Here is a 121,896-nt window from a genome sequence, read left to right as displayed (position 1 = left end):
AGGCCAACGCTGAATGGGACACCCTCATCTTCTCCAAGCCCCAACAGGAGACCCTGCCTACCCAGTGATAAGATACACCCAGAGGCACCAAGCATCCAAACTCACACGCCTGAGGCCAGTGGTCTCTCAATCTTCGATTCCTACATCTGAAGACCATGTGAGGGCCGCTAGGAGCTGGACAGGACGTCCCAGCCTGTCTGCCAACCACTGCAGGCCTCCACAGAGATGTCCCCAGGAAACAGGTGTGGCCCTGTGACAGCTCTGGGTTTTTTTTCTGCTATGAGGATCATGGGCAACCCCTTTGGGATGAGGAAGGCAGGGGAGGTGGTGACCGTTCACCCCCCTCCCCCACCCCGTGACTCGCTCGCACACACAGGACACCATGGAAAGAACTGGCCGGCAAGCTTGTGATGGAGGACCCACTCCCCGCAGGCACCAGCTGTGTGGGTCCATCTTTAATTCTGTTAAATATGAATAAAAGTACAGAATAAATGTGACTCGCATATCATACCTTATATGACACAGGGAGGGACGGTTTCATACGACCTGGCACACAGCTTTGGGAATACGAAGTGTCTTCGGCACCAGGTCTGTGTTTTGCTTTGGTTTGGGGTGACACGCTAGGGAGCTACCACCCGAAACACTACCAGTGCTCTCAAACAAGAGGCCTCGACCGAGCAAAAGCAAAGACAATGCTGGTGACGCCTGGGGAGAGACCATTAGAGGCCAAACCGGGTTTGGATAGCCCCAGATGGAAGAAAGGGGGGGCTGCATATTTAAAAAGATCAGCAATGAACCAAATAATATTGGAAATAATACCTTTGGCAATACTTCTGTAAGAAGCAGAATTACGCTACATGTTATTCACATGCATAGGAGTGCGCAAGAAATATGTCTTATAATTGTGGATGGGTGGGGTGGTGAGAGATACGTTCTGGAAAATGACAGGCTAACTGGTGGAGAAATTAATCCATAAAGGCATTGTGTCTCTAATGGAGGGAGAAGCCTCATCAGCAAGATAGCTGAGGGGAACCCACTCGGTATGAGCACCCGCACGCATGTGCGTTCTTGCACACGCCACACGGCCACATGTACACACACACAGTATTCCAAATAAATATTCATTCTCTCATTCTCTCTCTCTCTCTCTCTCTCTCTCTCTCTCTCTCTCTCTCATCATTTCTTCCCAAAGCATCCTTGTACTCTGGCCAGATTTCCCCACTGGCGACTCAGCCCAGTGCTGGCTGTGAGAAAATGGGGGATTGTCCTGGAACGCAGACTTCAAGACACACAGCCCCTTCAGTAGCAGAGCTGGCCTAGTCCATGCTGATGCTCAGAGCTCTCCGAACCTTGCCATGGGCTGAGAGTCCCATCTCCAGCAATGGTGGACAGCAGAAGGACTCACATAGCCGAGCAACTGCGCATCCTCCTGCCACCAACGCCCGGGTTTTCTCACACATTCACGTGACAGTCGAGTACATAGTGTGTACACTTTCTGATGCTGGCGGACAGGATCCTGACCCGAGAACACAGCTTCCCAGGAAGCATCCCTTGGCAATACTCCAGGGAGAAGCTTTGTGACATTCCCCCTGGCCCTGTGTGCCAAATGGGCTTAAGCTGTTCTCCCTGGTATTCCCTGGACGACAAAACCATCAGCTTATCCATTGCATACCAAGTTCCTAAAAGGCCCAGAAAGATCCATAGAGAGCCAAGCTATCTCCTCGTCACCACACACCGCATTTAGCCCAAGCGTAGTCTGTGAGATGTGTTTCTGAGGACACAGGTGTCTTGAGAGCCTTCGTGAGTATGGAACTTTGGCCACACACGACAAAGAATGTGGATAAAAGGTTCTTCCGACAGGAAGATGGAGGGAGGGAGCCTATAACCAGCCAGAACCAGAAACTGAAGCAGCTTGCGCTCTCTGGTGACCTTCCACACATGGCGAGGGCTTCACTTCCTTTCCCGCCAACTGTTCGACACCTTGAGGCTGCTCTATTCTGGCATTAACACCAAAACTTCTCTTTCCAAATACAAACTGAATTTCTTGAGAAAACATCCGAAGGAGCAGAAAAGAGAGGCAGGGTTAGTCAAATCCAAGGCGCAATGTTTGTTTAAGAGTGCCCCTTCTCTATGCTGGGCATAAATACAGTCTGCGGGGGCAGATAGGAGGTCAGAGAGATGAGCGCGCTGCCAAATGCCAGGGTTTTGTTTTGTTTTCTTTTGTTTTGGGCACAGCAAAGGGAACAGGGCTTATTTCTGATGTCACTGAAGGGCTAACTTGGGAATATGAACCAAAATGAAAAGCGCCTCTATTCTCCAAGCTGCTTCCTTCTCTGCTAGATGAGGTTAGCCATTTATGCAAGGGGTGCTGGGAAATAACACATGAAGGGTGGTTCCAGTCAACCCCAAAGCACAGCCTCTAGTGAGCTTGGACTTAATCGGATCTCAGAGCTGTCCAATCCTACACCTAGACAAGCTCTTCTGGAGGTAGGAGGTCAGGGCTGGTCTGTGGGTTCCCCAAACCTCCTCTTCCTACCCACTGGGTGCCAGTCTACCGTCCTAAGCTCCAAGGTACACTGGGAACAGACAGGAGCCTAGCCCCAGTGTACTTTCCAAGGCTTCAGGTGGAAGAATTCAAGAGCAGAGCTGTTGAACATGGCAAGAGAAATGTCAGATAGTTCCCATTGACTATCGCCTTGGAGGAGAAGAGGGGCGCCGGTGGCTTTCTCCACACTGTGGGTGACAGTTCTCCATCAGGAGACTTTTAAAGTCATGGCAATGACAGAGTCTATAGGTCCGGTTCCAGCAGAAGGGACTCAGCTCTCACGTCGTCTTCCAGGCAAATGCTTCATCATCTAGGACCTGTGCCAGCCTAGTGTTGAAAGGCCCATAGAAGTCCTGCAAAATCTTCTGTGTGATTGGCCACATGGGCCCCAGGCTACGATCCTCGGGACGCCGTGTGTTAGACGCAGGGCTCTTGGTCATCAACGCTTCTTGCTTCTCACTTAGAGGCCCTATAATGAGAAGGAAAATGATCCTGTAAGGCGGGAGGTGAAGGGACATCACAAGAGGCCCAGCTGTACTTCGGGCAAGTAGAAGATGTTCCTGTAAGAAGATACATGGCTGGACTGGAAAGATGGCTCAGTGGCTAATCTCCCTGATTCTTGCAGCACCTACGATCCTGTAACTCCACTTCCAGGGGATCTGATACCCTCTTCTGAACTCCGAGGCCACTAGGCACACAGATGGTACATGCACATAGATGCAAGTAAAACAAACAAAATAAAACTAATAATTTTTTTAAATAAAATGAAATAAAAAAGATCTGGTTAGATCCACTGGAAGAAACCAAAGAGGGAAGAAACCACTAGATGTTGTAAAGTGATTCTAAAGTCTAGGGTCATATCTGCTCTTGTGGGATGGTGTCCCTTTACCTCCGGCCACTCTGCATTGGCTGCCCTTCAGGGCCCTCAGTTGTCCTAGGTAACTATGTACAGGAACTTTGGTTGCCTGGAATTCTGCCACCATCATTTTCATGTTGGGTTCCTGAGTGACACAATGGGCCTAGGCCCGAGTGAGTTCTATTTCCTCTTTCTTGTGTAGTGGCCATAAGGGTGGGAGGACTGGTAGCCCCTGAACCTGCAGCAATTGCGTCCATGGGGAAAATGCCCCAGGGCAGGCCATCAGGGGTTACACATAAGGTTATACCTCCACACCCAAACTTCTGAGTCATCAACCTGTCACTATCTCCTCGTGCTTCTGGACCCCAAGCATGAAGGACCCAACTAAAACCACAGCAATAGCACATTGTCTCTGGGTTATGCAAGCCAGAAAGTTGACCTTACAGCCCCGCCCCTCTTAGGAACAGAAGGCAACCACATGATGCAAGAGATTTACAGGTGGTCAAATCAAAGAAAAATGGTTCTAAGTCTTAAATGGAAAAGAGAGTGTCTATATTTCAGCCCATACCAGTTCTAAAATAATAATAACAACAACAACAACAATAATAATAATAAAAGAAAGAAAGAAAGAAAGAAAGAAAGAAAGAAAGAAAATTTACAAGATAAGAGTCCTGAATACCAGTGGTGGCCAAATAAATTTCAAGAAACATTCAGTTAACAGAATTCCTAGGTTAGGTCATTGGACCGGACTATAGGAAATGTCCAGTGAAAAAGTGGCGTGGGCTGACATTTACAGCCTCAGCAGTTGTCCTTGGGTGACTCATTCACACCCAGACAGCATTCCTCACCTCTGTAAGTGCCTCTACCAGCCAGGGGCATAGCCAGTTAGCAGAGTGCCCTTCGGCTGGTGTCCCCAGGCTGAAGGCAGGCCAAAGGTCAACCGTGAGCCACCTCTGACTTCAGGGACTCCCTACCAACACCTGAGATGCTGTAACAGCCAGACTTCCAAACTCCATGTCCCTGGAGAGCTGTCCTAGCCACCCACTGTGACCTTGAACTGCTTCAGAATTCAAGCTGTCTCCTCTGGCCTTTCATTAACGCCTCTATGCTCCTGAAGCAGCTGGGGCCCCCCATCATCACGAGGCCCACCGTAACAGTACCTACCTTCCCCATGGATACCAACAGTCATTTTGTGTGTTAGACCGGGCTTCCTTCTCTTAGGTTGAAAGAGCTGAGATGAGTACCTCCTCGCCACAGCCTGCCCAACACTGCGTGCACAGGGCCTCATGCAGCGATACCTACCCGGTAAACAGGAATGGAGGACTTCTTCAGAAGTCCCTGGGCCTCACACAGTCCATTTCTTCCCATTTTATGCTTAACCTAGTACACTCCTAAAGAGCCCACATGCCATGGAGAAGGGGAGTTGCCTCAGAGGGTAAAGTACTTGTAAGGCTTGTTCTGGAAACACAAGGACCTGATTTTAAATCCTCAACATACCCTTTAAAAGCTGGGTATGGCAGCATGTGTCTCTAACCACCGTACTGGAAGGGAGGAAAAAAAGACAGACCCTGAGACTCCCTGGCTAGCCAGCCTAACCAAAACAACAAGCTGGGTTCCATGAGATCCCTTTCTCAAAAAAACAAGAAGAGTAGGGAAGATAACGGATGTGGACTTCTTACCTGTGTGCGCATTCACACATTCACCCCCATCACACACACATACACACAGCTGCAGATTCTCTCTCTCTCTCTCTCTCTCTCTCTCTCTCTCTCTCTCTCTCACACACACACACCAACACACATAGGTAGAGCTACACATGCATTCTCTCTCTCTCTCTCTCTCTCTCTCTCTCATACACACACACACACACACACACACACACACACACACTGAAAATAAACACACAAAATGAGAAAGCTCATGTCCCTGAGGTTTACGTGGAGCCCCACTACCTGAAGCATGGCACATACCCAGGTTTAGAAACTGGAAGACCCTGTGCATGGTGTACTTGACATTGGATGCGTGGTCTTCCAGACGCAGAATGAGGAACTGTTCCTTACTAAAGACAGTGAGCCAGTCCAGAAGATACACAGCATACAGCCCAACCTGGAGCCTCACCTAGGAAGGAAGAGGAGGATGTTACTGCAGAAAGCACTTCCCCAGCCCTGTGTGGTGCTTTTCCAAGGCATGAAGGACATCTCTCTGTAAAGCAACACAGACTCATCTTAGCTAACGATTGCTTTCTGAAGTCAAATATTAACACAAGGCGTCTGTGCCACATGTGCGAAGAATCCCCACACTGAGGGCTGCACATAATCTTCATGACAGCCCATGGATGGCTCCAACCTCTACTCACAAGTGAGAACAGAAGCCTAGGAAAGATGTCAAGGGCATGCAAGTCCTTTGCATGACATGTGGGTGGCTGTCTCCCTGCTGTCAATCACAATAGACACCTCAAAGGCAACCATGACCGTGAACATGTGTGATGTCCTTAGAACATAACCATAGAGGAATAAAACCAAGCACAGGCGAATCCTTCCTTCTTCCCTCCTACTCATTTCCTGAGTCTTTACCCTGTTTCATCCCTCATGCTAACCTAGAAACTGGTAGTAAAGAACTGACCCACACTCAAAGATAGGTCCGGCTCTTGCCCTCTGGCCTGGCAGGTGACTGCTAAGGCCTCTGGATTGCACTGCCCGGCAAGAGCAATTTCATTTCCTTAGATTGTGAGCACCAGTCAAGCTAATAGTGATTTCTAATGGAGCTGTGGTCTCCAGAATAACCAGAGGGTCAGTATTTTTTTTAATTGATTTTATTGAGCTCTACATTTTTCTCTGCTCCCCTCCCCTTCTACCCTCTCCCATGGTCCCCATGCTCCCAATTTACTCAGGAGGTCTTGTCTTTTTCTACTTCCCATGTAGATTAGGTCCATGTATGTCTCTCTTAGGGTCCTCATTATTGTCTAGGTTCTCTGGGATTGTGAAGTGAAGGTTGGTTTTGTTTTATGTCTAAAAGCCACTTATGAGTGAGTACATATGATGTTTGTCTTTCTGGGTCTGAGTTACCTCACTCAATATGATGTTTTCTAGATTCATCCAATTGCCTGCAAATCTCAAGATGTCATCATTTTTTTCTGCTGTGTAGTACTCCATTATGTAACTATACCACATTTTCCTTATCTATTCTTCAAATGAGTGGCATTTAGGTTGTTTTCAGGTTCTGGCTATGACAAACAATGTTGCTATGAACATAGTTGAGCACATGTCTTAGTAATACGATTGAGCATCCTTTGGATATATACCCAAAAGTGGTATTGCTGGGTCTTGAGGAATCTTGTTTCCTAATTTTCTGAGAAATCACCATACTGATATCCAAAGGGGCTATACCAGCTTGCACTTCTACCAGCAATGCAAGAGTGTTCCCTTTACCCAACATCCTCTTCAGTATAAGTTGTCATCAGGGTTTTTGATATTGGCCCTTCTTACCGGTATAAGATGGAATATCAGACTTGTTTTGATTTGCATTTCTCTGATGACTAAGAATGTTGAACATTTCCTTAAGTGTCTTTTAGCCATTTTAGATACCTCTGTTGAGAGTTCTCTGTTTAGGCCTGTACTCCATTTTTTTTTTAAATTGTATTATGTGTTCTTTTGATGACCAATTTCTTGAGTTCTGTGTTTTGGAGATCAGACCTCTGCCTGATGTGGGGTTAGTGAAGATCTTTACCCATTCTGTAGGTTGTGGAAGTCTTGTTGACCATGTTCTTTGCTTTACAAAAACTTCTCAGTTTCAGGAGGTCCCATTTATTAATTGTTTCTCTCAGTGTCTGTGCTGCTGGGGTTATATTTAGGAAGTGGTTCCCTGTGCCAATGCATTCAAGTGTTCTTCACACTTTCTTTTCTATAAGGTTCAGTATGGTTGGCTTTATGTTGAGGTATTTGATCCATTTGGACTTGGGTTTTGTGCGTGGTGCTAGATGTGGGTCTATTTTCATTCTTCTACATGCTGATATCCAGTTATGTCAGTACCATTTGTTAAATATGCTTTCTTTTTCCATTTGATATTTTTTGCTTCTTTGTCAAAAATCAGGTGTTCAAAGGTGTATGGATTAATATCTGGGTCTTCAATTTGGTTCCATTGGTCCTCCTGTTTATTTTTATGCCAATACCAGGCTGTTTTCAGTACTGTAGCTCTGTGGTAGAGTCAAAACTTCAGAAGTTCCTTTACTGTGCAGGATTGTTTTGGCTATTCTTGGTTTTTTGCTTTTCCATATGAAGTTGAGTACCATTCTTTCAAGGTCTGTGAAGAATTTTTCTGGAATTTTGATGGGCATTGCATTGAATCTGTAGATTGCTTTTGGTAAGATTGCCATTTTTACTTATGTTAATTCTACCTATCCAAGAGCATGGGAGATCTTTCCGTTTTCTGGCGTCCTCTTCAATTTCTTTCTTCAAAGGCTTAAAGTTCTTGTCATACAGGTCTTCCACTTGTTTGGTTAGAGTTACTCTGAGATATTTTATGCTATATGTAGCTATTGTGAAGGGTATTGTTTCTTTGGTTTCTTTCTCAGCCCTTTTATCATCTGTGTACAGGAGGGCTACTGACTTTTTTTTATTTTAAATTTATTTATTTATTTATTTATTATTTCTGCCTCCTCCCCGCCACCACCTCCCATTTCCCTCCCCCTCCCCCAATCAAGTCCCTCTCCCTCATCAGCTCAAAGAGCAATCAGGGTTCCCTGCCCTGTGGGAAGTCCAAGGACCGCCCACCTCCATCCAGGTTTAGTAAGGTGAGCATCCAAACTGCCTAGGCTCCCACAAAGCCAGTACGTGCAGTAGGATCAAAAACCCATTGCCATTGTTCTTGAGTTCTCAGTAGTCCTCATTGTCCGCTATGTTCAGCAAGTCCGGTTTTATTCCATGCTTTTTCAGACCCAGGCCAGCTGGCCTTGGTGAATTCCCGATAGAACATCCCCATTGTCTCAGTGTGTGGGTGCTCCCCTCGTGGTCCTGAGTTCCTTGCTCGTGCTCCCTCTCCTTCTGCTCCTGATTTGGACCTTGAGATTTCTGTCCGGTGCTCCCGTGTGGGTCTCTGTCTCTGTCTCCTTTCATCGCCTGATGAAGGTTAATATTCAGGAGGATGCCTATATGTTTGTCTTTGGATTCACCTTCTTATTTAGCTTCTCTAGGATCGCGAATTATAAGCTCAATGTCCTTTATTTAAGGCTAGAAACCAAATATGAGTGAGTACATCCCATGTTCCTCTTTTTGGGTCTGGCTTACCTCACTCAGGATAATGTTTTCTATTTCCATCCATTTGTACGCAAAATTCAAGAAGTCCTTGTTTTTTACTGCTGAGTAATACTCTAATATGTATATATTCCATACTTTCTTCATCCATTCTTCCATTGAAGGGCATCTAGGTTGTTTCCAGGTTCTGGCTATTACGAACAATGCTGCTATGAACATAGTTGAGCATATACTTTTGTTGTATGATAGGGATTCTCTTGGGTATATTCCCAAGAGTGGTATTGCTGGGTCCAGGGGTAGGTTGATCCCGAATTTCCTGAGAAACCGCCACACTGCTTTCCAGAGTGGATGCACAAGTTTGCATTCCCACAAGCAATGGATGAGTGTACCCCTTTTTCTACAACCTCTCCAGCAAAGGCTATCATTGGTGTTTTTTATTTTAGCCATTCTGACAGGTGTAAGATGGTATCTTAAAGTTGTCTTGATTACAGAGCTACAGTATTGAAAACAGCTTGGTATTGGCATAAAAACAGAGAAGTCGACCAATGGAATCGAATAGAAGACCCTGACTTTAACCCACAAACCTATGAACACCTGATTTTCGATAAAGGAGCTAAAAGTATACAATGGAAAAAAGAGAGCATCTTCAACAAATTGTGCTGGCAAAACTGGATGTCAATCTGTAGAAGAATGAAAATAGATCCATATCTATCACCATGCACAAAACTCAAGTCCAAATGGATTAAAGACCTCAATATCAGTCTGAACACACTGAACCTCATAGAAGAGAAAGTGGGAAGTACTCTACAACACATGGGCACAGGAGACCACTTCCTACATATAACCCCAGCAGCACAGACATTGCTGAGGAGGGCCTCATTGAATAAATGGGACCTCCTGAGACTGAGAAGCTTCTGTAGAGCAAAGGACACTGTCACTAAGACAGAAAGGCAACCCACTGACTGGGAAAAGATCTTCACCAACCCCGCAACTGACAAAGGTCTGATCTCCAAAATATATAAAGAACTCAAGAAACTAGACCGTAAAAGGCTAATCAACCCAATTATAAAATGGGGCACTGAGCTGAACAGAGAATTCTCAACAGAAGAAGTTCAAATGGCCAAAAGACACTTAAGGTCATGCTCAACTTCCTTGGCTACTGACTTTTTTGAGTTAATCTTGTGTCCTGCTACATCACTGAAAGCGTTTATGTGTTGTAGAAGCTCCTTGATAGAATTTTTGAGATTGCTTGTGTAAACTATCATATCGTCAGCAAATAGTGAGAGTTTGACTTCTTCTTTTCCAATTTGTATCCCCTTGATCTCTTTTTGTTGTCTTATTGCTCTAGCTAAAACCTCAAGAACTATATTGAATAGGTGTAGACAGAGAGTGGACAACCTTGTCATGTTCCTGATTTCAGTGGGATCACTTTGAGTTTCTCTCCGTTTAGTTTGATGTTGGCTGTTGGCTTGCTGTTTATTGCCTTTATCATGTTTAGGTATGTTCCTGTATCCCTGCTCAGAGGGTCAGTTTTGATGGAATCCCAATAAGAACTCTGGACATTACAACTTGGGGTGGCCAGATTCCTCACTGTAGTCATGTGGCCATGCATGTATCACTGCTCGGAGGTGCTGGCACACCTCTGACTGAAGGGAGGCATGAACTGGAGGCTCCGCCATTCACTTTCCCTTGTGGATGTGACTCCGAATCCTCCCATGCCATAAGTTATGGTTATGGTCATAGGAGCCTTTAGTGTGCCCTGTGAACCCTTCTGCAATACCAAACTTGAAGACGGTTGGTGACTTTACCCCAGAACCCCCAGCTGAGCAGGCGTCAGATGTGGGAGCACCTCACCCCTCCAACCTCCCTACTCAGACCCTTTTGTCTACTCCTATTGACACCTACTAGACACCCACAAGGCTCCTGGCTGGATCTCTCATCGCTATACTCCTCCTTCCTTCTGTCATGGCCATGTGCTTTGTAAAGCTGTGAGCCGGCCCTCACTGGCCCTGGCTCAGGGCCCTAGGGCTCCTCTCCATTTGGAAAGCCCCGAGCTGCCTCCAACTTCCTATCATTCTTCTCTGTGTCTCCTCCCAGTCCCAGGCTCCTCCTTGGGGCATTCTCTTACTTATTATGTATTTGTTTGTTTATTGAGGCAAGCACTCTTCATCATTCTCCCTGATTAACTTGACTTTGAGATTCCTAGAGGCAGGGCCATCAAGTCACCTCGTACAAAGCTTTGTGTCAGCGCTCAACGTCAGCTCCTGGCGGAACTGCTGAACACAGTATTAGCACAGCAAGGGAATATTTGACAGAGTGCGTGCAGATGCTAATCGTCTTCATCTCTCATGGTCTTTTTTCCAGTTCATCATTTCTCTAACGACGGAGGAAGCCAGGGAGGAAGGAAAACAACTAGAGGAAAGGCCCAAGTTGTTTCTGAAATCCCTTGGCTGTCGCTAAGACTCGCTTTGGTACCACTGCCTTACACACCGGCTCATAAAGACTTTAAACTGGACTGAAGGCAATGGGCATGTGCGAGTCCCAGGAGCAAGCACACATGTAGCCTCCAACACGGAATAAGGATGAGAACACCGTGCTAGGTCAGGACTCCAGGGGCTTTCCCCATCTCTTCCCGACCAGTTTGCAGCCAGCCTAGCCTCACAAGGTTCATCTCTCCCAGAAAAACTAACTACTTTTGTAACTTGACAGCTTTCCAGAAGGAAAGGGGGTGACTGGTCAGCGACAGGGCACTGGTGCTTAGAGCAGCTGTATCCTGTCCATGCATCTGCCCTGGTGGCAGAAGAACCTCGGAGACCATCTTGGTGAGAGTCTACCACTGCCCTCAGCACACAGCCCTGCGGGGTCCTGGCTGCACAGGGCCTTCCTTACAGAGAGGGATGGTCCAGGGAGTGAGGATGTGGGATGCTGATAAATGTGCTGGCTCCCAAAGGGAGAGCCTCCCACCCACTGGTTCCAGAACCCACCTCCCCCTCAGCCAGGGAGAGCTCTGGGCCCCTCAGGGACTTTGTCTATGCAGCAACACAATTGCAACTGGGAACCATGAAGATAAGACAGCACCGCACAAAGTCCCGTTTAACTCCTGTCTGTCCAGCTTAGGATGGGGATCAAAACAGAGTGAGAATCAAAACAGAACCAACACAGAGACGATATTTAGGGCAAGAGCCCAGTACATTTAAAATTAGAGAACGCCAGAGTTGAAGGAAGCCTTTGAGCTATGGATGCCTGGTGACTCACTGACAAAGAGTAAGAGATCAGGAGGGCAGTGGTGTCTGCCTGGACTTAGCAGCTAACTCCTAACAAAGTCAAGTCATGGGGTCCAGTCCCTCATGGACACGATGCCTGTTCCACCACATAGCAAAGACCCCCTTTGGGGCATGAGGGAGTACGTTATGGGGGACCCAAGGCACACCTCAGGGAGGCATAGGAAGCAACACAGGACATCCTAAAAAGTACCTTGAGGAGTCTAAAGACCAGTAGGGACCAACTCATGGGAACCCTAGAAAGCACCCGAGGGGATCCAGTTTTGAGCCGAACCAAGTGACAGGCCCAACTCTGACCCAAACAGGAGCCACTGCAGCCCTCACTATTCCCCCAGTTTCCGGTGGGACCCCACCCTGCCTCCCTTCTCACTCAGGCAGTCACTCATTCATTCAGCAAATGCTGTGCGTTCACATGGTGTATCAAGGACCACACCAAGCAGTGAAGATGTGACGTTCCTTCACAGGCAAGGCCCTGACTCCTCAGAGACAGATCTGAACTGATCAAGGAACAGACACCTGTCATCACCAATTGTGCCAAGTGTTATGGGGAAGGTCAGATTAAAGAAAGTTATTAAAGATGAGAAGTTCTCAGACAGGCAGGGGAAGCATGTCAAGGAAGAGGGGGAAGAGCCACAGTGAAGGCTCCGGAGCCCAGCATAACTGAACACACGCATTTCTTCAGCAGGCCAGTTAGGCAGATAGGTCTCCCCACCTGCAGCCTAACCCCCAGCCTAGAAGGGTCTTCACACCTGTACCCTCCGGCAGAATCTGCTACATGATATGTAGGGGGAGCAGAGGCCCTGCCGAAAGGCCATCTGAGGACCTAAATAGGGAGAGGGTAGCCATGACACAGTGATGGAAAAAGAGGGACTGTGGGGAAGGGAGGAGGCCCTTGGGCAGTGAGGTGCCATATGAAGGCCTTAATAGAGTACCCAGGGCTAGCTGTGGTAGGCATGCCTGCAATATCAGCACCCAGGAGACTAGACCACATTCCCCATACTATAGATGGGTTGCATGAGCAGCTGGAAAGGACCTTTCTCCCCATCCCAGTGAAAAACCATCTCCTAAAGTAGTCTCTTTTCCATCCCTAACTGCCCACTCCTCTTCCGGTGCAGAGAGAGCCCCTCCTGGACTTCAGCTCGGCAAGTCAGAAATGAAATTCAGAGTACATGCCTCCTGCTGGCTCAGAACCACTTTTAAGAGCGAAAAAAGGAAGACCAGTTTCAAAGCCTATCAGAACTGGCAGCCTGTTGTTAGCTGTAGGTGGGAGACACCTTCCATGAGTCTCAGTGTCCCCATCTGTAAAACGGGAGTGACTTAAGAGGTCAGGGAGGAAGCAGAGTTTAGGATAGTATCCAATGAGCAGTAAACTGAAGTTAGATACTTCCTGTCTCTCACCAATGGACTTGGCAAACATTTAGTATGGATGTTTCTAGTACACCCAGAGGTGGAGAGCATCACACGGCTACCCATGAACTTCCCACCCAGTCACAATGGTGTCCCCATGTTCCGTCAGCCTGTAGCCAGGAAGAAGAGAGGAAACACACCAGGCACGGCCCCTCTTCTCTATGGGAGGAAATGGTTGTGGATATCCTGTCTCTAGGAAGGCTATTTAGAGACAGCCAAAGTACATCCAGCTTGGCTGGTGCAGGGTTTGTCTTTCCCAGTGCAGACCTCAGGGTAGAATGAAATGTCACCTCATACAAATCAGCTTCTATCTGACACTGACCCTTCACAGGGCGGGAGAAGCTTGGTTCACAGCTATTAAACCCAACTACGCCTATGTCGGGACTCCCAAAGCCTTGCCTCTCTCTCTCTCCATGAAGCCCAGCCAACTGAGGCAGGAATGAGCCTACATCTGTCCCTCCCTCTCTGAAGTCTTCCTCAGGAGAGCTCCCAAAGAGAGAGCTGGGTGCTGACTGCTTGGGTGAGAATGTCCTTGCCTCTCTTGGGAGACACACTAGCCAAACCCCTCACGCCTCACTGCCCATCTGGCCTGCTCCTGCCTCCCTCTCTCTTCCCTTCTTTGCGGGCTTGTGTTGAGAGATGCACAGCACCATCAAAAACAGGAAATTCCAGAAGGTCCAGGAAGGAAGCACCCTGAGGCAGGCGGCATCCAGGATCATCTGAATCCTCCCAATAGACCACCTGCCTACTCCCACCCTCCAGAGCCCGCTGCGTGTTAGCGCGAGAGAGTGGACTTCTGGAGACAGGCTGGAGCCGCAACGAAAGCTAGGTTCAAAGCCTAGACTGGGGTCTCAGATTCCCCATCTACTGTGTAGCTGGCTACAAAAGGCAACAAGACAGAGCCTTACTATCCCTGTCTGTAAAAGCAAGCCCCAGCAACAGGAGGGTCTGTGTCGAGGGACAGCCCCAGGCTGGTGGGCAGCCAACACGGGCAGAGTCCATCACTTCCCAACCAGGTTGAAGTACTTCCACTCTTCGGGGGGGTTCAGTTGTACCAGGGGCAGTACCATACATTTATGAATGCAGAAACATGTGAAACAACTCTCAGTCTTGAGTTCCCATTAAAGCCTGGCCGTTTTATAATGAAGCAGCTGAGCTTCAGAGAGGCCATGACAGTTGTGCAGAGTCACACAGCCAGAGTGGACCCATGCCACCGTCTGCCTCCAAAGCTTGTCTAGCTGAAAACGTAGCTACCTCTGCTGATCTTCCTTTTCGAACGACAATGTCTGCAGGAAGACACCCCAGGGTAAGAAAAGATGGTCTGAGAAGCCAGGCAGAGAGACTGAAGTCTTTCCTCTGAGCCTCACTGTCCTGGAGTGGGGGTCTCACCTACAGCCATCTGTGCATACCTAACATGTGACATGGCTTTACATAGGGACAGGTAGCTACCTAAGGCAAGAGCCTTGCGGTGGAAGCAAGCACTCAGACCCAGGAGCCTACAGTGGAAATGCGACCTCAGCTAAGTCACTGGATTCGCAGCCAGCAAGAGTTTTGTGCTGTTTGCATGAGGCTGGAACTTTAGGTATATTACTTAAAAGGAGGCAGAGAACAACAGAGGAGTCGAGAGAACATTCTTCAGTGAAGACCTTGTCGGAATGTTCAGACTCACAAGCGGGTAATTTGGAACCCGACGGAATGGCCCATGCCGCAGTGATGCTCGAGACAACCTGAGGACCAGAGTCTTCCTGTCTCTAATTACAGAGTGCACTTTGGATCCTTACTAAATGGCAGGCCTCTTAAGTGCACCCTGGATCCCTAGTAGAGGGAGGAGATACTCGATGCCAAGTGTCTGGGTGGCAGGCAAGAAAGAACACAAACAACAGGCTGGAAAGATCCAGCTGCTCTCGCGGCTCTCCAGGCAGGAGTATCTGCTTCCACATTAGCTACTGCTCTAAGACAGCTCGGTATCATCTGCACACTCGGATGCTCTGTCCCCCCCTCCCCCGTCTCTGCGCTAAAACCCTGTTCACACAATGAACCCCTCCCCCCACCCCGCACAGAATAGCATCCGAGTGGCCCCGCTCTGTACGGGCTTGGCTTGGCGAATACGCACGGGCATGGCGTTGTTCAGGGTGTTGTTGTAGACACAGGCGCGCAGAGAATAATCCAGCATGCAATTTTCAAACAGCTGCAGAGCCTCCGTCACCTTCTCGTGAAAGTCGTCTGCAGATTTATTTGAACTTGCAAAGTAGAGATAGTCTGAGTACAGCCTGTGAATAAAATAAATGATACTCTTACCACCCGAGAACGTGAGGCCACACCACGTGGGCGACAGTGAAAATCATCTTGCCATTACTTTAGCTATCTCTATTTATTAAAATACAACAATTTCTCTTCCCTTTCTTTCAGATGAGCCCCCTCCCTCCCTTCTCTTCTTGCTCCCACCCATATCACACCACCTACCCTTCCAACTCAGACCTGTTTACCCCAGCCCCAAACACCAGCCAGTGGTGGCTTTTGTTATTAGCTTGTGGTTGGTTGCTGTCTTTCGTTAATTTTATTTTGTTTATTATTGGGGTATGGGAGGTCATGCAGATGCCACAGCGCCTGTTGTGTGGTGATTAAAGGACACCTATGTGCAGCCAGTTCTCGTCTTGCACCTTTGTACGGGTTCCAGACAAGAAACTCGGGCCTACCAGGTTTGTCGCTAGGTCACCTAGCCTTCATCTACTTTGTAAAGAAAACCCGTTTATTTATTGGGAGTGGCATCCACAGCATGCGTGTAGAAGCCAGAGGCCAGCATGCAGTTAGCGGTCCTGTCCTTCCACCATGTGAGTCCAGGGACTGAACTCAGGCTCTCAGCCTCGGCAGAAGGCGCCTTTCCCCACTGAGTCACTCACTACCTCACCTTGCTGCTTAAAATTCCTTCTAGCTCCCTCAGACGGCAGTTATTTCCACAACCAGGTTTCAAAAACCATTCAAAAGCAAAGAGAAGCCATGAAAATATTCTGCACTGTCTCATTCCCTTCTCTTGAAGGGACCTAAACCAGGGTACATGCCATCCAGGCAGGATTACAATCCCCCGTGAAATTCCTGAGTTTTCCCATACATATTCTGAATATCTAAAGATACATTAGAAATCGGTTATAGTAGTTCAATACCTGTAATCAAAAAGCTTGAGGTAGGTGAATGTCTGAATTTGAGGCCCATGGGGGATAGATATAAAGTCATTAGGCCAGTTTTGACTGTTGTGTAAAAACCCTGTCTCAAAACAGACTAAAAGCACCCACAAATACGCATGGAAACACCTGCAGACCGGTGTGCTGTGCAGAGACCACACATGGGCATTTGCATGTAACCACATTTTCCACAGGAGTTGACCGTCTCCCTTAACCTCACTTGTCAGTGCTCCATTTTTTCTGTGTGCACTGTCCCATTTGAGCAAGAATTCTGCTATTAAAAGAATGGCACACGTCTTTAATTTCAGCACTCGGGAAGTGAAGGCAGACAGATCTCTGAGTCTACCCTGGTCTGCAAAGCAAGTTCCAGGACAGCCAGGGCTACACAGAGAAACTCAGTCTCAAAAAAACCAAACAGAAGAAAAAGAAAGAGGGGGTGGGAGGGAGAGAGGGAAGAAGGGAGAGAGATAAAGACAGAGAGAGAGAGAGACAGAGAGAGAGAGTTAATTTATGAAGGTATGTGCCTCAGAAGGCTGAGGAAGAAAGATCTTGAGTTCAAGGACAACATATTGGACAATAGAAGGAATAACATATCGAGTTCAAGTCCAGTTGTGACTCAAAATCTAGACCCCTGGAAGAGGGAGAAGAGGAGAGGGAAGAGGAGGGAAAGGAAAGAGACAGGAGGGGAGGGACAGAAAATTCATGGGAGGCCACTAGAAAACTAAACAGCTACAGAAATCTGTTGATGTTTGGGTTGTAGACATGGCTAAGCTGACTAGTCTGTAACTCACCCCCACTCCTAAATCGTGACCACCCTCTGACTTGGCAGGGATCCTCCTAGCCCAGCAGATGCTTCCGGCCTGCTGAGGGAGGAATCCTGGTGCAACAGCTTAGCCACACTCCCCCACCCTTGAGTTTCCCTTTAGTGATTTCCACTCCCAGTCCCTGATTCTTGCATATAAAAATCCTGCTTCTGCGGTACTCCAAGCTGAGCTCAATCGCTCCCCTCCACAGCAGAGCCCCATCGCAGCAGCTACACCTCCAGCAACAGCCGGAAATGAAATCGGCTTGAATGTTTCAGCAGATGCTGGGATAATTTCTTCCCTTTGAGAACTCCTGGGACGTGTTTCCTAACTATTAAACCTCCGTTGCTGCTTGCAAAGAAAGTAAGAATTCCCCGCTGTTGGCTTTGTTTTTCCAGATGTTTCCCTCTCTGCTCCTCCTGCAAACACCTGCCCGTGCTCCCACAGCTCTGCAAGACATCCAACATGAACACGCAAACCCTAACAGCACCCCCTACCAAGGGCGATGCTGGCTGGGCTGGTGCCCAGAGCCTGGGGCTCTATGGCATGCTGCTCTCTCCTCCCAGCGCTGTACTCTCAAGCCTTCTGCATCCCCAGTTGTTATCTCTCCTTCCAGTGAGTCTCCTTATCTTTATGTGTCTAGGGATGGGATATCGGCACTGAACATCACCCCTGTGCTCCCACCTCCACTGAGCTACATGCATTCTGCAGAGATCAAGGCTTGCTTCCAGGCCTCCTGCTGGGCACTCTCTCCACTCGTACCTCTGACAACAGGGTAACACTCCAGGTGTCGACCCCCCACCTGGCGCAATGTCTTTGAGGTCTCTCCCTTGGCATTCTTTCTCAGTCAGGTCCACAGAGGATGTTTTGGGGTGTTTGGGGTTGCTCGGAGATTGCCTAAAAGCAGCAGTACACAGGTGGGACTGGAGTGTTTTGTTTATTTCAGCTTGGCCAGCCGAACATTTCAAAAGAACTTGCCTTGGGCCAACAAGACGGCTCAGTAGGTAAAGATACCAGACACCTAGCCTATGGTTCTGAGTTCAATACCTGGGACCCATGTAGTATGTAAGAGATCCTTGTGAACACAGATAAGGAAGCTTGCCTCTTCAAAGAAAGATGGGAAACGATATAGTTTATGACCTGGTGATTCTTTGCTATCTATAAGACCAGGCTTCACCCAAAAACCACAGAATATTGTATTTGTTTATTCCAGGCCTTTTCCCACCAAACCTTGAACTTTGCTTCTCGGTTCATAAAATGTATCCTTGTGGGAGGTGTCACTCGTACTTTACAACAGCCTAAGTGACTTCTATGTTATTTTAGGGCCAAGCCAATCCTGACTCCCACAGACAATATGTTTACCTCAGCCATTCTCCCTAGAGCCTTAGCTTGATCACTGTTTCTAAGTCAGTGGAACTCATCTTTATGAAGACTCCACACATACTTTGCAAACAGTTTCAATATAAACATATCTTAAGTTCTGTTATACAAAGAGTAATGGACGCCTTTAATCCCAGCACTCGGGAGGCAGAGGCAGGCGGATCTCTGTGAGTTCGAGACCAGCCTGGTCTACAGAGCTAGTTCCAGGATAGGCTTCAAAGCCACAGAAAAACCCTGTCTAGAAAAACCAAAAAAAAAAAAAAAAAAAAAAAAGGGTAGTGAAGTTAATTGTCATCAGGAAACTTTTTTCCAAAATGGTGCTGTGCTTAAATATGGCTAAAACATACAGTCTGATGTCAGACTCAGAAAGTTTGAAATCGGTGATGGCTAACAAAAGTTAAACTGAGTCGAGTTTCATTCTTTCCTTGAACTCAGACTGTTCCACTGCTGCCCATAGAGATTGCAAGGACCCCCAGGGGACCCACATGGTAGAAGGAGAGAACCAACTCTTGAGAGTTATCCTATGACTTCACAAGCATGCCTTGGCATATGTGTGCATGTACACACACACACACACACACACACACACAAAACCACATTGTAAATTTTTAAAAAAGTACTACTTTCAAACTGACTTTCCTCATGACATCCCATGCTTTCACAAAGCATGAGCAGAATGATCCCCAAGATTCATATGTTGTGGTATTTTGAATGTAGCTGTCCCCATAAGCCCATAGCAAGTGGCGCTATTAGGAAGGTGTGGCTTCGTTGGAGGAGGTATGATCTTATTGGAGGAAGTATGTCACTATGAGGGTGGACTTTGAGGTCTCATATATGCCCAAGTCATGTCCAATGCCACAGTCAACTTCCTGTTACCTGCAAGATGTAGAACTCTCAGCTCCTTTTCTCCAGCACCATGTCTGCCTGCAGGCTGCCATGCACCCCACTCTGATGATGATAATGGACTGAACTTCTAAGTATATGTTTTCCTTTCTAAGAATTGCCTTGGTCATGGTGTCTCTTCTCAGCAATAGAAACCTTAACTAAGACATCCATTTACCCAAGTGTAGTAATAGGAGCGGTGGGGCTGGGTCCCCAGCACCCCGGCCGCCTGGCTAGCTTATGCCCCGAAATAACAACACACAAATTGTATTCTTTTAAATACTGCTTGGCCCATTTCTATCTAGCCTCTTCTAGGCTAATTCTGATATCCCGATCAACCCATCTCTAATAAACTGTATAGCTCCGGTCTTACCAGGAAAGATTCAGCATGTCTGACCTGGCGGCTTGCTTCATCGTGTGCGTCTGCCCGGGAGAGCAGAGCATGGCCTCTCTGAGAGGAGCTGCATGGTTTCTTAGCTCACTTCCTCTTCCTCCCAGCATTTTGTTCTGTTTACTCCTCCCACCTATGTTTTAACCTATGAGGGCCAGCCAAGCAGTTTCTTTATTTTTTAACCAATGACCTTCCTCCATCACCCAAGTTAATCCATCTGGTGCCGCTGGTATCAGTTGTACCATGATACCTTCCTTCTTCACCATCAGAACAATCACTGCAGAGCATTTGGTTACAGCCAGGAATCAGATTTGCATGGACCTCAGTACGCAGGTCAGAACCCTTCCTGAGACACGTGTATCCTAGTATCTCTGTCAATAAACAGTCTGACTCAACCCAAGAAACTGTGCCAGAGAAAAATGACAACTGCCTCAACTCTTGCCCAGCCCTGCATGTGACACACCCAAACCTGACCCTTACTAGGATGCACACAGAACTAGCCACCTAAACTCCCTCAGAAGAACCCAGTCATTGGCCCAAGGCTCCTCCCTGACATTTCCCCCTGTGGTAATAGCAATTCTTAGAGGCATTTGATTCATAAATAAAATGAGTAATGAAAGACGAACTCAATCTTGGTACCTCCCTGCTGATTCCGTGAAGTTCTTCAGCGATGGGGAAGTAATCCGTGAGGGAACAATAGGATGTGTTCAACGTCCCATCCAGGAGCTTGCACTCCACCCAGGTGAGGCTAAGGATGTGCATGTTCAGGGTACCCAGAGGCAAACTCACGTATACCAACTACCTTTCAACCTTTTAAATTAGTGGAGATCACTTTCGTGGCAAGGTGAGAGAATTCTGAGGCAGAGGCACACTCCAGTAGCCAATCACAGAATACTGACATCTCTAAAAAGCCACCAGAAGCTGTAAGCCAGGGCTAGGCAGAGAACAGATTCAGACACCATGGAGGGTACCAACCCTGAATGACATCCTGATCTCTGACTTCCAGCCTCCACACTGAAACAGAAAAGTGTCTGTTGGTCAAAGCCACTGAGTATGGGATGGTTTATTGGAACAGCCCTAGAAAAATGGTGGAGTCCTTAACCCAAGAAAGACGGAGGGCTTATTTATTCAATGCCACTCTCCAGAGACCCGGAACGTCAGCCCCAAATGTACAGAAAGAACTGGTGATGAGGCCATAATTTCCTGAAGGAAACAAGAAGGTGGCTCATGGCAAGGCAGGAACTGAGTCCTCTGAGGAAGGAGGACAAGGTACCAACAAAGCTAATGACCTTGGATGACTGACAAGCCACCTGGATGATTAAATGGCAAAAATGATCAATGACAGCAAACAGGTCAAGACTATGTTTCTAGAGAACCTAAAAGAGCCAGAACAGGGAGGGGTGTGTAGAGACATCAAATGGAAAGACACCGACCCAAACACTCACAGCTCAGGCTTTAACCTCAATAGCACTGTGATGACGTTAGGAGAAGGAACAACACAGTGTGAGCTGCGTGAATCATCACGGGGCTGGACGGACACCAATGCCACCTGAGGCTGCATTGACAAAGATAGCAACGAAAGTCTGGGGAGGGTACAGGAAAGTGGCAGACGATTCCAGACCTAAAGGGATACCCATCCTTGGTGCTAGGTACCAGATGGTGGTAGGGAAGAGAGGTATCCACAGGGAAACAAAGATTCAGTAGGAACGACTGCTCTTCTGAACCCCTAAAGGACAGACCAGTGTGGGGAAAGTCCGGCTTCATAAAAGGGAAATTTTCTGGTGAGGGCAGTGGCTCCAGTAGCCTAGAGTGGAGGGGGTGGAGGACCTGCAGTAGCATAAGGGGCAGAAGGGGAAGGGGGGTTCAAAAGCCCCTGGCGCCCTGTGTCAGCGCTGCCCAGCCCCCTCCTGTGATCTACCTCATCTTCTCGGGCCCAAACCACTCTGAACAGATGGGTGTTACATTTGGCCAAGACTGTTTCCAACGGCAATTCCAAATATAAGCCCAAGAACATTCCAGGCCTTCTGTGCTGGGGTTATTTTAGAAGCCTGCTGGTGCAGCTTTGTAACTGCGGGCCTGCGTGAGGGCCAGACATGCCTTGTCAGTGTACCCCACTTCTGTGGAGCACAGAGGAGCGTCCTGAAACCCTAGGAGAGGCACTTAGAAGGGTGTGTTCATGGGTAAAAGAGGGCTCCCTCTTAAAATTACCACATATTCTCACAGAGACAGACAATGCCTCGCCATATAATACTTGGGTGGGGGCCTCAATGCCACGACTGCTCAATTAAGGGGTTCTGCTCTTCGTTAGCACAAACCAGAGGTCGGCATACTGATAACAGTTAAAGTGGGATCTGGGCTAGGGTGTGGCTCAGTGACTGAGCACTTGGTTGGCGTCCATGTATGAGACTCTCTGTTCTCCCCGCCTCCACAGTTTGCGGGGGGGGGGGGTAAATCAATTGCTGGTCCCTCGGCTTTGTGAAGGCCAAGTCAAGTTAGCCTCTGTAATCCCCCCATTTCCAGCCTGTGACTGTTTATGAAGGACTTGCAGAGGCTCCATGGTAGGCACAGTGTGCATGTTCTTATTCTGTACCCCACAACCACCCCATGAGATCCATACCCCATCCCAGAGGAGATTGGAGTTAAGACAGATTCAGGGGCTCACCCCAGGTCACACATCCCAGAAACAAATCAAGGTTCACCTGGCCCCGAAGCCCATAGGCCCCACAGTCCCTCCCAACTTCAGGTCGGAGACAAGACAGTGGCTCACCAAGGAGGATGCCAGCCATTTGAGTCAATGGTTTGAGGATATTATTTGATGTCTCTATCACTTTAGGTGCATAGTGATTTGGAAGCACGAGGCAATTTTGTTCTGGAGCGGCTTAATAAGTCACAAGAGACTGATAAAAAAAATTACAACGGGTGACAGAGCAGCAAACAAACATGGGGATGAAACAAAAAATGGCACTGCCATCGTCACAAAAAGCCAATGTGTTATGGTGCGTCACCACGCTCATCTACAAAAATGATAACAGCGATAAATGGGTGTTCTGGAGCCCATTGCACACCGCACACACTGCGGTCACTTGTCACTCGGACAAGCTAATGGGGCTCGCATCGCTCAGTAGCTGTCAGCAGTGTTTGTTGCCAAGACCTTCAATAGGTCCCTTCATCACCTTCCCTCCACACGGGGACTCTGCAAATCCAAGCTCCAGATCACTAGTTTGGTGAAACCTCTCTGCACCGGGTTTCTCCTTTCGTAGCACTTTTTCTCTCTCGTAGCCCTTCCATAGCCATATATAAGCACACCCCATAGGATTCAGTCATTGACAGTGTGCCAAAGACAAGGTTGTACAGCCATCACCATGATCTAGTACCAGAGCATGCTCCCTACCTAGCATGTGACAACTGATTTTAACAGGCAGGGCCATGTCAGAAGTCACATGATCGGGGGCTGGAGAGATGGCTCAGAGGTTAAGAGCATTGCCTGCTCTTCCAAAGGTCCTGAGTTCAATTCCCAGCAACCACATGGTGGCTCACAACCATCTGTAATGAGGTCTGGTGCCCTCTTCTGGCCTACAGACATACACACAGACAAAATATTGTATACATAATAAATACATTAAAAAAAAGATTTCTTCCTTGACCCAGGTGTGGTTCAGTAGTTGACTGTTCAGTTTCCATGAGTTTGTCGGTTATCACAGTAACATTAAGCCTGCTTCTTCACTACCCTGGAACAATATACAGTAAAGATCACTCAATCTTTATTTTCTAAGTTGACATTAAACTATTTGAGAGATTTGCAATGGGTTTTTGATCCTACTGCACGTACTGGCTTTGTGGGAGCCTAGGCAGTTTGGATGCTCACCTTACTAGACCTGGAGGAGATGGGAGGTCCTTGGACTCCCCACAGGGCAGGGAACCCTGACTGCTCTTAGGGCTGATGAGGGAGGGGGAGTTGATTGGGGGAGGAGGAGGGAAATGGGAGGCGGTGGCGGGGAGGAGACAGAAATCTTTAATAAATAAATAAATAATAATAAAAACTATTTGAGAGAACACTAAAAAAAAAAAAAAAAAAAAGAAGAAGAAGTCACATCATCCAGCTCAGAGGCATGCAGTAAGTCATAGCCTTCTAGGTCAGGCTAAGTACAACTGTTGATGGCTTCACCTCGGAATGTCCCTTCCAGGGTCTGCTCCGTGCTCCTTCCTCCAGCGACTGCTCCATGCTCCAGACTTCTCAGAGATACATTCTGAGAAAGGGTCCAAGACCAACACTAATGTAGCGGCCATCAGTAGTGCTGATTTCTCTTGAGCTGGTCCTCCCCAAAACACTGTCCTCCTCCCTGACCTCCACGAACCACCCCCTCCACCTGACAGCGTTTCTATCATTGGCTGCATTTCCTCATCCAAGAGCCCCTGAAAGGCCGGGACACTTTTACATTTCAAATAACTTTACACCCCCGTCTCCCGGTGCTGTAGCCACGCAAGGGTCGTAATAAATGGAACACCGAGATGGTCGCCAGAGAAGCTGGCCTCGTTATTCTCCATTTGCCAGCATCCACATTCTAATCACGGATCAATAGCTTCCCAGACTCTGATATGACGCATCAATAATCATTATAGAAACTTTTCCTACATGGAAAAAAAAATGACCATTTGTTGCAGCTTTAAAGAAGGTCTCTGTCTTCCTGAATTACAGACTGCAAAGACTATCATGAGCTACCACAAGGCAGGACTGGCCAGGACAAGTTACTTGGAGGATCGTCTAGCGTCACTTTAGGCCAGACAGGTAACCCAGAGGAGGCACACATTATCTAAGTAAGGACATCTAGATCAGAGATGTCACACTTCTAAGTGACACAAGAGTCCTTGTCGGCTGGGACTCCGAACAGGCCTCTCCCCTCCTCGCGGCGCCCAAGGCTCCTTGAGCACAGGTGGGTTCTGTGTCTACCTCCGCCTCTTCCAGTGCGTCCATCACACCAGTGTTCACCGCATGGGGACAAATCCTCTGGTGACATTACACGTCCTCCTGGCATCCCTGAAACACAGGGCTTACACATCACCTCTCGCAACTCACACGTGATCCTGACGGCAGAAAGAGATCCTAAGCAGGGGAGAAAATCAGGAGGCTCCAAGCCAGCCTAGGTCATTGCGAAGGGGTGGCTGCCACACACTAAGACTGGCTAATAGGTGACATACACTGACCTCTCCTACATCACAGCTACAGAATGCTTAGGTGTGACAAGTCTGGGCAGTCCTCCAGGCTACCCAGAGCCCACTCCCAGAGCCCAACCCATTAGGACATCCCTCTATTCTCAGAAACTAAACAACACGTTTCTTGCCCCAGGGTGTCTCCTGCACTGTCCCCCCCCCCCCCCCATTGAATTGCCCTTTGCAAACAACCTCTCTTGGAATACACTGCATGGCCAATGGGCTCGCAAATGTACCCTCAAGACAGACAGTTTGTAAGCTGAGGGACTCAAGTCCCTTACCTGGTGGCCACCCCAGATAGTCTTCACACAGCACCCCAACAAAGACACAAACTGTTCTGTGGTGTGACTACTGTAAGTGACTCCCCCTTGCTCAACAGTCTGAAGCCAATGCTTCCAGGCCTGGAAAGGCCCAGCTGGGAGGAGGGTTTTAGCAGCAAGTGATCTCTACCTCAGACAAAGGAACTACAACCACTAGGGTACTTACTTCCCTGGGCCAGCTCCCTTCCCTAGCTCCTTCCCTAGTTCAGACTTTGCTCCCATAGATGCTGAGGTAAGTGAGCAAGGCCAGTCTGGGCTCAGTCCCTCATCTCATCTTTACTGTCCACACAACTTTGCAAAACCAGAAATCTCTCCTCCTTTTCCAGAACTTTTTCAGGGATAGCAGAACTATCCCTGTTTGGCTGAAAGACCCACTTTACCCAGGAGAAACCCCCAAAGAATTCACATCCAGTAACTAATGGATGGGAAATACCCCAACAGGGAACCATGCTAAAGGACAGACAATTACAGCCCCAAGGAACCGTTGTGCAATCTAATATCTCTGTAGGATGCATCAGAGATCCCCCCCTTCCTCTGCGGGTCTTATCTTCACATCCCTCTCTCAGGGTGGCTTGAGAATCCTGCTTGCTGCACACGAAAGTGGCCTTCAGTGTCCATACTAGCATTGATCCACCACAGCAGAGGAACCCTTGGCTCCGTGAGACCCAGATGTGATGGCTACTTGCTCATCATGGAGAAGTAAGAAATATAAGGTGGGAAATCCATCACTGCACCTGCGCGTGTGCCACAACCACCCTCTCACTTGCTGACAAAGCTCAGGGAGGCAATGTCTGAGCAGGGCATGACACAGAACTCAGGTGAGCAGGTGCACTGATTTCACCCAAGTCTGTGCTCACACCTCCACTAGCCATGGGCTCCAGGAAGCAGATGGATGGTTTAGCATCACCTGTACACGGCGCCTTCGGCGCATAGAGGGTACTCAATAACATTTGATGAATGAATGTTAAGCATGATTGTTTAATTAAATAACAGCCCCCTTCCCGCATTTCACTGATGAGGAGCTAAGGCACAGATAGCTTAAGTTTCTTGCCCCAGAGAGCAAAACCTTCAGGTGGCAGAGCTGGGATTCTGAAGCAAGCTGTTTGGGGACCCAGGGGATGGTCTTTCTGGGGCACTATCCACTTACACATCTGCACACACACTCAGTGGTAGAAGCTGCTCCCTATCTACATACCTCCACACATTCTGCAGACTGATGGGGACTCAACCAAGCCTACGTCTCCATCCAAATGCTTAGCCTCGGGGCTGGAGAGATGGCTCAGTGGTTAAGAGCATTGCCTGCTCTTCCAAAGGTCCTGAGTTCAATTCCCAGCAACCACATGGTGGCTCACAACCATCTGTAATGAGGTCTGGTGCCCTCTTCTGGCCTGCAGACGTACACACAGACAGAACATTGTATACATAATAAATAAATAAATAAATAAATAAATAAATAAATATTTAAAAAAAAAAATGCTTAGCCTCACTCTTCGTGTGCTCCCCAGGAGTGTGGGCAACAACTTCATCTAACACCTCCTTCCTTCCTAGTTTATATGTAGATTATTTATTTAACCAGTCCAGGGGGTTGCTATAAAGTCAGTTTATATAAGCAGATGAAGAAGTTCCCCAGGTTTCAAAGCCCAAGGGATTAGGGTCAAGACGGAAGACTACTAAACCAAGTGGAGCTCTTCTTCCCTGTAAGCCCATCTCAATGAACTGTGGGAGCACCCATTCTTCCTCAATGGTCATTTCTGGACATCGTGCTTTGACTAGATGGAATTAAAAGCAAAACTGGAGACACTATAAAAGCCTTAATAAATGGTGCAGGGCCCTTCTCCTCATGTCCCTTGAACAGAAGAGGAATGTGACAGGGCAAGGGAACCAGCACCTTCCTCACGAGCCATTCCTCAGATAGAATGGGAGAGATGGAGTGTCCCTGAGTTAGGAAACAAACTCTATTGGTCATCTCACAAACAATTAAAAAAAAAATAACTGGACCATTTCAGAGAAGGATTAAATGAAGACAATTTCTGCTTGTCTGTTGATGGCTTGTTTTTAATTAAGTGGACAATTTAGCCCAAGAATTCATTAGTTCTCAATTGTTGCAGTCTCTTACAGAGAGAGACTCAGAACACGAATTTGTGGCTGGTGTCTTTGCCATTCAAATCACCCCACAGACTTCTTTGCATTATTCCTCTATCTTTCCCCAGGGTGGGGGCTGGACTTCATGCTTCTGTCTTTTTCTGGGAACCTAAATGTCATTAGAGTGAGCCTCCTCCAATCCCAGCACGTTCAACCCCCTCTGCCTTTAATCTATGAACAGAAATAAAGGCTGTGACTCAGAAACTCCTAAGGACCCTCCTCCCCTCCAGTGAATTCATAGAATTTAATGAACAATCTGGACCAATCCAACTCGCAGGGAGCAGCCCAAAGCATCTCCCACGTGCAGAAGCCAAGGCCAAAGAATAGCTAAAGTGGGCCAGAGGCCCAGGAGCCAGTTCAGCTAATGAGGACTTGGGCTCTAGTGTTTGTTTCTTCAAGAGTAACCTAAACATACAATATTTATCATTCTTTCTGGTTGAGTCAGGGAAGAAGCTGAGCTGGCCACTTCAGATAGGCCATCAGCTACGGGTTTTGAAAAGGCGAAATCCCCATCGTTGCGTATTTTTTTGGTCATGTTTCAGAAGCAGCAAACAGCTGCTGCTCTCGCTAACTCAGCACGTGACGGCCTCCTGCAGGCGCTGGAGCTGGCATCGAGCTGAAGTTACTCTTCTCTAAGGCTACAGGGAAGGCTCCAAGTTCCCAAGCACCGGTGAGAGACAAACACCCAGAAGAGTGGCAGGACCAGGGGAGCTGTCTGTGACACACAAAACCTGGCAACAGTAACTAGATGTCAGACCAGCCTGCTGCATCAAAAGGGATCTGCTATCCGACGTCTCCCTTGCTGCTTTGATGACATTATCAGCCATGTTGGAGAGCCTAGTGGGCAGGGATTGAGCGCCACCTCCGGTCAAGTCAGAAAAGAACAGGGTCTGTGATCCAGCAGCCCTGCAGAAACCCAGCTCGGCCACAACCACGTGAGTGTGAGAGCGACTCAGTCTCCCTCCCAAGCCATCGGGTGGGACCCCAACACTAACAGACACCTTAACCCCGAAGCAGAAAACCCAGTGACAAGGCATTGAGACCCCTGATCCCCAGCAACTCTGAAATGGTAAGTGGGCAGAAGCTATGACATTTTGAAGCAGTTTGTCACACTGCTAGCTACCTAATGCTGCAGGCCACCTACCTAACACATGCCACTGCTAGGTACCCCTTCCCCGATCCCAGTACTATCACATTGGTTACAACATGGTCGATACCTGCAGCCCTGGACCGCTACCACAGCTTGCCATTCAACAACTAGGCACTGAGTACAGCACTTAGCGTGCGGTAAGGGGTGCTTCCCTTGATGGAATATTTGTGTTAAGCTGAGGGCGAGGGAGGCTGAAAGCTTTTGCCTTTGGTTTCTGGCAGAGATTATGTGTACCTTAAAAACAAGCAAGAAGAAAACACAGTGGGCCAGTTGAACCTCCTGCAAAGTGGTGGCACACGGCCGGGCCAAGAAGGCAGATAGAGCAGATTCTACTTCTGGCCATGAATCTGAGCTTGGGCTCAGTTTCCGAGTGCTCCTGTCCTCAGAAGTGGATGCACAATTCTAGGAAAGAACACTCTGGGGGAAGATGCGTCCACTCTCCATCAAGAAAACATGTTGTAGTGGCATTTCAAATGTATTTTAATAAATAAAGACAGCCTGAAGATCTGAGAGTTACACAGTTCCACTGGTCAGCCTTAGAGTCCAGGTTATGGTAACACACACCTTTAATCCCAGTAGCCACACTATTTGCCATAGAAATGGGGCGGTTCATGCTTTTAATCACGGTGGTGCACACCTTTAATCCTAGTCCTAGGGAGGATTATTAAAATGGGATGAAACAGCTCTCAACACACAGTCTCATTCTGAGATTCTGGGAGGCAGGATCGCCATTTCAGACTGAGGTTGAGGTAAGAGCCAGGGGCTGGCTATTTTGCTTTCTGTATCTTCAGATTGAACCCCAATTTCTGACCCTGAGTTTTTATTAATGGTGCTTCATTTGATGCCCAACTTTTTGTGGCATAAGTTTACAAAAAAGCAATTTGCCTGAGGCTTTTTAGGTACCAGCCCAGGCCAGGGCTGGTACTGGAATTCCAGCTCCAGGAATCGGAACCCTACCTGGGTTTGGGAGAAAAACTAATGCTCCCAGCTCCCATCTGCCCCAGCTTAGCTTCCATATAAAGATGGAAAACACACAGGGCATCTGGATACTGTATATTAGTATGTTGTCTTTGAATTGTTTGAGTGCTGTGGAAGGAACAACAGCTGCTCAAGGACATTTGATTATTAATGTTGCTGAATTAATGCAACCCGTATATTTTGAAAATGCCGTGATTTCAAATTTTAAGTCAAAAGATATGTTACTTTGGAGAAGAGGTTTTGCTTTTATTTACACAGGAAATGAGAGGCTGTGGATTCATTCTGGGTTAAGAAAAATAAGGTTTGATAGAGGAAGACCCCTGGAAAATCTGTAGTGGGAACAGATGACCCAGATGATCTAACGTGTCAGAGCAACATTTGTTACAGTTCTGAGTTCTGAGTTCAACATCCACAACAGCTTCAAGACTGCTAGCTGAGATGATCCAGCCTCACAGAGTACTCCAGTAAGTCGACTGAGACACTGGCACTGGGTGGTATTCCAAGCATAGGAAACCTCAAATCCCGCCCCCACAGTGACACACTTCCTCCAACAAGACCATGAGTGGTTTAAATATAATTTGCCCACATAATCTCATAGGAAGTGGCACTATTAGAAGCTGTGACTTTGTTGGAGTGGCTGCCTTGGGAACCACATGAAATGACTACCCCATATTGTGGACCTAGAAAACCACTGTGTCCCAGGCTGCTCCAGAGATATTGTCCTCTGTCCAATAATCTAAAGGAAGAACTGGGAACCTTCTAGAGCCTTATGAGGTTTTGAAAACCCAGCTCACCAGTGGGAGGGGCAGGCATGTGCTCTCAGGCAGTCATGATAGAGGCTAGACAGCATACTGCACACACAGATGCATGCACATAGCACACGTGTGCATGACAGAAGCTTCAAAGAATACACAGAAAAACCTAACAGCTATCTACATGGGAGATCATACATGGCCTGTTTCCTTTATAGTTTCCGACACATTCCCTTAACGCGTTTACAATAAACAGTTATTGTTATAGTCTGAGGAAGAAATCAGATAGGCATTTCCTAGGACTGCAATCACAAAGCGCCACCCAGGACAGGAACTTCTTCATCTGTCATTCAGAAAGCTAGATTTGTGAAATGTAGGTGTTAGCATGGCTAGCTTCTTCTGAGGTCCCATGCCTCTCCCCCAGCTTTTAGGAAGTACAGCAATCCTTGGTATCCCTTGGCTTGTAGCCACATCCTTCAATCTCTTCACAAAGTAAATTCCCTAATCCATCTGCAAAGGCCCAATTTCCAGATAAAGCTACAGGATTTAGAATTTCAGCAGATCTTATTTGGGGCAGGGATCATAATTCAACCCATAGGAAAACACAGAAACTAAGAAACAAAGGGCTGCAGGCCTTGTCTTTAAATACCAGGTAGCTATCATAGTTTGAAATGGTTAGATTGGATTGTGTGGCTTCCAGGAGAGTAAATGAGAACAAGATGTGGATAAAAGACAGTTGATCTCCAGACAGGAAGCTGAGCTGTTCCTAGACTTGAGTGGCAACCCCTTGTTCCTGAAAAGATGGCATTTGGATGGCACAGCAAACTAAGTGTTGTAAAAGGGTCCTGACGGTCTACAGCATATACAGCATTGCCACCCGGGTACTGTCTGATCAGCTGTCCCAGCTCTGCTCCATCCAGACCTGGGCAAGTCCTGACCTTATCAGAGGCAGAGCAACCTGTCAGTCATTTCCCCCTTCTTCTGTTTCCAGAGAAACTGGAGGCAGAGGGTACATGTTCAGAGCTGCACAGAGAAAGGACCCAACAACTAAGATTCTGGGAGTCAGAGCACAGAGAATCCCAACACACCCATACCTGACACCAAGGGTATCCCCAGCCCTAACAGCACCTGTATCCTCTGTCCCTTGGTCAGACCCATCAGAGGCTAGCACCCACAGACCGCAGTCAAAACTGCTGAGAAAATAGGCCACGATTTGTTTAAATACAGAGAGGATTGCCCTAAGAATAACATTTATGTAAGAAACAGCAGTAATGTAGCAAGTTAAGCTTGTTTATTATTTTTCTTAAACAGGCAAATCTTCTCTGTGATGGGATGGAGACACTGCTCCAAAAAGCCCTTTTCACCCAAAATGCAAAGCGTGGCACCGCCCGCCCCCACTCACCTCTCCACAGGGTCCCTGAGCATAACAATGAGCTTGGCTTCAGGCTGAAAGGCGTGAATGAAGTCTTGAGTCAGGAATGGTGGCTCACCGTCTGTGCTGTTGTCATAGAAGAAGGTCCAGGCATTGTTATCCCACATCGTAGAGGCGCTGGCCTCTCCTGCAAACAGACAGGGAGCAGATGCTGGGCCAAAGAGTATGGGCTCCCACTGTGAGCCAGAAGCCAAGCCTGGCTTCTGTGCCTTCCTCTTGAATAGCCATGACCAGCAAGCTTATAGGTCATTGTTAGCAGATGGGGACTCATCCAGGGATCTGATGAGAAGACAAAGGGCACCTACCTACCTCTGTCGTGCCGCCAACACCTCCACCCCCACCCCCAGCTTCTTCCTTCAGGAAGAGCAGAAATACAACCTTTACTAACACTTAGGACCTCAATTTCACAATATTTGGCTTTGTTGCAGCTCATAGCTCTGTGGCATTTTTAAGGGCCCACTGAGAATCTATTAGACGGTTTCCTTCAGAATGTGTCAGGAAAAGAGGCATCTGCCGAAGCCGACCCTCAGTGGGAAGTCGGACGTGGTTCACATCTATCTTTTCTTGGATCCATAACAGCTAGTCACAGGGCACAATCTGGGACCAAATGGGAGGAAGGCTTTGCCAGAAGCCCAGGGGGTCTCAGCCTCAGTCCCCCCACTTGCCTACATGGCCAGCTGTCTACTGCCCACACCTCAGTCCCTGCTCTTTATCCAGTCAGTACTCTGTAGGACAGTTTAACACGGTCCTGACAGGAGGATGGAAAGAGTCAACACAGCTTTGGGGAGAGAGGTGAGGCCAAGACACAGGCACTTAAACAATAGAGACTCTTGGATAATTGAACTAATTATTGTTGTTGTTATTACTGTGTATGAGTGTGTGAATGTGTGTGTGTGTGTGTGTGTGTGTGTGTGTGTGTGTGTGGTCTGACACCTGTACTCTTAAGTGAATATGTATGTGTACCTGCTTGTGAAGACCAGAAGTCAACACGGAATGCCTCCCTCTATTTCTCTATCTTTTTGAATCTGGGTCTGTCACTGAACCCTGAGCTTGCCAATTGCCTAGACAGACTGGCCAGTAAGCCCTAGGGGTGCTCCTGCCTCCACCTCCCCAGCATTGAGATTACAGGAACACACAGGGATGCTGGAAATCCAGGTCCTCATGCTTCTGCAACAGGTGTCTTGCAGAAAAGCCATGTTCCCAGTCACATTTATCTTGTCATGTTTTGTGACTGTCTGTAGAGATGTAGAAGGGTAGGGACTCCAGGGACCTAGTGAGAGGACATCGGGCACCCACCCTTCCATAGCCACCACTACCCCAGTCTATTTCTTCAGGATGAGCAAGTCAGTCAGCTCCGCACTACCGCACTAGATTCCTGGACATGGACCATGTACATCTCAGTGTTACTCATTTAGGGACAGTCAGAGTTAAGGGGTCTTCCTGGTCAGTGATAAGCACATTATGATAGGATAGCAGGCCCTGTGGGCATACTGTGGACATGTGTGCAGACAGTAGTGAGCACACTGTGGACATGTGTGCAGACCGTAGGGAGCACACTGTGGACATGTGTGAAGCCAGCAGGCCCTATTCCGCTGCTTGGTCTGTCATCGCGTCAGGAGAACACTTCTATCCCAGCCTTCTTTCCTTTCTTAGTTCATTTTTTAACAACATGACTAAGAGAGAAAACACAAGTCAAACCTTTGGCAAGTCTACTCACCATAAAGAAGAGACTATGAAATGCAGGTGGAGACTATCACCTGAACCTGGCACTAATTCTGCCAGATCTCAAAAGGGAGCTGGTTCTAAAACCGTGCAGGCATTGGTCCATCTTCCCACCTGTCTGTCCACCCGGCCTTCATCCACCCAGAAAGCACCTGTTTGACATCAGATTCATGCCCCGCATTGTCTTGGCACAGGAGACTGATGAGGCTAACGAGAGAAACAAGACTGGCATAGATGGTCTCCTCTGAGAGGTCACCTAAAGGTCAAGAAGCCATCAGTCGCTAAGGGAGTGGACAGGGACAAGTCACCCAGGACCTTTCAGCATCCCCAGCCCCACCGAACCTGACTGCTTTAGTCCTGAGTCCCTGAGTGTCTCTTCTTCCAGAGGCTGCTAAGAAGAAGGGCCTCTTCTGACCCAAGGCCCCTCTCCCAAGCTGAGGTGACCCTTTGACCTCTGCCAAGGCCTCCATTGGGGGGAGGAGGAGTTGAAAAGGGCTGAATCACATTCCAGGGCTGGGGGAAGCAGGATCCTAAGCTGGTCTGGCAACCCCATCTTACAGACCTGTAGGCTGGGATGAAAACAAAGCCCCAAAGTGGCATAGAGCTGGCTGATGACAGAGAGAGCCAGATGCCAGCTCGTCATCTGCTTCTCCACACTGCCTGTCACACCGAGAGGCTATCCTCAGACATAGCACCAAACCTGGCTTGGAGTAGGTATCAATGTAGTATTTTTATTTCTTGTTCTTTTTGAAATAGAGCAATGACTATAAATAGGAACCCAAACGATGGCTCTCCTTTCTCATTCATTTTCTAAGTCTATTTCTTGGCTTTGGTAGGAATATTTTTAGCTCTTTCATAGAACCTGAGATTTCCCCAGAGGCATATGGTATGGGAGTCTCAGAAAAATATTAATTAGACTTATTAAATAGGGTGTTTGCACCCGAGTTGGAAATTAAAAAAAATAACTAACAGCCAATTCATATTGTAGGTATGAGTGTAAAGTACATTCCCAATAGATCCAGAGATTTTACTTATGAATTTGAAAAAAAAAAATCGATCCATCCATCAGCCCAGGCTTTGGCAGATGCCAGAATCTCCTCACAGAGGCAGGAACAGGGTCCTCACGCAAGCAGCTGGTCACAATCCATCCATCCTGCTCACCCAGAGATTCATTTGGTTTAGAGAATCAAAATGTAATGGATCCAGGAACACAAAATAGATCATTGCCTCGGGGAACCAATTTAAGTGAAATGTATGATTCAATTTCTCCGTTTCAGAAGGCGTTGGAGATAAACGCCTCGTCCCAAGCTAAATCTGATGAAAAGAGTTCCGTCTGGATGAAAGGAGTCTAGCATCTAAAGCACTGAGTTGGGGCTGGAGGTGGCGGTGCCCTGCTGTATTTGGGCTTCAGGTACTCTCACCATTTGAAAGACCGCAAAGGCTAAATTAGGGAGGAAGCTGTGAGGAGACAACTACGCTCATTTGATTAGCTGCAATAATCATCTCCTTAAGTGTACGTACCAAAATGTACATCTACATAGAAACAATTTTTTTTTTATTTCAACAAAACATTCTTGCAAATTTTTACATCAAGCCATCTCAGTTTGTTTCGTCTTCCATTGCTTTATTTGTTTGGCTTTGCTTGGTTTTGCTTTGTTGAGACAAGGTCTTGCGAAAGAGCCAAGGCAAGCCTCAAACTCAAGATTCTCCTGCCTCCACGTCCTGAGCACGTGCCATTCCGACAGCTTCATTGTGAGTGCTCAGAGGCTCTTGGGTTGCACAGTAACTCACCCCTGAGGATTGCAGAGCTCTGCTAAGACCAAGAGGAGATGCTGTGTCCTTCCCACAGTCCTTGCGTTCAGCCAAGACTAACCCCGACCAGGGCATTGTGGGAAGAAGTAAAGCACTCCTGCTCAGTTTAAGGAACAACAAAAAAATGACAACTTCCTTAAAAAGTCGTTTCAGCCATCCATGAGTCTGCACAGAATAAGCAAGCTGATTGAATGCTTCTGCTTTATAGTAGTGGTCCAGGTGGTGTGATTGTTTTACCTGGGGTAAGAATGACAGCCATGTGGGGAAGGGATTCACCTGTAAAACGCTCTGTAGGTGAGTCAGAGCTGGGCCCAGAACATGGACCAGGACCCCAAGGAGGCTGCTTCTGCCAGCTCCCCTGAAGCTACACAGAAGCTATACCTACCAATGATGATTTTGTTCATCTTGCTCTGGTCCTCTGCAGAGGCAGCCTGCAGCCCTTGATGGATCTGGTGTGCAGCCAAGTCAAAGAGGTCCAGGTAATCTTCCACAGGGTAGCGGTCTCGTAGTCCGTCCCTCAGGCGGACAATTCCTACAGGAACCGAGACGTGAGTTACTGGCCGGGTGGTGGTGGCTCACACCTTTAATCTCAGGACTAGGGAGGCGAAGGCAGGCAGATCTCCATGAGTTTGAAGCCAGCCTGGTCTACAAAGAGTGTTCCAAGATAGCTAGGGCTACACAGAGAAACCCTGTCTCAAAAAGGCAAAACAAAACAATAATTAAAAAAAATCTGAGTTACCGAAGATAACATTATCACTGATAGGGTGGTGGCCTCCTGGAGCATGACCAGAGAGGGAGGAAAAGGCCAAGGGTACCTAACCTTAGCAGCAAAAGGCTTGATGCAGATTAAGTTTTGGGAGGAGGTACAAGGGAGTGGGATGAAGAGCTCTGTCAACTGCCTGCCTGCTTCAGTATATGCATGCCTCACAAGGTAAAAGGTATTAAGGTATTACCACTGCTGGGCAGTGGCCACTTAAAAGAGGCCACGCCTACTCAAGAGGTAGAAAGGGGGACATGTGGAGGGCTAGAGTTGAGAACTGAGTCATATTTTTACCAAAAGAGACTAAAGCAGCCATGCAACAGTGGTGCCTAGGATTTGAATGGCATGCCAAACATGAAGAAGGACAAAAGAAAGGTAGCGAGGAAGCAGCCTCCTATCGCCTGCATAGTGCCTCTTTCTTCGGTGCCCCATGGTATCAGATGCTCTAATACAGATGCATTCCATCGAGCGCCCTGCTACTTGCCGAAACAGTAGGGTGAACTGATAGTGCCCCGGATGGACACGGATTATGGCATCAGCTACACATATCTGAAACTTGTTCCCTGCCTTTAACCAGCCTGTAAACATTTAAAAACATGCACTGGCGAGCACCACAGCTACCAAAGTTACTGGAAAGTAGGAAGAAAACAGTTCTGGCCAAAATAGCAAAAGATTCAAGGTGATACTGAATATCAGAAGCCCAGGCACGCTCTGTCCTTCCCTCCTTCCTGCCGGAGGAGGAGGGAGCTGGTTCTCTTTAGGGGTAACATGGGCTGTGGTGGGACAGTATGTGTTCATACACAAATCCATCAAATGCCTTAGGAAGAGGGACCTTGGCTTCTCAGCAGCTACTGCTAAACCACTCCTGAAGGAATAACAAAAGGAGAAAGTCAAACATTTGTCAGGAAAAGTTAGTCTAAGGAAAACATCTAAGATTCTCTTCCAGTGACCCGGGTCCTTTATATGGAAACTACCCTTGTGGCTCGCCCAGACTTTGGCAGACAACATGCCATGTATCACCCATTAGCTTGAGTGACCAAATGTCTCCTGGCAGAAGGAAAAGGTTATGGACAGGAAACAGTGACCAAGGGCCACAGGGTGCCTGGGGCTGGGTGGAGCAGAAACCAGCCTACAAGGAGGGGCAGAGCAGGCGGGGTCCACCGTCAACCTTGGTGACCAGGGGGAATATGTGTTCTCATTGCATTTCAAACACATGAGGTAGACAGGGCAGGTCCCTCAGTTGAGACCAGAAGCTGTGTCTCCTACAGGTGTGTTGGCTTCAGTAAAGCAGCCCAGAGCTGGGTGCCAGACACCCTAGTTCCTGGCATGCATTGATCCCTGCTAAGTTTGTATGTTAAAGTTCTCTGGGACAACTAAAACCCTCAGGAACACACACACATATACACACTCACCACCACCACCATCACCAACCCACCAATAGCAACAAATTCCCATTCTGCACCAGCCCCTTGCCCTGCACACCTAGCACTCAGCCAGCGCTCACTGGGTGTGCCTCTGCCTGTGGAATGCTGCTACGGTTTGAGTGTATCCCCCAGAGGTTCATGTGCTGGAAGCTTGGTAAGGCTGGCACCCAGGGTGGGATGGTGAGGGTCATGGAACCCTTTATAAAGCAGAGCACGGTAGAAGGTGATTTGCTTCTGGGAGCTCTGCCTGGAAAGTTTAATGCTGCTCTCTCGGAGTGACTTTGTTCCTGAGAGAGGTTTACTATAAAGCCAGGCCCCACCATGAACTTGGCCTCCGTCACCTACGGCTCGTCACATTTTCCTTTCTCTGCCATCTTGTAATGCAGCCAGCGGCCTCTCAACAGGACAGCAACAACGTGCTTTTGGGAACCCCTAGAACCATGAACCAAATACATTTCTTTCCTTCTAAGTTACCCAAACGCTGGTGTTTTGTGGTTACGCCACAAAACAGATTAACGCGACTGCCTACCGACAAGGACCCACGTCGCTGAATCTCGGTACATCTTCTCTTCAGAACCTCACGCCCATCCCTCACCAGTCATGACATGCATCCATGGAATGAGCAAGAGAAAGTGAGATCCGCCACTCACCAAAGCGCTTCCGGGTCCACCAGTGGGGCTCCTTGATGGCTGAGAATTTCACTTCTGGATGCAGCCGGAGGCGATCGTAAAGGTCAGTGGTGCCACACTTGGGTTGTCCGATGATGTAGAAGTGTGGCAGGCAGCGCAGGCGGAAGTGCTTGCCATGCACATGCGACAAGTGGCCCCAGAAGCCTTTCCGGAGGGCGTCGAAGGTGGAGCGGAAGCGCTTGGAATAGAGCACGTAGGAGTTGGTCAGGTAAGGGTCAGTGGTGTTCCTCCCAGAGAATTCCTCGTACCAACACGGACTCTTGCTGTTCGGAAGGAATTTATTGGGGATTACAGAGAACATCTGCAATCAAAGAAAGAAGGAGACAGACACAATGAAGGGCAGCAATCAGCAAGAACATGTTCTAAACGCAGAGACATAGTGACACACACCTGTAAGGCCAGCACCTTGGGAGACAGAGGCAGGTGGGTCTTTGTGAGTTCAAGGCCAACCTGGTCTACAGAGTGAGTTCCGGGATAGCCAAGCCACATAGAGAGACCCTGTCTGGAAAACAAATCTAAAGGATGGGGCCGGGGAAGTGGCTCAGCAGTTAGTGTATACTGCTGTCAGATCAGAGTTTAGTTCCCAGCTCCCCCGCCCCCACCATCGGGCAGCTCACAACCGCCTGTAACTCTAGCTCCAGGGCATTCGACTTCCACTCTGGCTTCCAGGGCACCTGCCCTCACATGCCCATACACCTACACAGGCACACACAGGCACGAGACAAAAAAAATTTAATAATCATTTTTTAAAAATACTAAATGCTGGTTAAAGTGACTTTAACCACCATGACCCCATTCCAGGCAAGAAGTACCCAAATGCAATGATGAAAAGAGATGGCCTTAAATATCTCTGATACGGCCATTCGAGACAGCAAATTCCCTCCTTGGCATGCCGTAGCATAATCACAGAACGCTGTCTAATCCCAGAGGCTGTCAGATTAATTATCTTTGCTGTAGACACCTAGGAAATGTCTCTCCTATTCCACCTGTGCCCCCTAAGATGGTGGTAGGGAAGGAAGAAGCAACCATTCTTCAAAAGCCAATCATCAATAACGACACGAGGCTACTCACATGCAATTCCTGCCTCTTGAGATCTTGTAAGTCTGGGAGCTGCCTGGTGGTGAACTCAATCCTGGCAGCGATGCTGTCAATAATGAGCTTAACGCTTGGATAGTCCTTCACATAGGAGATGTTGTTTATAGAAGGTTGGTAGTGATGCTCTTTCATGTCACTGGGGTTCTCACTGTCCATCAAGCTGGGGTTGCTGGGGAAACTTCCGTAATGGAAAGGAGATGAAATCAGAAGCTCCTGGTGAGCCCCGGAAAGGAGATAAGAAGCCATCACCAAGGTCATGATTATCAATCCAAAGACCAAGCTACATCGCTTCCCCTTCCTGAAGCGCAAAAACCCACCCCAGTTCTCATTGCCCTCAGTCCTCACTTCGAGAACGGCAAGCAAGTTCATCTGCCTACTGTCCACGCGAAACAGAATTTTGTTTTCCCCTTTGCAGGCGGGGCACACTTGATGGCCGTGATGGGGGCCTCCTTGGCAGGCGGCTTGCTGCTTGTGTGTGTCCTCAGGAAACAACTGTATGCAGCAATTGATGCAGTGCCTCATGGTAGAGCCCTTGGACAGCCTGCTTAGAGAGCCATGGACCAGCCCTCAAGGAGTTTGCTGGGAAAATGTAAGGATATCCTGTGATGACCAAAGATGGTAAAAGGCACGAGCAACAGAAACAAATGCAAAAGAGAGCAGACACCAACGCACTAGAGAACGAGGCACATTCTTTGGTTCAAATACGGAGGTCAATACAAAAAAAAAAGCAAATCCCAGTCGTCTGTTCTGCACCAGCCACGCAACACTGAAGCAGCCGCAGGTTTGGAAGCAGTTCTGCTTGTGTTTCAGGTTTTTCCCAGGGCACCAAAGAAAGTTGGAGTGGCATCCGTGGAGAGCATGGAGCCACACTGGAGATTAGAAGTCATCATGGGATCCTCATTGAGGGGTAGACTGGCATGCCTCCAGAATGTTTGCTTGTCATGGGGAGCAGACTCTTATGAATGGCAGGTGACCTAAACATAAAAAAAAAAAAAACATAAGTTGTATTGCACTGTGTGGTAACTATGACAGTACAGGAGTTGCTTCCCAGAGAAGGGCAGATGTGTAGCTGCCTCTTCCACCTGTCCATTTTAACCATACTTACTTGCTCGTAAGCAAGTCACACATCATACAAGGTAAATGGAGATGTTTAGGGTCTTTGTGCTTGGATTTAGGGTTCATTCTCTGTCACCGATTGTGACCCCAAACACCACACTTAGCATGGCTGATACACCCTTCAGGACCTCAGCCTTCACACATCCGAGCTATGACATCCCAGTATCTCAAGCTTGTGTAACTACAGTCGGTTCATGCACAGTTAGGCTTCTGCTGCTATAATGAAACACTAAGACCAAAAGCAACTTGGGGTAGAGAAGATTATTTCATCTTATACTTCTCCATCACAGTCCATCACTGAAAGAAGTCCAGGCAGGAACTCAAGGCAGGAACCTGGGGGGCAAGAACTGAAGCAGAGGCCGTGGAAAAACGCTGCTTCCTGGCTTGCTCCTTGTGGCTTTCTCAGCCTGCTTTCGTACACAACCCAGGACTGGCAGACCAAGGGTGGCACCACCCACAGTGAGCTGGCCCACACAGGTCATTCTTTAAGCAAGAAACTGCCCTAAAAACATGCCCACAGGCCAATCTGATGAAGGAGTTTTCTCAATTGAGGTTTCTCCTCCCACTTAACTGTAGCTTTTGACAAGTTGAGAGAGAGAGAGAGCGATCCAAGACCATCAGTGATTTCCAATTTGAGGCATGAATCAAGACACCATTTTTACCTCAATGATACATGTGAGGCGTGTAAGGAGGGGGATGGGAACGACGAGGGAAAGCAGAGGGAGGCAGCCTGTCTCCTCACAGCTTCTCCGTCTCTTCGCCACAGCTTAAGAAGCAAAATTTAATGAAAATTCAGCAACAATGAAATGATCGTCTTCTTCAGTCAAGTGTATCACATTTTAAAAAAAGAAAGAAAACCATCTGACTTTTAGTTATTAAGCAATTAAATCCAATGTACAGGATTCCCCCGAGCCAAGTAACACTTCGGACACTGAAGGCATTTTTCATTTTCATCATCCAGGGGAAGATGCGATTCTTAAAAATCCATTAACGTAATGCCATGGCGGTAAAGCGTATTTTTTCCCCAAATGACACTTCTTTGGAGATGTCATTAAAGGGGCAACAGATGAACGAATGAAAGAGCCTTACTTGATTTCTAGCCGCCGTAAACACCGCCACCCCCAAAACTGGCTGTGAGACAACCTCTCTGAGTTCTCATGTCTTCAGCAGTAAAATGAGAATAATAACAGTGTTTCCTTGTATCTTTTTTATTTATTTATTTTGATTTCTTGAGACAGGATTTCCCTGTACCTTTGGAGCTTGTCCTGCAGCTAGCTCTTATAAAACAGGCTGGTCTCAAACTCGCAGAGATCCGTCTGCCTCTGCCTCCTGAGCGCTGTTATTAAAGGTGTGCACCACCAACACCCGGCCTTTGTAACTTTTTAAAGATGTGACATGAATTAATGTGTGTCAAGCATTTGTATAGGCCTGACATGTGCTCAGGGACCCAGGAAATTCACAACATGATAACAGCGTCATCATTGGCCACACTGCCATCTTTAATTGCCAGTGAGTTCTAAAAGCAAGTGATATGCAGTCCCAGATGGGAGACCTGAGCCACATTCTTTCTCCTTAATTACCCAAGGGTGGTGAGCTCGCATCCCATTGTACTTGTATACACCCTAAGCAATCCTCTGTCCTCAGAGAAGCGGCGTTAACCAAGCCTTCATTACAGACTCTACATATTGGCTAGAGATCTGAACAGCCACCACCCTACAGTAGAAACTTTCATGTCACTTGGATCCAAAGCCCATGTTTTCTTGAAATATCTTGGCATCAAGTGTTGTTTCTTCCACCCACAGAGTGCCCTGCATGCTGCCAGCATTGGTACGTAAGTATTTAGAGGAGCAGAGAGCTGGACAGATTCTATACAGCTCACCACAGCAGCACTCTGTGAACCTTAATATGAAAATGAGCCTTTGTGAGTCCACAGCCAGGAATATAATAAACAAATGTTGCTTTGTGTGGGCCTGGGGGATCCCTCCAAGGAGAACTCACTTGCTATGGTAGCATGACAACCTGAGTTCAGATCCCCAGGGTCCACATCAAAGCCAGACACCTCAACCTGCACTCTGTTTCGTGGAAGATGGGAGACAGAGGCAAGAGAATTGCCAGAAGTTAGGAGGCCAACTAGCCTGTATATGTGTCCGTGAACAAGAAAGACTGCCTCGAACAACGTGGGAGACAAAGAATGACTTGTGAGGTCATCTGACCACATACATATCATGTCATGTGCCCCAAATTCACACACACACACACACACACACACACACACACACACACACACACACTCACCACATTGGTCAAGGAATTATCACTATAACCAGAAGGTCACACTGAGATGTGCTAGTCTAAGGGACTAGAGTCAGGCAGAGCCTGGGACAGCCAGAGGAACATACTTGAGGAGCGTGGGAGGAGATGCCCTGGGACCAAGCTAGGTCCCTCTCCTCCCTTAGGGCAGCTAGCAGAGCATACTGGGAGCCTCTGCTTCCAGCCTTGCTCTGTCACCCCTGACCCATTGCTTGGTACAAACAATTCTTCTAAATAAAGAAACAAAAGGGCAAGATCCCTCCTTGGGAACTCCATCCCCGAAGCCAAGAAAACATTTTTTTCACTTGTCAAAGACAGGGCCAAGGCAGGGTTTAAAATGAGGCTCCAAGCAGGGACTCAGTGGGAGGATGTTCACACCCTTCTATCTTACTGCTGGCTTAAAAGAAAGAAAACCAAACATGGACTTTGAAGCCACAGAACAAGAATGTACATCATTAGGATCCAACAGAATGGGCAGAACATTTCTAACCAAGAGCTAAGTAAATAAAGCTTAGGAATGGGGAAAGCTGATAAAGTTAATGCGGGTGGATGGGACACAGGACAGGCTCCAACATGCCTAGTGTTCCTCTTCCTAGCAGCCGTACCTCCAGCCAGGCAAACCATTCCAAGACCGGCTTCCTACTCATTGAAGGACCAGGGAGATCACTCCCCAAAATACCGTAACACAGTGTGTTCTAATTTCATTCATTCGCTAATTCAGTACACACTTTCTGAAGGCCGACTGTGTGCTGGGTATACCCTAGGGTGGGGACCAGAAGTCAATATAAGATGTAGCATATAGGTACATGTGCACAGACATGTAGCGTTGGTATTTGGCCTCAGCCCCCCTCCCCCTCAGCACACAGCTAACGGCACTAGGAGCCACTAGGAGCTTCAGGGTGGGGAGTGGTTTTCAAAAAACCCAAGCCTCGGTTAGAAACTTAAATTTTCAGGTAAGATGAAGTCGAACTGAAGACCGAATACCTGGTGATAGATGATGTAATAAATCTCCTTGATGACCTGAGACCTCTGCCCAAACTCAAAACCACAGGGACCTGAGGGCTTCAGGATTGAGGTGCACACAGAGACGGGTGAAGACAGGCATCGTGAGGATTCTTCCCTGTGCCTGACTGGCTGTGTTTCTGCTGGCCAGTCCACAGTCTCCTGATAAACTCCTGCTGGGGCCCTTCCTGGAGAACAAGGCATTCCTCCAGGGGCTTACTGAAACCACTCAGGAAACCCTGGGAACCTTTGCCACTGTGTTCAGTCCAGACACAAGTGTGGGTGTTGGGAACCCCCACTCATGACCGAAAAGGAAAGTGGAGCCGTCTCTTGAGAATGAGCCCTCAGACTCCAAGGCGTTGGGTGCAGACCATGAATGGCAAGACTCCAGGACGGTGTCACAAAACTGAAGAAGTGGCTGGAATTGGTAACACTTCTGGAGGAAGGGGACAGTGAGCATTTCTTCAAGAAAAAGATAGGAAACTGTCTTATTTTTACAAGGACTGTTTTTTCGTGTTTTTGTTGTTGTTGCTTGTTGTGGTTTACCAAAATTATATAGACACTCTACCGTTTGTGAACTGCATCTCAACAAAGTTGATTAAGACCCATCCTGTGACCAGGTAATGGAGTCACTGGTGCCCTAAGCGCAGGGTGTGAACCTTTATTACCTCTAGACAAGCCACTCCCTGGGTGGACAGGAAAGGTGCAGAGGGGACCCTGACAGAGGTCTCTCTCCACCTGAGCTGGCTTTTACTCCATCTTGGCCAGGGGTGTGGAAAGGAAATCACAGTTCACATGATAACCTCAGGCACAATAAGAGCCACAAATTTCCCAAACAGCGAAACCATGAGAAGCCACTGTTCAGTGCAGCAATGCAGGGCCTGCACGGGATAATTCCTGGCAGCACAGGCTGCCCCACACTGTAGGATACGCAAGACGTTCAACAGCATTCTTAGCCTCCACTGCTAGGTACTGAGATAGGGCAAGAAAAACCAGGTCCACACACAGGCAAAGGTCCCCTTGGGGGCACAATCTCCCGCAGGTGGAGCCTGTCTTAAAGGAAGGCATTCGATGCACACTGAAGAGAATCAGTGACTTCAGAGATGCCTCTGAGCGAAGCCTGGGAGACAGGAAAAAGCCCGGTTTTATAGAAATGGAGGAAGCAAGGGAGGGGGACACTCTGGGGGAAATCAAAGCCCCTGAGAACTAGCTGTGAGTAGATCCTGGGGGACTCGTTCTGGCTTGGAGAAGGTAGCAACCACACTGCGGGGAGGAGTAGAGATTGGATTCTATGTGCCTTGAAGACTAGAATCAGGGGTGATATTGGTACAAGTGCATAAAGAGAGGCACGCTGCATATTTTTTCCCAAGGCTCTCCATGAGCTGTGTGGCTATTAAATAACACAGCACAATGGGGGGGAGGGGGGAATCCAATTCACGTGCCTGTATGAGAAGGAGAACAGATTGCTATCACTTCCCTTCACTGGCGTTTCCCATACATCCCAAGTGATCCCAGGGAACAGCCACTCAGAAACTTAACACTCAGGCGTTATTCCTTCAGAAACAGGTAAGACATTCCGCCCGCACTTCGCCTGGCTGGAATGCCGGTGCTCAGTGCCAACCGTCTCAGGTTAGACAGGGCTCCCGGAGCTTTCATTCATGTAGTAAACCAGGGTACTCAGGGATACATTACAGCCCTGTCGCCTCCCAGGCAGAGCTCCACGCTGTGCCCCGTGGATGCAGACCAAAAGTGTGGGAACCCAGGGCTACCGTGAGATCAGATAACTGGTCCCCAAATAGAAAGCATTCAATTACCCAGCCTTTGCTTGGATGCCCCCTATTAACCTACGTACCCCAGGCATCATTAGCAGACCATTTATAACAAAATTGTAATTGAGAGACCCAGAAATACCACTTTAGATTAAGTAATTGAATGCCCCTCAGTGAAAGATCGATAAAGGGCATCCAATTTCACCCCAGGAAAAACTTATTAAATTATTGTAGCAAGAAGCTGATAGAGCAGAAGAAAGATGTATGAAACTTCAAAGGAGATCTGGATGGACCACAATAAATAGCTTCATTTAGCCAAAACATTCATGTCTGCCTTCTGGGGGGAGAGAGGAAAAAATAGCTAATTACATGATTTTACATTTATGTTTTAAGGGGAAATTTTTTGAGGGGTCTTAATTAACCTTTTCCTAAAACACAAGGCCTTCTTCTGGTTAGTATGTCTAAATGCTGACATCTCTCTTTGGGCTTTGCATATGAAAATACTCTTTCTGTCAAGGAATATTAGTCAGTAAGTGGAGGAAGGAATTTTTTTTTTTGAGTCAACCCAAAGATATGAAGAGACTAGCAAGACCAAAAGGAAGGCTGACAGAGTTCTGTACAAAAATATAGCCTCTCTCTCTCTCTCTCTCTCTCTCTCTCTCTCTCTCTCTCTCTCCCTCTTTCTCCGTCTCTCCCCCCTCCTCTCTCTGTCTGTCTGTCTGTCTCTCTCTCTGTCTCTCTCTCTCTCTGTGTGTGTGCATGTGTGTGTGTTGGCAACAGATGTCATCACCAATTGCTCTCCTCGTTATTTCTTGAGATAGTGTCTCTCCCTGACCCTGGAGCCCACCAATTTAGCTAGACTGGCTGGCATACAAGGCCCAGGGAGCCTCCACATGCATGCTATGTGTGTAAGCACAGGTCCTTATCTTGTACAGTAAGTGCTTGACCAATTAAGCCATCTCTCAGGCTCCAGTGTCAATCTTACACCTAAAGTTTTACAGTCAATTAACAGAACAGATTCGCTCCTCGCCTTGACGTCCAACATCCTCTAGCATTGTAGAAAACACATCATGATCTGGTGAATAAAGATTCCAAGCTCTTGTCTACCAAGGGACCTCAGACAAGTGACTTACCTGGGCCTCTGCGTTTTCAAATGGCAAATGGTCAGGCATAGACCACCCACAGATTTGGAGTTAAGAGCCTGAATGTTGGGGCCAAATTGCTTGGGTTTGACCTCGACAGGACATTAAACCAATCTCCTCCCTGTTTCCTTGAATAAGAAATGAGACCAATCAAAGGACCTATAGACTACCACTGCCATGAGCATCAAGTGCAATAACGTTTGTAACATCCTTATGAGGGTGACCCACCATAAACAATAGATGTTAGTGAATATCGCATACACATAATGCTGGCCCATAGTAGCATTGATTCTAATTATTATTCATAAATATTACTTAGGACACATTGTATTACTTGGCCCTATTCATTATTCCTCCCTGTAATCACACTCATGTCACGTGACTGACTTCGCACTTTACAGTAAAGGAATAGACTATTTCCTTACCCTTCAACTTGAGTCAGGTGACCTGTTTTAGCCAACAGAATGAGGTAGAAGAGACCACATGCCCATCTTAAGCCCTGCTGAAAAGGCACAGGGTGTGACTATTCAACCCACTGGTTTCTTTACTGTCATGTCAGAAAAACATGGTTGAGTCAATAGAAGGATGGCAAACACATGAAACAGAGCCCAGGACAACACAGAAGAGCTGGAACCCAACTGACTCAGCCACCCATCCAGAAACCATGTTCTAAGTTTCTCATTATGTAGTAAAAGCTAACCAATATGGTGTTACAGGTTATGAGCGGTCAGGGCTACAAAGATCAGCTGCACAGAGCCGGCGTCAGATTAAAGTTTAGGAGAGCACAACACAGCCAAAGCAGCCCACAGGGATGCTGCTAATCATGGAGTCGACCCTTGCTCCGAAAGCCTCTCTTCCCCCAGCACCAGAAGGAGGTAATCCCACAACAACACTGGAAACCAGGAGGAAGCTCTCCCCATGTTAGGCCACAACTGCCCCCCCACACCAAACTAGCTTCTGGCAATTCTGTGCTTATGACAGACATGGCTATTTTGTTTCAGTTATCTGGACAACTGACCCCACTCCCCAACAGGATGCACAGCCCTTCCATCTAGCCTCTTTGAGGTTATTGCCATTTATCACTATGTCCCCTTCCCCTAGCAAGTCCTTGCCGTAATCTGACCCTGATAGGTTCTTTGCCAAATTTCATCTTTCCTGGTGCCTGGAGCCTCTTATCAGTGCTTCGTCTGCAAGTATTCCCTGACCGTGGTCATCAGGCTCTTCCTGACTGGCCCCAAGTGCATATCACACCACAGGGGTTTTTGCTTAATCTACAGTTGGCACACGGCAAACTTCCGTAAGTAAAACACAGTCTTTGCGTCACTGGATAAAGCCTCAAGCCCCTCACTCCAGGGCTACCTGCTTTCAACACATAATTCTATTCCTACATGTCCAACTTCACCATCCGCATCCAATGTGAGGTCACAAATTCCAAGAAGAGGCAGATGGCAACCCAGTTTCCAGAATCATGCCTGCCCCTAAATGTTTGGAGGAAACTAGGAAGATTGCTGCAACAGAGAGAAACCCATAGGGGACACCTAGAACTTCTCCTGAAGGGTCATTTGCAATGGGAAATCTCCAGCATATTGAAGACAATAGTGGGCATGCTCAGAGTGTAGGTGAACCCACACACTCCAGAGTTATCGGCCAGGCAATACAAGCCTATAAGCACCTGCTCATCCAGCCTTGTCTTCTATCAAGGGAACAGGTGTAGCATGGTTTTTTGCTTCCCAAGAACACATGGCTCATACGAGACAAACACAGCAAGAGAATCAAGGGCCTGGCACCCCACCTTCATTGTATGAACCTCCACAGAGGGTCACCCTGATTTCAGGCTACTAGCTAGCTTAGTCTCAAGTGGTCAGTAGCTCATCCAAACCCATCGCTCCTCTCTTTCTTGATCCCTTCAAGAGTCTGCCTAAAGATCAGCTTCTCTGTCTCACAGGGGCTCTGCAGAGAGAGGGGAGGAAGGCACTACCCAAAGAGAAGGAGATGAAGTAGGACATTGTCAAACTTTCTCCGAATGCCTTGTTGGCTCGAGGTCTGGTGCCACGGGTCCTGTACAGAGAAGGAGCCACAGGAAGTCAAGAAGCCTGGGCCAGGTGCTGGCTGAAGGAGGAGGAAGAGGCAGGGCTGGGTGCTCCAGCCCATCTGAGCCCACAGAAACACAAGAATGACCTTGCAAAGCAGAGAGGTCCAGGAACCCACTGATACAAGTCCCTTCTCACTCCTGCAGGTGACAGGCCAGGTTCTGTGAGACAGGCCATGATGTAGGAATGCTCTCGGGGCTGAGTACCCAGTAGGAGCTTCCTTGTGTGTTTCGAAGGAGGGCTGTGTTTCAGAACTTGAAAGTCTAAAATAAGTACTCTCCCAGAATGGCAGGGAGCTGCTGGGTAGCGAAGGTCCTGAGCAAAACTCCCTCCATCTCTCAAACTGGACTCAAATACTGGGAGTCATCATTATGAACTGTGGCCTCTCTCTGGCCTTTATCTTTCCCATATGAGAACCATGGACTGGGGATTCCCCTTTGAGCTTTAGCACTTTCAGACACAGGACCTGAAATTGATTTCTCCTTAACAAAAACCTGCCATCATCACTTCTGCCTTTTGTGACTGCTCAGTCACTAGTTTTGAGCAAATGCTAAAAGCCAGCACAGGTCTCGCTTTACCAGTTTCCACAGAACCATTCTTAAAGCTTCACCATGCATTTTCTCCCAGGAGCAGACCACCCTTCCCACCCCAGCCCCATTTGTCCATCACAAGGAATCAACTACTTACACCATGATCAAAGGCTGAACTTGCTGGGGCTATGAACGTGGGGCCCACACAGTCCAGAGCTCAGGAGTATCCAGATAACGCTAGAGCAGACTCTGGGGACTCCAGAAACATGATCACCTGCCTGCTAGAACGGTTCAGCCCCATTACAGGAATAGCCCCAACCCCCACCTAGTGCCAGGCAAACTGCAAAAGACACACCTTGGCTTAGGGGCTGGAGACACGCTAACAACAGTGACAATGCCTAGAGCCACAGTCCCTGACAGCAGGGACAGGTGGGTGGGTGGGTCTGTCCATCTGCTCCAGCTCTGACCAAGCCAAAGGCAGCCAGATGCCCCGTCTCGTCAGTCGTCGTGACGTATCAGGTTTGCTTTACAAAGGCATAGTGGGCAAGGGGCTTCCAATATGCTCACACGGCAGGTGCCACCGGGTGATCTCCACGTGCAGAAAGAACTCTAAAGGTCTGTGTGACATAGCAGGCAATTTTCTGTTTCTGAGCCCAGCGTGTCAAGAGGGCGATGATTTTCAAGCACTCATTCTATTATTTCGAGTGGTAATTCAAATCATCGGAGCACTAGATCTTCCACGCAAGCCTGGCTAGTAAACTGTCTGTGGCATTCCACTCAGACGCAACTTACAGAACCCCAGCTTTGTGCTTCGCTTTGGAGCCTGCTCACCAAAATAGCTCTGGGGAACATAGGGACTGTGGCCTTTGAACACAACTCCCAGGGGAGCATGTAGATTCAGGGTTCCCAAGGAGCCCAGAAACAAATACTGATACAGGGTCAGTCGTGTGTGGAAGGGAACTACAACCATTCTTTATTTGGCGGGGGAGGGGGTCGTTGAGACAGGGTTTCTCTGTAGCTTTGGAGCCTGTCCTGGAACTAGCTCCTGTAGACTAGGCTGACCTCAAACTCACAGAGATCCACCTATCTCTGCCTCCCGAGTATTGGGATTAAAGGCGTGTGCCTCTACCACCCGGCTCCAAACATTCTTAACTCTCCAAGGCCAGCATGCAGATCCTCAAAGTCCATGTGGAAAACTGAGGCACAGTAGGGTTAAACACATACCCAGAGCCACACAGCTAGCCAGTGGCTATGTTCCCTAGAGCTATTTTGGTGAACAGGCTCTGACGCAATGCATGAAGCTTGGTTACTATAGGTTGCCCCAGAGTGGAGAAACAGACCGTGATTAGAAAACCACGGGTCTGTTTGACTGGAAAGTCTGAGACCTTTGAACTTTACCACTCGATGAAGCTGCCACCAACAGAGGCTGGCAGGGTGGCATGTCGGCCAACACCTGATTGGCCAGTCTGGATTTGAGACCACTAAGGCAAGGCAGCCAGGCTAGACTGTGAGCTACACAGAAGCGCAGGGCCAGCGATGCTCACCTCCGAAGAGCACGCGCCTCCCATTGGGTGGGTACTCAGTAAATACTCCCACCTTAGTGACAGGAGAAAACTCTAGGATGCTCCACTGAGTTCCTAGGAATGCTCTAGAACAGGGCTTCTGCAGCTTGGTGACAAGACCAACCCCAGGGAACCCCGACCTGTTTCAATACACCAACCTCGGGTTGATGTGGATGTTCAGGTTTCGATGTTCTGATGCTATTAGAGGCAAGAGGCATAACCACTATCCCCACTGTCCAGGTGGCTACACTATGGCGTCCATGCCATATACTTCCTGCTTGGTGTGGCTTACAGAGACAGGAGAGAACATGGGCCCGAAGACGAGGCGGCTAAGGACCCAAGAATCTGCACTGGGCACCGACCACAACGTTTCAATAGTCATGTGACTGCAGACAAACTCCCTCATCACGGAGACCCTCATCCTCTTCTGAAAAACAAAATGGAAAGCGTCACGTTGCCGAACAGGCCCAACATTCTCAGGAATTCAGGTGTTTGAGAGCCAGTTAATATTCTTCTTGCCTGTTTGTGAGGTTCCCAGCGCGTGCAGCCCCAATCTGTAACAAATGGGGACAGTGACACAGTGCAGACAAGGGTGATTTGGGTTCTCATGTGGCTGGAGTAAAAAGTAGTTAAGCAGTGGCTTGTAGTCACCTTCCAACCATTTCCCCCAATACAGTGGGGGGGGAGGGGAATGAATGAAAGATGATGTGCCCAGGGAGGGAGAGGGAGAGAGAGAGGAGGGGGGAGAGAAAGAGAGAGAACTCCCGAAGGAAAAGGATGACTCTGTCCACCTTTGCATCCCTAGATCCTCTCCTTGTCCACTCTGATCCTGAGTAGCAGGAAGTGGCCAGCCCAGATGTCCTTCACGGGTCTCTCATAGAACAGAACTCACACACTGAGCACAGAATGCGAATAATGAACTCGCAAATGTACAGCCAAGCCCTGGAATGAATAAATTAGAGGAGGCACAATTGAAAGGGGAGCAGCTGTGAGCTCCCCCACCAGATGGCCTCCCTGATCTGAATACTTTTAAATATTGTTTTATTTTCAACGATAAGCAAAAGAAGAGTCTGGTGTTAACCCTTGAGTGGGGAGAACCTCCTGAAATAATTCAGTGGGACCTCTTTCTTCTTGACAGGAAGAGCATGCAACCCATCGGACAGTGTCTTCCAGATGGTTCTCCAAGGTAGAGCTGGACGTAGCATGCATGACCCGTCCCCGGGAGACCAGCCCTTACCAGGTGTGGCAAGAGGCCAGCAAGTGTGGCCACTGGAGACCTCTAAAATGTGAGGAGCTGCACGCACCTGGGGTACGAGGCACCTGCATCACAAGTGCAAGAGTCCATGTTTAGAATATTTAAATTTTAACATCATTTTAAAACTAAGTGGTAGCCAAGTACACGATAAAATGAAAGGTCATGTTCCCGTTCACTGCTGGAGGACTGTGGAGGGCCGCCTGGTAGGCGCGGGCTGGTCCTAAACCAAGGACCCACCAAAATCCTCATCTATTGACGACTCACAACACTCCAGGTGGAGTGTAGCCACTCTGTAGTACCGAAGGAAGAGAATCAGAGGCCTCGGGCAGAGCCTACTCTAAAAAAGTCACAGGAGGAGACATATATAGACACAGCAGAAGCTCCAATTGGCCCTCTCTCCATTGAGCATGGAGATGCACATATCCCCTATCAATCAGTTTCCAGGAGTGACTGAGGGTGGAGCTTGGGGCACTTGGCCTCCTGCTTGCACAGCTCCATCTGGCTTTGATGTTCACTTAGATCAAGTTTTCCTCCTGCAACTACAATAGCAGTAAAGAAATAATGAACATTAAGCAACAGAGCAGGGACAAAGAGAAACAGGCTGGAACACGCCCTTGGCTTCAACTCCCCCCTTGCACTTAAGTACATGCACTCCTTGCTGTCCTCATCCGACAGGTAAACAAGGGATGGAGACGAGGCCTGAGGCTAGGGATGATCAAGCTAAACGGTTGGGTGCAAAGAACAGCAGAAGAGGAGTTACCATCCAGATTGACTTTAACCCCTCATTTCTCAAATATCTTTGAATTATTAACATTTCCCCACTAGCCACAGCATGAGACTCAACCGTTGTCCTTCCTGTCGCTATTGCCATTGCCATCATCATCATCATCTTCTTCATCATCATCATCTTCATCAGTTGAATTCCCACTTGACTGAGAATGATGCACTTGAGGACCATCCCAGAAAGGACACTGTCTCTTGCCTTCTCTGTCACAATGATATGACACCCAACAGCAGAGTGGGTGTAGATCTTTATGAATAAGCACACAAGTCAAAAGCCCATTACGGGCTCTGGAAGAGGCTGTTTTGTGAGTTACTCACTCATGTGAACAGAGATGTCCTTGGATGTGGCTCCATGTGACTGCATGGGTCATGAGATGGACAGGTAGGTACACTCTGGTGTAAAGGGAAGTGTGGAGGAAAGTATTTAAAAAGATGAGGCTCCAAAACCGAGAAGTACTAACACAGCCCACGTCTGGACTGCATCCATCTCTTCCTGGCTGTGTGTCCCCAGGACAAATGCTTTACAATTCTGGGCTTGTTTGCTTCCCTTCAGTGTAGAGAAAATTGCAGCGGGAAATGCTGGAGGATTAATGGGATCATCCATGCAAAATGCTTCCTTGATGCCACCAGAGTTTGAAAATCCTTGCCGCGACCACCTCCCGCATCCTGTCGTGGCTTTCTCCTTTCCCTAGGTCTGTAAAGATTTCAGCCAGCCATAGGAACTTTGGTCCAGTGTCAGAAGCCCCAGCCATCCCTGAATGATGCCAGTAGACTAGCAGGGTGAGAACAAACCCATACATAGAGCCCTCAGGCTCAAGTGCATCAAAGCCAACATAGGAACCCCAGAACACTGGACCCACCAGACCCAATTTCTGGAACCTTGATTCAAACCTGGAATCTACATTTTCAATGTCTGCAAAGTAGGTCAACCAAGGATTTATTTATAGACCCAAGACACCAAACACAGATATGCTGTCTATATCAAAAGGGGAACCTCACTCCATGGGTTATTAGTCAAACAATTGAAAAGTTCCTGGTAGACCATGAATTTTGCTTTTCGTTTGTTTTTGTTTTCATTAATGTCTCCCCAAGTCTCCATAGCTAAAGCTGAGGAGGTGAGTGCCAATGTTCTGACAAGGGTATGCTCTCCAAGAATCCTGGTGTCTGCCAGGTGCTGCTACGACACACTGGAACTGTGGCTGTCTGTGGCTGTCTGCAACCAGTCTGTCAAGGACATCACTAGCTGGGAAGACAGTGCCGCTCACAGCTATGTGAGGCCAGGTGAGAACACGGGGAGACTGTAACAAAGCAGATGAAGACAGCTGGCCGGCCCCAAGAGCTGTTGTGCCCTCAACTCTATGCAAACAAGTTAATAAAAAGGGGGGGGGGGAGAAAGCACTTATTCAAAAAATAATCAGTGCGTCTTGGCTCAAGCACAGACTCCCACAAAGCAAATGGTGTGTGAGATGAGAAATCTGTAACCTCAGAATTAACTACAGAAGAGTGCAAAGTCACACACGGAGACCTGGGCGTGTATACCCCCACCCCTGTCCTGTGAAGTAGGGTTTATTCTCAGAGGTCAGACTTCCTCCTGGACTTAAAAGCAAGAGTCAAAAGGGCAAGAACCTTGCAACTAACTTCTTACCAAGTGGCTGCTGGTCTCTGTCTGAAAAACAAACATCTGGCCCAACAGTTCCCAGCCCTTGGGTCAGTTCAGTGGTAGTAGCGATGCCTGTCAAAGGCTTGCGTGATACAATCCCACACTTGCAAAAGCACAGCAGGCTGAGAAGCTGACAGGAGACTGGACTTGCAGGACTGGGTGATTCGGGATGAGAAGAGCAGGTGTGTTTGGGCTGTGTGGTACTTACAGAGCAGTGGACACCCACGGTGAGGCAGCAACCACACCAACCGTGTGGCCCCGGAGAAACAGCTGCCTCCAGTCCTTCCTCCATCATCAGGGTGGTGCCCAGAGTCACTGGCTGCTCCGTTACTGCATTATGGGAAGAATTAAAGGAGAAACCAAAGTCCACCTGTCCACAGCCATCTTTCGTCCTGTCTGCCTCTGTGTACCAGTCTGTGCCTTCCTCAGCCTCTGGCCAGTACCTCTTTCCAAATACCGCTGGTCCCCCTGGCCCATCACTGCAGTCCATGCTGTAGGCCTGAACCAAAGCTTCTCCCTGACTCCCTTGCCCCTCAAGCCCCTTCCACTGGGCATCCCTGCGGGTGTCTGATAGCACCTGCCTCAATCACCAACTGGTGAGCTCGGTGCAGAGGGGAGAGCCTCTGTTCACTTTTACCAACTTGACCCAAAGGAAGGACACCAGAAAAGGACACAGAAAACATCAGCATGCATCAAAACCCCATGTAGCCACAAGTAAACATTCCTGATAAATGCTCCAATTTTTATATCTAAAATAGAACTTTAAATTCTGCCTCTCTGGGATTAGTGTCTGTCACTGAAAATGCATTTCTTGGTATCTTGCTGGTGGATGTTGTCACTAATATGGGGATGTGTGGGAGGCTGGCCCTGGCCTGAGAGCTTCTGATGACCACACCCCGTTCTGCAGGGGACTGTGAACAAGGGGACGGTAAAGGCCCCAGAACCTGGCTCTCCTGCCAAACCCAGTGCGCCTCTCTGCCCTTCTAAATTAGCTTTCACGCTTCAGAAAACAACAGAATAATACGTCTTGGTAAATTATGATTCTGATCTGTGTGCAGAAGTTCTGTTTTCTCCATTTTCTTTTGTTTTGCCCCATTTTCAGCTCTAACACCCCTGTCAGGCAAATTTTCTGAATGTATTCAGACCACAGCATTTTTTTTTTAACCACATGCCGTAAAATCCCAGGTGCTGAGCTCAGGACAAAAGAAGTGTGTGTGGGAAGGGGGGGGGGGTCCCTCCTCCTTGTGGACATTTCATTCCTTTCCTATAAAGGGAATTTGGAAGTGTTTCAAAAACATCCAGTATTCAGAGACTGAAACCCCTAATTACCCTGCTTCTGTTTCTCTCCTGGGCTGTGGCTCCTTCAGCTGCTTTTCTCTGTTCTATACTTCGTAAAAGACAGGTTACATAATGGATCTGCTGGGGCCTATGGAGGGGGGGCAAGTCCTGGAGTTAAATAGATACCCTACTAGAGAGTGCTGAGGTCAGGATTCCCCTCCAGCATGGAGAGAGTTGGAGGGGTCCCTACTAGAAAGTGCTGAGGTCAGGACTCTCCTCAGCATTGGGGGAGTTGGAAGTGTCCCTACTAGAGGGTGCTGAGGTTGAGCATGGGAAGAGTTGGAGGTGCAGATGAGACAAAGGGGTCTGGTGTTTCTTAGCTTTGGGAGTAGCTCAGCAGGGCTGCCTCTGTCTTGCCTCCGGATATGATTTCTCCTACCTCCTCACCAACCCGACTCCCCCTTTTATGAAACTGTCACAGAGCAATCCTAGTGACCTTCTCAATGTTCTCAAACCAGAATTGTTTCCACTCTCCCATAGTAATACAATCAGCAGATGACCTCAGTAGACAGGGTTTGATTGACAGTTTTCCTGGGATTTTCACATCCAAACACTTGCTGCAGGGGATCGTTAATGGAACTCAAATATTGCTCCCCACACCGGCCCACAGCATTCATTTCACAATTTATAAAAGACCTGGACACATTCCCTTTCATGAAGGGGAACCCTAACTTAGGCCAAGCATCCCGATACTAGAGGGTAGATCTGGGCCAAGGGCCTGTTCTCTCCCTATACCCCACACTGCTCCCTCATCAACGAAAGACCTTACCATGTCTTTCTAAGACAACAGGCTTTTCGGTGTCCCCAGGACTCTGTAGTGCCTGCCACAGGCTCAGCCTCCTTTTTTGTCCCACACATTAGCCTCCCCCTAGCACAATCCTCTTAGGTTCTGACCCACCCCAAAGGGGCTTTGCACCTACAGGAGGAGAGGGCTACCTGCAGATCCCAAGTAACTAACTGGCTGGCCTTCTCAGAACATCAGTGAGTACAGCCTCCAGTCCCAGGTAATCAGGCACTCCCAGACACCGCACTCCACAAACACACATGTCAAAGAACACGCTTGAGGTATCAGGACTGTCATATGCAGCATATTTCAAGCCTCCTTAGAACCATCTCTGGAGATCACGAAAGAAGAGGAATCGTTTTCAGACATAGCTTGCGGCGCTTGCCTGTTCCTCTCTATGGATGGTTCCTGGCCTATCATTTTTGTTCACATCATTTATTGAAATCACAGGCAGATCTCAGACTTCTTCAGCCCAATTTTCTCAAGTCATCAGCACCAAGGAAAGAAGCAGAGAAGGGCAGGCCTCTGTCCCGGTCCTAAGATGTGCAATCCAAGTGGTCGCCAAGGCCACTGGGCAGGGGTAACTAGAGGACAGTCTTGAGTAATGCTAACAGCTCCCAGGTGAACAGCAAGATGACAGCCTGCTGAAGACCAAGGATTTGAGTGTGTGTGTGTGTGTGTGTGTGTGTGTGTGTGTGTGTGAGAGAGAGAGAGAGAGAGAGAGAGAGACAGAGAGAGAGACAGAGAGACAGACAGACAGACGGAGGGAGGGAGAGAGAGACAGACGGACAGATGGAGGGAGGGAGGGAGGGAGAGAGAGAGAGGGGGGGGGGAGGGAGGGGGAGGGAGGGAGGGAGAGAGAGGGGGGGGGAGGGAGGGAGAGGGAGGGAGGGAGGGAGAGAGAGAGACAGACAGAGACAGACAGAGAGACAGACGGAGGGAGGGAGGGAGGGAGGGAGGGAGGGAGGGAGGGAGGGAGACAGACAGAGAGACAGACGGACAGACGGAGGGAGGGAGGGAGGGGGAGAGAGAGAGAGAAGGAGGGAGAGGGAGGGAGGGGGGAGAGAGAGAATCAGAGTCTCAGGTTGGTTTCAAACTCCTTACGTCGTTAAGGCTGACTTTGAACATCAAACCCTCTTTCTTCCACTTCTTCATTCTGGGATTATACCACTTGACATTACCATCCTTGTTTTGTTTTGTTTTGTTTTTTTTTGAGTTTTTGTCCCCACTCCCACCCACTCACCGCCATGAGAAAGAGATGTGTGTGTCTGTGTGTATAGTGTGAGTACATGCATGCAGAGGCCTCTGTGTGTGTGTCTGGGTGTGTGTGTGTGTGTGTGTGTGTGTGTGTGTGTGTGTATAAATGTGGATACACCCATGCAGAGGCCCAAGAAGAACACTGAATGTCTTCTTCTATTGAAAACCACGGAACTGTTTGAGACAGGGCTTCTCACTAAACACAAAAATCATTGCTCAAGCGCCTGGCTGGCCAGTTGCTCCTGGGCCCACCCTTCAGTGCTGGGGTTATAGGACAGGCACCCTTGGCCTCTGTGAGCTTTTACAGCTAGTGGTCTTATTCGCTAAGCCAGCTGCCAGCCCTTCCATCTCCATTTTAACTTGAGGAGCTGAAATGAGGTTAGTGCTGAGGACCTGTGTCCTTGTAACTATCCCTCTGTTCCCCACTGCTCAAAACACAAACCACTCCACACGGAGTCAGGGCTCTGCCAGCCCCTGTATTTTCCTCTGGGCCCCCTGCTCCTCAGAAGGTGAGAACCTGAGCCAGATACTCCCGGAACTGCCTGTGGAATGGCCCATATGTTCATTTTTTGCTTCAGTTACCTCACTAATTGAGGCAAAGGTGCTGAGAGTTTTGACATTAAGTATCTGAGTAATTGCCTTGTTGCCTCTTTTCACTTCCTGTGCTTCGACACAGCCTTCCGTATCCCTTTGAAAACGCAACTCTATCTGGGGAGAAAAGCGGCAAACTTCAGTCTCTACCTCACTTTCCCAAAGTGTTTGATGCCTTAAGCTTGGAGTTATAAGTCAACCGCCTTCTTCAACTGTCTGCTCCTCAGGCTTGAAAACAAGCCCTGGCCTGGGTTACAAGCCGGGGACAAAACTGACACAATCCATGGAAAGCACTGAGTGAGAAGCCCAGTGTCCTATGGTTGCCAGACTACCGTGACTGTCTTTTCCATTGCTATTCCCATCGCCATTTCTATAGTCTGTGTTTGGTGACATGGGGTTGTGTCTATTGTTGGTCTGGGCCATAACACACAGGTTATAGAGACAGGTGTCTCTCTTTTCTCTTCTAGAAACCAGATTCCTTGAAATGCTTCTGATACGAAGCAGGAAAAGGTGAAACCATTTTCATGTCCACTCTACGGCAGCTGTGAAAAATATCATTACACTCTTATTTTTTTTAAAAAAAAAAAAGTTCTTCAGCCCACCTTAATATCCCTGCTCTCAAATGGGAGAAAATCAGAGGAAAAGTTGACTTTTTAATTTTTTTTTATTTTTTATGATTTAGTTATTTTTATTTTATGTGCATTGGTGTGAAGGTGTCAGATCCCCTGGAACTAGATTTTCAGACAGTTGTGAGCTGCCATGTGGGTGCTGGGAATTGAACCTGGGTCCTCTGGAAGAGCAGTCAGTGCTCTTAACCGCTGAGCCATTTCTCCAGCCCCGGAAAAGTTTACTTTTAAAAGGAGACCTTTTTTATGTGAATGGCTCTGAAGTGTTTGATTTTAATAAAAAACACAAAATAAAATGATAAAAACAGGTCTTTTTTATTTTAGCACGCTCTGCTTTTTGGGCCCTGAGTACACAAAGAAAGTGTAGCAAGATGATCCATGCCAGAGAGCGTCAGAGCACGCCTGCCTGGGGGCATGTATCTCTGGACACGCTGCCACAGGCACAGTGGGACAGGACGAGGCAGATCCAACACCAGCCTCGGCCATGCAGAAGCACAGACCCTCCTGGGCTCTGTATAAGCCTCCAATCCCACCTTCAGGCCAGCTCAAGGGGACCATTAGTCTGTGCTTTGCACTCACTACGCAAGCTGTAAATGCCCACGCTCCAACATCCCACTGAATCCCCAGCAGACAGTTCAGGCTCAACTGAATCCTGCAGTCTTAGCCCTCTTACAAACCAGCGCCTCATAACCAGGAAGCACTAATCTTGCAAAGTTCAAGTTTATCCCAGAAACTTTCTAGGCTCCCTCCCCACTGGCAGCAGGAAACAGTGGACTAGAAGCAGATACACCATGTCAGGGTAACACAGAAGAATCCATCAGGATTAGCCATGGGGATTTTAGAAGGGGTAAGGCCTGGCCTTCACTGTGACAACACATCCAGGTCACCAAGCATGAGAGGGTGACACAGTAGAGCACCATGCAGGGCCTGTGGCCTGGAAAAGGCTGAGGACCCACACTAACAGTTTCAGGTACTAGAAACATACATCACTGGCTGTAAACAGAGAGGCAGGCACCGGTGCACAAACTGGAGCAGCAACGCTCCTTCATGAGCTCCCTGTAGGGAACACATGTACACAGAGGCCAGTCTGAAACACATGCACACAGGTGGCCAGCTTGTCCTCACCAGAGCAGACTCCAATCTTCTTGAGGAGGAATGCGGATTTTCTATCATACAACCTGATACCTGACTTCAGTCTTTCTCGCCCGAGGGACTGAGCAGTCAGGATTTAGAAATCAGTGTGCATTAAACGCGGAATATACCAGGGTCAAGAAGTCATCCCAAATGAGTATTCCCCTGAATTTGAAGTCCAGCTATTCCTCCCTCTAACTGTAAGACTTTGGACAAGTGGCCATGCCTGCTTCCCCAAGGCACGTGGAAACGGTGACATGGCCACCGTGCTCCAGGAGAAAGTAACTAGAATGGCTGGAAAAACTCTGTAAAGAAAAAACCAAAAAGCCAATGAAGTAAACAGATCTAATCCCAGAGTGGCAAATAATGTCTGTTCTCGTTCATGTGATACCCAGATCTTTACATATATATACATGCCATATATTATATGACATGAAAGTAGACTCAAAACTGTCTAGGGCAACAGAAGGGACTAACAGCGGAGAGAGGGGAGAAAAGGGAACAGGGGGTACGGGCACCTGCTCAACATACAGTGTGTACCAGTATGAAAATGGCCTAAGGAACAGTTTCACATCCAATGACACATTTCACATCAAAGATTCAAAAGTAAACACCCAGCTTGGGGGTGGGGTAGAGGGGCAGGCTGCATCCTCCACTGAGGTGGAAAGATAGCAGGGAGAAGTGGCAGGAAGAACAAGACCCCAACTTTTCCAGGATTCCCCCTTTTTGGACAATGGACACAATGGGCAGGACTCTCACAGCCAACCAGAGTCCAAGAGACCCACACAAGCAACCAGGGGTCCTCAAGGGTAGTCATCCCCAAACACCACTCCCAGGAGACAGAGACAATGGGAAACAGGGGTTTCCTCCCCACTCCGAACCCCCTGCTGGACTTGGAAGACAGGACACTCCTCACAGCAGCTCTGAGCGTGAGCCCCAGGAAAAGCTCATTTCCGTGTGCTGTTCAAGCCACCATCTTCAAGATGTCACCATTTCCACACGTCTTCATAGAGAAGTTGTTAATGAAAAATGCTCATTTTCAGCATGCCCCATTCTGGGTGCTAAATTCCCATCTGACCTGAGAGTAACTGATCTGTACTTATTTCATAATGTGATTTTTATGGAGTTATATGCCCAAGCTGCTCCAAATACTCTTTTAAAATAATCTTTCAGCACTGGAGGTGAGAATCTACTTTTAAATTTAAATTAAGTGAAATTAGGAGAAGTGAAAAAGAATCATAAAGATCTCATTCCTTGGGCTTTCCTGGTCACATTACAAGTGCCTGCTGGCCACGTGGCATCGCCAGGGTGTGTCATGCGGGTAGATGATGCAGGTGGACAGGCTGTATGTCCGGCATCACCGAAATGTTGGGACTACTCGAGCTGTGAGCCCTGGAAGGCGAGGTCAGAGTCGCACTTCTCACTCCCTCCTTGCAAGCCTGCCAACCAGAAGGCATTGGGAAGCCACTTCCCTGAGCTGCTATAACATAAAACTGTGCAATGCTTGTCCCAGTGGATGAACCTATGTAGCTGGAGTCATGAGGGTAGGCAACAGCCTAGGTGTAACAGCTCCAAGTCCTTTCTCTCCCATCTCCTGAAGTCCTTGTATGATTGTGCACGGCAGCCCCAGACTCCCCTCTCAGGAAGGCAAACTCCAGGCTAGCCTCTAAATCAAACCCTTCCATCTCAAAGATTAGCCCTGAAACCTTACTCCACTGTAGGCACATACCCCAGAACACCAAGACCAAAATGCTGGTCATGAGCCCCTTCTCAGAGACTGACCAATCCCGAGCCCAAATTTCAACACAGACTACACAGTCCCAACTTAAGGACTCTCTCACTCATCCATCAATCCGGTAGTCATCCCTCTGAAATTTATCTTCTGGGAAGTTCAAGCAGGACACAAGGGAGTCCTTTCTCTCTCACTCTCGTGTTCCCTTACGCAGCCTCTTACTTCATTTTTCAGGAGAATAACGCACTGCAGGGGGACCTGTTGTGATCACTTGAAGGGCTGACAGAATCGCCTTCAAGTTCATCCCCAGCCAAGCCATCCACTCCTGCACGCACGCCCATCAGAGCCACCTCCCAGGCTTACCAAAAGACACAAGCTGGAACAGCCCGGGTTCTCTTTGTAATGCTCCAACTGTAAGTCAGCCCACAGTGGAGTGGATGAATGCAACCCAACTACAAAAACGAACAAGCAACAACAGGGAAGAATCTCATAAAGGCAGGTGTTGAACAAAAGAGATCAAACATAAAGGAAAATATACCGCATGATTCCGCTGTCATGAAGTCCAAGATCCAAGCAAAAAAAAAAAAAAAAAGATCAAGGCTATGGAGGTGAGGCAAGAGGTTTCCCATGGGCGGGGAGGGGAGGTGGCTAGTGACCTTTATGGCAGGGTCAGGACTTCTAGGTTGTTACTCACACTCCTGCTGGTTGTCCACGGGGGAGCTATTTGTTACCGTCCTTCAGGCTCTATACTTATGGCATATATCTTTGATGTAAGTTGTACTCCAGTTTAAAAACAGAACAAAAATCACGTCTATAATCTCAGAGTTCAGGAGGGAACCGCAGGATTAGGAGTTCAAGGCCAGCCTGGGCCACATGAGGCCCTGTCTAAAAAAAAAAAAAAGAAAAGAAAAGAAAAGAAAAGAAAAGGAAAGACAGACAGACAGAAAGAGAAAAGAGAAAGAAGAAGCAGTTCATAACATTAGTTTAATGGGTAGAGTTTCTGTCAATGGTGTGGAGAAGATCCCGTGGGCCTTTGTCTAACAGCCTAGTCCTCGCATACCTTCACCAGGAAGGTGAGTGTTCTTCCATCAGATCAATGCATTTCCTTTCAGAGGTGCCAAACCTAACTTCCACTCTCCATACTTTTCTAAGTGGCTAGCGGCAGTCATAAGCACTTGGGGCTATGTTTTATGATCTGGCAGGCAGTCAGATGGCTAATGACCTCCAAGTGCCAAGGTCTTAAATGGTTCCTCTCTAGTGAAGATAGCCAGCAGGTTATAAGCCCTGCTCAACCACTCAGTGGCCACTGGCAGACGGGGGCACACAGTCAGGGAAAAAGTCTTAGGTGGACATGTGAAATAATAAATAAATACATACATACATACATCATTTTTTTAGCTATAAGTAAAATGATCCATTAACAGGGGGAAAAAAATCAATCCAGTCCCCAGAAACAGGTTTCTAGCATATTCTAAAACTTAGGAGGAGAGCCACAGGTCCATCGCTGTGTTGTCATTTGGGTGACCTCTTCCCTGATGGTCCCCTGATCCCAATAACAAGACCATGGTCACAGAATCCCTGTAGCCTTGCCTTCCGGGAATCTTCCAGGTCCTTCTATCCCCTTGCCTCTGGGTTCAGGGCTTCAGTGCCCTAGCTCCTCTCCATGCTTCCTCCCCACAGTCTGGAGCTTTGGAACGCTACCCACCACCCTCCCTGCAGTAAGCTCATGTCACGAACACACCACTCAGCAGTCTCCCCTAGCTGCTATTGAAACCAGAAGGTCGCTTGGTTCCCTTCAAGGGTCTAAGCAACTTCATGAAGGCAGGACCCAGGTGTGCACCTCTGTAATCAGGTAACGTGTCACCTGCCCCTGTGGGCTGAAGAAACTGACTTAAGTTGAGTTATGACAAACACAGGTCACAGTGACCAAACACCATAGCTTGCTTTTTCCTTTTATCTCTACAGCTTGCTTCCATCTGAGGACACTGTCCAGGATGCTGAGTCCAAGGCACTAACAGGAATCCACTACCTGGTTCTTTCAGTCGTTGACAGGTGCTACCGAGTACCACTGTAGCTGGCTCTGAGCACAGAGGGCAAACACAACAGAAGGAACCCTGCCCCACTCAAAAGCTGCTGAGGCTTGGCAGAGGACAGAATTTAGCTTTCCTGTTCCCCTCATTCTCCTTTCTTGTTTTTTTTTTTTAATTTGCCAATTAAGATAATTTTTCTCCAATATCTTTAAACCAGACTTATCCAAGTATAACAGGCTCTCGTGTCAGGTAATAAGGATATCACGGATTTTTAATCCTATTATTCTCCTTTTTAAAGTCAAAACAGTGATTGTGGTGGTCTTAACAGGAAAAATAAACAAAACCAGCTTTCGCCTGAACATGTAAGCTCTGTGTTTGTCATTCAGTGACTATGTTAAACACAGGTTCAGCGCTCTACGGCCCATGAGGATCTAAATCCAGACAAGCAGGTATAGCCGACCTCCCCCTGTTGGGCCTGCAGCACACCTGGCTGCCTGCCACGCTTCCTCCCCATAGCCAGGAGGCATAAAAGACAGCCAGTTTCTTTCAAGAGTCATAGCCCCATTCAGATTTACCAACTTGTGAGAATGCAGAGTGAGGGCAGAATCCTGGCCGGCTGGGGATTCACAAGTCCAGTAGCCTCGGTACAAACTGAGGACAAAAGGTGGTGACCATGGGGGCCGTATGCACCACTGCCCCATGACCCAGCTCTGAAGAAGTGTGGTATATGGGTAGCCCTCCCTGTGTAACTCTGAGACCCTCCATTCCCCCAATCAATGTTTAGGTAATTTTAATCCTTATTCAAGATTCCTGTTTCCAACTGAAAATCCTTTAAAGTCCGAGCTGCCCTAGGCTGGGAGACAGCCCTTGACACTGCTCTGTTTCTTTTAGCTTCCAAGAAGAACAGGGCACCTACCACGTCTTGGAGCAGCCTACCACACCTGGATCCTCATGCTGAAAGAGAATGAAGCCTTGACAAGAGGCAGATAGTTTTCTTCCAAGGCTCTGCAGCCACTTGCTCCAGAGGGGAGACACCCTACACAGCTCCTTACCTCTCCAAAATGCTCTGTCCCCCTGGGGAGCCCCCTGACTTCGCAGGGTGGCGTTCTTCACAGTAACCAGGGTGACCTGTGGTGGCCTTTGAGATCATAGGCTCTCTCTAAGAACATTCCACTCAGCTACAGAGGGCAGAGCCCACGCAGAAAATATCAGAGGGAAGAAGCCAAGAAGAAAGAGGAGATAACTTCCCCTCTTGGGACTGAGACACAGAAGCAAAAAGCCAGAAAGAGATGCTCAGGGTAGCCATGCACAGCACCGGATAAACACACCAGCTTGTCAGCCTGTTTTCATCATGCGGGGTACAAGGATTCACACACACACACACACACACACACACACACACACACTCTAGAAGAAATGCATATTCATATTTTGTCTTCTCAAGGCAGAGCTGTGAAGACTGTGAGCTTCATTAGATATCTAGGTCCACGCCGCTGTTCATTCTGAATAACCCAGGGGTAATTACTCCAGAGTCTTGATGCATGGAATCCGAGCGTCGCATGAAACCCCAGCTCTGATTAGAAAAATCATGATGTGTCACTTCAGTTCGTCAAGCATTCCCTAAGAGTATCCCCAGACAGACACCCGTGTTCCCAGATAGGCACCCAGCCAGCCTCCTCAGAGGTCTGTACTGCGAATACAGCACACGTCTGCCGTCTGGACATGTACAGTCTGACTCTCTCTGTATGGCCTACATTGGGTACCAGCTTCAGTAGCAGGGCCGGCTGGATGGACAAGAACTCAGCAGTTCCACAGTCACATTCACAAAGCCAACCCACACTCAAACCCTCTGCACACTTGATTTAATGCTCTGCTGGCCCCATTCTAAAGTTCTTAATTTTTTAATACGGGACTCATATCACCATGTTGTATTGGAGCCTGCAAATGACATTGCCAGTCTAGAGATTCATAGAGTTTAATAACGAAAGCTGAGATGCAGCTCAGTTTGGAATGAGAATGACCCCCATAGACTCATATATTTTCAAACTTTGTCCCCAGTTGATGGCACTGTTTGAGAAGGGATGGAAGATGTGTCCTTGTTGGAGCAGGTGTGCCACTGGGGTCAGGCTTAGAGGTTTCAAAAGACTAGCGAAATGCCCAGTGTGTCACTTTCTCTACCTCCTACTTGTAGATCAAGATGTGAACTCTCAGTTCTTCCTGCCATTAGGCCCTTACTCCACCGTCATAAACTCTAACATCAAATTAAATGCTTTATTTCACAAGTTGCTTTGCTCATGTGTTTTATAGGTGCATATTTGCAATCCCAGCACTCACGGGTAAAAACAGAAAGATCAGAAATTCAAGGACATCCTTAGCTACATATTTAGTTTAAGGATAGCCCAAAATATTTAAGACACTGTCAGAAGGAGGAGGAGGAAGAAAAGAAGAAGGAGAAGGAGAAGGAAGATGGAGGAGGAGGAGGACCATGAGGAGGAGAAGGAGGAAGAGGAGAAGGGGGAGGAGGAGGAGAATTAAGACGACAATGAGGGTCGGATGGAGAGAGAAAACATTCCCAGGGATCTCTTCCTATTCCTTAGAGATAATGATGGCAATCATTCAGAAAATTGCATTCTGTCTCTCAGACTTGGGATCATTGCTGGGACCTTCCTAGGAGTGCTTGAGAATGTGGATCCGAATGATCCCTCTCTCGGCAAGAGCTAGCAGCAGCCTGTTCATCACAGTTCCCATCTCAGGACCAGCTCCCATACAGCTCAGCCTGACAATTTAGCCAACACTAGGCCCTTTAATTTATCGCACTAATGTGGTTAGACACTGGTCCCCGGAGTCAGGCCATCTCACAGGCTCTGAAGAGAGGCCATGGAGGAAATTTATGAGCCAAGGCTTATCCCTCACAGCCTCTATAAATGGGAAAATCTTTACCTTCGTGGAGTGATGTGCTTAGTCCCCAACCAGAAGAGAAAATTAAGCCCTTCACCCAGCGCTCTGCACTGTTGGTTTTTACAGCTTGTCCCCCAGCCTGTGCGGCTTAGACACCATTTATAAACAGGCTTCATTTTAACCTTCCTTGGTAGAGAATACAAAACCCAATTAGGTACATGCAGATAAAGTTCGCACATCCCATTCTAGCGGCATGTCACCATTTATGGTACCCATGACAGGGAGAGAGAAGGATGCCCACGCATCATTTGAGTCTTGAGTCCTGAGCATACGTGGGGGTTCTGGGTCCGCCTGCCACTCAGAATTTTGCACCTTGAAATAAGTTTGTAAGTAGCCTAATTAAAATATATCAAAACATAAATTAATGGGAACTAAGGCTTCTATCACAGCGAATAGGACTATAGAAATATCCCTACCTTAAAGCATCTCCAAGGGGTGGGGTAGAGATTTTGCTTGCTTCTTTGAGGGTTCCCAGCTCTACCAATAGGACCATTTCACCAGAAAAACCAACTACACTTAAATTAAGAGACATGACAGAACTCAGACAAGCCCATCTCAGAGCTGGGAGGCCAAAGATGCTCAGAGCAGTCTGGTCAAGTGTGTAGGCCTGATTCAAGGACTAAGGCCTACCAGGCTGCAAGTAGTCTCTGATTCAGACTGCCTGGGTTCAAGTCCCCACTCTACCACTGAGTTACAAAAATTTAAACTGTGAAGTGGGGGTACTGGGCTGTTAAGTGTATCTCCTCAAAGGCTTCCAAGAATATTAAAGGAAAGCAGCTCATATTAGGTCTCCCATGCACGCTGGTTACTGTGACCATATCTCAAGAGCTCCAGATCTCTGTGCTATGTTCCATTATACCAGCCTGAGATGAACCATCCCTCATCTCTAAGAACTTCTCAAACCCAGGTAGGAGGGTTCTCTCAGTACACTCTTCAGGGACAGAAACCCATAGAGTACCACATGGGCAACAGAATTTGGGAAAAACATTAAAGAGGCTCTTCTAGGATTTATTGACCTGACGAAAGCTAATGTCATTGACTGCCAATTGGAAAAGATCCAAAAATCATCTAAAAGATAAACGACAGGGCTGAAATTCTCGAAATCCTAAAATGCTTCCAAAGTGCTGTGGATCCCTGGGCTTAATAACATCAGAAGGCGCAGGATGCAGCCTGCAGCTTTGTTAATGAGACTGGGCCAGCCTCAATTTCCTGGCTTTTATGGGGTCTCAGGGTCACAGATGATGCTATCATGGTAGGATGCTGGGCGAAGGGGACATAAGAACACTGTGACTTCCTTCATCTCTAAAATTATTTCAAAATAAAAAGTTAAAATTATGAGGCAGCGTTAGAAGTGGGGAAAGATTAAGGGGGCCCTTGGCAGGTTTTCAGCCTGTCAAGACAGTTTCCAGACAGTTGGGCTCGGGCTTGGAGAAGAGAGATGGTGGGTGAACATCTGGAATGATTCTAAATCAAGCTTCTCTGGAAAAAAAAAAAAAAGAAAAGAAAAACTATCTTCTTTTCTCTCCATTTTTACTAAAATACAAGGAAGTTTATATTTTATACACAACTTAAAAAAAACTAATCATAAGCAATAGGAAGCAGATCTGTATATCACCACATAATAAATATTTATCGGCCAAACTTTCTGGTGTGATAGTCGTAAGGACAGCCAAGGAGAACTGGGGGAGACCTAACACACAGAAAGGGACAGGAATAATCTGCTGAGCACCTGTCAGTTCGTTTGTAGGGAAGAAAGGCTGGGGTTAACATGCCATGGGTGTAGCCCAGCTGTGGACAAGGTCTAGGCGGAGGGCCCAGGGAACCCTAGTATTGCACCATGGAGACAGCATGGAGGCAGCCTGGGGATCTACTACCTAGGAGACAGAGAGGCAGCAGCAGCAGAGGGAAAACCCATGGCAGGAACCTCAAGAGAAACATCTGGAAGCAGCAATGGCAAGGAGCAAGGACTAATCAAGTTCTGTAGAAGAGAGGAGGGCAAGAAAGTGTTGATCTACGGGGTAAGGGGGCCAGTGTGCATATTTCCCGTGCCCAGTTCCTGTCCCTGCTTGAAATTATCACTGGACTCAAGTTAACAGCCTTGCTCACCTTTGGACTTCGTGTTTATTTCAGTATTGTTTCCAGGAGTATGCTTCCAGCTGTCCACCATGGTGTCCCGACCCCCCCCCCCCTCCCCGGCCAGCTCCCGTTCTCAGGTCAACCACTGCAAAAAGAGACTGGGCTACTGGTATATTTCCATCTTTCTTTCTTTTCCTGACTTCTGAATCTCAAAGCAGCTGCTGGCCAGCAAGGCTCAGATGGGCATTCATCATACTAATGGAGGAAACGGCAAACAGCAATTTGGGGTCAGACTATGTGTTTTTATGAAGGGGGATAAAGGGAGAAAATCTGGCCACTCATCCTCAGCAGGTCTCCCCAGAAATAAAGGCAGTGAGCAGGGTGGGACAGAACAGGTGAGGAAGCCTGCAGCCACCCTAGCACTGTGGGTCAAGACACTTGCACCCATTCTTGCCGCCTTCTTTCCACCCATCAGCCTGTCTATCCATCCACCCAGCTGCCCAACCCTCTCCTTCCAAGATGAGGAAGACTCATTTCCTGCTCCAAGGGGACTGAGTGGCAGCGATAGAACAAAGGCAAGCGGGTGCTGTCAGCCATTGTCACAGATGACGCCCAAGCCTTCGGTCGGGCTGCTGTGGGACAAAGGGGTGGGACCACTCACAAAAAGGAAAACTAATCTAAACTACACACACACACACTGCTGAACAAGAGAAGGTGAGGTGCATCTAGGAAATCTGGACATGAGACCTAAAGACAGTCAGAGGAAGTCACAACAGACACTCAGGACAGATGAGCATCATTGTCACGATCACTGTCCTGATTACCTAGCCCTCATCTTCAGCGTGAAAGAGCTAGAAATGCCCCTTGGAGAATGATTGTAATCACAGTCAAACTCCAGAGAGTGTTTCCTAGCGGAAGAGCTGGGCACACATAGCTCTACACACATATGTGCATGCGCGTGCACACCTGAGCACACGTACATCCATGCACACACAGATACCACCAACAAGCCAGTGCAAACAAACTAATAGAAAACCACAGGAAGTCTAAGTCTTTCTAAACCCCGTGGAGTTTCTAGTACACTGATTTAGAGTCCCTACCTTCCGTCCAGATTTCACCTCTTTGCACAGTTGTGAAGGCCTATTAGTCGTGATGCTAGTGACAACAGCATGATAGTGCGAAGTCGGTTAATTTGGGAGAAGGAGATGAAAAATGTTTCAGCTCATCTTTCTCTCATCTGCATCTTCCTCATGTACCTTTTCCTGAGTGATCTTCGCTGGACCCTTGAGGTTTGGCCTGCTGCTTGGTCTGCCCTCTCTACCTCGTAGTCCACCACAATGTGAACAGTACCCTCCTCATCCTCTGCCAGGGCCACCGAGCTTCCTTTAGACAGAAAGCAGCACCCTTTAGCTCCCCCACCTTAGGGACAATGGCAGCTTCTTATTCACCTTTGTGCCATCTTGCATCCCAGTCTGCCTCTCCTCCAGCATCTCTCTAGCACAGTTCCAACAGAGAGGTCAAGGTTTGAGGGTTGAACTAAGTTCAGAATAGGAAGAAGTCAGATGGCTCTCTATTGGACCGCGGGGTCCTTCTTGTCCCCCTGACCCAATCCATAATCCTAGGTTTCTCCATCATAATGGATTCTGTCAGCATGGACACACCCTTAAACCTAAGGCCACATCATTTCAATCATCAAATAGAAGCTTCTCCTTCTATGACTGTCTCCCACCTCTTGGAGCACTGGAAGGTTCTGCAAAACTGAGGGGCACCTCTGGGGTCTCTTCTCTGTTCTCTGTTCATCTCCATGTATATAAGTGGGCAGATCAGGCATCTGGCTTTCTGGTCTCCTGAGGTCAGCTTTGGTCACGTGGCTGTCTTGTTTGCTGGTCTGGGTGGCAAAGGACTAGTTCGGAGCTCCCAGGATCCTCTATAGCCACTTCACAGGGACGAGGCAAAACTCCTCTCCTAAACAGAGAGACCATCCCAGCCACAAAACATACACATCCACCGCAGTGGAGCTCAAGAGGGACTTGGAAACAGAGCATGCAGAAGGCTGGCCTGGGGACACAGCCAGACCCCCAGGACTGCACACTCTAGTCCATTGCCAACCCCAGCCAGGGAGGCCTCCAGCATGGCCCCAATGGAGTCTTTCACATGCTTTCGTCCAGCACAATTCTTTAAAACACAACTTCTTAATGTCTCCTGGAAACACAATCACAGCCCCTTGTTTATAGACTTGGCCAGATCAGATAAAATTTCATCCTCTGAATTGGTTCCTAATTTAATTACCTCCCCGCCCCCCCCCAGATCAGCAGCGGCCTCTCTGGCTGCAGGGACAGAGAACTAGAAAGTCACTGGCGCCACAATTTGCAGCTCTCATTGGTATCCGGTGGAAATGAGACTTTCCTAGGCCTGTGCTACGTTAGGAGTAGGCTGAAGCAAGGCAGTCACCATCCGTCCACCCACCCTCACCTACACCCCAGCCTGGTCCAGAAGGCAACCTGGAGTTTTACAAAGACTTTGGAGGAACATAGAGAGTAACCGAAGTGTAACTCGGAAACCTAGATACAATCCTGGCTCTGTATGTGACTTCTCTGGGGCCTCAGTTTCCCCATCTATAAAGAAGATCTGAACTATGTTCAGTGCAGGTCCATAGAACTCAACAAGTCAGGCTCCTCAGTACCTCCTCCCCGCCCCCCCAGCATGACAACAAGCAAGGTCAGGACCTCACTATAATGCAAGACTTCTTTAGGGTCGGAGAAAGAAAACTAAATAAATCCCTGTTGTTAGGAGAAAGCAAAACTATCTTAAAACAAAACAAAATGAAACCCTAGAAAGGGAAACACATTCACGTGAAAAAAGCCTACACACAAAAGTTTACAGCTACGATGATGCTCAAGAAAGCCCAAACCTGGAGACACTGGAAATGACTCCCAAGGGACACTTGGGTAAATAGAACTGTCGTCAGTCCACCCCACAGACTATTCTCTGGCCATGAGAAGAATGGACTTCATATGTTACAACGTGGATAACACCGTCCTCAGAACACCACATCCTTCATGATTCTGTCCTTACAGAAGTCCAGAAATGAGAAGCCGGACTGACAGAACCCAAAAGTTGATTTGTGACTGTTCAGGTGGTGGGGGTGTATGACGGGGGGGGGGGTGGCGGTAAGCAAAGGGTGCTGGGTTTTCTTGTTCAGTGGGTGAAATGCCATAACACTGGCTGTGATGTCGTGTACATACCTAAGGGATACACAGAAAACATTAAATTATCTATTTCACACGGATGAACTACATAGCACGTGTCTCTTGTCAACTTGGCTAGATTTAGAATCACCATGGGAGCACACCAGTGGGGTATCTGTGAGGGTGTTTCCTGAAAGACTCAACTAGAGCAGGAAGACCCACCCTGACTGTGGGTAGAACCATCTCACAGGCTCAGGCCTCTGCCTGAATAAAAAGGAGAAGCAAGCTGAGCACCAACACTGGTCTCTGTCTGCCTCCTGACTGTGGCTAAAACGCGCCCAGCTGCCTCGTGCTCCTGTGGCCAGGCCTTGCCCACCATGTGAGCTGTGCCCTCCAACTGTAAGCCAGAATAAATCCCTTCTTCTTAAGTCACTCTTGTCTGAAATTTTTGTCACAACAATGAGAAAAGTCACTAACATGGTGTGTAATAGCGCCAAAAAAAAAAAACTGCTTTTAAAAGAAAATATTGACTGGGGTTTCTTTTTAAGGCCTTCTGTATGACTTTCAAAATCCTCCGGATGAGAGCTATGTTCTGCATATATGAATATGGGAGACAGCCAGTCCCTAGGCCATCTGAAGGGGAAGCCCTGTGAATAGACAGGGCTTCCTCTTGTAAACCAAAAACCTGCTGACTGGAGAAGTGAGCAGCCCGGCGGCTTTTCCATTGATTTGTTTGCAACAGCTGAAAGCAAATTTATCTTGCACCACTCAAACAGCAAGGAGGCTTCACCTGCTTTTTAATACATCATTTTTATGCGGAGCCAAATCACACACAGGGCAAAGGATTAGTGGACTCCCCATGGTTGGCTAGGGAGCAAATGTTTTCCCCTGCTTTGCCTGACAGATAATTCTGAAGAGGGGATCAAAAGCACTAGCTTCCTTCTCTGGCTTCAGGTATCCCACCCAACCCTCACCCCCAGCACCTCACTAAAACTGCTATCGAGTGGGTATAAATAGCTTCTCAGAGTTAGCACAATGCAAATGCCAGGCTGATACGTTAATGGGCACCCTTTCACCCCTCCTCTCGTCCTCCTGATAACTTTCTTAGGCAAGTTCAGCACATCCTAGAAACAACTATTGCCTGACTTCCGACATAATGCGCTTCCATTTCTGGACAGAGGTGGAACTCCCTGGAATGTATTATCTGTATTAAAAAAAAACTGTGGCAGACAATAAGGGCCACACCATTGTGAATCAAGCCAAATACAAGCACAGACAAGAATAGTGTTACCTTAATTCAATCCTTAGAACGCACAAGATGTCCCTAGGGTCCTCACTCCTAAGCCCAGATAACAAGTCCTTTGGGTGAGGAAGGTCACCTAAGGCTGGTCAAAGGGAAATGGGAAGTTTCATGCTTGGTGGTGTATAACACAGAACTCTATTCTTTTGCCCTTGGGCCACTTCCTCAGACTTCCTCTTCCATTTGGGGTTCAGCACCCCAGGATTGTTATGAAGGAAATGCTCCCAAGCAGGAATGTAGACATTCCTAGCCCCAGAACTCCATTCCCTTTGAGAGACAGAGATGAATAAGGAAAGATGGATCCTGGTGCCTCAGCGAGTCCTTGCCCCAAGCCATCCATGTTCAGTGGACGGAGAAGAAGGCAGCCTCATCTAAGATAAGATGCATGGGCTGGCTGAGAAGCAAAGACAATGGAGGCCCTCTACTCCAGCTCCAAAAAGGAGCCAGAGATGAGAACCAGAGATGGGGAAAGGCGAGAGCCCTGAAAGCACCTTTCTAGGGTCCTCCCATCTCCCCCTCATTTGCCCTTCATCCTGCAGCGAGGAGGAGGCAGCTACATGAAGGATGCTCAGGGTCCATCATGGTAGGGAAGGCTATAGACGGGCAACTCCATCCGTCAGGAGCTTACAACCCACCCTATTCGCATCTCAGTAGCCAACCACCAAGCAGAGAACTAGGGGCAGAGAGACAGCCAGGCTACAATTATCTAGCTCTGTCCCTGTGATCACCCAGCTGCCACTTAGACCCCATTTCAAAAAGTTCTACAGTCTCCCAGAACAGTGCTACCAGCTGGGGACTGAGTATTCATACAAGTGAGCCTGCAGGGAATGTTTCACACTCAAAGCATAGCAGCCTACCCTATTCTACATAAGCCCCTGGTCGTCTCATAATGTAAAATGCATCCATCCGAACTTCAGAAGTCCCTGTAGTCTCAAAGTTCCAACACTGTTCAAAAGTCCAAAGTACCTTCCGCGTCTCATGCACTCTCTTAACCATGAGTCCTACTAATAGCAAACACCAAGTAACATGTTTTAAACACACATTGGTGTGAAATAAACATTTCCATTCCAACAGAAAGGAACAGAGAAACACTGCAAGGGAAGACCAACTAAGGCAACACCCAAAACTCAGCAGGACAAGACAAACAAACCCTGTAGCTTCACGCCTATCACTCAAAGCTTTCAATGGAGGCATCTGGACTCTAATAGGCTTGAGCAACCTCACCCTTAAATCCTGTCACCTCTAACGCATGCAGCCCCTTTGGCATCGCTTAGGTTTCGCTCAGTGCCTGTAGCATCCCTTTTCCTGGGATGTAAACATCCCCAGTCTCTGCTGCAGCTTGAGCTTCATCTCCACAGCGTCACAGGTAAACCTTTCAGGAGCGCTCTGCACTCAGAATGCGATTTCCCTGTGTGTTGCTTGTCCTTCACGGCTGTTTTCTGGAACCCTGGTGCAAGCCCCCACCACCCCAGGGCTCTTGAATTCTGCATGTTTGCAAAATCGGCACAATTTGGACAAAGCCAAATTCTGCCAAAAGCTCAAAATGAAGCCTGGCTCCCAGGGACTTTTGGCTGCAGCGGCCCCAAGCGCCCGGAGGGCTGCACCTGAGGAAACACCTCCCTAGGCAATCCTGCTGGACGGGGGTAACCTGGAGGCTTTATCTTCTTAAGTGATTTCTTCTCCCACTGGTTTACATTGTTATACCCTGGAGTCTTCCATAAGTGAGATCTTGTCTTCAAGGTACCATTTCCACTGTCCTGGGGCAAGAGCTGCAATTTCTCTTGAATGGCACTCATCTCTTTAATAGTCCAGTCTGATTTGCCAGGACCTGCCTTGTCCAGGACCTTAAACAAAAGCACAACCCTTTCCTGGCCAAACCGTTCATTTTTTACATCTTTTTTCTCCACCTTGCTAAAAGCAGCGAGCACTAACCATGTCTTGGCCTGACTGCTGTGTTGTCTTCAAATTTCCTCCACTAATGAGTTAGGCCATTTCTATTTCATTCAACCACTCTCGAATCTTCAGAACAAGGCCAAGTTCCTTGCCAGAATGCAACATAAACAACCTCTTGCCCAGAGGGAATCTTTTTTTCCCTCTCGTGAGCCCGACCTTTATTGTCCGCAATTTGTATGGGTGTTCTCGTCTTCCAGACTCCCATCAGAAGACCTAGTAAGTTCTGCTCAGCTAGTCTAGGGGTTTTTAAACTCGTCCACATTTCTCCTTGTAAACCAGTTCTGAAAACCCACAGACCACATGGTCGGGTTTATCACAACCACAATCCCATTCTCAATACTGACTTCCTAGTGAAGTTTTCTCATTGTTAAGACTAAATGCCTGACAGAAGCAACTTAAGGAAAAATTTGTTTGGATTCGTGGCTCAGGGGCTACAACCAATCATGGCAGGAAAGGCTTTCTCTGCAACTGCCAGAGCTTATCATGTCTTGGTTGGCAATCAGCAAGCACAAGACGCAAGCCAGACTCGGAGACGGCCTAGAACCTCGAGCCCTACCTACAACCTTACATCCACCAGCTAGGCACCTCCAACGCTTCTACAACTTCCCCAACAGCACCACTAGCTTAGAACGACATGTCCAGACACACGAGTCTATGGGGAACATTTCACACTCAGACTGAAGTACCAATGAAACATGCTTGATACGCTGGCTCCTTCAAACGGAGGCCACTTGAGAAGGAGGATAGAGACTGAGGGTTCCTCTGGGCCCTTTGTGTGCCAGGCAAGGGTCCTCTAGCAGAAGGTCTATGCTGAGAGTCCCCTCTAGGCTTTGGTCAGTGTGGCAGACTCACCTTTCCTCGTGGTTGTTCCTAAGATGGTGTTAGTTCCTGAGACTTGAGCCACACAACACAGACTCTGTTGACAGTGACAGTGCCCTTATCCTCTTGTAATTTGTGTGGCCATCCCCCCCCCCCACACACACACACCCTCAAGCCCTGCTCTTTTCTCTAGCTCGGGAAGGCCTTCAGTCATCCGTCCCTTCATCCCATGTCCTAATTGGTGGCCCTACGATGTGGATAGAAGCAGCTATGTTCCTCCATCTGTCCATCTGTCTTATGTCAGTTTAATTTCTTGTAACCCAGTCAAGAATCCAGATGTACAAGGAAGACATTTTTCACCCAGCAACGTTCTCCATCCAGGACTGATTGAGAGGAAGTCCCAGAAGTGACCTTGCCCCACACAGGGCAGATGGTCGAGGCCAGTTCCCATCAGCCACTAGCCTTGAACCCGGAAAATAAGACAGGCCAGAAAGGCAAGCAAACATTTGACAGACCTGGGCTCGTCTCCAGAGGACGAACGAAAAGCCAAATTGCTCCCAAAGATGATGAGAGAGGAAATTGTTACACAGATTCTACAGTTCAACACCAACCCAGCAATGGGTCCACAAGGGTTCCAAGATGACTCTCCTGGATGTCTTCCTAGAGCAATAAACACCTCTGAAATGACATGCACAGTGAAACGACATGGGGATCGACCAGGACCACCAAGTCAGCCCCTACCTAGATGAACAGGAAATGGAACCAGAAATCAGGGTTAGATGATGCCATGAGGCCTGGTCCCAAAGGCTGCTACTGTTCCCTATAGCTCTACTGCTAAAAATACAGAAGGATCAGCCGTGTGTACTGAAACTCACCGCCAGCAATGCAGATTCGTCCGGGGCCAGCACTTTCCAGGAGGCCTGGAGATCCCTCATGCACACAAAGTAAACACGGTCTGGTATGTGTACATTTGGAAGACTCTTTATATAAACAGGTTCACAAATTGGAGGAGAAAAATCCTCTGTAGACTAATAGTCTGATTTGGGGTTTAGAAATTACAGTCATTAAAAATATACACCAGGACAAGCTTTATATTTTTAATGTAAATATTTACATTCCAAACAAAGGATCCTGGAACCTTAAGACAAGCTATATGTTCCAGGCACACAAAATGCTAACAGCCCCTGGCTCTTGCCTGAGTGGATGACCCTTGTTTATATTCTTGGAACAGCAACCAAATCCCCCATAACATTCTTCCCACAACTCTCAAGACACACCAAAAAAAAAAAAAAGCAGTGATTGTTCTTAAAAATAACTGCTCCAAGAAGATGCCAGGAGTCCAGCGTCATTACACCAGGCTCTTCTAGAAGGTCACCAAGTGTCAACTCCTGGGTCATGACACCAAGCTCAGAATCCCTATCTTCTGGACATATACGAACATCCTCCAGAGACTGGCTCTCAGACAGATCTTTGTAAACTGATGTACAGATTCAATACATGACAATCACTCTCAACTAGGAGCAGAGCCAGCCATGAGAAAGTGAGAAGGGACAGCCTCCTCACTGATAAGGGGCCCACTAGACCAGGCAAACAGACATTACCCAGAAAGTCAGACCACGCTACACATGGAAAAAACTCAAAAGCGAGAAATACAACGGAGTGGAATTGTAGAAGCTCAGAGGAGGCAGGCTGCACATGGATGGGACAAGAAGGCACATGACAGTGGCCAGCTGGGCTTCCTAATAGTGGTGATGCTAAGGCAACGGTTGGGACACAAGAAAGAACAGCCAGATGCAGGGGCTCCCCTTCCCGGTGGCGAAGGGACTTGGGTACAGCCAAGTCTAGGCTGGCTGGTCAGGGAACTTGGCACAAAGACAGAACTCTACCCAGTAGACGTGCAGGCCAGTGGCAGGCATGCTGGATGATAACAGTCCCGGCCCTTGGAAGACCCAGACAGCATAACACAAGTCCATCAGTTTGAGACCAATCTCAAGGACAGAGCAAGACAAAATGGAGAAACAGGGGGAGGGAGAGGCCCACTTCCAGTTGAGGGGCCAGGAAAGAAGGAAAGAAAAGCTCTCTGGCTAGCAGACAGCCATTACCTCCATCCAAGTGAACTGCATTCAGGTTAGAATGTAGCCTTGAAGTCTGTGGTCAAAGCAGATAATAACACAGAATTGATACATCGCAAGCACATTACAGCCACCCTGCCCACCACATGCCCAAGAGATGACACAGACCAACCTATTACTGGATATTTGATCACACTGTGAACCCCAAGATGGTGTTAATTAACTAAAATCAACCTTGAGGCAAGAGGCGGAGTCAGGATACAGTTGACAGGAAGAGTTGACATCGAGAGTTGGGGGGAGTCTGGAAACCTGAGAGAGACACGCACAGGAAGTAGTGAGGAGAGACTTTTGAGTTTGGGACAGCTAAGGGGAGCTTTCTTGTTGGGCCGCTGGCTAAGAAGGAAGGCCAACTGGTTTCTTCTTGGCCTCTCTGAGCTAGCAGGTTTACCCCAGTATCTGACTCCTGAATTTTTATTGGTAAAATAGAATGATAGAGACTTAGTTAAAAATTACATTAGGCTGCAGAGGCAGTGGCAGTTCCGGCAGAATGCAGAAGTCCCATCAGGCCTCAGCCTGAGCAGTGGGGCAGGAATTGCTGAGCCAGTCAGTAGCTGAAACAGCAGTAGATTCAGGTGCAGCCGAGGTGCTATGAAAGCAACACCAACTCTCCACCATGGACCAGACACTAAGCTCAGCACGTTGCTTCCTGCCTGCGAGAAAAGTGTCTATGCCGGGAAGTAGCTGCACAGTCCCAAGAATACAGAAGACACAGATCGTCACTGCCTGCCTCACCTCTCCTGCTGCCTACCCCAAGGAGGAAAGTGGCTATCCAGAAGGGACTGAAGCCTCCCATGTGTGCAGACTGCGGAGTCCGTCAAACCCTGTTTTGTAGTATACCTCACCCACCATACTGGTTCATCATACATGCCAACCTCAGCTTCAGATAGGAACAAAGTCACATTTGATTCCCACCAGAAAACTGGCTGGATCTGAGGAGGATCCCTGAACCCCAGCTTGTACTGGTCATAATAAACCACTCACCAGGCAGCACTTGTCACATGAGAAAACTGTGATACATTCAGCCTTGCCAGGGTCATGGGAATGAGATGGAAAGCCACAGCAGAGACTTGAATCGGAATCGCCATGAAGCTGCCGGATGGGCTCTGCCGGAGACCTTAGGTGGCTTTTCTGAGTGGCTGGGGGTCCAGCCCCTGAGCTAGGAGAATGCACTGTGTCCCTAAACAGGCTGACCAGAAGTGCTGGCTATTCTTCCAATCAGCTGAGCTCGCTCACAAGCGTAGAAAGTGCAGGCATGCTCCAAGCCCCATTCATCAACAGTGTGTCACTTCCCTCCCCCAATCTCTTTCACTCTGAAATGCAGGGTTGGGCGGTGTGATAAAGGTGCCATGGGCCCAGTACCCCTAGGGTAGCTAGCTATGAGGGCACAGAAAAGTACGACAGATCCATCCTGGCCCATCTTCCTCTTAGGTGGCTGTACCACTATCTTTTTGACCACAGGGAACAAAATAGCCCAGCAGGCACATATTCCATTTCCAGAGAAAATGTGAAACCATCGGCCCCAGAACACGGTAAGGAAAACATAATGGTGCCCAGCCTGTATCTAATTATCTGCCCATGTTGGGGTATTTTCCAGACACCTGGGTGACTAGGCCACCTGCTTCAGTGTTTCTACCGCAAACACAACTCTGGACAGTATCCAAGTTTCCGTTTTTTTAAATGACACCCTCTGCTTTTGAGGATCTGCCAGCCATTACTTTCCTCAGAAGTCTAAAATGCCTGAACCAAGATGAGTTCTAGAAATGTAAACGAGGTGTCAGGAGCACCTGCCCTCACCAGGAGCTCCCTTCCAGATCCATTCTCTCTTAGGTTCTTTCAAACTCAGAGAGGGGCTCAAAATGTGATGTTCAAAGGCCAGCTACACCAGCACATTTTTTTCTTCCTGGAGGATGGCCTGGACTCTACTTAATGTGACAGCATCAAATAGACAGGCACCTACAGCCTACCTACAGGGCCAACTAAAAGGGGCACGTGGGTACCCTGTCCCCTCCCTGCACTGGTGAGAAGATGTCTGGGAGAGTTAAAGCCACAGCCTTGGGAAATCTAGCTGGGACAAGGCAATAAGGGGCTCCCCCAGCTCTCTCTTTATCTCTCTCTTTATCTCTCTCTCTCTCTCTCTCTCTAATGCTTTTCTTTTTTTTTTTTATCTTGCATGTGCTAGGCAAGTTCTCCACCACTGAACTACATTCCTAGCGATGGCCTTAAGGTGGACTAGATTAGACAGAGAACATGATGCTTTAAGGCAGTGACTCTCAGCCTTCCTAATGTTGAAACCCCTTAGTACAAGTTCCTCATGTTGTAGTGACCCCCAACCATAAAATCATTTTGCTGCTACTTCATAACTGTAATTTTGCTACTGTTATGAATCATAAAATAAATACCTGTTTTCTGATGATCTCAAGGGATCCCTGTGAAAGGGTCATTTGACCCCTTAATGGGGTCACAACCCACATGTTGAGAACCGCTGCTCTAAGGATACACGGTTTAGGGGTGCTATGCAGTTTTAGGCCTCAGAGATATTCCTCTATCATGTTAGGAGTTCTAGAAAAGAAATAATTACACAATCCAATGCTCACTGAGTTCTATTTACCAGGCATTGTTCCCAGCACCTGGCAGGGACTTAACTCTTTTATAGGACACCTGGGCGAAATCATCCGAAAACTCCAATCTCCAAGGCACTCACCAGACTCCCACTGCACTCTCCCAAGGCCCCTCAAAGACGCCTGTCAGCCGCATTATGTAATTCTGACTTGCACAACTTCTGCCTCGCCCACTAATCTCATTGCTGTGCAGGAACTGCGTGCTGAGAGCTGACTCTCTGCCCCCATGCACCTGGCCCAGAGCCACACCTAAAGGGAATGCATAAATATTGTACGGAGCTGCTTTCAATCACGGGGGTGGGGGAGGAGACGATGCTCCCCTTCTCTCTGCATCCCTGCAAATTCTGTAAAGGACAGAAACCGCTTCCCACTTGCCAACTCCCCTCCACTGTTAATTCCACTCACAGAAACACAGTCTTCTCCTGGAGTGAGAACTGTCCCATCTCCCCTTCACCCATCCTCCCTGCACATAGGAATAATCAAAACCATGGGGAGGGTCTCCATTACCCTCCCCTGGACCTCTAAGAGAGACGAAAGGATACGTATATCTGTGGGACCTGCCTAGCACAGGGCCAGCTGTGAATGTATAGGGGCTCATGGATTCTCGTGTTTTAGGAAAACAATTCCTATTGGCCACATCGACACCAACCCTTCTCTTCCTGGATATTAGGCTGGACAAACTAAGTATGTAACCGCCACCTTTATAGTCTCCTCAGGATGTGGGGAGCCGGGGTCTTCGCATGCATCATTTCGTCATAGTGTTTCAGAGAAGAAGCAGTCTTGGGGAACACACAGGACCCAATACGTGAGGACAATAAAGAAACCCACTGTGTAAGCTGAAACGCCTTGTCTCTGAATACTCGACCAGCTAAGAACAAACAAGATCTCTTTATTCCCAGCTGGAGGACCCAAGTGCCCTTTGAAGTAACTTAATATCCACGGTACCTGAGCCTCCCAAACTTACAGCCCAGAAAGTGACACAGGTTGCATTCTTATTCCCAGTGACTCAACAGTCACTTCTAAGTCACACACTACCGAAGACACATCTGCTTGGATGTACAACACTCCCGAGCCTGCTACAACTTTTGAAAACACAGTTTCTACCTTTAGAATTGAAAACATCTCTTCTTTCATATGGATGGTCTTCCAATGGCATCTCTACAAACAGGGGCCAGCTAAGGCTCCAGGAAGGGGACAGGCTCAAGAGGTGTGGACAGAAGTGACAGCTGCCAATCCCAAAGAGTGTCCTCATCTGAGAGTTTGTAAGAGACCCAAGCCAGCATAATGGCCATGAAGAGCCACCACACCAGGCTTTTCCCCTGTCTCCACAGCCAATCCCTCTCTTACACTGGCTTTGCCTTACTCTCACTCGGAGGCCTGTAGCTGAAGGATCATCTGTCCACGTGACACTGGCTAGTCTGTGTGCCTGTCCTAAGAGAGAGCAGGGACTCTGTCTTATTCCCATGGCATCCCTAGGCGCAACTATGGGGTCTATTCAGTAAAACAGCAGACAAGATGTTTTACGCAGTCTCACTGCTCTTGATGGGGGTGCATGGACTAGCTGTGGGACCCACGACCCAGAGCATGTAGAGAAGCCTGGGCAGGCCTCCTCTAACTCCAGGCAAGACAAGTAGTTACCAGTGTGTGAGCCCATGTGGACCATCACCTGTCTATACAGTTTAAGTCTTCTCTGACATCTCAGCACAGAACCACCACTGCCACCACTGCCTCACCTCTATCATCCTTAGACTCCAGCCCACGCATCCATACCCAGGCTTAAGAACTGTTTGGAAATTAACAAGACCAATGGACTCTGCTTTTTCCCAACTAGCTGGAGCCGAGTGGAGGCTTCCTGCTGTGTCACTCACCTGTTCAAGGCATCTATCTATCTCCTCTCCACAGCGTACGCACATATACAAACCCACCACCACCACCACCACCACCACCACCACCACCACCACCACCACCACCACTATGCAGATCCCCAGCTTGTTCTCTGCAGCTTCAAAGCTTCCCCGCTCCTGGGGCCCAACTGGTTAATTTGAGATTGTTCTTCTCAAGGCACTGAATAGGCACAATCCACTTGCCACTGGCACAACCTTTCCCTCTTTTTCTGGCTCCTTCCTGATGCAAGGATTACTCTCTTGGGAATGGAAGAAAGGGAAGCCTCTCTTCAGATGCAAGCGAAGACAGGGTGTAGAAGGAACAGTGGCCCTCATAGCAACCATTGTTAACATCACTGGATCCCTGGGTAGGACAGTGGCCCAGGTTTTGTACATCAGAGAAAAGCATGACAGACCAGCCTCCTCCAGCGTTTTGTTTCCTTCAGGAGATCCTAAGATAGTTCCTGGGGGAGTGAGACCTTGGGAAGAAGGTTGGACCTAAGTCTTCCTGTTCACCCATGCCCTAGTAGGGAAACAATAGCAAGCCACTTCACCTCTCTTGAGGTGACAACAAAGAAAAAAAAATCTTCAGTTTTTCTTTAGTTTGGGGGGAAGCAAACTTGCTGGCAAAATCCAACCCAAAAAGCATTTTTATTCCCAGCCTACTTTGAACAAAACCATATGATGTGTGTGTGTTCACATATCAGTCAACAGATCCTGGTTCAACAAACACTTGGTAAAAGCAGAAAATGCCATATTCTGAAGAAGAGGTCTGGATTTTGCGAGGAGGCACCTGAGAGGAAATTTCTGGTGGAGAACAGAGAGACTTCAAGAGAAACTTTGAGAAAACCTCTAAGCTTCATCTCCCCTCGGGGCAACCACAGTGGAGGAGGATACAGATGTTCTCAGGGGGCTTATTGGTATGATCACTCCAATCCTGGGATGTGATCCACACCATTCAGTCAGGCATTGCAAAAGATGGGTGCACTGAAAAGCTAGGCTTCAGTAACAGAGGCACCCCACCGGTCAGAAGCAGCAGTTGATAATGGGCAACCAACCTCAGGGAGTCACTGGCCACAAGCCCTCACAAGGCTTTCCTGAACTTCATTCCTGAAAACTGTACTCATCACGGATGAGGTGAAGGCGTTCAGCAGATTTACTAGGAGACACAGGACAAGAGCCCCCCCCCCACACACACACAACCCCCCAGCAGCTGGTTCCAACCCCCAGACTCCCCGCCACCAGCAAGAGCGCTTACTAAAGGCGCCTATGTCCGGCCACCAGCTAGCAGCCTAGCAGCAGGCAACCCAGTCCCAACACTGGGCTGCTTCAGTCGCTACTCTAGCAGCGTTGTCTGCCCCTCAAGACAGGCAAGCAACGTGGACACTCAGATCGTGATGGAGCAGTCAAACAAGGGTGCGCGGGACCTTGGAATCCTAAACGTGGACACTGATGAGCGCAAGCCAGCCAATCACTTCGCCCGAAGAAGAAATCAGGCGCTTCCCCAGCTCTCCATTCATTCCCTGCAAAGCCTGGCTCCCCTCGCCCCGGCGCCATCCAGAATCCCAAGGGGCTCCACCCGGCCAAGTGCGCCAAGACCTGCCACTAGCCACCACAACGCTCTCCACCGGCGCACACAACCCCACCGATTAACACGCCATCGCCAACCCCAGCGTCGCCCCCAAGTCCGGGCCGCTGCCTTCCCGGCTCCCGGCGGCAGTCGCCGCCGCCCCGCGGCCCGGTTCAGACAAGCCTTGTTCTACCCGCTATTCCCCAGCTGGCCGGGGACACCATCAGACTCCTTAGTCAGGCCGCTTCGGGGACTAGGGGACAGGGACGAAGGAAAAAGCGGAGAGTAAAAAAGTTCAGGCCTCTCCATCCGTTCTTCCTAGGCCTGTTCCCACAGTCCCTCCTCAAGAACCCTGGTCCTACAGACGCCGACGCCTGAAACTGTTCCCCCAAATCCACACGTGCCTTCCTGCTGGGAGCCGTATAGCAGCTACAGCCCGGGTTTCCAAGGCGGCTCCCATCGGTACCAGAGACGGTGGGAGATGCCCACGTACCTGCCCCAGGCTGTGCCTGGAAACTTCCCCCAAAGTGTGCGGGGGAGGGGCATTGAGCACGGTTAGGAGAACCCCGGTCCCCAGTTCTGCCCGCGGCGAACTCGCTCCAGAAAATCGCCGACCTGTCTGTCCATTGGTCCTATATCCAGCGGTTCTCCGCCTTCAGCTTCCAGGGCTGGCTGGCCCAGGGTCGCGCGGATTCTGACTCCTTGGGGCGTTTCTGCGGGACAGCCGGCCGGTGCGTGCCCCGCGGCGTGTGTCCTCCGCCGGCCTCCAGCTGTCCACAGCGCCACCACGCCACCACCCGGTCCCCTTTCTCGGAGCTCGGGCCACATTCGCTCTGGCTACTTAGGGGGCGTGTGAGCCCCGGCGCCTCCACCCGCAGTCGTTCCCGCAGGGCCCCCAAGCGCGCTCGGCACCCAGAGCGCGGCCAGGACTACGCAGTAAAAGGGACGCCTCCTACTGGGGACTGCGCCTGGAGCGTGGAGGCCCGACCGAGGGGTACGGGCCCAAACCTGCCAGAGCTCGGCGCGCTCCAAGTTCATTGTCTGCCTGGGCCGCCGCCGCCTCCACGCCGGGAGCACCGCGGGGAGTGAGGCTGCGCGCTGCCCCCGCCACCTGGACTCCCAGCTCTCAGTCCCGGCCAGCCGGAGCGGAACCCGCAGAGGGGCACCGGAACCCCGAGCCAAACCTCCGCGCGCCGCTTCTCGCCGCCCCCAACCCTTCAGCCCGCACCCAACTTGTACCTGAAAAGCCCAAGACGAGCTCAGAAGCCTCTGCAGCTCCGACTCCGCGGGAGCGCGCACCCAGCCCCGTGGCTAGCGCCCCGCATCCAGGGCGCATCAACCTGACTCCACGAGCGCTAGGAGGAAAAAGTTTGGGAGTGACTTGCAGATGGCGAATGAAACCTCTGAAGAGAACCCTCCCCCCGCCCCATGTCGCGCTGACACACATCAGCTCGAGTCTGGAATGCGAGATCAAGGCGTGCGCGCCCCACTGAGCGGTGGGTTTGGTCCCCGCCCCCTCGCCCTGCAAGTAAATACAGTTTGTGTGTTGCGGTAACTCTGAAAAGGCAAAACCGAAACCTGGTGTGTGTGGCTGTGACCCAGGCTACCAGAGACAGTTTTAACGAACTTGGCGGTCCAGAGGCAGCCCATACATTGATATTCAAGGCCATTGCCGCTGGTGGTTTCGGCGCCCTCTGTTGTATTTTTGCATCCTACAAAGGCTGCCTAGCTCTTTAGCCTTGTAGGTCTGCTTCTTCTGAGAGGTAAGGTTCTGCAGGACACTGAGCACCACTGACTGCCGCAGTGGCCCACGGGGGGCTGTTCCAAGGAAGGGTTCCTGTGGACGCCCCCCGCCCCATACTGTGGGCTGAAGATGCAAATCGGTTGGTGTAAAGACACCTTAAACTCTTAAGGCTTGTTCGGGGAAAGCCTCAAGAGCACCCAACCCAGACTCTGGGAACAGGATAGAAGCCACAGTCTGTTGCCATGGCCAGAATCCAGCACCTTGTTTCTCGAAGCAATAGGGAAACCACTCTCTAAACTGTAGAATGCTGGAACATGTAAGAAAGGTGTTTCTAGACAATGGAAGTCCCCCTTCTCTCTTGCTGGAGGTTGCACCTCATGCCTTAGAAGCTACTATCACCCTGGAGTCATAAACTTCTGGCTCAGCCTCCATGACAACTGACTCAGAGGTCACAATCAGAGGATTATAACTGCAGATGGGAACCGTGAATGACAAGGGAGTTCTTCAAAACCCCTGTCTTGTTTTCCAACAAATACTGCCTCTTACAGAAAGATCCGCAAAGAAAGATTAATGAAGCAATGAGGCCGGGCTCCCCTCCCCTAGTCAGCAGACTGTATTGCTGTTTCCCGTGTAGACTCGGCCTAGCGATTTGGAGGTCTTTATTATTTTTTTTTAAACAAAAAACCTTTTTTTTCTAAAAATACAATGAGCTGGTTTTTGCAGAGTTCACAATTCCCAATAGATAATGATGCCATTTTTCATGGTCTTACACACGTTGTGGCTTTGGGGCTTATTTATTAGCTCCGGAGAAAAGACTGCCTTTCAGTAACGTTTATATATTCGAGTAATTGCGCTGGGACACAGTGCAGGTTGCTGTTAAAGAGGGTGGGTTGTGCAGGCGCCGGCAAGCGGAGTCCTGGGCCAGGCAGCTGTCAGAGCAGGGTGTGCAGCCGGTTTAAGCAAACACAGGGAAGTTTCTTTGGAAAAAGCAAGGAGGAAATCCCCTCCTGTAAGAGTGTGTGGAACATGATCCCCCGGCCACACGTATGGGGGCTTTCCAATACATGCCCCATTATGGAGATGGCGCTGGGCCCACCCAGATGACTTTCAAATTCAGGTGTCAGAAATCACAGCTGACATGGGAGCAAATTGTTTTTAAGTAAAATCCCTGTGCCGCTTTGATATGAGTTCCACCGGGACTTTCCAACAGTATTATACATGTTCCTGCGATTACCTGGAAAAGGAATTCTTTCTTTTCCTCGCTCAACATTAACTTCAAAAAATTATCCAAGTATTGCCCGTTATCCCAAAAGGCTCTAACAACACCCACAAGCCCTGGGTGAGTAGAGAGAGGGAGTGAGGAATGGATGGATAGCAACGGGGAGAGACTAGTGCTGGTAGGCCTTTGGCGATTCGTAAGAAACAAACACAGAAAGTTTAAGACAGTAAACACGGCCTCCTCAGCATTCATTCCCAGGTTGTCATGACTGGGGGAAGAGAGGGAGTTGTTGCCTGGGTTCAAATCCTACTTCCAATACCTACTAACTAATTCTGCATAAGTCCCTTCTTTCTGAGCCGCTATTGGTCCATTGAATTATTAATCCCAGCTCTTCAATCTTCCACAGTGGTCCCACCCGTACATTTGTGTCACTATAACGAGATACCTGAAGCTGGCTAACACTAAAGAAAAGGGGTTTGTTTACCTCGTCATCCTGGGGGCTCAAGAGCCAGGATCTGGCAGAGTTCTTTTTTTACTGCCAGATTTCCAAGGTAGTTCAGACCATCACACAGCAGGGAGCTGTGTGTCTGTGTGTCTTTTCTGTCTTCCTTTTCTTAAAAAGCAAGTATCTAATCCTAGGACTTCCCACTCTGGTATCCTTATTTGATTCTGATCACCTCCCAGAGGCCCCACCTCCAAATCCTATAGTTGAAGTTTCTCCTGACATGTCACAACAAGGATTACATTTCACCATATGCACATTTGGCTGACACACTTCTCAGCGGTGTCAGTGACATACATCTCCCCTGCCACCACCTCATGGTGAATGGGCTGCTCCTCTTGGCGACTTGACTTTTGCCTTTTTTTTTTTTGTGGGGGAGGACAATGAGATATTGGGGAACGATTGGGCCAGAGGCTAGAAGTGCTCTTGTGAGGCCAGGCTTGCTGTGTTCTATTCTAGTGGCCCGCCTTATAAAGACGATGTCTTAAATAGGAGCTTCGTCTTTCCACAAGGCTCCAGAATGAACACTGTGAAACAGACCTGAGTTCAGTTTATACCCTGGAGCCAAGTGATTCCAGCTCCAGCTGCACTCAGAGGCACACCAGCTGATACACACACACACACACACACACACACACACACAAACAAGGTGGGGGGCGGATGTTCCTCTGTTGTAAGCTGTTTTGTTACACAGCATTATTGTGGCAGCAGCTGACTGAGCCATTTACAGCAGTGTGTTTATGGCAAAGCACATGCTAGGCACAGGGGTGGGAGAGATGACTCAAAACAGTTAAGGGCACTGGCTGCTCTTACAGAGGACCTGGGTTCAGTTCTCAGCACCCATGTAGTGGCTCAGAGATATCTGTATGTCCAGTTCCGGGACATCCAATGCCCTCTTCTGGCCTCCACAGGCACTGCATGCACATGGTATACAGACATACACACAGGCAAATGCTTACCCGTATGCATAATATAAAAAAAAATAAATCTTTAGAAATAGAAAAAATGATAATCACAATTATTGCTCTATAGGAAACAAAGTAACGATTATTAGTGAGCATCATTCTTGAAAGTTGTGTACATAGTTGCCATATGATTGTTTAATAATGAATTAAATGAGTGATGATTATAACTTGGATAAAGATTTAGAAGGGACAGCACAAGAACATCAGAGCCTTGGAAAAAGGACCCACTACAGCCCTTACAGTAACATTCACTCATTCCGGAAGTATTCTCTGAACACCTACTGTGCGCCATACAATAGGATGACTGAGGGAGCCCCTGAGATAACTATGGTCCATTCTCTTCCTAAAGGGACCGCCACAGACCCCCGTGAGACAAGCAGTACTTTCCCATTCTGCATCCTTAAACCTACCCAACAAGCCATGCTACTTATGCCCATCCTTCATGCCGGAAGACTGAGGCTCAGAAACCAAGAGTGTAGAAGCACACCTGTTTGCTACCTACTGGTGCCAATGACACCAAGTTAATGGTGGGCAAACCCATTAAAACTGGGTTCCTGTCCCTTTCTGGCCCTCAGTCATGCCAGGGCTTAGTAAACAAGAGGCCCACAAGGCACAGATTCTGCTTCTGCCATAAAAAGGGCTTTGCCCAGGGCTCCTGAGGGCCCTAGAGGTCATTGCAGAGGCTCTCAAATTCATTCCGGCAGCCCTAGGTTCAGATTTCTGCAACGACCTGCTTCCCACCCTGTGACTTTGACAAATTTAGACTCCTCAGTAACCCGAAATGCATTTCAACTTCTATAATTTTAGAAATCCTTTGGTTAGGCGGATCCCTCCAGCAGTAATGCATCCATTAAGTGTACTTTAAACCAATTTTGGTATGCTAATCCATCACAAATCGACGTGAAATTTGGGTTCTTGTGAAAATTTCCTACACCCGATCCAAACCCTCTACAGGATTTAGGATAGTAAGAGGTTCCTTAAAGCGGCAGGCTTGACTCGGCCCTGAACGTTCAGGGGGACACAGGGGAAGCCAGAGCTGATTTTAAACAAATACACACGTTCACACACAAACTGTCTGTGATAATGGGAGGGGAGGGGCAGTTATTCCAAGAAAAAAGAAATGCTGCCAGGTCCTTAAGATTTCAGAACTCTTGGAGCGATGGCATCACACATGTTACTGCATTCCCGGCCCATAGCCCAGTCTAGTACCACACACACACACCCTAGAGGTGCTTGGCAAAGGGGCCTATTGGAGTCACCTGCTTGGATTGTGACCTGCCTCCTGTGATTGTCCCTGTTGCCTAAAACTCAGACCTTCTCTCCCCACGAGTGAAGCATGGGGGAACAATCGGAGCCGCTGCAGAAGAACCACGTGAGGATGGGAGTGTGGTCGAGGAAGCCAGGGGAGAGCACAAGCCCTGTAATTGGCAGCATAAAGAACCCAGGGGTGATAAACGAGACATAATGTCACTGTTATCACCACGCAGGACTCGGTTGCTACCGATTGTTGAAGGGCAGTGCCTATTAAGTAGATGTTTTTAGCTGCATAATAGACATTTTGCCAATAAGATCAAGTTTACAGCCCGGAGCATTACACTTACTTGCTTCTGTCATAAGATCTACAGCCCACCCAACCGCAGAACTGAGCGGTTGACACGGTAAATGGTGAGCATCGTCACCTGCCCTGACTGTGAAATACCTGTACCTTCTAAATAAGCTTCATTCTCCTGGTGGCGGGTTTAATGCAGTCAAATGTTACAAAGTGGTGCTTGGGAGGATAATGGGAATGACGCCCACAGGCAGGTGCTGGGAACTGACTGTGATGTGTTCTCCTTAGGGATCCAACTCCCACCACCTTAGTTCTGCAATGCTGTCACATGCACCTGCCTGGGGGCCTTCAGGAGTGCCACTGTAGGGTTTGAAACTGTGTTATGTCAGGCCAGTCAGCCACCATCCTGGTCGCAAGCCTGACTCATCATAAAGTCCCTCAGGAGTTTTAAAATATAGAATCCTGGGTCATGATAGGTTCCATGTCACAGGCTCTCTCAGACCCACCAGGATCTCCCCCAAACATTATCTGGTCCTGTCAACCCTCTGGTCAAGACCTTTGACACTCATGTCTCAAGCCTCCGTGGCACCAATAAGACAATTGAGGTCTGTATGGCCAAGTCAGGGCCAAGGCTCCTACAGCTGTGGGCCTTCCTCTTTTCTGGTTCCTTCTTACATCAGCTTCTCGAGTTGAATCAGACAGGGCTTCTGTGTCAGTGGCATCACAAAACACTGGTGTCCCTTGTCCAGGAACTATCTGCTCTTTAGATGGATGTCAACTAAAGGAAATGGGCCCCTGAGAAACTAGTCTGATGAAATGAACGCCCAGTGTAAGTATGGCTTTGGCTGTGGGTGGGCATCTGGGAGGGGAAACATCCAGACCAAGCCCTTCTCTTTCTCTATCTCCATCCTACCAGGGCTTTTCTAGATGCAGCACTTGTGCCAGGCTCTGGTTTGAACCTCGTTTGCCCTGGCATCTCTTTCTCACATCCTTCCTTGGGATATAAATGTTAGGATTGCATGGTCCCTTGGGCTGTTACCTCTCCACGTTGACATCAGAGTTTCTTGTTACCCACCTAGAGAAGTGAGCATAAAGGGACTGGCTCACTATTTCTATTCAGTCTCCTATTGCTATGCAACATGTCACCATCCTAGCCTTAGTGATGAGGAGCAATACCGTGCAATAGTCTGCAGGAGTCAAGAAAAGATGGATACAGAGAGAACCCTTTCTCACTTGGGCTTTCCTTTAATACATGCTCTCAACTGACTGGATGAGGCCCACCCACACTGAGAAGAACAATCATTCGTACTCAATCCACTGATTCCAATGTCCACATCTTCCAAAAGAGGATACACCCAGCATACCATTGGCTGAGTATCTAGACATCTCAAGGCTCAGTCAAGTGCTGCGTAAGATTGGCCATGACAGGGGTCATTCAGCTTCTGGCTTACTTCCTCTTCTGCATCGGGAAGTAAACCTGCTTGCTCACACACTTCCTCCTAAACACACCCAGGAGTCCCAGGGCCCCACTCTATCCTTAGGGGCCCCTAGTCTGCAAAGACATACACAAACAAGGGCTAGAGCTGGTTGCTGCCTTCTCTCTGGCTGCAGAGATCTTAGGCACCTGGCAAGGAGCTAGCCTGAAGAGAAGTCCCCACCCTCAGTCAACCCAGGTCCTCCAGGCAATTGCTGTAGCCAGGACTTTCCGGTGCCATGATTTACACTTCTAACCCCACATTCCATCAACACACTCACGGGGAAACATTCATATCTTGGAATGTCGGTAGACAGAGCCATGCAGCGGCTGGGGGTGGCTCTGTGATGCCCTATGGGAAGAGTTGGGGAGTTAGGAAGCAAGCTGCTGGAGGGCACAGGCTTCCAAGGCATCTCCAGTGTCACTTGCATTGCGAAATAATCCACTATGAAAAGAGTTCAACAGTATCCATAAAGGATTATTTGTTTTCATCAAAATAGAAAACACTGCTATCATTTACTATTGAAAAAAATTATCACAAAGTAAACCGATTGAAAAGTAAACAAAAAATTTACATTAGATCAGGGCCGTGAGCAAGGGCTAGAGGCTAAGGACCAGAGCACCGTGTTGTCTCACAGGGAAAGCTTTCTAAGACTCATAAGGAGTCTACAGATGCATGTAATCCAAGCACAGAAGGATTGCTGTAGATTCAAGACCAGCCTACGCTATATAATGAGACCCTGTCTCACCAAACAAAATCCAAGTCAGATTTTTTTAAATTTGGTGAAAAACTAAATTCTCATTATGTGCCCCCCCCCTTTTTTTTTTTTTTTTTTTTTTTTTGGTCTTTTGAGACAGGGTTTCTCTGTAGCTTTGGAGCCTATCCTGGAACTAGCTTTGTTGACCAGGCTGGCCTCGAACTCAAGAGATCCGCCTGTGTCTGTCTCTCGAGTGCTGGGATTAAAGGATTGTGCCACTGCTGCCCGGCAATATGTGCCACTTTTATCTCTAACAGCCCATCCAGGCACCACCCAAAACCCCTCAGGAATAGGTGAACCCTGAAGCCCCCGCCAGCCCTGTGGTATCTTAACTGGTGACTGTGGCACTCAGGGACAGGGAGGGCATTTAGACTGGAAAGGGGGTGAAGAATGGAGAGGAAGGCCAAAGCAACCAGGAGTCTGCATTTCAGAAAGAAACGGTTGGCCTCACTCCTGGTCTTCCTGGCTCCTCCTGTCTTTTTAGTTAAGGTTTCTATTGCTGTGATAAAGCACTGACCCAAAGCAACTGGGGGTGGGGAGCTGCTTGCCCCTCCTGGCCTGCTCAGTTCATTTTCTTATACACCCCAGGGCCACCTGCCCAGGGCTGGCCCTGCCCACAATGGGCTGACCTAGTCCATATCAATCATCACTGAAGAAAATGTCCCACAGGCTTGCCTACCGTGCAGTCTTAAGGGGTGTCTTCTTGGTTGAGGTTCCTTTTAATCAGATGACTGTAACTTGTATAAGATCCAGCAAAGCTGACACATGCCTACATCACTACTATTTCCTCTTCTTCACCCTCTTCCTCTTCAGGATCTCACTATGTATCATTGGCTAGCCTTCAACCTACTAGGTAGAACAGGCTGGCCTCCACCCTCTAAAAGCTAGGATTATGTACTTCTTGTCCTCAACTAGCCTAAGTTTTCCATCCTGAGGCTGGGATAGCGCCCCTAGCTGTCTACCTAGCAGGCAGCTATGAAAACAGTTATTTCTTCTTCCAGTTCACTCGGAGAACTGAACACGTGATGGGAGAGTTGAGGAACATACTCAACAGAGACTATTGAGATATAGATAGGTAGGTTGGTAGGTAGGTAGATGGATGGATGGATGGATGGATGGATGGGTAGATGGGGTGGATAGATAGATAGATAGATAGATAGATAGATAGATAGATAGATAGTTTGTTTTAAAGATAAGGTCTTGTATAGACTAGGCTGGCCTCAAACTCACTATATAGTCTAGGATGATCCTCCTGCCCCTACCTCATAGGAGCTAGGATTATAAACATGTGCCAGTCTACCATATACAGTTCAGACATAGTGTGCAGGCACTCCACCACCTGAGCTACATCCCTAGCTCCTGGGTAATTTTCCTCTGAAGCATTAATAACAAGCGAGACCCATCCCATGGATATAGTCTCTTGCTATCAAGTCCTCACGGAGAAGCTAAAAGTACACCATAAGGAAACAGGGTCCCTCAGCTGCTCAGGACCTGTCCTGTACCAAAAACAACCATGCCTTTACAAACACTTCCTTATCTGTCTGGTTCTTTGAACCAGTTTATAAATCCAAAGGTTCATGGAGGAAATACTGGTGCACTGTTTGGTAAAGTTAGCAGCTGGGTGAGAAAAGAGAGACCTCCTACTCAAAAAAACCATAGCTATTAACTTATCACTCTACCGTGCAAGCCTGACGATATGATTCGGGGTAGGAGACTTTCCTAGCATGTTCAAGGCCAGGGGCAATGTACAGCAAGGTAAATGAATAAGTAAGTAATCAGATACAATCAAATCTAATGCTGGTCCTGCTGAACCCTCCACCCTTGGGAAATCTTTAGATCTTCATAACTCTGAGGAAGTAATATTCTTTAGCTTGTTTCATAAATAAGAAACTTGCTTTGACCCCTTCCCAAGGCTGCTAAACCATCCATGCATCTACTCACAGGACTAGGACCCATGAGAGTGGCATACATACTGCACACTTGGCAGTCTTTACGCTCTCAGCCTGGGCTTTAAAAAATATCAACACAGGGAACCCACAAGACATGAGGTTTGCTGCACCCTGGCAGGTTTCCTGCTGACTCAGTCCTGCTGGGAGGGAGCCAACCATGGTTACTTCTCAGGCCTGTGTGAGAAGCATTTTCGTAGACTGGTCTTCCAGCTAATATAAGGCACCAGGGCCTCAGGCCTGGGCAGAGGTCTCTGCAGACACAGCCCTATTCCTCCAGCCTACTGCTTCCCTGCAGGATTCCTTAGGCATAGAGCTGTCCTCTATTGCTCTAGGAGGCTTGTGTTGTCCTCTGCAGAGAGGAGGAGGCAGCCAGGACTCATATCTGCAGCTTCTGGCTCCCTTTCCCACCCTCAAGTTTTTTTTTTTGTTTTGTTTTGGTTTGGTTTGGTTGTTGTTGTTTTGTTTTGTTTTTACCCCTCAATGACATGGCCTTCTGGCTCACCTTCACTGTCTGAGAAATACCTGGAGTGAAATTCAGGGCTTGATGCATTTGCAAAGAATGCTCCTCTGGTGGGTTCCTGTATTAGTCAGGGTTCTGCAGAAACACAGAGCTGAATGCGGTCTGACAGTGGCAACAATGACTGTCTCCCGCCAGGAAACCCAAGGATCCAATATATTCAGTCCTCAAGGCCGGATGTCTCAGCCAGTCTTCAGTATACACCAGAATCCTAAAGAAGTAGGCTCGAATGCCAGTGAAGGGATGGGCTGGCCAGTGAGAGCCAGAGCAAGCAGGCAGAGAGCAGGCTTCCTTCTTCTGTGTCCTTTAGGCAGAAGGTGTGTCCCAGATTCAGGCTGGGTCTTCCCATCTCAAATTATCCAATCAAAAAAAAATCCCTTGCCGGGTGGTGGTGGCACATGCCTTTAATCCCAGCACTCGGGAGGCAGAGGCAGGCGGATCTCTGTGAGTTCGAGGCCAGCCTGGTCTACAAGAGCTAGTTCCAGGACAGGAACCAAAAAGCTACGGAGAAACCCTGTCTCGAAAATCAAAAAAAAAAAAAAAGAACAAAAAGAAAAATCCCTCGTAGGTGTTCCACTTGGGCCTTAGTTAATTTCCAGATTACAACCAAGAGCACCATCACAGTCCCCAAAACCTAATTCACCCCAAAAGTAAGATAAGATCTCCTGCTACCAGCAGTGGGGTTTTGTTCCTTGTGGCTAAGCAGTGAGTCTGAAGTGATTTAAAAGTGATCCTCCAAGTCAGGTGGTGGTGGTGGCTCATGCCTTTAATTCCAGCACTCAGGAGGCAGAGGCAGACAGATCTCTGTGAGTTCAAAGCTAGCCTGATCTACAAAGTAACTTCTAGGACAGCTGGGGCCACGCAGGGAGACTCATTTCAAGAAAGAAAAACGGAAAAGAAAGAAAGATTAAGGTCCTAGAACACACCATCTACTCCAGTGTAGTATTCAATAGCACACAGGTTTGTGTGCCCAGGTCCCCTGCATAACAAGCACATACCACTTGGCCTAGAGACTATGTCCCAGACTACCAGCCACCCTCAGGCTGGGTTTGTTCGCATTAGGAATCTTATCCACTACCAGAATCAGAACTTTGGCTCCATGGTAACATGTGAAGTTTTCAATCTGAGTGTATTTGCCTCTGGATTTTGGAAAACCACTGGTCTGATTTCCCAGCTCTTCTAAGCAGGCTGAGAGGAATGGAGGAAGACCCTGCAGCCAGTACTAGGTTTGGTTAGTGGAGTAATGCACCACCCAGCTCCGTGGTCAGACCTCCGTCCTAAGCCTTTAAAGCTTGTCCTGCAATTGCTGAGTACAACCACCACCGAACTCCTGGTTGTCCTTCAAAGCTGACCCTGCCCCTCTGACCCACACCTGAGGAATAACAGTCATGGACGAAGATCTGGAGAACTGTCATTATCTCCTCCCTGGTGACACCTCTGAGAAGTCAAGGACCTGACCCTTCCTCCCCTAACCCACTGCCATAACCTCCGTTCAGCCCTGCACCGTCTTCCCCAGAGCCCTAGACTAGATGACCACAGTGTCTCTTTACCCAACCTTCACCCCACCACCTTCGGTGTGGCCACAGCTCTGGAGTCCAGATGGCTCGCTGTCTTCTCCCAGAGATTATCTAGTCCGCATCCAGTCCTCATTTTCTCTCACCCCTGCAGATAAGCTGCCCAGGGCTTCCCCAGCAAGATCTCTTTCTTTTCCTTCCCCATTGCTTGGAAGACATGCTGTCCCTTCAAAGCTGACCCTGCCCTATGTGCACACAATATTGTCCACTGAGTAGGCATGGGTCCTCCTGCATCTCACAGCTGCCTTCCCACTGAATTGATACCTGTGCTGAGTTCTTGCCAAGGGACCAGGAGTGGGATGTGAGGGAAGAACAGATGGATGCCGTTATTTAGCCTCCTATCATTGCTGAGATGCTGAACCGCTGAAGCCAAAGCCATGGCAACCACTGAGCCTCTGTAAGGACATGAGATATTGAGCCTTTGGACACAGCCTGCGCATGTGACACACAAGTAGATTAAATGTGTCTAACCATTGACGTCTTGGGTAGCAGACCATAGCAGAGGCAAGCCTGCCCATTCAGACTAGTACATTAAAGTCACCCTCCAGCAGGTCACACTAAACCCTGTTATCTGCCTTCCTGCGGTTTCCACAAATGAGGGGTATGCCCAATAAGTGCCATTCAAAGCTCCTCTACCAGGCCAGTCAGCACCAGAAATGTTCTTTCAACTTCATTCAACAAAGAATTATATAAAGAAAGGTGGACGGGGCTGAGGAGATAGCTCAATCCAGAAAGACCTTGCTATGCTACCATGAGAACCTAAGTTCAACCCCTAGCACATAAAACTCGGGGTGTAATGGCATGTGCTTATAATCTCAGCACTGTGGAGGAAGGGACGAGGGGGGGGGGAATCCCTGAGACTCACCAACTGGTCATGCCAGATGAATTATGAGCCCCACGTCCCTGTAAGAGAAGCTATCTCAAAAGATAATGTGGATAGTGACGGAGGAGCAACATCCAATGTTGACCTCTGTCTTAGAGTTTCCATGGCGGCAATATAACACCATGCCCGAAACAAGCAGAAGAGGAAAGGGTTTGTTTCAGCTTATAGTTCCAAGTTCATCATTCAGGGATGTCAGGACAGGAGCTCAAGCAGGGCAGGAGCCTGGAGGCAGAAGCTGAAGCAGAGGCCATGGAGGATGCTGCTTACTGGCTTGCTCCCCATGGTTTACTGCCTTCCTATACCATCCAGGACCTATATTGTCCAGGGGTGCCACTGCCCCCAGTGAGCTGAGCATCAATCTCTAGTTAGGACAATTCTCCACAGACTCTTACGTTCTCATTGAGAATCCCTCTCCCTAAATGATTCTAGCTTGTGTCAAATGGACAAAAAAAATTAGCCAGGACAGCCTCTTAAAAAAACTACCGAGGACAGTCTCTGAGCTCAGTATCCATCCACACTTGAACACACACACACACACACACACACACACACACACACACACACGGCACAGTTTCCATTCCTGGCTTTTACCAGGACACTCAATTCAATGGCTTCTGTTGGACCAAGGGTTCTCTAGGCCCAGAGCCCACTTGACTGCCCCACCTTCTGCCCTTTATTTACAAAGGTGGAAGAGTTTTGTGGGCCTGTGGCTCCTCATTGCAAACACTGAGAGCAGAGCAAGGCAGGAAAAGGGAGCTGCAGGCAGCCCTGGCAGGTTTGCTGCTGGTATCACATGCAACACAAGGGAATCATTATGCCCACTGTCTTCAGTACTGGGCAAGAAAAAAATAAAAGCGACCCCCAGGTAACAAGCAGGAAGGCTGTTCAGAGGCCAGGGGAGGTCAGCTCTCAGAGCGGGCGTGACAGCAGGACCATGGCTGGGAGGTGAGCAGACAGCTTGTGTTTTGTTCTTTGCCAACTGACTGCTAATGTCAGGCTCTGGGGGAAAGGGATTCTCAGTGCAGTCTTGGGGCAGAGGCTTGCTGAGATGGCTCTGTCCCTCCCACTAGCCGCTGGGCTCCAGGAATCCGATGGAGGTAGTTGTTTATCTTTTCCACTGGCCTGATTTAGGACCCAGAGACAACCAACAAGTCAATGCCTAAAAATCAGCTCCTAGCTTTCCTAGGGATTAGAAAATGCCCAATCACCAAAGCCTGTCTTCCACCCGATCTTCTGTCATCTAAAAAAGACAAAGGAAGAGAGAGCCCTTCTCCTTCCTGGAGACAGCCAGAGGGAGAAATCAACAAGCAGGATTGGACAGAGCCAACGGGAGACAGGAGAGGTAGAGGCAGAGTCTTGTCATTCTGCTTGAAAGTGTGGCCCTATCTATCTATCTATCTATCTATCTATCTATCTATCTATCTATCTACATTCTGGACTGAGATGACAAATGTCCTTAGAGGTTAAAGTAGTTTGAACTGAGATTTTCTGATACTTAGAGCAAAATCATCCTAAATTAGAGAAAAATCAGAAACCTGGCATTTATTCTGGAGGCCATGGAGAATAGATCACGAATATTGGTGGATGGATGGATGGATGGATGGATGGATAGATGATGGATGGATGCACACTGCCTGGTCAAAGGCACAAAGCTACTATAAAGATAATGGACTCACAGAGGAGAGTTTTATGAGCCAAGATCAGGAAGCACTGGAAGCAGGAAAAAGCTGAGGGTCCACCAGTCCATGCCACCCCTACCCTTGCAAAGAAACTTCATCAGGAGCAGGAAGCCACCCTTGGAGCAGCCCACCCAGACTCTGAGACAGAAACCTAGAAAGACACCGGACACCCAGTGCAATAGGCTTCTCTCCATGCTCTTGGACTGATAGAAGAACTCTCAGGAGACACAGCACTCATTGCCTTTCCACCCACAAAGACCAGGGCCTTCTCTCCTTGTATCAGCACCAAGTCCTTAGAAAGCACAGCTAATTGAAAACACAGCCACATAAGTGCGGGCATCACCTCCTTGTTCCACTCGCCAATAAACAATGCAGGAAGTCTCCGTCCCTAGGCTCAGGAAATGGTAGTGTGGGGACTTGGGAAAAGCAGATCACAGAAGTGAGGGTGTGTGGTCCCTTCTGAGCTGCTTGGATAAGCCACACTGCCTGAGGCAGCCGCCTAATGCATCCTAAACACCCATTAGATGCTTGGTAAATGGACAACTGGATGCTTGGAGCACTTAAGGGACATTTGTGTGAAGTTAATCCAAAATCTCTCGGGAACCCCACTGTGGACAGCACACGGAGTCACAGACTGGAGTTAGTATAATAACTCAGCTCTCTTTGTTTCCTCTCTCATACTCCAAGCCGTCCCTTTAGGCCTTAAAACCTCAGTTCCCTCAAGAGTCACATGAAGAGAGGAACTTGCTTTTGTGTGAATTGGTTTGCTGCTGAACGCAGGGGTGAAACTGTGGGAAATGGAAAGGAAAGAATTAAGATGGGGCAGAGGGAGGATGAATGTGGGGGAAGGAGAGGGCTTGGAGACATTGACTTGTCACTGAGCATAAAGACTTAGGCATGGTGACATCCAGTCTCCTAAAATGTATTCTTTCCTAGGTTAAATGTTGCACTGGTGGGTTCTGTTTCAGGAGTATTCCTCTGTGTCTTTTGGAAATGAGACTGACTCAGACTTCCTTAGTGGTGTTAGCCCAGGCTCAATGCACTTCACCAAATCCACTATTGCACCCCAAGAAAATCAATGCTCTGACAGGTTCCTGGGCTTCCTCCAATGTCACCTGCACTCTGCTGGCCAGTTTGGTCACAGCTTTTACTGCTTATGTCCCGCTTTAAATCCTCAAGCCTCTCGTGTCCCTCTTCCTTTGTATGAGGGCTGGAGGGAAGTAAGAAGGTGTGTCCTTAGAGGTGGCCTCTCAGAGAGGAGCTTCCTCAGGAAGATGCTCAGTTAACAGCTTTTCCATGCCCTTTCAGGATCCTCGCAGTGCCTTCGGGGCATCAGCCTGGTAAGTTAGCACGTAATAAACCCAAGGGAGGTGAATGCTCACACTGCAGAACTTCCAAAAACAGATAGTTGGGCCTAAAATCACATAAATGTTCTTAGTTCCCACGGGGCTTCTTACTGAAGAAGCTAGTGTAAAAGTTGCCTTTTAGAACATTCTGTCTCCCTTATACTTGTTCTATAGTCTCCTTTACCCTGTAGTATACGATTGTCTCTGAGGGAAGCTGTCCCTGTTAGCATATGAAAACCATGCCTATCCATTGCTGGCCACAGCCCTCACCTGAACCTCACTAAACTTCCCAGAGACCATAATGTGAACCAAGATAACAGAATGGAGAATGACGAGAGCAGACAGAGAGGGTCAGAGCCAACAAAACCATTGTTGCAAGTATCTCACCTAGCAGAGAACATAGTCTTTACCAAGGAGGCAACTCCCTTCTCAATGTAACAGAGAAACCGGGGCAAAGGTCAACCTAGGACCACACACATACAACAGAAGGGAGAGAAAATGCCAACAGTGGCTCAGAGATGCTCCTCAAAACACACAAGGTTCATTGGCTCAGAGAGACTTCTGAACCAATCGCCTGGTGGCAAAACAAAGGGTCTCATATGCTTCCATTCTCTCCACGGGGCCCTGGCAACTCTGGAAGAAAGGCTCCTGGAGGGGCGTAGCTAATGTCCCTAAGGGCACCACCTTCCCAGTGTGCATGGCTTTCTATGAGCACTGCTAGCACCTGACTGGGAAATGCCACACCGAGTTCTGTACCATTTTAAAGAGTGGACATAAAGAAGGAGGGCAGAGTCATTTGATGGAGATGGGAGTAGGATGTCCTGCTCTTGTTTCAAATGGACCAGGAGTGCTTGGCCCACTGAAGGCAGAAGAACACTCTTCTGGGTCATATTGATTATCTTTGGGGACAGAAACTGTTTCGTAGTTATTGCTGATTGAGAGGTTTTCTATTAATTCCTACTGGAGGACAGAATCAGGAATACTGAATGCCTAGTTGCCTCTGAATTAATTACATCCCCAAATATCTTAACCAGCACATCATGCAATCAATGTCTCACCAAATGCTGGTGGTTCAAGAAGCCATGGAAGGTCACTGTCAGACGAGGGAGGGGAGCACAAAGGCACTGAGCCACGGGGTTAATGCAGGTAACCTCCTGTTTGGGTCTAGGCTCTGTTCTCACTCAATATGGGCCCGTTAATAAAGTTAGTAGACAGAAGTCTCCTCTCATCAAGGATTCAGAAAAACAGAAGCAAGGAGACACTTTTGCTGGAGAGGGCTGGGGGAGAAAAGGTGGGTCACAAAACAGAGTCAGAGGCATGACTTCAGACACCAGACCTTGTACCATCAAAGCCCAGAGACCCAGAAGACATTAAGCAGCGTCCTGTGCCCTGTGTCCTATGTTACATATACAAAAGAGTTAGTTCTGGTTTTGTATGACTCATAACAATCATAAATGTGAAGGTATAAATTCTGCTGATTGTTCTAAAATATTTATTTAGCTGGGTGGGGGTAGTTCACACCTTTAATCTCAGCACTCAAGAGGTAGAGGCAGGTGGATCTCTGTGAGTTCGAGGCCAGACTGAGAAACCCTGTCTCAGGAATATATGTGTGTGTGTGTGTGTGTGTGTGTGTGTGTGTATGTATATATAGTGTGTGTTTGTGTGTGTATGTATGTATGTAAGTATGTATTAGTTTCTCCCAATACCAGCCCTGATCTAGGTGTTAAGGTAACAGTCACGAATAAATCTGACTGAATCCCTGACCTCAAAGAGCTGGAAGTAGGTCCTGAGCAAGGTATATAAATGCCATCAGCGCTCCACATCCTCTAATTATAAGAGAATTCAACCAACCATAGATTGAAAATATCCGAAAACCACTGCATTTGTATTGAGCATGTGCAAACACTTCTTTTTGCCATCATTCCCTACACAATACAGCATAACAAGTATTTACATAACACTTACGTCATACTGGGCACTATAAATAATGATGTGAACAATTTCAAGTGTAGGGAAGGATGGTGTGTAGGTTAGATGCTAGAATTATAACATTTTATAGAATGGACCTGAAAATATACAGATTTTGATAGATGAACAGGGTCTTGGAGCCAATTCCCGGTGGATAACAAGGGACAATCAGAGAATAATGAAAAAAAAAATGAGATCATAAAGATTGACAAGAGATAGACAGTGTCCTCAAGAAGCGTAGCTGTGACAGGAAGCAGCTGAGCTGGGTGTGGGCAGAGCGGAAATGGAATCACAAGACGGGTTTTGTTTTATGAGGGAAATGTACTGCAAGTTTGAATAGTTTGTGGGTATCGTTAGCCCACAGAGGAAGAAAACCTGGGTTCAGAGGAAGTCAGAAATTGCGAGAAGAATGTCTGAAGCAAGTGGGAGAAAGTGGGATCTGACCTCATAGATTAGGTTGCATCTGGATGCAGAGACGTCTGTGAGAGGAGAGCTTTGGGGGGCAACCAGAGGGATTAGGGACTCTTAGGTGGCTTTATATTTTCCCTGAAGTGGGGACAAGGGCATGAGATGGGGACACTGAGAGTTTGTAAAGACCAGAGAGCGGGAGTGTGGCCAGACACGTGGGATCACAGTCCAGAGCTCAAGGAGAAGTCATATAGCATGGCTATGATTTCCTGTAGCCACACTGGCTTCAGGGTCCAGGCTGCTGTGGAATGGGCAGAAAGCTCGACTTCAGGAGCACGGTGATTTGGAAAGAAAGCATCACAGGCAGAGAGGGGCTGGGTTGGAGGGTAGAGAGCAGGCAAGGGCTGTCAGGACAGCCTGGAGAGTTCATGCTGGAAGAGGGATAGGAGAGGCGACAGTGAGAAGGGGACAGATCTCAGGGAAAGGCCCTCCTTGTGGGGTCAGTGGGTTACTGAATGCAAGAAGCCAAGGGGGGGTGGAGTTCAGGTACCAGCTGTAGCTTTGATTTAGGTAAATCTTCACTTAAGCATCTTACGACACTCTTGACAGTGAGATCAGGGGCTATCTCCAACTCTTTTACAGGCTTTTGGGACCCTACTCCTTATACTGGGTTGCCTTGCCCAGCCGTAAGATATGGAGAGGAAAAAAAAGATACGGGAGGTACCTAGTCTTATTGCAACTTGAGATGCCGTGTTTTGTTGCCCTTTTCTAAACAGCAATGAGTGAATGGGGGAAGGGGTAGAGAGAGTATGGGGGAAGGACTGGGAGGAGGGAAGGGAGGTGAAACTGTAGCCCGGATGTCAAATAAATAAATAAAAGTGTTTAAAAAAAAAAACAAAACCAAAAACACAAGGGCTAAGGGAGCCTAAGGTACTTCCTTTATCCCATTTCCAAGTCATAAATCCATTCTAGAGAAACATTTAAAGAAAAAAAGAATCCCCACCTGCCTTGAAGCATTGATTCATTTTTGCACCTAGAGTCCATCACACAAACTCATTTTACAAACAGGACAGAGGAGACTCAATAAGGAGGAAGGTGTGTGTCTCAGTGCAGGTCTATAGCTCGCTAAGGGAATGTGCCTGTAGTTTCAAGTCGCCAGCACAAATCCCCCATTCCCCCCCCCCCATAGTTCACTTTTTTAATACAGATGGTTGTGAGCCGCTTGGTGTGAGTGCTGGGAACTGATTTAGCTCCTCTCTAAGAGCGGACCGCACACGTTCTTAACCACCAGGCCACCCCTATTTCTTTCCTACCTTCTCGCTGACAGACCTCTCATCCTCACTAACTCCCGAGCAGAACAGACAATTTCACAGAGGTCAGCACCCTGACCCTCAATCTGATCAAGCTATCTGGAGATTTTTCCTAAGAATGGAGCTAGCTTGCTTCTGGGGGTGGAGGGCTCCTTCCTACCCACGGTTTAGGATGCTCGCTTCTTCGCTATGCCCGTGATGCCCCGCATACAGCTGGGATCAGTCCCGATGATTCTGGAGTTCCTAACTGGCAACGTGGAGCATCCTTCAGGCAAGCTTTCTTTCCCCTCTCTCTTTCCATTGGGAACCCAGCTTGCATCTATAATTTGATCACCATTAGCACACCACTTTCAGAGCACTTTGGGGACTTTAAAGCGCCTGCTCTAATTGCCCCCGGATCAGCCCCCTGAATACTTTTTTTAAAAATGCTAATAGTCATATGTTCCACTGAGAATTTGAAAAAGAAAAGAAAATGAAATCGCACTTTTTATGAAAATTATTCACTGTTACCCTAAAAACACATTCCATTTGAGATTTCATTTCAGCTCTGAAGACTAGGCTGAGAGGGGGCGGGAGTGGGCTGGACCAGACCTGCAACAGGAGAACAGCGCAGAGGGGCTTTTCCCAGGTGGCACGGACTCCAGAACAGGCCTGGCAGGCCCCACCTCAGATAACAGACTTGGCCCTGACCCACACTTGATAAAATCAGCCCTATAGTAAAGACCTTCAAAGGGATAAAGAAAGGAGATCTATTTTCCTCCATATCCCTTCCAGTCTCTTTCACAAACAGCCCCAAGACACCAACCCAAGAGGCCAAGACTCCTTTTCACATCAGCTCTTGGCTGCCAGAGACTGAAACTGAGAGGAAGCCAGCCCTTCTAAGAGTGCACACCGTCTCATGACTCCCAGCGTCCCCTGCTGAATGGGGACCCAGGCATAGTTATCAGAGCCCTTTGGGATGTACTTGATACAAAAGGCTCCAGAAGGACAGGAATGCCACCAGAAAGTGACCTGCCTGTGGGAAGAACAAAGACAGAATCAAGGCTAGCTGCACAAGCTACCGGCTATGCACCAGTCCCCACATACTCCTGATCTGTGCTGGGCTCTTGGCAGCACTGCTTACATGGCCACCCTCACTCTGCCCTGGTTTGCCTGGTTGAGATCCAGCCTGGCATCTGACCTGTGCCTTCTCCCCTGCTTTGCAAATCCATCTGTAGACTTTGCCCTGTTCCCCTATGTATTCCCTGCAGGATCCCACCCCTTCCCTGCTCCCCATGCAACCCCTGTAAGATCCCGGCCCTTCCCTGCTGTGTGTGTACCCCTATAGATTACACCCTCTCTCTATTTCCCATGCACCCCCTATAAGATCCCAGCCCTTCCTTGCTATGTACCCCTATAGGATTGCACCCTCTCTCCCTGCTCCCCATGCACCCCCTTGTATGATCCCAGCCTTTTCTGCTATGCACCCCCTGAAGGATCCCAGCCCTTCCCTGCTACGCACCCCTATAGAATGACACCCTCTCTCTATTCCCCATGCACCCTCTGTAAGATCCCAGCCCTTCCCTGCTATGTGCCCCTATAGAATGACACCCTCTCTTTATTCCCCATGCACCCCCCAAAGAATCCCAGCCCTTCCCTGCTATGCAACCCCGGTAAGATCCTCCCACCTTCCCACTTTTTCTCTGGTCTCGGTGTCTGGCATAGCTGAGCCCAGAGTCCGGACACACTAGAGCTGGAAGAAAATAAAGTATGGCTCAGGAAACCAATGCAGAGGACTCTGGTAAGAATCATCCTCACCCAGACTTGAGTCTATGAGGAAGTCACTGGCCTCTTTGGCCCTCAGTTTCTCAATCTACAAAAAATAAAAAGTTTGGAATATATTCCCGTCAGCACTATCCTGTGGACGATTCTGTCTGGAGAAGAGTGGGTGTGGTCACCTCGTCACACACATCTCCATTCTGTCTGTGCACCAGGATCTGCTTTGGACATTTTTAAGGCACTAAAAGCCACCCCAACCCTCCCCCCCACCGCCATGAAGTCAGAGCCTCCGGGTGGGGGGCACAGTCATGTATTTGAAGTTGCTATTTCACCCCACTTGCCACTTAGATGCAGTATGGGGAAACTGAGACGCAAGGGAGCACTCTGCCTGGCTCTCATCTTGGAGATAAGAGTCTATCTTCAAGCCAGCACTATGAAGTTCCTGGGCCAGATCCACTTTTATGCAGAGCTGGTGGGACTAGGTGGAGAGGGCCTGCGTAAACTGCTTTTGCAGGAACCACCTCCAATCCCTTCTCAGCAGCCCAGCGGTGACCCAGGCTGGGATCCCATCTCTCTGTAGCCATTTAGTTTTCCATCAGCTGCGGGTCAACAGCGGCTTGCCAACAGGCACCCAGAGCGCCTGGACTGTATTAGTAAGATTGTAGGCTGGAGAATGACAGCTCTCCCTTGTCATGACGTTAAAAAAAAAAAAAAAAGAAGAAGAAGCAATTTTGTAAGAAAACAGACTGTGAGAGCCTGCCTCACCTTGCCTACCCGCTCTGCTTGGTGAAGGGAGGCCAATGAAGAGGAGAGGAGAGTGGGCGGCGGCCGGTGCTGGACAAGGGCTGATCCAGACATGGAGGGAAAGTCCCCAGCATGTGTGCTGGGACAAGCACCCCTCCAGACCTGGGAGAAAAGTCCCCAGACAGAGCTGGTGTTTGCTGTCTGGCTCAGCCTGCTGACTCTGGTAGGGATTGCTTACTGCAAGCATGCCACCTGGCTGAGCCTGGCATTCTCACCTGGATGCGGGAGTCCCGTCCCTTTCTAGAACACGGAACAGGAGCTCTTCTACTTCCCTAAGAAGCCCCACCCCCAGGAGATTGTCTTTGCCTCGGCCGCTCCGGGTTCTCAGCAGCGGAGGCTGAGCTAAGGTTTCATTGTTGCTTTTTCTGTGCATCCAGATATGGTGAGGTAGAAATGTTTTTTTTGTTTGTTTTGTTTTGTTTTGTTTGTTTTCTGTTTTGTTCCCCAAGTCAGCTTTGGGACTCAGCCACAGCAGAAGGGAGTTGGAACTTTAACTTTTCCTCCAAGTACTGGCAGAATCTCTAATCAGACTCTATCTCTTCATCTGCAACATTGGAGTAGAATGCAACCCAGCTCTGAGGTTGTGTAGAGGGAGGGGCTAACTACAGAGTCCCCATGCCCACAGCCAGCACCAACAAAGACGAGGAATACTCCCTCCCCACCAGCTGTGCTAGACTTGAATGTGGCTTTCTAATTCTCCTTTGCTTTTTTCATAGATACAGTGAATGTTCAGCAACTAGGTGCTGAAGCCATGGCAAAGAGCCTAGAAGAGAAGGCCCAGGCTTGCTTCCTCCTGGAATCAGCACAAAAAGCTGCCCTCCTGTCCTTGGTGAATACTGACCATCCTGTGGCCATTTCCTCCTCACAAACACCCAGCTTCAGACACATTTCCCTGGAACAATAGGAGGAAATGAGAGGGAACTGGGAACTCAGCCTGAATACTGCTGAATGACTCAGAAGCCTGCCTTCAGGATGCCGGTGGTGTGAAGCAGGGAGAAGGGAGATGTTAACTTGACTGCAAAGGAGAGCAGGAAACGGTGCTCTTTCTCTCTCTCTCTCTCTCTCTCTCTCTCTCTCTCTCTCTCTCTGTCACTCGCACTCTCTGTGATGTGTACAATACCAATACGTGTAGCTATAGGCATGAGTGTGGCTGATGTTTATGTGGTGATATGTATTCGATGTATATGTATGATTTGTGTATGGATGGTACGTGTCTGTGGTGTGTGGGAATGTATGTGGTGTCTGTGTGGTATGCGGTACATATGTGGTGTGCAGTATTTATGTGCTGTTGTGTGGCTGTGTGTGGTAAACAGGTGGAAGGAACACTGTCTGTCAGTGATGAGACCTGTCTCTTAGAAGTTCTTCGGGCAGAAGGAGCCCTGAAGCAGGGCAATGGGGTTGTGAACACGAAAGCACAGAGTGCCAAACTGAAAAATGCTCTCAGGGAAGCTGGTGTCAGTTTCTGCTGCAGAGGGTCCCGGGCTTCAGGATATGGTTAGTCACTGTCAGAGTAAGAGCTGGTGACGTCAGGAAGTGCCATCCAGCAGAACAGACCCCCTATGATGAAGCCCTGGAGGGGAGACCCAAGTGTTTGCTGAAGGCCAGGAGCCCTGCAGAAGGCCAGGGGTGTGTGTATTTGAAGGCCATCAGATGCAGGTCAGTAGGTCATCTCTGAGATGCCCTCTCTCTCTAAGTCCCTGTTTCTGTCTGTACATCCTTCTTCCCCTCTCTTTTCTCTGAGTTATATGTCCTCTCTAGCTCTCTCTACCCACTACGGCACATTTGATCCTGACGGGTACAAGCACTGCCCATCGTCTCTCCTCTAGGTCACTTGCTCCAGTCCTCCCTTCAGCTAGCATCTATGAGATGCCACTGTGAGCCTGGCACTGGAAGGCAAGGAGACTGCATGGGCTCACTTTGAATTTTCAGTTCTCTAAAGAAAGAAACTGAATGATGCTGAGCCAAAGGACAGCTGGCCTGGGATTCCATCCCTCTGATACAAACAGCTGCAGAAGGAAGAGTTGCATCCCATGACTCCAGACCTTCAGTGGCACTCTAAGCAAGCAAAATCTGAAGTGCTGCCGGGTGGTGGTGGCGCAAGCCTTTAATCCCAGCACTCGGGAGGCAGAGGCAGGCGGATCTCTGTGAGCTCGAGACCAGCCTGGTCTACAAGAGCTAGTTCCAGGACAGGCTCCAAAACCACAGAGAAACCGTGTTTCGAAAAAAAAAAAAAATCTGAAGTGCTACCTGCCACCGTTTCCTCAGAATGAGGCCGTATCTGCTCCTTGATATGCCAGCACATTGATAGGCAGATCTGTGACAGCCACTCTGCATTCTGCAAAGCCAAAGATATTGATGAGGTTTGCTCAAAGACTCATCAAAGCCATAAAATCCTACTGAAGTGTAAGGAGGTACAGTCCTTCCTCCCGGTGTGACTGCACAAGACCCAGCTAGACCACTGGATAAAGTATCGAACATCTTGCATGTCGTTTTCCATGATGACAAACGTCCTCTCCAGGCCATTTGCAAATATGAAATGTTCTGATCTGTCCTGATCCTGATGGCTGAACACAGCAGAAGCCATGTGCCTAGGTGCCGTACCAGCATGTCATCTCCATAGCCTTGATGTCACCATAACATTGCTCAACCTTTTAGCAGCCTGATGACTTGGTTCTGTTGTTGCCCAAGTTCACTGATGTAACATAAAGGCTGGCTTGTTGGGGTTTCTGTTCTGCCCAGTTCCCACAACTGTTTATCTACAAAGAAAACCACACAGAGAGTCTGAATTAATGATAAACTGATTGGCCCATTAGCTCTTCTTATTAACTCTTATAACTTATATTAACTCATTATTCTTATCTATGTTAGCCACATGGCTCGGTACCTTTCTCAGTAGGGCAGGCCACATCTTGCTTTTTCTGTGGTCTGGGCAGAAATGGAAGGAATGGGCTTCCTCCTTCCCAGAATTTTTCTGTTCTCATTGCTTCACCTCTACTTCCTGTCTGGTTGACTTGCCTATACTTCCTGCCTGGCCAATCGGCATTTATTTAAAACATGATTGATAGAATACAGACATTTCTCCCACACCACACTGAGACCGTAGCTAGAGAAGGGCTTCCCAGTAGGAGACAGAGCCAGGGCAGACACCTGGCAGACACCACCAGTCTCCTGCCCTTCTTCTCTGGACTGAGAACTGTATGCCAATTTTGTATTTAAGTCATTCACCCAGGTAACCTCTGAGTCCATAATCCATGCGAAACAGTGAGGTGGATGCTTTGCAGAGAAGGAAGGATGATGAGCAGGACGTCACCCTTGCTTGTTGAAGCATCATCTGGGGGAGACACGATGCCAAGAAATGCTTAAGCGGGATGTGGAAGAAAGCAGTTTCACACAGATGTTCTAGCTGAGGGATACGGCTAAAAAAACAGATGAACATTCAGGAAAGCTGCTGCCAAAAAAGATATCATAGTGTCTGTTAGCCATTGCTACAACAGCCAGCTATTGCTGAACCCGTCTCATCTGCCAATGAACTATCTCTCCCAGCAGCCCTTGCAGGAGGTGCAGGTAACCAGAAGACTTTATATTCATCAGAGAAAGCAACTGAGACACTCTGTTTCCCACCTGGCCCATCAAAACCTTCCACCGGTCTCCCCTGCTCTTTCCTCTCCAGCTCATTAGAAAAGACAACCCTGTGAGAACCCAGAGTTCGTCAAAAATGGCACCGAAAAATGACAGAGACACAGAGAGAAGGAGCTAGAATAAGTCACTAATGTCTTAGTGGCTAGCTGTTAGTATGGTTCACGGATTGCTACAACAATGAGAACAGAGCCAGGAATAGCAGTGTATGCCTTTAAGCCTTTAATCTCAGCACTCCGGAAACAGAGGCAGGTGGATCTCTGAGTGTGAGGCCAACCTGGTCTACAGAGTGAGCTCCAGGACAGTCAGGGTCCCACAGAGAAACGTTGTTCAAGAAACCAAAGACCACAAAAGAATGAGAGCAGATGTTGACCATGTTGAACGGGTGAGATTTAACTGGCGTGCTTTAAGCTAGCATCTCCTAATATAACCACTTCTCAACTTTGGATCATGCTAAAATCACATGTGGAGCTTTTTAAATACCAAGATCCCTTGAGCTTGGCCTAGATGTCCTGACTCAGCAAATTTAATATATGATCAGAGTATGCGCACCCTGAAAAATCAGTCACAAAATTCTCATAGAAACTCTGGTGAGCATCCTCCTTAGATACAACCAAGGTGTACACAAATATTATTGTAGAACATTAACTGACTTTAGGGATCAAAGAGAATGCTCGTTGGCATATGCATTTACCTTTGAGGTCAACCCAGCTTCTCTTCTCCACCACCAAACTGCAGTTTCTGGGTGCTAGGAGTTGACCCTGACAGACGCCACCCCCAAGTCTCTGGCCTCACTGCAAGTCTCCTCTGCTTGCTGTCTGATGTCCCAGCTAAGGATGACTCCCCTGCTTAGGCGGAAGCATGGCTGTTGGGGGAGGACCCAAGGCTGCATTTGCCTCCAGGAAGGTAGCTGACTTCTCAGAGCCTTTCTCTGCTCATCTCTGTATTGGCAAGCCCAGGTCTTGAGTTTGTTCTGCACCCAGATATGCTGAAAGTCTGATTTCCGATCTGTGAAACGTCGTAACATTCAAACCTGGCCTGGTTACATATGCACTAACCTTGTTCTTTGTTCACTAACCTTGTGGAAATGGATGCTAACTTCACTGAGTGTGCACCACACTTCTGGTTAGAGACGGTTGCATTCCTGCCACATTCTCCCTTGTCCTGGTGGACCCCTAGTTTGCTCTGGCTGGCATCACACTTGTCAAACCATATCTGTGTTGATCTTCTCAGGCCTCTCTTGTACGAAGCTCTGGGTGTACTCAGGCCTCCTATGAGGCTCCCTGCCTCTCTTCCTTTACCTCCACTACACAGTTCAGGACTCAGCGGGTCCCAGCGCACAGCACGCACTTCTTAATACCTGCGAGCTCAGGGTTCCAGCCTGGGGCCAGCATTGTCTGACCTTAGGTCAGTTTTCCTAAAAATACGATCTTAGCTGCAAGCCAGTGACTTGCTAGGCACAGCAGCCACCGCTGGAAGCATAATCCTCACCAAGAGGGCTTAAATTCATCCCATTTCCGCATTTAGCACAGGAAAACAAAATTTACCTAAGGGATTCTGAGGAAAATTCCATTCCCTATTTTAATGTCAGAACTGAGATTTGTAATTTCCTAATGGATTTATAATGGGAAAAGAAATTACCCCTTAATACAGAATTCTGGCCAGACACCAAATCTGTTCTCATTTTGAGTTGAGTCGTATGACCTCTGAGCGACCAAGCACCCATCTTCCTCTGGGTAGTAAACTGAATATACCCATGGAACCAGACTTGGAGACCCACTGGAGGTAACTAATCAGAGCCAAAGGGAGAAGCACATACATTTTCTTCTCTAAAACACGTCATGGAGGATCCAGAGTGGGACTGGCAAGATGGCTTAGCAGGCAAAGGTGCTTTTCTCCAAGTCTGATGCTGTGAGTTCAATCCCCGGGACCCACATGGTAGCAGGAGAGAACTGACTTCCACAAGTTGCTTTCTGACCTCCACATGCATTCACACACACACACACACACACACACACACACGCACACGCACACGCACACGCATACATACACGCACACACAAGCACACACATGCACACACACACAAACACATCAAAATAAATATATGTTAAAAAATGAATTCAGGATGATTCAGAGATGATGAGGGCCAGGTAGTCAGTTATCATTGATCAGCTGAGGACCACAGATGGAACAAACATCAATTTCTCACCATGCTGGAGGCAGGAAATCCAGGGTTAGAGGGGAAGCAGGACCGAATTCTGGTGAGGGCTCTTCCTGCCTGCAAATAGAGCCTTCTTGTCGTGTCCGCATGCAGACAGAGACAGAGAAACGGAGAGAAAACAAGCTACTCCCCGATAGTTCTTCATATGAAAACATTAATGCCACCATAGGACCCCAGCCTCCTGACCATCCCTCTACACCCAATCCCTTCCAAGGAGTCCATCTCTGAACACCATTAAAATGTGTGTTAGGGCTTCACCATAGGAACGTGAGGGAATCACAGACGCTCAGTCCTTGACAGGTGGCAGGTGTCATAGCCCCACTGCCACAGTTTGGCATTCTTGGGAGAGAGGCCAGCACCACCCAGCCTGCCAGAAGACCCCTTTCTCTCAGCCTTGCCTCATGTCTGGGCAAACCTAAAACCCTTAAGAAGGTGTCTCTGTGGGTCTTGTTTCCAAAAATTCTCTGCCCCTATGTGGAAGGATTTTTAGCCTTTTTATAGCAGGTCTCATCTGTCCCGTGAGCACTGGGACCTGGTTCCCTCTGGAAAAGAATCCGCCAGGGAGGCTGATCATGTTCTCTTCAGGCTCCTGCAAGGCGGCATATACGCTTTCCTCTTGATCAGGAGGGTGTGCTGGGGAAGAGCGAACACACAGGGAGACAGGAAGCGCATTTAAAGTCCGCATTGTCCAGACACTTCAGCTAGGATGGTGGTCTCTTTCTTTGCCACCCGGCACTTGTTTCTAACCCAGCAGTCAGTCTATATCTAGCAAGCCTCAAAGGGCACTTCAAATGGACATTTATGCCCAGATCACAGCGTCCCCCCAAAACCAACTAGGAGACAGAGTCCTGTATGCAAAAGCAACGAGCCTTTATTCTTATTCAAGTTCAAACTCAGACTCTTCATGAGTCTTACCTATTGGTGTAATCACAGACCCCCAAGCTCAGCTGGGGTGAGGTTTTTATAATAGCAGAGGTTGGGGTGAGGGATCTCTAAGGCTCAGGATCCCTGATTGGATGACATTTGTCTAGGGGTGTCCTGGTAAAAGCAATGGGTGTGTGTGCTGGCAGGTGATCCACAGTGGTTGGAACATTAGGAATTTCCTTTTGATAGTCTGTTCCTGGATGGTGCCTGGATGGTCTCAGTTTCTGGTCTTTCTTGGAGTATAACCTTAGGTTAGACTACAGAGACTTGGCCTCTGTTGAGCTTCTCACGACTGGGTCCTACAGGACACACGCTACAGCTCTCATCAGCTCCCAGTCCCTCCCTCCTCCTCAACACACCCACTGCTGTGTTGGCCCAGATCCTCATCACACCTGCTTTCCTGCTTGGATGTACAAAGGAGCTCTGAATGCAAGGCTGCAGCCACAGACTGTAGTTTCTCTGGTAGGCAGACAGATAGGGTAGATCCATCGCTAGAAAACAAAGACCATGAATTTCCAAGATGGTAGCTTCTTCCTCACCCTGCCAACTTGAGACCAAAAGCCTGGTGCTTAAAACACGGGCCTTGAAGACTTTTTCTCCCAACAACAGGCCCCACTGGCTCAACCAGTTCAAGGCCTGATCAGGACAAGCCGGCCATCAACCATTGCTTTCTTTCTTCAAACCACCCAGTACCAAACTAGGAAAGGAAAACTCTTCACTTTTCCAGCCCTCGATGAGAGACTGGATTTTTTTTTCCTTCCTGAGTCCCCTCCTTCTGCTTGCAGAGGTCTTTTCCCCTGTGCATCTGCTACATGCGTGCATTTCCTCACTCCCAATAAGTGTCTTTCCTCAACCTGTGGCTCTGTCTGTGGTGTGTGCGATGTCTCTGCTGTCACACTCAAGATGTTTCCTGCCTTTTACTCTTCAACTGGTCTAATCAAGACCCTTTGATTGCATCAGAAGGGCTCTGCTGCCAATCAGGGTCCCAGCTGCAGTTTGGACCTGCTTGGAGAGTCCATCGCCCAGGGCTGAAAGGGAATGAAAAAGAAAAAGAGAGAGAGAGGGAGAGGGAGAGGGAAAAGAAAAGGAAAGGAAAGGAAAGGAAAGGAAAGGAAAGGAAAGGAAAGGAAAGGAAAGGACACGGTTGCTCCTAGGTGTGGTGGAAGAGAAAGTTTACTGTAGACACACAGGAGAATGTAGCCAGAGGCAGGGGCATCTGGGAGAATCCAGAGTCGACATGACCAGACTGAGCTAGCCACATGGGGAGACAGGGAGGGGGAGAAGGGAGTGGGGAGAGAGAGGAATCGTGTTGCATCAGGAGGCCAAAGGTACAAAAAAGGGGCAGGCAACCAAAATGTCTGGATTATATAGGAAGAGCCTCGAGGAGGGTGGGGGTGAGGCGTGCCCAGCCTCTAGGCTGGAGAGTTCAGGGGTAGGGGGCAGGGTGTGCCAGCCACACCCTGTAACAGGTAGGGACTGAGGAATGCTGGGAGAACCTGGTAGCAGGTTCACTTTAATATGCTAACTAAGCACCTCAGTTGTTTGTTGGGGCTGGAAACTTAACAGAAAGAAAAGTCTTTCTGTTTCTATTCAGATGGAGGGGAGGCAGCTGGGAGACCTCAGAGCTCCAGGCCCAGCAAGGCGCTAATAGTCAACTGGATGAAAGGGAGGAGTCGGCAGAGGGCTGGCACAGGGCACAACCCACAAGAGGCCATGCATGAGACCAGGAAGGCAAAGGAGGCCCGGAGACCATCCTTGAGGCCCCTTGAGGGGCAAAGGGTGTGGACAAAGTTCCGCAACAGGCACACTGAGGACACAGCCCCTGGTCCCCAGGATAATAGGAAGTGAAAGGGCCTTGGGGGCTTCAGGCAGGACAGCAGCTTGTTCAGGTGGTCTGGTCACCACATTCTTCCTAAGACTTAGTCTTCTACCCAGAAGCACAGCTCCAAGCTCATCCCACTTCCTTCCCCCAAGACAACACTACATCCAGCTGCAGTACCAAAGCCTTCATAGCCCCCATGGGCAGACCAGAGGCCAGTCATCCTCCACTTCCACCCCCAGTGCTCAGGGACACTACTGAGGCATTGGTCCCAGGGGCAGGTGGTGGCGCTGAGGGCCTCCGTGGTAACAAGAGACTAAAGTCTGCATTACGGACAAGAATTCCTGGAAAGAAGCTGTGTTTGCAGATCTGACTCATGGATTCAAACCTCAATGCCCGTGGAGAATTTGGAACGTGGCAGGACTGGCCCAGAGTCTAACTGCAATTTATCTTTTTGCTATCTCTGGCCTCCCAATGAGCCACACTCCTTGCCCACCTCTAGCTCAGATCTAATGTCTTGATAAAAAGATAAAAATCGCTGGAATGTATTAGTTTAACAAATCCGCATTCTCTACCAACCAGAAGACTAGGAATGCCCGCTATCCCACAGCATCTGACACCTGGACCTGAGATTTCTCCACCTGTCTGGTACCTACCTCTCCGGTGTTTCCACCAATGCAGACAGGTATCTGCAGAAGCAGAACTTCTCCTTAGTAAGAATGATAGGGAAGCCACCGTCTCGCCTGGGAGTGGAGACTGTGTAGCAGGGTTAGTATGTTTTGATTTATGATTTTCTCTATTCTGTTACTTATAAAAACTGCAAGAAACTGCTTCCCCATTGGAGCATGAAATTTGGAGATAGTCTATTTCTGGACCATAGTCACTCAAACGTGCCTCCGGGATAAACTGCCTCTTCCTCCCTTAGAGGTGAGAGCTGTGTTTCGTGTTGAAAGGGTCATCAGATTTCCAGAGGGTCAGGGCTCTCAACCTGGTGTCTCCTGTGGGCCAGGTATGGGGAAAGGGTTGGGATAGAAGCACAGAGTTGAGCGCCCGCTCTGCCGCCCAGTGTCCTCCCAGTGATGGAATACTTACCTTCAAAGCTTGTTTTCCTCATCTGAGGAAACACCATGAAACAAGCCTCAAGAGGACTGTGAGCTCACTCGAGCCTCCCTTCCCCCACCACAAGCTCCCAGTAACAGCACCTCAGTCTCCCCATGACCCTGCTGTGAGACTTCGGGTGGGTCACATTTCCCTTGGCACATGTGCCCTCATCTGTGAATTGAGACTGAATGAGACACACCACAAGGCCTTTTCAATAAGCACCCCCCCACCCCTTCTCCAGGGTTTCGCACAGCCTTAGAAACCCACAGAAATGAGCTCTTCGGGTGTTGTGTTCACCCTGCTAACCACTAGCACTACACAGATCTCCAGCGATGATGTGTCTCCCTTTTCCAGGGTTCGTCGCCAGATGATTCCTCACTTCTGAGTTACTCCGAGGGAGGCCCAGCCTGTTGGGGTGGAGCCAGGAGGAGCAGCCTGGGAAATGAGCCACATTTCACCCCTCTCCCAAGGGATCATGGGTCCAAGTCAATACAGAGCCTCTCCTGGGGCGCTGACTCCACCCTCCTGGGCCATGTATAATTGACAAACCTTCTTTCTCCCCCACGCAGAGCCTGAGCTGGTACAAGCATAATGCAGGTTGTTAAAAGCTTCCTGGGAAGCCGCTGTGAGAGGGGTAATTAACGTAATGAAGGGCTTTCTAATCTTGCTTCTTGTTGCAACGTCCATTCTGTACAAATCCTCCTGAGAGGCTTCCAGAAGCACCCAGGCCTTTACAACGTTTTGTTGCATGTAAGTTTGGAGAGAGAGAGAGAGAGAGAGAGAGAGAGAGAGAGAGAGAGAGAGATCATGGAACCAGGCCTGTACACCCTGTTAGATCAGGATTGATGGAGTGACGTGGAAAGCAGACAGGCATCTCCAGAAGCAGAATTGTTCTTTAATCAGAACGGCTGAAGGGTTCCAGTCTCTCCTCAGAGTGGGGATTGTGTTTGGTTTGTGGATCCCCTGATTAGAAGCTTCCAGGGGTGTTGTCAGTCAGGTCAACTTTCCTGTCCACAGCTTCTCAGAACTCCTGAAGCTTTAGGCCATTAACCCTTTACACCCCAGACGACAGACTGAGAGGGCCGAGCCACCTTCCTTAGACCACACTCTTTTTATACGAACATACTACAAGTCTCCAGAAGGACGTTGTGGTGGGGCCGGGGCAGCCAGGGGCAGGGGGCTGAGCTGAAACAAGAAGGCTCTGTGGCCCAGCTGCTCCCACACAGGGCCTCCCAGGAGGCTAGAGAAGCAGGTGGGCAGCAGCTGTGGTTCCAGGGATGTGAACCTGTGCCTTAGAGGGGTGCTAACCACAAGCCGTCTCACATACGGATGCAGAAATAGCAGGACCAGGACCCAAGGCCAAGTGCTCCCAAAGCCGCTGGACCACTGTGAACAAAAGCATCCCTGGCTAAGTGCTTTCTTCCTCTTCGAGTCCTTCCATGGAGTGGAGAAGACACAGCTCCTTTCACTTGCTGGAGGAAGCTAGAAGACCCTGGCAGGCAAGGTGGAGGGAAGGGATCTACAGCCTCAAATTCACAAGGCCATAGTCCCAGTGCAGTGGACTAGCTTGCTGCAACACAGGAAATGATTAAAGGGACTTCGGCTAGGACAGAGTCAGCTGGGCTGGGATCCACCAGAGGATCAGGACCTGGGTAAGCTTGATTTGCTTATAGGGGAAACTGAGGCAGCCGACCAGAAAGTAGAGCATCTCAGTGCTGTGGGATAGTAGAAAGGCTCTATAACTGCACAGGTACCTGGGCTCAGTTCATAGCCAGCCCAGGAGATGCCAAGCCAGGAGCATGCCTCCAAGTGGCCCTAGTGTTAGATTGGGCTCATGCTACAAGGAGACACCTTGGTGGTCTAGGCAGGGGTCTCATCCCCCTCACCTTCCTCATTCACTCTTTCTCCTCACTTCTCTATTTCAGTCCATGTGTTTCAGTCCAGGAATGCTGTGTTTAGTCCCAAGAGGACTGTTTCAGAAAAAAACAAGAATAACAAGAGGTGATGGAATCTCAGGAGCCACAAGCAATGGAGTAAGGTAAAGAGAGGAACAACAACTCGAAAACTGAGCTAAGAGAGAAAGCTTCTGCAATAATGTCACCGGCGGCATTTTGCTGTACACATAGGGATTTCCTGCAGAAGCCAGTCCCCTCCTCTTCCTTTGATACAATGCCAATCTCTCCAGAGTCCCTGATATTTCCGGTTTGCCTCAGGCTGAAACTCAGAAGTTCCTAGATATTAAAAATTAACATGGCACATACCCTTTTCTAAAAGCAAGAATAATTTACAATCAAGGTTTTTTTAAGTTGCACAAAGTGTCGTGAATAGGGAGGAAGGGTGAATCTGGGAAGAGCTATAGAGGTTAGCTATGATCAAAGCATGTATGAAACTCCCAAATAACTAATAAAAAATGTAATAATAATAATAAACAGTCAAGCTGGAGACATGGCTCAACAGGGAAGTGCACTGACTATTCTTACAGAGGACGGGGGGGGGGGGGGGGGGGGGTCGGTTCCCAACACCCACAAGTTGGCTCATAACTGTAACTCCAGTTCCAGAGGATCTAACACCCTCTTCTGGTCCTTTCAGGCATTGCATGCACTGTGGTGCTCCCTACTAAAATAGTTATGACTCACTTAAAAATAAAAGCTGGCTTTGGAATTGGACAATGGCTCTGTCCTTCTCTAAATCTAAGCGTGTTGTTAAAAGAAAAATTCAGAGTTTCTGTCATGTCTGGTATGAGACAGAAAGAAGAAAGAATTTTTTAAAAAATTACTTTTCTTCATACCTATTTTTGTCTCTTTTGTACCTTTCATTGAATATATGTCTGTATAAATAATGTTTAAGTTTTCCACAATGAACAATGAATTTTCCTGCAGTAATCTTTGAAGTTTGCAAGAATAACATGGGGCCCCACAACAATGACTCCACCTGGTTGATATGACATCATAATGCAGATAGTGCTATCATAAGACCTTTTTGGGTACCAACTGCTCAAGATGGTTCCAACTTGGTTAGCTGAAATGATGCTCCTTTTTACAATGTTCTGGCCTGAACTCCAAATAGATCCTCAGAAAAAAACCTACCGGATACTCAGAGACTATTTTCATTTATACCAGACAGTAATCTTGAAACTTAACCATCATTTTACTTTCACAGAGCCCCTTAGAAAGAACATCACCTCCATGACATCTGGAAGTAATTCTAGAAGATGATGTCCCCTCTCCTAACAAAGTTTGTCCTCAGGGTTAGGGATGTGGGTTGATTATAATTGGTATAGGATTAGGGGTTGGGATGGAAATTATGTAAGCTCAGGATCTCTTTAAAAACAAAAAACAGGAAATTAGATAGGATAACAAATACATTAATGTGAGCTTACGCACACTAATAATAGTGAGTAATAGAGTGAATACTTGTGAGTTATTATTTATAGGCAATTTACATTGGTATAGATTCTTGTATATTGATACAAATTCAAATTGTATTGAATGTGTTCCTATTTCTATCTATAATATTTGTACACCTAGGCAAAGTTATTTTGTCATATTGTATGCAGGCATGCTTCTACCTCTGCTTAAGACATTTTGTATATTGGTACAATTTTAGGATTTATTTATCATATTGCAATATACATTTCTACCTCTGATCAAGATACTTATACATTGTTTACATTTTGAGATCATTGTTCTCATTTGTTGCACAGTTGTTTAATTCTAATATGAAGTCTTACTCTTTAAATTATATAGATATTAAGAGGTATAGGTCAATAGTTATCTATGTTTGTCATACTTATAGTTAGACTAATCAGGTTCTTTAGAGATATAGAGATTATATTTTGCATAGATAGGTAATCTTCAACCACTTCAAAGAGCTGTAGAATATGTTATTTAAATAATTTAGGATTCTGTTGACATAAGATAAGATTGCTCCTGGCAGCACCGATCTATTCCTGAGAGAATGTTGAGCACCAAAGACACTCCACTTGGAGCTTGTTTTCTTTTTGGTAAAACTGACCTTTGGGCAAAGAACTGTCCATGCATTGACCCCTGACAAAATGCACGATGTCTGGACGTGACAAGCAGGATACAAGAAAAATGACTATCAAATCTTGCCAAGACAGGGTAAGACAGTTTTGAAAAATTTCCTGCCTCTGAAAATGGTCTGTCAGTTACTCTAGGCCTTAGTCAAAGTTGGTTGCTCCAACATTGCAAATGAGACTTTGGATTACTGCCCAAGTAGTGAGATGTCTCTGTCAATTCTAGAGTTTTGAAAGTTGCCTACAATGCACTGTCTGTTTTCTTAGGTAATATTATATTATTCTGGAGTCTTTGATGGAGTTGAAAAATAGATAGTTATAGTTTTCCCTAGTTATGATAAAATATAAAGTAGATATAAATATTGTAACTGTAATCTTGCTTAATACCTGTTTTGTTATATGTAATTTTACTATGTTAAAATTAAAATCTTCCTTTTTATTTAAACAGAAAAGGGGAGGTGATGTGGGATTCCCCTCTGTATGCTGTGAATACCATTGGTTAATAAAGAATCTGTCTTAGACCTGGCAGGGCAGAATAGAGGTAGGCATGGAAAACTAAACTGAATGCTGGGAGAAAAAGAAGGCAGTGTTGGAGAGAAGCCATATAACCCCACCGGAGATAGACTCTGGAACTTTACCCAGTAAGCCACAGCCTCATGGCAATACACAGATTAATGGAGATGGGTTAATTTAAGATATGAGTTAGCCAGAAATGCACTTAAGCTATTGGTCAAACAGTATTGCAAAAAATATGGTTTCTGTGTGATTATTTTGGGGCTGAGCAGCCAGAAACAAACAAGCAGCCTCCTACAACAGATCTATTTTTTTCATTCTTCTACATGTTGACATTCAGTTATTCCAGCACCATTTGTTGAAGATGTTTTCTTTTTTCTACTATATAATTTTAGCTTCTTTGTAAAAAAAAAAATCAGGTGTTCATAGGTGTGTGAATTAATATCCAGGTCTTCGATTCAACTCCATCGGTCAACCTGTCTGTTTTTATGCCAATACCAAGCTGTGTTCATTACTGTAGCTCTGTAATAGAGTTTGATGTTATGGATGGTGATGCCTCCAGAAGTTCCTTTATTGT

At 48.1% G+C, this 121,896-nt stretch overlaps 1 protein-coding gene across 3 annotated transcripts; it reads right to left on the bottom strand.

Annotated features, from left to right (window-relative positions):
- Nucleotides 1-405: 405 nt before the first annotated feature.
- Nucleotides 406-86,035, bottom strand: Chst15 (carbohydrate sulfotransferase 15). Of its 3 annotated transcripts, none has more exons than XM_041667044.1 (8): nt 85,902-86,035; nt 39,434-40,431; nt 38,324-38,663; nt 35,875-36,021; nt 31,926-32,082; nt 15,452-15,608; nt 5,372-5,519; nt 406-3,014 (listed from the first exon to the last, which is right to left on the bottom strand). In XM_041667044.1, the coding sequence occupies exons 2-8, from the start codon at nt 39,977-39,979 to the stop codon at nt 2,824-2,826; spliced, it is 1,686 nt and encodes a 561-aa protein (XP_041522978.1). In that variant the 5' UTR covers nt 39,980-40,431; nt 85,902-86,035; the 3' UTR covers nt 406-2,823. The 3 variants fall into 3 exon arrangements, with proteins under 3 accessions (XP_041522978.1, XP_041522977.1, XP_041522979.1); XM_041667043.1 differs by lacking the exon at nt 85,902-86,035 and adding an exon at nt 85,156-85,700; XM_041667045.1 differs by lacking the exon at nt 85,902-86,035 and adding an exon at nt 85,278-85,401.
- Nucleotides 86,036-121,896: the final 35,861 nt, after the last annotated feature.

This window comes from Microtus oregoni, unplaced genomic scaffold (genome assembly GCF_018167655.1).
Source record: "Microtus oregoni isolate MIOR12 unplaced genomic scaffold, Mior012 000016F_ref0000370, whole genome shotgun sequence".
In the NCBI taxonomy this organism is placed as follows: domain Eukaryota; kingdom Metazoa; phylum Chordata; class Mammalia; order Rodentia; family Cricetidae; genus Microtus; species Microtus oregoni.
This window is presented reverse-complemented; position numbering and strand designations above follow the sequence as displayed.

What these genes read in the sequence shown, in the direction of transcription:
- Chst15 (XM_041667044.1), bottom strand. Translation starts at nt 39,979, where the DNA reads ATGAGGCACTGCATCAATTGCTGCATACAGTTGTTTCCTGAGGACACA. An exon ending in TCAAGAGGCAGGAATTGCAT is followed by an intron (nt 38,664 to 39,433) that starts GTGAGTAGCCTC and finishes CTTTGATTGCAG; the next exon opens with ATGTTCTCTGTAATCCCCAA. An exon ending in GATGAACAAAATCATCATTG is followed by an intron (nt 32,083 to 35,874) that starts GTAGGTATAGCT and finishes GTCTGTTTGCAG; the next exon opens with GAGAGGCCAGCGCCTCTACG.